General features: G+C 52.4%; 11 protein-coding genes and 5 long non-coding RNA genes across 21 annotated transcripts; 5 read left to right on the forward strand and 11 right to left on the reverse strand.

The window, feature by feature from the left end:
- Window positions 1-6,185: 6,185 nt before the first annotated feature.
- On the reverse strand, window positions 6,186-8,954 carry HOXA1 (homeobox A1). Of its 2 annotated transcripts, XM_043589145.1 has the most exons (3): window positions 8,492-8,857; window positions 8,194-8,288; window positions 7,621-7,731 (listed from the first exon to the last, which is right to left on the reverse strand). In XM_043589145.1, the coding sequence occupies exons 1-2, from the start codon at window positions 8,846-8,848 to the stop codon at window positions 8,229-8,231; spliced, it is 417 nt and encodes a 138-aa protein (XP_043445080.1). In that variant the 5' UTR covers window positions 8,849-8,857; the 3' UTR covers window positions 7,621-7,731; window positions 8,194-8,228. The 2 variants fall into 2 exon arrangements, with proteins under 2 accessions (XP_043445079.1, XP_043445080.1); XM_043589144.1 differs by having other exon boundaries at window positions 6,186-7,731; window positions 8,194-8,954.
- Window positions 8,955-9,075: 121 nt separating this feature from the next.
- On the forward strand, window positions 9,076-12,814 carry LOC122488032. The gene is made up of 2 exons (XR_006298539.1): window positions 9,076-9,315; window positions 12,677-12,814. It is a non-coding gene; the product is annotated as an uncharacterized LOC122488032 (long non-coding RNA).
- A 329-nt stretch (window positions 12,815-13,143) lies between these two features.
- Window positions 13,144-15,532, reverse strand: HOXA2 (homeobox A2). The gene is made up of 2 exons (XM_043589142.1): window positions 15,006-15,532; window positions 13,144-14,357 (listed from the first exon to the last, which is right to left on the reverse strand). Exons 1-2 carry the CDS (start codon window positions 15,394-15,396, stop codon window positions 13,618-13,620), a joined length of 1,131 nt encoding a protein of 376 aa, XP_043445077.1. The 5' UTR covers window positions 15,397-15,532; the 3' UTR covers window positions 13,144-13,617.
- Window positions 15,533-19,990: 4,458 nt separating this feature from the next.
- HOXA3 (homeobox A3) lies at window positions 19,991-65,108 on the reverse strand. 3 transcript variants are annotated; one of them, XM_043589139.1, is made up of 6 exons: window positions 64,996-65,108; window positions 52,724-52,827; window positions 39,410-39,589; window positions 34,997-35,079; window positions 23,126-23,771; window positions 19,991-21,736 (listed from the first exon to the last, which is right to left on the reverse strand). In XM_043589139.1, exons 5-6 carry the CDS (start codon window positions 23,649-23,651, stop codon window positions 20,937-20,939), a joined length of 1,326 nt encoding a protein of 441 aa, XP_043445074.1. In that variant the 5' UTR covers window positions 23,652-23,771; window positions 34,997-35,079; window positions 39,410-39,589; window positions 52,724-52,827; window positions 64,996-65,108; the 3' UTR covers window positions 19,991-20,936. The 3 variants fall into 3 exon arrangements, with proteins under 3 accessions (XP_043445074.1, XP_043445076.1, XP_043445075.1); XM_043589141.1 differs by lacking the exons at window positions 34,997-35,079; window positions 39,410-39,589; window positions 52,724-52,827; window positions 64,996-65,108 and adding an exon at window positions 30,986-32,111; XM_043589140.1 differs by lacking the exons at window positions 34,997-35,079; window positions 39,410-39,589; window positions 52,724-52,827; window positions 64,996-65,108 and adding an exon at window positions 26,610-26,721.
- On the forward strand, window positions 26,855-30,490 carry LOC122488033. Its single transcript, XR_006298540.1, has 2 exons — window positions 26,855-26,997; window positions 27,538-30,490. It is a non-coding gene; the product is annotated as an uncharacterized LOC122488033 (long non-coding RNA).
- HOXA4 (homeobox A4) lies at window positions 41,040-43,359 on the reverse strand. Its single transcript, XM_043589146.1, has 2 exons — window positions 42,636-43,359; window positions 41,040-42,083 (listed from the first exon to the last, which is right to left on the reverse strand). Exons 1-2 carry the CDS (start codon window positions 43,267-43,269, stop codon window positions 41,737-41,739), a joined length of 981 nt encoding a protein of 326 aa, XP_043445081.1. The 5' UTR covers window positions 43,270-43,359; the 3' UTR covers window positions 41,040-41,736.
- On the reverse strand, window positions 53,666-58,557 carry HOXA5 (homeobox A5). Its single transcript, XM_043589149.1, has 2 exons — window positions 55,705-58,557; window positions 53,666-54,721 (listed from the first exon to the last, which is right to left on the reverse strand). Exons 1-2 carry the CDS (start codon window positions 56,597-56,599, stop codon window positions 54,471-54,473), a joined length of 1,146 nt encoding a protein of 381 aa, XP_043445084.1. The 5' UTR covers window positions 56,600-58,557; the 3' UTR covers window positions 53,666-54,470.
- On the reverse strand, window positions 57,706-64,999 carry HOXA6 (homeobox A6). The gene is made up of 2 exons (XM_043589148.1): window positions 59,973-64,999; window positions 57,706-58,557 (listed from the first exon to the last, which is right to left on the reverse strand). The coding sequence occupies exons 1-2, from the start codon at window positions 60,412-60,414 to the stop codon at window positions 58,298-58,300; spliced, it is 702 nt and encodes a 233-aa protein (XP_043445083.1). The 5' UTR covers window positions 60,415-64,999; the 3' UTR covers window positions 57,706-58,297.
- Window positions 65,099-67,555, forward strand: LOC122488034. Its single transcript, XR_006298541.1, has 2 exons — window positions 65,099-65,519; window positions 66,369-67,555. It is a non-coding gene; the product is annotated as an uncharacterized LOC122488034 (long non-coding RNA).
- HOXA7 (homeobox A7) lies at window positions 66,394-69,480 on the reverse strand. Its single transcript, XM_043589147.1, has 2 exons — window positions 68,906-69,480; window positions 66,394-67,934 (listed from the first exon to the last, which is right to left on the reverse strand). The coding sequence occupies exons 1-2, from the start codon at window positions 69,282-69,284 to the stop codon at window positions 67,603-67,605; spliced, it is 711 nt and encodes a 236-aa protein (XP_043445082.1). The 5' UTR covers window positions 69,285-69,480; the 3' UTR covers window positions 66,394-67,602.
- A 5,749-nt stretch (window positions 69,481-75,229) lies between these two features.
- On the reverse strand, window positions 75,230-81,289 carry HOXA9 (homeobox A9). The gene is made up of 2 exons (XM_043589152.1): window positions 77,747-81,289; window positions 75,230-76,642 (listed from the first exon to the last, which is right to left on the reverse strand). Exons 1-2 carry the CDS (start codon window positions 78,324-78,326, stop codon window positions 76,404-76,406), a joined length of 819 nt encoding a protein of 272 aa, XP_043445087.1. The 5' UTR covers window positions 78,327-81,289; the 3' UTR covers window positions 75,230-76,403.
- A 1,287-nt stretch (window positions 81,290-82,576) lies between these two features.
- LOC122488037 lies at window positions 82,577-84,075 on the forward strand. The gene is made up of 2 exons (XR_006298543.1): window positions 82,577-82,758; window positions 83,848-84,075. It is a non-coding gene; the product is annotated as an uncharacterized LOC122488037 (long non-coding RNA).
- HOXA10 (homeobox A10) lies at window positions 83,615-93,248 on the reverse strand. 2 transcript variants are annotated; one of them, XR_006298542.1, is made up of 3 exons: window positions 92,908-93,248; window positions 88,094-88,355; window positions 85,103-85,213 (listed from the first exon to the last, which is right to left on the reverse strand). XR_006298542.1 is itself a non-coding variant. In XM_043589151.1 (2 exons), the coding sequence occupies exons 1-2, from the start codon at window positions 87,378-87,380 to the stop codon at window positions 84,939-84,941; spliced, it is 1,239 nt and encodes a 412-aa protein (XP_043445086.1). In that variant the 5' UTR covers window positions 87,381-87,511; the 3' UTR covers window positions 83,615-84,938. The 2 variants fall into 2 exon arrangements, 1 of the variants encoding a protein (XP_043445086.1); XM_043589151.1 differs by lacking the exons at window positions 88,094-88,355; window positions 92,908-93,248 and adding an exon at window positions 86,417-87,511 and having other exon boundaries at window positions 83,615-85,213.
- Window positions 93,249-94,765: 1,517 nt separating this feature from the next.
- Window positions 94,766-98,700, reverse strand: HOXA11 (homeobox A11). Its single transcript, XM_043589153.1, has 2 exons — window positions 97,730-98,700; window positions 94,766-96,273 (listed from the first exon to the last, which is right to left on the reverse strand). Exons 1-2 carry the CDS (start codon window positions 98,475-98,477, stop codon window positions 96,041-96,043), a joined length of 981 nt encoding a protein of 326 aa, XP_043445088.1. The 5' UTR covers window positions 98,478-98,700; the 3' UTR covers window positions 94,766-96,040.
- Window positions 98,701-98,867: 167 nt separating this feature from the next.
- On the forward strand, window positions 98,868-102,623 carry LOC122488039. 2 transcript variants are annotated; one of them, XR_006298544.1, is made up of 3 exons: window positions 98,868-99,888; window positions 100,001-100,192; window positions 101,887-102,623. It is a non-coding gene; the product is annotated as an uncharacterized LOC122488039 (long non-coding RNA). The 2 variants fall into 2 exon arrangements; XR_006298545.1 differs by having other exon boundaries at window positions 98,868-100,192.
- Window positions 102,624-109,336: 6,713 nt separating this feature from the next.
- Window positions 109,337-113,757, reverse strand: HOXA13 (homeobox A13). The gene is made up of 2 exons (XM_043589155.1): window positions 112,740-113,757; window positions 109,337-112,017 (listed from the first exon to the last, which is right to left on the reverse strand). The coding sequence occupies exons 1-2, from the start codon at window positions 113,662-113,664 to the stop codon at window positions 111,773-111,775; spliced, it is 1,170 nt and encodes a 389-aa protein (XP_043445090.1). The 5' UTR covers window positions 113,665-113,757; the 3' UTR covers window positions 109,337-111,772.
- Between the last annotated feature and the right edge of the window lie 21,676 nt (window positions 113,758-135,433).

The raw sequence follows: 135,433 nt of genomic DNA on the forward strand, positions 1-135,433 counted from the left end.
AGTTAATGTATGTGTAGTATTTGACATAGGGGTTGGCTCAGAGTCATCCAGGATACATATCAAATTTTCAGGATACTGAGAAGCCATATACATTTTAGAGAAATACTTAAAAGTCAACAAGAACAATCACCTTATTTTATAACTTAAGCTCCTACTGATGCTATAGAAACCGACCCTTCAGGTTACTGGAAGTCAAGGGCCCTGCCCTCAAGAAGCTTGAGATCCTCTTGGGGGAGCCAAGACTAACACAAATGGATAGTCTAGTTCACAGTCTCACGGTCACACTTAAGTACTGTAGAACAAAGCTCCCCGTGTAAAAGGTGGCGTTTTGAGGAGGGGCTCAGCTGAAAGAGTGGGAAGTAGTACAGGAAACTTTTCTAGAAACTTTCTAGAAGTGAGACTTGAGGTAAGGCAGGGTTTGACTCGGCAACTGAAATGGGGGCGAGGACATTAGAGAAGCAAGGAGTTCCCCCGACTAGAAAAGCACTAGTCTAGTCTCTCTAGGAACATCCAATGTTCAGAAACTTCTACTCACCACTCCTGCAACCCCCACGTCTACCCTAGTTCACCTTAAGCTGAACTAGGAGGAGAATGAATATGTTACTCAATTAAATGTATTTTGGAAATAGCCGGGAGGCGGTAGCAAGCAGGGGGTAAAATCTCCCTCCCCCCTTCACATCTTAAAAGATGAACCCGGGGGCTAGGCTTCTGCCCTGGGGTTGTAAGTTGAGGGTTTAGAAGCCCTGAGCCCTCACCAGGAGAAGGCAGGCTCCCGTCTGAGGCATTTGAGGCCGCAAGTCTCCGCTCCGGCCACTTCCTGGAGCACCTGGAAGCTAGGCGAGGCTGGCGGGGAAAGAAGGAGGGAACGCGGGGCCCAGCGGTCCCCGGAGACAAAGCGGGGCTCTTGGCAGCCGCCGGGGACGTGCCCCGACCCACGCTCGGTTCGCTGCCAGCCGGGGCCGGAAGGGCCGCGCCGCCCGCACACCCGCGAAGGGCCCGGAAGCTGCTTCCGCCCCGCTCCGCGTGGGGCCCGCGCGGGACGGGAAGGGAGAGGCGGCGTTTGCCGAAGAATCCGGAGAGAGAAGGCGGGGGGAAGCTAAGCACGGAAAGACGTCTTAACCTCGGTGGCGGGGCTCCCCGCCACCGCTGCGGGGCGCCGAGGACCGGGCGGCCTCTCTCCACCGCAGGAGGCCCCGCGGGCGGCCCCAAGGCCGGCGCGGCGCTGGCGGAGCGCGAGCTCGCGCGGCCGCCGCTGCCCCGCGAGCCGATGGCCCGAGCCGAGCGCTCCCCGGGCCTCGAGCAGCTGCCCCTGAGCGTCCTAAAGGAAGGACCTCATCTGTTCCTCCGAATGAGACTATTCCCGGAACAGTAGTACTGATGGGGGGAGGGGGGGGGGTCTACTTGTTTAAATCCTTGCTTTCTGCATTCTCGCTATGGTTCTGTGGCGACTTTTCTTTTTAAAAGGAAGCAGGCTGTGAAATGTCCAGTGTGGCTAAAAAGTATCCCAGTTTAAAAAGGAAAAAAAAAAAAATTCTGTAAGTTTCCCCCTTTATTTTCAGTTGCAAGCCGTGGCGTCTTTTAACCCTAAAAGACCAAGCTTCAAATGAAAACGCAAAACAATCTTGATTTCTATCGATTAGGCTTGTGGCTGGACGCTTTCCACCACGTTTTCAAATAGGAAAACATTTAATGGGCTGTTTAAAAAATGGAGACACATGTTTTAGTCGTGTCTGGAAATGTTGAGGAAAGGAAACGTCGGTCTTTTCATTTGTTTCCAATAAACCCAAAATGCAGTCTTTCCAGAATATTTTACAGGAAATAATTGGGGGGTGAGATTGGGCGGGGAGGGGGGCGGGGAGGGGGATGGTTCATAGACTAGCTTCCACCAGCAGAGTTGCTTGATTGGTATTTGCTTTTCAGTTCTGCAATCCAAGGTCAACTATATTTGATGGCTGGTGTTAGTAAGAAATAAGGCTCCCAAGCGCTGAGGATTCCAGTTCAGATCTTAGACACTGACAGCCGTAGGTTTCCCCTTAGGCAGCAGGTTCTACTGAGACCAGTAGGACCCCACCAAGCAAGGAAAACGTGGAAAGTTGTATTGCAAGGAAATTTTATGTTTAAGTTGTATGTGTGTTTGGTACATGAGTGAGTCGTTTAGAAAATTAAGAAATATAGACAGAACAGTGTTCGGGAGGCTATGCTGTGTCACAAACCAAACAGAAACAAACACAAAAAGATTCAGAGTTAAGACACCTCCTGGAATGTTCCTTGCTTTCCAAGCCCTTTCTAGCTGACACCTCTTGACAATTTAATGGAAGTTGAACTTGGGCACAGGCAACTCCTCTTTCATTTATTCTTCCCTAGTCTAGGTTCAAAAACAACAACAAAAATATGTGCGTGTTGAATTTTACCTGTTCTATTTTTATATTTTAAGACATATATCTTAAACATCAAGTAGCCCAACGTTGTATTGTTCAAACAAGATGGCAGAAACATTCAACTGGGAGGTTGTTTCAAAGATTCAAATAATTTTGGTGGCTTCAAAATCAAGGACTTGATTGAGTGGATGGCTAGTAAATCAGAAGTGGAAAAACATGAACTATCTCCAGCCTGAAATAAATCACATAGAATAAATGAGAAGGGGCAAAATCAAATCAGGAATTTAGAATCAAGAAGTGCAGTGGCCTCAGATTCTAAGCTATCCTGGATTTTATTTAGAAAGATACTAAGTCAAATTAGTCCACCTCTGGGTGCCTTATCTTTCCAATGCATAAAACAAGAGGTTGGGTAAATGGGTCCCTTTCAGTTCTGGTCATCTACACACCAGAAGTCCTAAGGCAGGACTTTTGTGTGCTTTCAGAAATACAGGAAAAAAAAAAGTAGGCTTACCCACAACAGAGAGTCACCAAAGCTAGCCATCTAGGGAGTAGCCTCTCTGATAAGGACATGCTAACTTGTGTCCTTGTATGTATTGACAAAATACATACAAGCATTTCTAATACACTCTTAGCATTTCTAAGAGTGAGAGAGTTATTTTAGGGTCCCATCCAAAATAAAGAAAGTTGTTGTCCATGCATTGATTTCAAAATTTTAAAACAGAGGGGTAGCCTGTCATTCAAAACAGTAAATTAAAGACTCAGACTCCAAGAGCTTCTACTGCTTAGAATGATTATTCTTTGGGAAGAAACAGAAACAGCAGTGACCGTTTTGTTTTGTTTTGTTTTTTTCCCACAGACGTGCTCAGCCATCAGAAAAGCTTAATAAATCCCTATTTAGTATGCATTTATGCGGTGATTACATGAACTTTGACCTCTGAAGAGCTGTAGCAATTAGCTTCAGTGACCAGCACCTTCTCCTTCCATTCCCCACTGGCTTCCTTGCGTCTTCCTTTCTCATCTCAATAGTCTGTGCACTAGGAGAGCATAAAATTTTAAAGTTGACTTTCTACTTGAGATACTTGCTTTTGCACGAGTGAATTACCTCCTCCTCCCCTCACCTCCTGTCTAAAAAGTCATCTCAGATGGATATTGGGGCTCTGATTGTCGATATTACTCAAACGCAAATGGATTTCAATTCAATCTTGCCCTGTACTTTCGCAAAGGAGATAAGCTCTAACGGCCCAAAGAGCCTCATTTCAGAGCTCTTGGCATCTGAAATAAATTGGATCTTTTCTGTCAGGCTAATTTAACATTTTAAAAATATCAGTGTAATTTATTTTAAGTCAAATGAAACCTAGTGGATTGGCAGAAAGCTGGAGGAGAAGAGAGGAGAAGGGCAACTGGAAACTTCTCTCCCCACCTACCAAAAAAAAAAAAAAAAAAAAGCCAGGAAGGGAGAGGAAAGTGTTTTAAGTTTCTAGTAAACACTATTTAGCAAAAGAATAATAGGAAAGTTGCCCCTTTCCCAAAGAGGGATGGCACTATAATTGTTGCCTTTAGCGGAGAGCTCAGATAAACCGCTGGGACTCATTCTAAAGTGACCCATCGCTACATTCATCTCTTCTTGAACTTTCGGTGAACCTGAGATTAAACAGGGGTGAGCAGCTAAGCAGTTTGTTGTTAGCAGCCTTTTCAACAACCCTTTCAGACTGAGTAAATATTGATCGGTTTGAATCTGATTGCCCCAGAGGAAAACACCAAGGCATCTGAATAGCCTCCAAAAGTAAACTTTCAAAGGTGAAGCCGAGAGCAGACTTGAGAGCCAGATCTCAACTCAGCCTAGGTTGGGGACACCCTGAATTTCAGGAGGACTTTGAATGAGTGTGAAGGAAGTGAGGAGAACGCATTTGAAAACTGGAATTTTGTCTCGCAATTATCCCAAGTCCCTAATTGAGACTCTTGTCCTTTTTAAATTTATCAATAAAATGCTATGTTCTGTGGTCCCGCTTTTGTTGTTTCAGTCACCATTGCTGTCATTTTTCGAGGAGCTAACCATGCTCCTCAGAGACCAAGACAGAAAAAGAGAGACCTAGAAATAGGATGTGGTAAGCGCCTTTGATTTAATCGATTGGGACAACTAAAAAGATACAAATGTTTTCCTTGTTGAAAGGTATATTAATGTTTCCTAAATGCATTGCTTGTTAACTGATTTATTCCATGACCTAGAGGAGGCTTGGGATGTTTAGCCATAATTTATCGTTCTCCTCTCTCTCGGCTACATTAAAACCAGCACCTTCAAGATTGGAATCTCCAGGATTCCAGCGGGTCGGGCCTTGCTTTTAGATATTGAAATTACGGCAGTGGCATGCAAATGACACTTTAGCACATTAAAGAATTTGGAAACCAGCCATCTGTTTTGCTGTGTGGCCTTACACTAATAAACAAAAGATACTGTATAAGGCCAGGGTGGGAACTGAAAGAAAGAGTTGGCCGACTTTGAAGTTCTCCTCCATCCACTTGAGTCTTTTAGAGGCGAGCCCAGAGCCCAGGAGCCAAGAGGGGAGGGCAGCGGGTGCCCTTGATATGGCCGCAGCAACCGCGCCTGCAAAGTCTAGGCTTGCCCCTTTGACGGGGAAGTACAGGAAATCTCATGGGTGCTCTAGGAGGCCTGCAAATTCCAAGTTTTGTAGGATTTCTCCTCCCACCCTCAGCCCATCCTCTGTAAAACACCCTTTGGAGAGGAAGGAAGTCAGATGCCTCTATTTGTGATGCTGTAAAATTTCTGCTCTACTCTCGGGGCTAAATGAAAGCTTCTGCAAATGTGTGAAAGTGAAGGAAAAGTGGTAAGAGGTCTAGAAGGAGAGCCTTTGATTTGCTGGCTTCCTCTATTTGAGAGCAGACACCTGCCTCAGTTTGGAAGCAACTTGAATATCGGAAGACTTCATAGAGGCTCCCGCAAGTTCAACTGAAAGAAACTGCTGAGCCCAGAGAAGAAAATAACAACTTTTTTTTTTCTGAGTTATGGGATTAGAACTAGGTTATGGATTTAGAATTAGAGCAGACCCATTACAGCCATGATGGCTATGAAATCGAAGCTGAATCTAATGGGGATGAGATGTGTAACCCAGAGGGAGTGGGCAGGGGGACATGTAGAGAGTGGCAGGAAGGGATGGATATTGACAGGAGGGATGGGAGGAGAGACGCAAGGGTTTACTGAAAACAGACCACACTCAATTTAAGGGGCGAAATATATTGGAACACTGTCTAACAAGCCAAAAAAAAAAAAAAAGGAGAAAGAAGGGTGAGATGAAGGCCTCACCCTCAAACAGCTTTATACTGGAGCTAATTAAATGTGAATCTCTTAGCTCTTGGTTCACTGATGTGAGGAAAGACTGACTGAAGAGTTTGGGCTTTGGAAGGGGGTTCTGTTTATATATACGTCAACATTCAGTTGGAGGTGAAAAGGTTAGCACTTGACCCAGGAAGTATCCGTGTTTGTTTCAAAAATAGATCTGCTTCATAAATTTCTTCACCATTCATTTTTTCCAGTATGAACTTGGATTATAATAAAGGAACTGTTGTTATTTTAAAGAAAATCAACCTAGTAAGTAGGTATTAGCTAGGTGCAATGACACTCATAGGGGAACTTTCAGCTACATAATGAAAAGCATTTGCTTTTTTTTTTTTCCAAGAAAAGGCCCACCTCTGAAAATGCACAGCACCCTTCTCCCCTTCCCCACATGAAACGAGCCAACGCTGTTGGAACCAGTAAATTGTAGCCAAGCCAAATTCAGGGCCACGTAAGCATATGTGAAACTTGAATATATTTATTACAGACATCTTAAGACCCGTAAACTCTGCTCTAGATCACATCACTCCAGGATCTCAGAGCTGTTCATGATTGTACAGGAAATGGGGAATATCATAGGCTCACAAGGAATAACTGATATAACTCAGTGTGGTACTTCAGGGACATCAAAACATTGTGCGACATGCAAAAGACTATTCACGAATCACACAAAATATACATTCATTGTGCCATCCATCACATTAACAATTGAGCTGAAAATACATCATATCCAGCTAAGATAACTGTGGAAGGAAGAAGCTGGTTCGAATAATACCTTTAGGTTCTGAATAATCCAGCACAAATTTAAAAAAGAATGTGCCCAGAGAAACACTAAATGGGTGGTGATAGGGGGAGACCCAGCACAGGAAGCAAGGTTTTTGAACCTCGTATTCCGCAGGCCTTCTTAACTCACTTGAAAGAACACATGCAGGCTACCCTCTGAGGCATCTGATTGAGTTTAAGTGAGTGATTTTATTCTTTAACCCATAACATATAAAATTGTACCAGCTTTGAGAGTTGCCTACCCTGTTTTAGTCACTTAATCTAAACATTTCTAGAAAATCTGTATAAAGATAAATCTCTTGGGACAAAGTATTTACAACCAGCAAACTCACACACATGAAACTGAATTAAATTAAGGGATGAATTAATTGTGTAAACAAGCTCATAGTGCCTCTCTTCCTCATGAGCTCCTGGACTCTCCTCTCTCTCTATCCTACTTTAAGGGCAAAGTAGGGGAGAACTGTAAATATACAGATAGGTAAAAGATAGGCCTCCCTCTAACATGTTTCTGCTGGCAAAGGAGACTATATTCCAAAGGACATCTGAAAGGAACAGACTGTGGAAATCTCCAAAGTAGGGAGGAGTGTTGGGGGCCATCAGAAAATTGATTATGGCACCCAATCTGCATCAAGGAGTTAGCACACACACACACACACACACACACACACACACACACACCCCAATCAAGCCTCTACTCCAGGACTCTCTGGAAACACACTGTCCTGGCCAGGAGCTCCCCAGATAGGATCAGAAAGGAAGAGAGAGACTGTAAATGGAAAGGAAGATAAGCTAAGAATGTGCTTTGCTTAAGGAGTCCCCAGCCTGCGGAATAGCCTGGGCTGCGGAGTCTGGGGCTTGGTCGGCCTCAGTGAGAGGTAGTCAGAGTGTCTGAGGTAGAGGACCCCGGGGAAGGAATGCAGGGCGAGGAGCTGGACTTCTCTGAAGATTCTTCGGCCTTCTCCTCACTTCCTGGCGGGGTGGCAGGAGAGATGGGCAAGAGACCCTCCTTCTCTCGTTTCTTCTGCTTCATCCGGCGGTTCTGGAACCAGATCTTCACCTGGGTCTCATTGAGCTGTAGGGACGCGGCAATCTCCACCCTGCGGGCACGCGTCAGGTACTTATTGAAGTGGAACTCCTTTTCCAGCTCAGTGAGCTGCTTCGTGGTGAAGTTGGTGCGCACTGCATTGGGTTGACCCACGTAGCCATACTCTCCAACTTTCCCTGGGGGCATGGTGGGGAGCGATGAAAGAACAAGGTAAAAATTTTTACAATCGATATGAGATCCCCTACAAGCTTCAGATAAAGGGGAGATCAAGAATTTCTCAACAGAAACTCAGCTGGGAAAGGTGACTGATGAGGTGTAAAGTGTTAATCTGAAGTCAACCATTAGCAAGGTCAGACCAGTGATGAATGGAGCCTGGAGATATTAACAGAACCACCCCCACCCCCACACATCCCTACCCACTTCCTATTCCAGAACCTCTAAAACTCAGCCCCTTTGGAAACACGACAGCCCCAGATGTGCCTTTGCCCCAACACACCTGGGCAGTCTGTCCACACCGGACACCAGTGGGAAGCAAGAACTTTTTTTTTAAAAAAAAAAGTATTAATTTTCCTTGGCAACTAAACATACTAGCTCCTTCCAGAACCATCAAGGAGCATCCAAGGAATGGCAAGACTGACCTGTTTTGGGAGGGTTTCTTTTGACTTTCATCCAGTCAAAGGTCTGCGCTGGAGAAGATGTCTCTGATGTAGGGGAGCGAGAGGCTTCTTGGTGGCTGGCGTGGAGAGGGGACAAGGAGTTATTATACGTGGCCAGGGCCAGGCTCTGGTGCTCTTGTCCATATGAGTGGTGAATGTACTGAGGCGAGCCCACCGCGCCCCCGGCATAACCCTGGTGGTGGTGGTGATGCTGGACCATGGGAGATGAGAGATTTCCAGAGTAAACAGCGGGAGCGCACGAGGGGTACCCACCACTTACTTCTGCTTCCTGATTTAACGCGTAGGGGCTGTAAGGCGCGCCGAAGTTCTGCGCGCCATAGCTTGGACCACAACTCGAATGGGAGTAGGACACCCCCAGGTTCCCGGGAGTCTGGTAGGTGGCCGGTTGGGGGTGATGGTGGTGGTGGTGGTGGTGGTGGTGGTGGGGCGGGCTGATCTGCACCCCCCTGCCCACTAGGAAGCGGTCGTCGCCGCCACAGCTGTTAGCACTGACCGCGCACGACTGGAAAGTTGTAATTCCATGGTCGGAAGGGTAGGCTCGCGCTGAGCAGGTCCCCGAGTCGCCACCGCTGAGGATGGGGTATTCCAGGAAGGAGCTCATTCTTGCATTGTCCATCTGTCACTGAGGGACCGGGTCCTGCGAAGCCCTGGGTGACCGTGCCAACTTTCTCACTTCCTCCATGGGGCCAGAGAAGAAAAATGATATGAATGTACAGTGCGCAAGAGGGGGGGCGCGAGGGCGGAGGGCGCAGGGGGAGGGGCACGTGACTATGTCAGCCAATGGCTGAGCCTCCTGCGAAAGTTTGCTGGCTCCCGCGGTGATGGATCACCGTTTCAGTGGCATTTAAATCCCCGGCGCTCCTCCAGTCTAGGTGACGCGCAGTCGCCCCCCCAGGCGGCCCAGGCGGCGGCAGCTGCTGCGGCGGCTGCAAGGGCAGATTCGGAGCGCTGGGCCGAAGGGGAACAGAAGCCACCTTCTGCGCGCGCCGACTCCGCTCTCCCCCCCTCCGGGAGGTGGGGGCTGGGAGGCATCCCCGTCTCCGCCCCCTCCCCACCGTGCACAGAAAGATGAACTGGCAAGAGGTGAGAAGGGAAGGGGGCTCCGTCTCTCTTGGGTCGGGAATCAGTGGGCCGGAGCTCGCTGGCCTCCCACTAGCTCAGGGGCCGAGCCCGCAGAGCGCGGAGCAGAAAGGGTAGCTCCGCGGGCGCTTTCACTACACAGTCCCTGCTGTGGTGCCGGGGCAGTGAGGAGCGCAGAGGACCGTGGCGTAGGACGAGGCTAGGCCACCAGCTCCCCGAGCTTCGAAAGGAGAGGGAAGTGCGCAGAGGGTTGGCTGGGAGGAACCCGGCTGGGCGTGGAGGGGACGTGAGCAAGAAAAAAACAAAAAAACACAAAAACCAAAAAAGCCTTCCCTTCCCCAAGGAGGGTCTCTGAACCCTATTCCCCCACCGCAACTGATTATTAACGAGGCAATGAGGAGCTTTTGTAATTCGACGCCCGGGAGCGGGTGATTGGTAGTAGTTAAGGTTGCCGGAAAAGGCCGAGGGTGGCCGGCTCTTCGCCCTCCCTCTTTCCTCGCTCTCCGCCCCTTTCTCCTCCCCACTCAGCTTTGCTCCGGGAGCCCTATGGGATCCGGAGCAGCTCGGCCGCTGGATTTTGAAGGGTAGGAGGCGGGGGAGAAAGATGACGCTAGCGGACGTGGCCAGCGTGGGGGCCGGGCGGTGCGCTGCAGGCCATCTGCCGGCTCCCCGGGACCCAGGAGTCTGCGCGCTTCAGCGGGGGCCTCAAAGGGCGAGACCACAGCTCCAACTAAATACGCTGAACTCCCCCCACCACGCCCCAACAGTGGTGCTTGTTTTCTGGAGGGGGGATGTTAGGAGTTGTAGGGCTTCCTTTATCCACTAACCGCCCCCCCCCATTCTACTGCATGTCTGAAGTGGGGGGTTAGGGGCTGGCAGGTGGGAGGGGCGGTGGACAGATGGCTGATGGTGGACGGGACATTTTCTTCTTCCCCCAACAACACCTCCTCCCCTTTGTATCTATGTAGTTCCTTGTGTGAACGTTCAAGTCTTTCTCTAGAGAGACACGTGCAAATCTGAGCGTCATCCCAGGCCAGGGGTCCTGTTCTCCATCACCCTCATCCTACCCTGATGCTGACGGGGTCGTTAATTGCTGTTTACTATTAGGTTTCGTGTCAACCCTTGGCTTGTAGAGAGAAAATGCCAAACTGAGACCGAGAATTGATGCATTCTTAGGTAAAAGAAATCCAGAGATCATCCAAGAAGCTTTGCAGCCAATGCAGTATAGATTTTTCTCTGACCCTGCTTATCACATCGGAATGGGACAGATAAAATTTATCTGAGGACGGGGTCCCCACTCCCCTCTAGTTTTCCCTCCCCAGTTAGAAGAAGGAAGTTTTGTTTGAAGCAGGCCCATCATAAATGTGTTAGCCAACCTTTCAGGTTTCTGCATTCTGTTCTTCACATACAGAAGTTCCCCCACCAAACCTGCCCCCACAAAAGGGGGAACTCTTGCAGACATTTGACTATGGATTCCCCCGGTAGCAAAGACAATTTTTCCCTAAACATTTACTTTTGAAATAGTATTTTTCTGTGACCTTTGACCCATCCCCAACCACGGTTAAGAGCGAGCCCAGCCAGGAAAGGTCACTCCTACCCCAATTTCAGCACCTGGGGACACTCATTTTCGAGAAGGGAAAAGGAAAGGAGGCCCTCCCGGAGGCGGCTTCCTTGGGAGTGCCAGGCCTCCTGAGATGGGGAGGGACGCGGCTCCTGTCGGGGAGGCGGTAGGACGTGAGAGTGTCGGTGCTGGCACTGCGGACGATCTGCTTTCCGAACCAAAGTACGTTCTTTCTCCTTGCCTCATTCCTGTGCCTTTGTTGGCTTCTTCGGCCCGGGTTTGCGCAACCCCCTGGGCTGCAGGGCTTAGCGCCACAAAGCCGCCCGGGACCGCAACCGTTCTCCTGCCTCTGCTAGTTCTCGGCCTCTGTGCTGCTCTCCTTCCACTTCTCTTCCTCCCTCCGGGCCTCTTTCAGAGCCAGCATGGGTGGGGGTGTTTTTCTTGGGACCGCTTTCATGCACTTGCATAGAGGCCCGCAATCTCTCCGGCAGGCAGGCGACAGACCTGCCTCCGCGCGCTGCTCCCGGCTCCCGGAAGGCCGGACTCCCGCAGCAGAGCCTGCTCCGCCCCGGCTGGCCGCCCAGAGCGCTGCTCTCCCGGTGTTACTTACAAAGGCGGTCTCCTCTGGCCTCGAGCCCGCAAGGCTTCCGTAGCTCGGTTCTTCCCCCACCCCCCACGAAATCCTGGGGCTCATCCCGCCTTGTAGGAGACTCTTGGTTCTCCTGGCTTGTAGGCCAGCGCCCCACGACTGGAGCTAAAGTCTCTTTAAATGCTCTGGGAGAGTGGGTGAAAGGAGACCTTGGTCACTATTTAAATGATGGCCTGCAAGCGTCTTGCTGGGCTCAAAGCACCTCTTTCAGGGCTCTTCTACTAGAAAGGGAAGGAGCGAGGAGGAGACAAACGCCGCCGAGGCCCCGAGCTGCTCATGGCATCCGCGGCTCAGCCAAGCTGTTGTTTTAAAAGAGCAATAAAAATGAATTATGACTAAACGCCTTCTAACTTAATGCTTTCGGACGGGGATCCCCGGCAAATACGTAAGAGGATTTTTATTTGTGCATGTGTTCCTGCAATTGATCTCTTTGATGACATTCTCATTCATAGAAAGCGTTTGATTTATGAGCGTAGGACGAATCGCAAACAGCAGCGGCTCAGCCCTGGCTGCGGCCGGGCTGCCCTGCTCAGCTCCGCGCCTGGGGCTGGAGACCCGCCGGGGTCCTCACACGCCTCCGCCGCTGCCAGGATGTAGGGGGCAAAAGGGTGAAGGAAGATAGGGTGCAAACCCATGGAGAAAGATCGCGATTTCATTGTAACTTCCAAGCCTTAACTATTAAGAGCCGGGTTCCTAAATCAACCCGCCCCCCCACACATGTTGCTTACACACTGCGTTTTCTCACGGTAAGTAGCCATCACAACAGAGCTCAGTAAGGAAAAAATCAGCATGGGGAGATATAAGAAGGGAGGGGGGGGGAGCAAGACAGCCCAGGAACGTGCCCTAGATTACATTTTATTGATATTTCATTTAAAGTGCTTTTTCTCTTTCTCTCTCTAGAAACTGGGTTAATTTATAACCTAGGGCGCAGAAACTCTCCATTTTAAATCTCAACTTGGTAACCTGGCTTCAAAGCTTTAATGATCCATTATTTGCCATGTAAACAGATTTAAGAATGAAATATTGATTTTTCTGACCCTGAAAAAAAGAATCCTAGAATGACTGGACCAGAGGATTGGAAAGAACGCTTTCTGAAGTGCATTTTCCAGCTAGTAACCATGTTTTGTTTTATTTTTGTTTTCTCTACCTTTTAGGTCTGTTTGCCTGGACCCATCAACATCTGGGAGACTAATCCACCACACTGAAAATGTTTCCGGGGATTGTGGGGGAGGGGGTTGGAATGTAGATGTTTGAAACAAATGTGTATAAATAAATGAATTGTTGATAACTTAGTTATTGACCTGGAGACTGGTAGCTTGTTAAAGAAACTCCATGTTCCTTCTTCCTGGAGTTGGGCGGTTTCTGTAGGCACTTTTATTTCTCCACTTTCAAAAGCTTGGGCTTGGCCCAACCGTGAGGCTGCCCAATCCTGTTTCTATTACCAATTTAAATCTATGGCTTGAACCTCTACACTGAAAAACCAAATCCATTCCCTTTAAAAAGAGAGGAAAAAAAAAAACATTTCTCAGAAGTCCTATGTTCTGGCTTTCTTTTTTGTTATTGACTACTGAAGACTTTGAACATGCCCCCTTAATAAATATATTAAAATTGAAAAAGAAGATGAATTGTGACCAGAATTTTATTTACCAAGTTAGACTAAAAGAAGAAAAAGAAACCGTTATGAGCCTTGAGAAAGAGGGGGGAGAAAAAATAAGAAAGCTACTTATAGCAAAGGAGAATTTATTCTACCAAAAATACTCATGACAATGCATCCTAATGTAATACAAAAATAAAAAGAAAGTGAAGATACAATTATATGATCACTTTCTTGCAGGCCTCATATATTGCTTTCAGGAAATCACATAGAGGGGTGTTGGATTAGATTTAGAACTGAAACTCCAAAATAATCTGTAAAGGATGGCTCTGAAACTGGACCAGGAGAATCACTAAGCAGAAAATCTTCCACATTTAGAGGAGAGAGAGGGTAGGTCAGGAAGAAAAGAAAATAAAAATCAACTCTCAGAATAAAAGAAGGCAAAAGCACCTGGTCAAAGGGGTTTTTGTTTTTGTGATGCTTTGTTTTGCTTTAATGTTTTTAGTAATTCAGATGCTGCAAGTCGATTGTGGTGAGTGTGTCTGTAAAAAAGTCAAAGCTGTCAGCTGAAATATCTACGGGACTGTCGAGGGAACCTGGCAAACTGGGCGAGACTGCATCTGAAAGCTGCAGGCAGGAATCTGTGGAAAAAACGTTAAAGTCCTGCAAAGAGGGGACCTCGAGGGCCTCGGGACTGTCATTGTTTAGGCCTGAGCCACAGTTCTGGCCCATTGTTGACAAGCAGTTAGAAACAGTGGGTGACTGGTGCTGAAAATGTTTCAGATTTTTCTCATTGCTGGTTAAAGGCGAAACTGGGAAACTTTGGGAGTCGCCATTGTGTCCATTGGGAGCCTGCTGCTGAGAGAGGGCATTTTGCTGAAAAGTGTAACCTTCCCTCTCCAGAAGGGCCCCGGAGACGCTCAGGGCTTGCTCAAAGAGCGACTTCTCTTCCTCGTCCTCCTCCACTTTCTCAGAGTCTTCGAGGCTTTTAAATTTCCCCTCGCTGTTGTGGTTCTCCTTGCATTGGGTCTGCCTCTTGTGCTTCATCCTCCGGTTCTGAAACCACACTTTCACTTGTCTCTCAGTCAGATCCAGCAGCGCTGCGATTTCCACCCTTCGGGGTCTGCAAAGGTACTTGTTGAAATGAAATTCTTTCTCCAGCTCTAAAAGCTGCGTGTTGGTGTAAGCAGTTCTCAGGCGTCGGGAGCCCCCGCCGCTGCCATCGGCGATTTCCAGGGATTCTGCGGAAAGGGAAACCAACAAGAGACACGCGCACAGTTGGAGGTGGAGGGGTCCGAGCGGGGTTATTCCACTGGAGAATAAATATAGCAGAAAAGATCAACTGCAACAAAATGGCCGCCCCTGGATGCAGTGGAGCTATTGTGCTGCCTTTCCTGGGAGCCCAGCCCGGGGAGACCCCATCTCTTTCCACCTCCACCAGATTCCTGCCTGTGGCTCCCCCCAACCTCTCCATCCGGGAGCAAACTTTATATTAGCCACACCACAATTTATAATTAATGCATCAGCTGCTTAGCTGAGCAAGAGCGATCTATCACTCTTCATTACTGTCAAAAAGCCAAACTCTAGGACAACTAGACAAGAGGAGGTCAGTTCCAACTCAAATAAATCATCCCACATTACACAAGTTAGGGAAAGTTTCCCCCCCCCCCTTTCTTAAAAATATATATATGTCTCATTGTGCAGCGCAGGATCCCTTTTCTCTCCATCACACCCACTCCTGAGCCCACAGGGGAAGGGAAGGCAGCCAAGCATCTCTCCCTCTCTCCCCCTTCTCTCCCAGCCCACGCTCCCCTCCCCCATAACCGCTCCCCGGGCAGCCCCGAAGGAGCAGAGGGTCCCGGGACCTGGGGCCAAGTCTTTGGACTGACCTTTGTGGCTGAGGCAGGCAGGGCCGGTGGCGGCGGCGGCGGCGGCGGCGGCCGAGGCGGGCGGCAGCGCGGTTTTCTTGGCCGCCTTCTTCTCCTTCATCCAGGGGTATTCGGGCGGCTGCAGGGCGCCGGCGGGCACTGGGCTGCCGCGGCTGCCCGCGGGGCTCGGCTTGGGGCGGCCGCCAGCGCCGTGGCGAGGGTGACTGCCCGGGTTCAGGCTGGGAATGGTCTGCTCAAAAGGAGGAGGAATCAGTGTCGAGTGTGAAAGCGTCGAGGTCTTGATTGATGAACTTTGAAATGTATCAGCGACAGGGGGAAAAGATGTCAGGCACTCAGCGAGCGACGGCTGGCTATTGATAAAACCAATCTCTCGCTCAAATTCGTAATTCATGGCCTTCTCCTTGGAGCCCCCTCGGAGAAAAAGTTCCCTCTTCTGGAGGGGCTTTGGGGGGGCAAGGCCCGGGAAAAAGGCGAGAGCAGAGGAAAAAAAAATCTATCATAGAAGATCGCTGCTGGGGTGTTTTTTTTCTAATTCACTGATTACAGCCGTATGGGGACCGCGCTACTATTAAACTATTGAATTCATGGAGACAAGGTTGAAATTGGACCGAATTGGCTGTCACATGATTGCTTCTGCCCAATGACAATTTGGGCTTTAATCAAAAGAAGCCACTGTCTGTTTGATTGATCCAAAAAAGTCGGGAAGGAACGCCTCATTGGGGGCCAGCGAGGCTTTATTTACACTTTTTTCAGGGCAAAAATACATATATGTGGGTGTGGGTGGGGATGCCCGGGAGTGCGTGGGGGCGAGGGTGTCTGCCTGCCTCCTGATCAGCACAGAACCTGGTGTGTGCGCTTGGGAGTGTGTGTGAGTGTGTGAGTGTGTGCGAGTGTGAGCCCTGCTGCCGGGCCCGCCGGCGGCTGCCCTCTAACTCCCCCGCACACTCCGCGCATTGTTTGGGACTGTCGGGAAGACGCCTCGCACCTCACAAATCATCTAAGCACCTCAGTCTGACGCCTGCAGTCATTAACAAAGTAATCCATTAATCTTCAAAGTTTTGACACCCGAGAGCCCCGCATCCCAGCCACATAAGTTCTGCTAAGGCAGGAGGAAGGAGCAGAGGGAGAGGGGAGATGAGACTGGGAGAAGAAAGAGAGACGGAAGGAGGGAGGGAGGGAGAGAGACAGACAGACAGAGAGAGAAGACACAGAAAAGAGAGGATTCATTTTGGGGTCTCCCCTCTTTTATTTCCATTTTCCTCTGCCTTTTCTAAAGCCAGTTACTGGATCTCAGAAGTGATTCCTGTTTTCCTTCCTCTCTTTCCTTCCCTCTTTTCCTCTTCCCCCCTGTCCCCTTCCCTCTCTCCTCTGTCCACCTCTCCTTCCCCAAACCCCTCCCGCATGCCCTCGCCCCCCTCCCAAAGCCCAGCTCGGAGTCTGCGCCCCCCCCCCTCGCCGGACCCGGACCCCGGCCCATTGTTAGCCGGCTTTTCCAAGGCAGCTATGCATCTGGCTCCAGAGGGAAGCGGAAGACGGGGAGGCGGCTCTCGAAGCTTCCCAACCTTCCGGTGCCATCAACTTTTCAGGAGTGGCTCAAGAAAGATAGATGCATGTGCCAAGCAAGACAACAACCCCAGGTTCATGTGTCCAAATCTCTGTAGCCAGGGCGGCGACCAACCAAAGCAATGCCACCCGGAGCAGGCTCCTGCGGCTCCTGGCATTCTGGGTTTCATACCCGTAGGGCTCGGGTGCGGTGAGTATTTCTGATTTCCAGGAAGTCTGTTGGAAGTTAGCAGCAGGGAAGGAGAAGGCGCTTATTCCTCTCTCTCTCTCTCTTTCTTTCTCTTTCCCTCTCCTTCTTCTCCTGGTCCTTGTCGCTCTGATTGGGGGCTTGTTGGTTCAGATGCAATTCGTGTTCCCTGGCAGCCCAAATTGTCTCCCACACCTTTCCGCTCCTTGGCCACCAGGGATGTTTGCACTCAGGTTCTGTTGTGGGAAACAGCATCGCAGGTGAGAGAGGGCAACCTCAGGAGGAATTATAAACGTTCTCTTTTCTCTGCTCACTCTCTCTTTTTTCCAATTCGGAGACTTGAGACTGAGGGCATCGTGGACTGTGCTGGAGGGTTCAAAAGATAACACCTTTAGGTACCAAACAATAACTTTTTAAAAATCCACCAAGCCAGAAAGAGGGGAGGAGGCTGAGAGAGAAATCTGAAGGTATCTCTTTTCCCTCAAACCCTGAGGATGATGATTCGCTTTTGCTTCCTTTGAAATGGACCAAGTGATCAGACTCCCCCAGGCCGGCAGGCATCCGTGGCAGGAAAATAAATCATTCTGATGGCCAGGGAGAGAGAGGTTGGTGGGGGAGAAAAATCTACGTAGAAAACAAGAAAGGCCGACCGCAGCACAAGGCTAGGACTCCTTCTCTAAGGCCGGCATCAAAGGGGGCTTGGGTTGGAAATTACATATAAAGTGGCCTCCGTCATTGACTGGCCCACAGCATTGCCTTACAGATAGAGATGCTATTTTGGAAAATGTGAGGTTTTTCAGTTTTCTTGCTTTTATTCCAAACAAAGCTCTGAAGGAAGTCTGGGCGCGATCAATCTTGCTCACCAAAAGCCTTGACAGCTTCTGGCCCTTAAGAACACATTTCAGCTTCGAGCTCTTTCCAAGATCAAATGTGGCCGAGCAAAGAGGAGAGCAGGAAACGCAAGTAAACAAGGACAACTAGTCTTTTAAAATATATCTTTCTGGCAGCAGAAAGAGTTATAAGGCTGCTTTTAGGAAAGGTGCTTTGCAGATTCTGGGATAGCGGCTTTTGCCATTTGCTTTTACCAGAAATAATATTGAGGGGTTAAGGGGAGGGGGAACTACGGAGAGAGAGCAGCGCTGCCCCCATATCGCTGAGGCTTTGTCAGGGGCTGCGTGGGTGAGAGCTTTCTGCTCGCCTCAGCGGCCTTAATTCAAACACCATCTGGAAGCAAACCCTTTTCTTTGACCATTCAACACTGAAATCTTCCCCAAATCTATTGCTTTAACCCAGGAATCTTTTAACAAGGACTTATTTTTAATATCTTGGAAGCTGGAGGTGAGATCAATATTTTTTCTTTGAAACCCAAAACGAATGTTTTGATTGCCAAGATATGGGAAATCATATTGGAATTTCATTTAAAAATCTGTGTCCTGAGGGAGGGAGGATGCCTCCAAACCAGTTGCCTCTCAGCTAAATAGCAGATTTTGGAAACGGGTTCAAATAGTGATATCCCTGAAAGATTTCCCTCTCTGAATGGATAGAGCTCCCTGGCTCTCTCTCTCTCTCTCTTTCTGTCTCTCTTTCTCCACTGTTCCTTATTTTACTAGGTACTTTTATACACTTCTCTAAAATTATTACTCATAAGACTTCCGTGTTGCTTAGCCTGCTCAGTTCAGATCTGAACAACTAAAAGAGCAGACGCTCCAGTCCTCACAAAGACTGGTTTTCCAGACTCTGCATTTTCTGAGGTGCGCCATATTTCGGCAGGGAGGTTGGGGTGGGGTGGGGAGTAGATCTACTCCTTCTGTAACCCAAACTCTTTCAAAAATGAAAAAAAATATATGTGTATCAGGAGCCCCTGAACAGATAGGGGAGAAGCATCTCTGGCTGTGAGAGAAAAACTCAGATCTCTACAGCTACCTGGCTTTATACCTTCAGAGCCTTTTTCTTTTTCTTAAAATGTGAAAAGGTCCCCTAAAAGCAGCTCCTGTGGACCCAGGAGATACCCAAAAATGGCTCCGGTGCCTGTTTCTAAAGATCAGCTGAGGGAGCTTCTCAGGGGAAAGATAGTGGCCATGATGATGGATATTTTGGATTGCAAACAAAATGGCGACATTTTTCACCTCCGTCTCTGAAAGATACAATCCAGGGAGAAGGAGGATTTATTTCTCACATCAGATGCTTCTGATCCCCAGACGCAGGTGGTTCCTTGCTTCCAATTTAGAAAGGGGATGTTGATGGGGATACAGTTCTGAGGCTTACACTTTCTGAATTTGGTTCCTTCTCCAAGTAGTTCTTTAATCTGAAGATGAAAATATTTCCCTTTCCTGTGCCTGCTTTTGCCTCTGCCAGCCAGTCAGTAGGTAGCCCTATCTTAAATCCAGGAGTAGAAATGTAACATTTAGCTCCTGGAGCATCATGAGAAAGAAATACTTATAAAATTGCATTTTTATTAGAAAGATGCCAATCTCCCTTATCTCCCCTCCTCCCCCTGGGGCCACAGAAGGAGAACGAGGAGGGATGAAGGAGAGGAAATAAATCCAGAGAATGCCAGATCCCAAATTCCAGGATGAAGCCAAAGCTGGGACTCAAACAGTCCAGGGAAGGGCTCGGGGAGGCTCCTGGGAGTTCAGCCTTTCTTTTCTTCTGCCGGAGACCTGGGTGAGGCTGTCCGGTTCGAGCCTCCTAGCTCCCCGTGGCGATTTTAGGAGTGATTCTTTCCTCCTAGTGCGATAAAGGACCGAAAAGCATCTACTGAGAGTCCGGTTGCTCGAGAAAATGCTCGCCATCCTCCGCGCGGCTGGCGATTCCCAGGGTTAAGGCATTGACTGGTCCTCTTCGACCTAGAGGAAGATCTTGGAGAAGAACGCCCTGCCTTACTCCCCAGCGGGGCCTCTCGGGCACCTGTGCGTCCCCGCCGCGCTTGGGCCCGCGGCCTTTTGTTTCTCCCGCACTCTGCACTCACGCAGCTTCTGCGCCTGCGGCTGGCCCCTCCGTGGCAGCTGGGAATCAGGCTGCCCAGCGGGCTGGCGTTCGGCGGTTTGCAAAGCTGCCCGCCTCCGGGAGCTCCTACAGCCTTCCGAGAATTCGCTGCGCTCCCGGGCGAGCCGCCCGGCCAGGCCCCACTCCGGAGCTAGAGGGCTTGCCGCGGCCTGCTCAAGCCAGTTCGCCTCTGTCTGAATTCCACGCAGACCCCCGTCTTCGGCCAAAGAACCCCTTCTGAACACGGATATTATTCAGAATAAAAACTTTATTTATTTTTTTTTTTGTTTAGTTTCTCAGAATGTGAGCAGCAAGGAATGTAGAACTCTCGAAACAAATCTAGCATTTTTCACGTTTACAGATTGTTTTGTTTTGTTTTTTTTTTTTCAGTTTGGCCGGATGTTACAAACCTAAATCAGTCTTTTCAAAAGCTGGATCCTCTCTGGTATTATTGCATCATTACCGTTTTTATAAAGGAATTATATTTCCCTTTCAAATAAAAAATTTTTCTATGTACGCCAATACACTATTGAACAAAAGGCCCAAGAAACCTTCTGAACAATCAGGGTACAGAATTTCTTTAATATAAATACGAACGGATGGGGATAAATAATATTTAAAACTTAGATTATTCAATGCTTGCAAAAAAAATATAAATAAATCTGACTGTTCACCAGCATACACACACGGAAAGACGTACACTTAGTCGTCCTTGCACAGGGAGCCCCTGTTTCAAAGCGCCTTTGATTTTTTTCTCGCTCTTTACAAGAAGTGCAATTTAAAAAAAATCTAAAAGTTAAAAAAAAAAAAAAGTAATTGCTTCCCCTCGGGAGCCATAATGTACGAACAAATTCACATTGAAGAACTCGGCTAGAAAATTTGTTCATATACCCTGTTTCTGATCAAAGAGTAGAGAAAGTAAAGGGTGCAGGGCCAGCGGCCGAGCGAGGGGGTAGGAGGAGATAAACATCGCTACTGATACTGACAGCCATTCCAGCAACCAAGATTGCTACGTCACATAAACTATAAAAACGCGTTACCAAAGAAAACAAAACGAGGGGGAGGGGAAGGTAGAAGGGGCGGAGAACAGAAAAGAGAGGACAGGAAGAATCTTAAAACAAAACAAAACAGGGAAACGACGAAGAAAGGTGGGGGCGGGGGGGGGTACTCTCCTGGCGCGCAGCCCCAGCCCACCATCACAGGTGGGTGAGCTTGGGGGCTTCCTGAATTCTTCCCTGAGAAGGATGGTGGGCGGTAAGGTCCGTGTAGGTGGGGTGAGGCTCCCCTGGCCCGGGCCCGTGATGGTGGCCGCTGCCCAGTGGCCCAGCACCCCCGTAGTCCATGGCTGCCGAGGCGGCGTGGGGGAGGTGAGTTAGGCCAAAGAGGGCAGGCCCAGAGTTGCTCATGGGCTCCACATAGCTGCCCCCCACGAAGACGGGGCTTCCCTGTAAGTGTGGGGTCCCATAGCTGCCGTTGCCCTGCAGGCCATGAGCGTGCGGGTCATAGTCGGGTGTGCCCCCTGCCCCCGCCGCGGTGTAGCGCTTCTGTGGGGGCGGTGGGGGCGCGCAGCTTGGCAGGGGTGCGGGGTAGGAGGCGGGGGGCAGCCCATAGGCACCCTGGGGAGGCTTGGAGAAAGGCGGGGGCGACTGGGGCTCGTATGGGACGCTGTTGACCAGCGAATGCATAGAGTTCAGATAGCCGCCCGCGCCGGGGGGCACCGGGCTACGACTTGGGGACTGGCCCCCTGATGACGTCAGCATGCCCTTGCCCTTCTGATCCTTCTTGTACTTCATGCGGCGATTCTGGAACCAGATCTTGATCTGGCGCTCTGTGAGGTTCAGCAGGTTGGCCATCTCTACCCGGCGCGGCCGGCACAGGTAGCGGTTGAAGTGGAATTCCTTCTCCAGCTCCACCAGCTGCGCGCTCGTGTAGGCGGTGCGCGCCCGTTTGGACGACGCCTGCCCAGGCGGACTCTTGTCGCCAGCGCAGCTCTCCCCTGCGAGGACAGAGGAGAGAGGAAGAGTGGCGTCAGGGGCTGCCCGAGGCCCCGCCTAGCCCCTGAACCCGCCAGGCCCCTCCTCACTCCAGGGCCCAAGATCCCTTGGTCTGTCAGGGCCCAGAAAGGGGGAGGAGGAACTAGGTGCTGTCCTCTGTCCTGGAGGGGAAATAGTGCCAGCAGCTGGGTAGCTAGCCCCTCATTCAGTTAAGGTGCAAATCACAGGCTTCCCTAAGGGCAAGAGATAGGAAAGCAGAACCCCCAGTTTGCCTTCCTGATCTGTATTTCTTTCCTGGAGCTAGCTATTCACTTTCTGAATCATGTAGTCATTCAGGCCTATCAGACTACAAGCTCCCTATGGGCAGGTCTCCCATCTTCATTCCCTTCACAGTAACTGGGATGTGGGGCACCTATTATACACTCAATAAACCTTTCTCTCTTTCACTGTCTGATGGAAGGATTGCACAGTTGCCTCAACTGGCCACTTATTTGGTCTACCCAGTGGAGACAGGTGGAGTGGAAGCCCCAATCTGGAAGGCCTTCTGTGCCCAAAGGAAGAGATCACATTGAAAGTACCAATTTCTGGTGGGGAGGCCCAGGCCCCTGGCGGGGTCCCTTTAAAGCGTTCTTCATGTTATCAAGCTGCCTCCCCAATTTAATCCACTAATCTTGTACCCTCCTATCCTCCCCTTCTCCCTACCCCCACCTTGGTTCTGCAGGGTCCCAGATGCTCAGGCTCAGAGCAGAGTACTGGGAACTGGAGAAGGCAGGGGGAAAGGTAACCAAGATGCTGGGAAGCCTAAGACCCAGGCCCTGTCCTCTAGTCTAGTTTCTGGTAGGCCCAAGTGGTTCCTATTAGCATGACAAGTCCAAATCCGCACCCCCAGGAGATCCCTGGCTGCCTTCATTGTACTAAATCTGAGTAGGGCCTTCCCAGAGGTAAGGCAGCCACTCCATCTACTGGAGCAAAAATTAAAAATAGGCTCTGTTTATAGGCAAAGCATTGATTCTGACTTGGATGGTGACTAGGCCTGCTTTTATTCTACCACATTTCAGTGTGGGATGGATGTCACTGTTCCACTAGAAAGGAGTTATGCTAAAAAGAGAGTGTGGAGCTCAGGTTTGCTATGCCCAAAGGTCCTAACTCCTAGAGTGTAAGAAGAAGGGGTTCCAAACTCACTAGGTCCCACTTGCTCTTGAGGAAGTCAAGAAAGACTCTCATCAGGTCTGTCTGGGGGTTTCCTGGACACAGAGTCCTGTCACCCCCCTAGTTGAAGGAGAAGGAGCTGTTCTTGAAAATGTTCCAGCGCTCCCAGACTGTGACTGGAGGTAGCTTGGGGGGCCGGGAGCCAGGCCAGGGGACCCCTCCTCTAGAAGGTACGGCTTTACCTGAGCTGGAGCCGCTGGTTTTCTGCTTTGTGTTTTGCCGAGACTCTTTCATCCAGGGGAAGATTTGTTTGGCCACGGTGGGTGAGTTGAGTAGGGGGCTCTTGGCTGCGCTGGCAGGCGTGGGGTTGCTGCTGGCATTCTGAGGTGGGGAAACTGAAGAGGGGGGCGGGGGCGCGGCAGGAGCGGGTGCTGGGGGCTGTGGTGGGGGTTGAGGCTGCTGTGGAGCAGGGGGCGCGGCCTGGGGGGGCGGCGGGGCCAGGGGGGGCTCGCCGAGGCCTGGGGGTTGGGTGGGCGGGCCACTCAGGGTGCGCAGACACGCCTCGCTCAGCTCGTGCGCCTTGGGGTGGCCCCCGGCGCTGGCGGGCGACTGGAGTGAACAGGCAGGTCGGTGGTACTCGCCATCAGTGCCCAGTGCTGAGGACGCCGGATACGGCTGCTGATTGGCATTATAAGCGAACCCGTTGGCTGCCTGGTAGGGGTAGCCACCGTAGATCGCCGAACTGTCGTAGTAGGTCGCTTTTTGCATCGCGTTGTCTCACAATCTTGATCGCACACTCTGACAGGGGCTTGACACCCTTGAGGGCGCACATTGGCACGCCCCCGAGGTCACGTGATACTCCGCCGCCAATGGCTGCCCCGCGCAGACCTGGGGGGCGAGAATCGCAGCGCGGTGAGGGCTCCGCGCAAATCCATCTTACTCTCAATAGCTAAGTGACATGAAAGCCATAAAAGAAAAAGTGGTCAGCAATATTTAGCAGCACGACTTGGCCCCGGGCGCAGAGAGCCGCGCTATAAAAAGCCGCTGGAATTTACTGGCAGCTACAAATATTTGCTTAACTTGCGTCTGGAGTTAGGGGGTTTTCCGGGGAGAGAGGAGGAGAATAAGTGAGGGCTGGAAGCTGGGGCTCCAGAACCGGAGTCCTAAAGAAGAAAGGTTGATGGGCTAGAAAGGAACAGGGCTGGGATTCTTCTTTTCCAGGAGAGAAGAAACTTGGGGTGTCCCTTCGTCTCTGCTCTTTGGCCTTGTCCAGCGAGCCCTGCGACTCCTTCCCTCTCAGGATCATGGGGAAGGGGGCAAGGAGGCAAAGGAGAGCTTAGGTTGCCAATTTGTTCTCCAGTCCTCGCTTTAGGACTAATATTTGGCAAAAGAGCCCTGATGCAGGGTGACTTCCCATCGAGCCCCTTCTTGGATCTTTCAGCACCCAAGACAGGTATGCACAAAACATTTTCAGGCAATTGCCCTACTACCCCGCTGGATTTCAGAAGCTGAGCTTGTTGGGCAGTTAATCTACCCTTGGGCAGGGGATATGACCTACCTCCTCCAAATGAGCCCCTTGTAGCCAAGAAGGGAAGAGAAAAAACTTTGGAGGGAACATCCTGCGTGGGAAAGGACCAACAACAACACTTGCTCCAGCAAGTCAAACTCAAATCCTGGACAGTTCTTTACTCTTTTCCTCTCCCTATTTCTCAGGCTTGACCCAGCAAGCCACTCCCACCTCTTCTCCCCTGTTACAGAAGGTCCCCAGACCCTCCTGCCTTGGACTTTCTGAGGTGCTGTTATTCAGGATAACTACCAAATTCTACCTGTTAAAACATGATGGATTAGAGAAAAAAACAACCCACCAGGAACCTGAAAAACCAGCGTTCATCTCCATGACCACGGCTTGAACTCTCCCTCCAACTTAAGGATAATAGGTTCTGTCTTAGAAACTGCTATGTAATTTGATGTATGGGGGTCATTTGGCTCCGGACGAGGGATGGAAGCACAAGCCATAAAATCCTGCCAGAGTGCCCTGATCTTTGTGTGCTCTTGTTGTTGATGTTTGTTACTTGGCCTATTTACCTGCTTCAGAAACACCAAGTAAAGGTCAAGACTGGAAATCTTAAAAGCAACTGAAAGCCTTCTCAACCCCTTATTTAAAAAATATTATTTAGAAAGCAGTTTGCAGAAGTGAAATCTGTTTTATTTTTGTTTTCAACCTGTGCATCGTCAATCTCTCATTCTCAGCTGAGAAAAGTTCTACGTGAGTTAATATGCGCACACACACACACACACACACACTCAGAATGTTAGTGTGACCATGTAAGAAAAAATACAATGACAAATTCAAGAAGAAAATGGTTTAGTTCATGCCCCAACTATGTATATTTGAGTCCTGGAGTCATTCAAGTTCTCTAGGAATAGCAGACACTTTGTTAACTAGAAAAAGCCATCCACAAGCAGATGACTACAATTTTGTTTTTAATAATGGACTCCTTTGGATTTCATTATTAAACCAACAATCTGACCAACATATGGAAAACAAGCACAATTAATTTTCCAGAACCTCAATTAAAAATTACAGCTTCCCTTATTCGAAGTTAGTGTGCGTGATCCTGAGCCCTGGAGTATTGTTTCTATTTTGGAAGCTACAGATACTATGATCAAAAATTTAAAAAGGATAAAATAAATTTTAAAACTGAATAGTAATTGAATGTCTCAGTTTCCTGTTCTTTCACTGAAAATAGTTCTATTACATTTGGCAGTGTTACTGTCTGCCATTATAAATTTTTAAGATACCAGGCTTGTGTAAAATAAAATGTCAGGTTAAGAAAATTACTCCAGACACCTGAACAGCAAGATATTAGATAAAACAAAATAAAGGTGATTTTGAATGTGCAACATTTCAAGTGACTTTTCAATCCATTATCACAAGCTACACTGGCCTGCTGCTTACTTAAGTCTTTTCATCAAGTTGATCATTGTCTTGTAAATAACAAAAATACCACTAAAAACCAAAGAGCACACAACAACCCCCATAAACTAAAAATATGAATTCACCTTGGAGATCCCACCAGAGTCCTTCCTATTGTTTAAGGTCAGCAGACAACCACCTTGGGACCCACACAGTTCTCCCTTCCCACCCCACCCCAGCCCCCAAAGTTTGCAATCCAGTAAAGAAGTTGGAGATCTGCCAGTCAGGAAACTTGCTTTGCACCCCCTCAAGCAAGGGCTGAGGGTGGGAGGAGATTCCTCCTAAAAGATCTGTTTCTGGACAATAACCCCCAGGTGCAAGAGCTGAAAGAGAGTTGAGGAGGCTAAATTGAGTGCAGAAAGCAAGCCCTATTGTCTTTCTGGAAGATCTGCCCAAATTCAACCTCCTTCCTTCAGACACCGCTCCCTCTTTCCACTCCCGCCCCTTCCTCAGCCTGCCCTCACCCCGAGTTTAAGCGGGAATATCGGGTAAGAGCCCCCTCGTCCCCTTGCCCACCCCTCCCTCCCCAACCCAGAAAAGTTGGGGCTGGGCTAGGGGAGAGGGAAGAGGTGGGGGCGGGGATGGGAAAGCGGCCTGAACTCGAAGTGTAAGGGTATCAGTCACTGCCGGGAAGGAAGCTCCGGCTTGTGAACTCTTCTTGAACCGAGATTTAAGTCTGCAGCCATAAATCACCGAGACGTAAACTCCGCCATTCAGCGCGGAGAGCGGCCGGTTGTGGCCCTGCTTACCTTAACTTCTGATGAGCGCCGCAAGCTCAGGCTCGGGCTCGGGCTTGGGCTCGGGCTCGGGCTCCGGCCCCCGGCCCGGCTTAGCGGCCCGGCCGGGTCCCCTAGGCGCGGGATGGGCACCGACCCTCAGCATCAGCCGAGACGGCTGGCGGGAGGGAGACCCCGAGGCCCGGACGCCGCGGCGCAGAGCTTGGCCGCCTCGCTGCTCCGGCACGGCTCGCCCAGGGCGGACTGGGGCGGCTTGGACCCCCCCCCCTCCCACCCACCCCACCCACCCACCCCTCCCCCACACCCCCGCCCCCTGCCCTTCCCGAGGGCAGCAGCCGTGGCCCGGAGATAAGCGCTAGCGCGGCGCAGGGCTCTGCCTGGGCTAGTGGCACCGACTTGGGTATGTTTCTTATGAATATTACACGCGGAGCAGCGTCTGGCTGGGGGGTGCGGTGGGGGGTACTGGGGGCGGGCGGGAGGGGAGGCCGAGGCGGCTGGGGAAGCGCGGGGCGGCGTGGGGGATGGGGCTGAGGCGAGGGGAGGGACAGGAGCGAGAGGGGGAGCTCCGCGGCGGCGGGAGGAGGGCAGCCTCCCCCCAACCCCCAACGCCCTCCCTCTCCTCGCTTCTAGGCGTCACTAAAGTCCAGGAAAATTATGCTAATGAGGACAAACGGCTCTCACAAAGGGGCTCTCTTGCCGGGCTCTATTTCTTGGGAATCCATTTGAGAAACCACGTAACCCTCTGCCCTGAACACTTCCAGTTGGGGTGCAAGGGGAAAGAGAACCATAAGGAGAGTCCCCCAGACTTTGAGCACTTTACCAAATCTTCCACCCCCAACCTGAGAACCTCAAAGGCAATCCTTGGGGGACAGGGATAGGGCCTCCCTTCTCAAGAGACCTCCCCAAGAGCCAACTGGGCTGTCTTTCATTATATTTTTAGGCAGAAACTCTTAAAATCCTGGCAGCCAAGAGGGAAGTAACCTGGGGGAAATGGACACAAGTCCAGGCAGTGAAGTGGGATGCGCTGGGCTCAGGTACGTACTAGGGTGCCTAGAAACCTGGGTCTCCAGCTTTTCTATGCCTACTTCATAGTACAGACGGGCAGCTCACTCACAGGAAAAGACAGATAAAACTCTGACCCCAACACAAACCGACGTCTATAATGTTTTCTTCTCTAATTAGTGGTATGCAGGGACACTGAGCAAAGGAAAGGCCTGGGTGTGCCCCGCAATACTGCCACAACTTTAAGGAGGATGGTCTTTCTCTCTTCTAATGCCTCCCTCCACTCTCCAGCGAACTCTGCAAGGGTATGTGTGTGGCAAAAAGAGAAACGGAGCTTTCATGCAATTCCAAGGTGTCAACGGCCAGTCCTTCTCAAAGGAAGGTGTTAAAAATATAAGTAGTATGTTTAAACTGTCAGGGAGCCAAAGTGTCACCTTAAAGCAAAAACAAAGCCAAGGGAAAAGGGAGAAATCAAAAAGCACTCCTGGCCAGGGTGGCCTCATGCATACCAATGGTTTTTGTCATTTATGGCTGGGCAAGATTTATGACTCGGCGCCCCAAAGCTGTAAACAGAGCACAAAACAGCAAACACTTGCTCCTTATGGCATATTGCGGCAGCGCAACTTAAAAGGGGGAGCCGGGCGGCGTAGGAGGTGAGAGCCGCCGCAAAAATCGCTCGGCTGCATTTTCTCTTCAAACTGGCCTGGTCGGATGTGGCATTTGAAGAAAGAAGGCGTGGGTCAATAATCAACCCGCACTTTCTCCTCCAAACTGCTGACACGACTCTCACCGCCTTCTCAGCTAAGCCAGCTGCAGGGAAGGCCAGCTTTCCGTGAGAACCTGCCAGGGGAGGGGACCGCCTGGGCCAAGAGGGCCGAGGGTTCCGAGGTGAGGGCTGGGGCATCTGGGGCACATACCTTTTCACCCGCACCAAGACTGTGCCGGGCAAAATGCTGGGACTGGACTTGAAGAGCCATGGGAGTTGAGGGAGAGCTGGGGTGGGAGCTTGGGACAGGGTCTCTGCTGGATGGTCCCAGACTAGATGGCTTCCGGGCAGCTGGCTGCAGTGGGCACAAATCTGGCTCTGACCTCAAGACTGGTCTCACACCCTGGCATGCAGACCTCCGGGTTTGGGCCTCTCTGCTGAAATCCACAGGACTGGCTTTTAGAGCAAGGCAGGCGATGTGATTAAAGGTAATAATTTATGATTGCTGAAGGTTCTGTGTTACTGTTTTTTAAGAGAAAAATACCGCCTGCCGATTTTCACTGCCAGAAATTGCCCACTGCTGCGGCTGCGGTGTCTTTTCTAGGCAAATCCCGCAGCCATTCACCCTGCTCAGCCAAAACCACTGAGGTTATCTTTGTGGAAAGGACCCCTTTGCTCCCCCAAACCCCCCTCCTCAGTCCCTGTGCTCCCTTATGTCTTGCCCACGGGGACTAGAAGAAAACATTTTCCCAGTGCTAGAAAAATATCTGAAATAGCGAAGGTGTGCTTGTGCCTCTCTACCCTTTGCAGGGGCCTCCTTGAGAACAGGTCTGCGGGTTGGGGGGGGGGGGGCGCTGGGGTCCCTGCAAGGCTGTCTATAAGCCAGGGAGGAAGGTAAGGCACAAGAGGCACTGAAATCTGGGAATGGAGAGGAAAATTAATGAGGAAATACACTTGCCTGTGAGGGTGAGGCTGGCATTTTGAGGGTAAAAGGGGACTAGCCTGTTTTTTATAGCTGTAGTTTAGCTATTATGGAGTGGCTTTAGCTCCTTGCGTGAAGGAAAAACCAACTGGTGCTCTAGAAACTGGACTACTGGTTTCTTTTCACTGTGCACACTTTTATACAGAACCAGTTTGAGAGTCCATCCCTAGATATTTATTCCGCTGGCTGGCACTGAAGTGACAATAAAAAGATGCCTTTAACAAACCTCTATTCCCTCTCTCATTCTTTCTAGCGAAACTATATTATTTATGAGTCTTTAACTGGGTCAAAAATGCGCCAGAACTGGGTCATAAATCATATGAAATGCTGACAAGTAATTGAACAGCAATTAAAGCTTACATTTTATTTCCAAGGGGTGTTTTAGGGCACTTGAAACCGCCTCAGTTAAACACGGTTAGCGCCCGAGGACGGCAGCGGGGGAGGGTAGAAGCAGCCTTTCCCTTCTGGGGATGTAAATCCCTCTCAAGTAGGGGAAACCTGATTTGATTTTTTTTTTCAAGTACAGAAAGAAATAAGATTTTTTTTTGTTTGTTTAAGTCACGGAGAAAATCTGATTCCCGACTCCTTGTAGACACCCCTTTCCTCCACCCCAAGATCTCCAAGAGCAGAGAAAAGTGAAGTTTCCTTCACCGTTTCAGGGAGTTTTCATCCTTCCCAGGAGTGCTGGGTCTCCAAAGTGCAATTAGCACAGGCTTTCCCAGTAATTTGCAAGCATGGTTTATCTCTCATCTGCTTCTATCCTGGCTACAGCACTGTTTCTGGGGTCTGAAGCTGGAGAAATGTCTGCCTCTGCTTCCTGCGGACTCTGCCTCGAATTCTCTCTAGCCCAGGGTGCACCAGCCAGTCCTTAAAACTCTGCAAGCCAGCTGGGTGCATTACAATGGGGCATACAGGCCATGCACATTATGAAGCCCAAACCCAGTTCTGGCTCCCGAAATTTAGACTAACAGAGCTTCTGGGCGTCGGGCACGCTTACCCCTATCCTAAGCCTCTCCTAGATCTGAACTGTCTTCACCCCTACCCGGGTAGAGTACTGGGGAAACAATGGCGCGTCCTCCGTCCTCCGGGTCTTGCACCTTCGGTCCCGCGCGTGGGAAAGCGCGTCCTCCAACCAACCCAGCACTGAACAAAGTGGCCTGAAGCATCATCAATAAAATGGCAGCGCGTCTGCACACTCATTGATTTCCCTCTCCCAGCTGCTCTGGCTGCCTAGGTCAGCCCTACCTCTCCATCCCTGGCCGCCAGCAAACGCGGCCAAGCCGGGAGAGATTCCCCTTCCCATCCACCCAGCCCCCACCCCCTCCAGGCCGTCTCGCCGAGCAAGCGCCGCGCGGGCCACCTCGGCCAGAGCCGCTGCTTCGGGACCCTCCCTCCGCCTGCGGCTCAGCTCCTGGGACTCAAGCCCCGCTGCAGTGGACAAAGCCGCCAGAGCGCTGGAGGCCACCGGGCTCACCTCGCAGCCCCCAAGCGCCCTTTCCTTTACATCCCCCTACACTTTCCAGAGAATTAAACTCAGTCTGAGGTGCTACTGGAGATCTTTCAGATGGTTTCGGTTCTATGAGAGAAACAAAGGAAGAGAGGGGCTGAGGGTCCTGTCGGTGAACCAGGGTCTCCTCGCCTGACCTTTGTCTCTCACAGCCCTAACTCACTCTAAATATGAACAATCGGCGGAAATACCTTAAAATAAATTCCATCCTCCTGGTGTGGCCTCGAGTCCCATCGGCTAGCTCGCCCAGAACCGCTCCATGAGCGCTGAAAACTGCAACCCGCTAGGAGAGCGCTCTCCGGAGAAGGGGAAGGAGAAGGAGGAGGTGGGTGCGTGGGGGTGGGGGGAGAAAGCTCTCGCTCTGTAGAGAATCTAGAAAACGTAATCACAGGCGAAGCCCGCCCGGGTCTCCGCTCCAAATGCCACAATAATGCGCTGTATTATGTGCTCACGTGGTCATACGTCAACTTAAATCCTTTTATTTGAAATAGGAAATCACTGAAGGGACTAGGTTTCCAAGCAGAACATTTAGCTTTGGGGGAGGGGAAGTGGGGAACCTTGCCCAGCAGTGGGGAAGAGTTTCATCTAGGGCAGTAGGACGCTGGGGGCACCCCCCCCCCAACATGTGCCACACTGGGCCACTTATCTCCACTTATATTTCTGTACAAATGATCCAAACAGCAATGCTGTCCCCATTCTCAGAGTCCATGTAACTTTCTGTACAGTCTTCCACACGCAGACAAGCTGAAGCCTGCACACCCAAGCACGCCAGTCTCCTCTGGCCTGCTAGCCAGTACGTCAAAAGGCAAGGCCCAGGCCCTGTTTCCAGAAGAAAACCCAGTAATGACTGGCTTAGTCAGTGGACTCCCTCATGGCCTGCCATTGTATGGAGTTTGCTACCACCCACGCCAAAAGGCCCCAAATTACCTGACAAAAGGCTAAGTTGATTTTGTTCAATGGGAGCCCTCTAGGGAAGAGGTGCTTGCCTCTAGAGTGGTGGGTCAGGGTTTTGCAAAATCTGGAGGGACTCAGTGCCCTGGCTAAACCTACACTTGCGTACTTCCTCAGTGCACAGCTGAGCGATACATGAAATTATAGGCTTCTAACAATGGAAAATGTAAGGGGAAATGATCTAATTGACTCTGTAAGAGAAAAACTATATATACAACCAATCTTTGCTGGCATCCCTTGAATTAACCTACAAGGTAACCTGGGACCCTTTTGCAGATGGGTCTGTCCACCCTCCCCTAACACAAGTCTGTCCACCAGCAGAAAATGAACAGGACCAACTCTGCTCTGGAGCAACTGAGCTGAACCAACCCCCCCTCCCCGGCCCTGCCCTGCTTCTACTCCTGACTTCTGCTTGGTGACACTGTCTACTGATTGTAACACTTCACCCTCTCAGGACCTGCCTTAAAAGTTTCTTTTTTCAGGTCTTAGTTTCTGAACTTCTTAGTTTCTGAAGTGGTGGGCTCCTGGTGCCTTATTCTTTTCTTTCTTTAGAGTGGATCTTCAGCTGGCTAGGCCTCTCTAAGAGTGAGGACTCACTTCTAGCAGCTACAGGATTCCTCCTCCTCCTCTCCTGCCCTGCAGGGGCCTAGTGAGAATGTAAGGCCCTCAGTAAGGGGGCCTGGTCACGGGGGTGTCCAAATCAGAAGGGCAATAAAAGAGGAGGAGACCTAATCCTTTGGAAGTGAGCCCTGGCCTACGCTGGTGGCAGTATTCCAACAAAGTTCTGTCTGTGGTAGAGCTGGGAGAGAACCTCTCTGTGAACTGACCCAACTCTGACCTAAGCCACAAGCTGGAAAGTGAGAACCCAAAGTGCAAACCTACTTCTCTCAGGTATGGGGTGTGGGGGATAGAACCAAAGGCCGGTTTCCCAAAAAGCACTCTGCAGTCCCCCAAGGACTCACACAACTAACACATTGTCCCCTGCTCCCCTTATGCAGTCCCCCCACCCTGCCTGTGCCAAATATTTCACCCCGAACTCTCCAGGTAGCCTAGAAAGGACCTGGAAGTATTGCCAAATTGCTGGCAAACTCCCATCTCCCCCAACCAAAGTTTCTGCAGAGACTTCAACTCAAAGATGAGAAGGGGCCCCCTTCAGAACTCTCAGAACAGTCTGGAGCAAATCGTAACTCCGAGGCCATAAATCAATGAGAGAAGTATTTGGTACTGCTTCAGAGAAATGCCTTAACGCCAGGAAGGCCCAGCGGCATCTCGGCTCTAGCCAGGAGCCTCCATTGCCGCTATTAACAGCCCAGTTAATGCTCCAACTGCTGTTTAACAATTAACATTAACGACTTGGGTTGGAATGGGGTGATTTGGTGGGATGTGGAGGAAAAAATCTGAGGAAGTCAAAAGAAATTTAACTTTTGAAGTGAAAATGGCTTTCCTAAGAGAGACCTTGGTCTGGGCAGGCCACCAGGGAACCAGCAGCTGAGAGTCCTCCCTCACCACTCTGAAATCCACTCTCCTTGAACAAGGCTATGGACCTTTTAAAGTTCATTTCCAGAGAACGAGAATAGAGATACTCAAGTATCGAAGCCCAGCCGGGAAAATCTAGCTACCGGTCCCCCCCTTCCACTCCAGCCCCCAACCTGGCCAGGGCTGGAGACACATGCCCTGAATCCATTTCACCAGAGCCAAAAGTTGTCTTGGAAGGAGCAGGTGAGCATGGATACAGGGCTTTAGTCAATATTTGCAAGGCCGTTGGCAGATTAGATATATCTGTATCCAAACACTGCAATCTGATTTCTCTGTCAAAAATACACTTAACATTTTTCTCCCTTTAGTTAGCTCTAGTGGTTTTTCTTAGTGGCCGGTAAGGCCTGCTTAGCCCACTTTTGTCTGTGTGTGTGTGCGTGTGCGTGTGTGTGTGTGTGTGTGTGTAGGTTATATATCATTATTTAACATGAGATATTTCCTGTGGGTGCAACTGCAGTACAAATGGGCTCCAAGTTCTCTGGACACATATGGATGTGTATATCATTTTATACACATGGTCTCCAACTCCTGTGACTATGTACATATGCAGTGATTCTGTTGTGTGCAGAGATTCAAATCATATGTACACAGTGAGTTGCAAATTCCTAAAATACTCAACCTATACTTGATATAAATAGACATACAGGAGCTGAGAAAGTAACCCAGGTTTACTATTCCCCTGTTTACCTTCTATCTGATAAGATAATAATTGTATCCAGAACAACATATCAGCCTTACAGCATCACTGAATAGCATGTTGCACTTAATTAACAACCTGATATCTATTTGGGGAGCAAATTTTAGGGAAGACTGAGGCCCGCGGAATAGAAAACAAAAACTCAGAAAACTTTTTAAAATAAATAACTCCTGAAAGAACAAAGCAAACCCATTCCTTCATACCAAGCTTCTGAAAGCTATTCCAACAGCCCCTCCCCCAAACAGGCACAAAATTTATGGATCTTTTACAAGGTAATAAACCACAGTAATTACCTCCCTGCATCCCAAAGTAAGAGAACAAATTAAGCCAGAACTTGGAAAGAATTTTAAAGAGTCTTCCCTTGTTTCCAGTAGGAAAAGAAAACGCAGAGACCTGGGAAACGCGTGCTTTTCCCGTAGGAAAAAGAGCAGTTCCGCCCACCTAAAGGAACGGAGAAGACCCGCTGCCTGCGACGTCTACACATTCGAAAGGCAGCAGCAACCTCCCTCATGCCGCGGAAAGGCAAAAGGATAGGAGAAACTGCAAGGCGGCGAGACAAGTTTCCTCAACGCAGATCTGTGACTGACGACCATTCCCGAACTCACAGTCTCCGCGGGCGCCGCAAACAGTCGACAGGGAGCGCGGCCCACGCAGCGGCCGCCGCACCCGTGGCCTCTACTTGCTTCTGCCCTGCTGCTCGGTGTAGGGGTTTGTTTGGAGCTCGCTCGAAGAAACAAACACGCTCCTCTGACACCCCCGGCCGCCCCCGCACGCACATCTTTGGTCTCTGCAACCGCCCCGCCTGCACAGTGCCGGCCTTTTTCGGGGCAGACTCTTTGTCTGCCTGAAACCCCGCATTCCCGGGGCGTGCAGCTCAAGAGAACCCAGCTCCAAAACGTCTCCGAGGTTAAATATTGACCAGAACCTCCTTCAAGGGGCTGCAGCTGCCTGGACGAGGAAACTCCTCCCAAAGGCCCGTGCAAAGCCCGGAGGAGTGAAGAGTTGGCGCAGCGCTTACCTCGAAAGATGTTTAAGACTGAACCAGTGATTGTCTCCAACTCCGGGCACTCAGGGAATCGCCTTTTCCGGTGTCCTGGCGCTCTGCGGACAAATAAACAGCAGAGAGTAAACGGTGGCTGCGAAGGAAGGGAGCTGGAGAACCGGAGTTGGAAGTGCGGCCCTGCGCGGGCGCCAGGGTGGCCCCCGGGGTGACGCGGACACGGAGGAGTCGCCAGGGCACTCTTCCATGAGGCGCACTCGTTGCTCGAAAGGGTCCAGTCTAAGAATGGCCTGCAGATGATGATTTATTTTTGTAAAATAAATACATACTCCATCTCCGCACCCACATTCTCCTCTTTCTTTTTACGGGGGCTGGGATGGGGGAAGGGGGTAGGGAGAAGAAAATGGATAGGCGGAGGAAGATGGGAAGGTGGAAGACGCTTTGCCGTTGGTGCCAGCTCTGCTCCAAGAGCTCCTCACGCACCTCAACTTGGGGAATGTGAATGCACGCTTTATTTTCTTTCGCTAACAAAGGGAAGCCCTGTCTGGGAGCATTCAATCACAGACTCTCTTGAAACCTCACTAATAGTGCTCATTTCTGTTTGACTCGAAATCAGACCCCGGCGCAGTCTTTGGGCTGGGGGGCAGTCTTGAGAGGTTTTGTCTTCTGGTTTATTCAAGCCCTGGGTGCCTCACTTCTCGGTCCCAGTGGGCTGGCGGGACCACCGCAGCGCCCAGTCCCTGAGAGTAGGCCAACTGCGGCTGGTTGGAAATAGGGGAAGACTAGGAAGGATGCAGACATCTGACAATACCCGATCTGGGGGCCCTAACCAGCCTTGCCTTGCACAGCAGTCCCAAGCCAACCGATGCCCTAATTCTGCTGCCAACTTGTCTCTCAAGGTATCTGCAACCCTCTCTTGCTCTCTAAGCAGCAAATGGTCAGCCAACTTTCTGGAGATGGAGAGAAGACGCTGGGGAAGGTGGAGAAGAATCATCCCCAATGCTGAACCCCGGCTAGATTCTCCACTGCCTGGGACTCTGCTGGGCCGGTTGCTTCCACAAACCTACTCCCCACTACCCCTTCACCCACCCCCCCCCCCGGCCGGTAGCCTCCCCACATGCCAGCCTGCCCCCAACCAGCCCTGGATGCCTGATCCCAGTCCATGCAGTCCTGTTGATGGCCTGAGAGACCACCAAATAGCTGACAAGCCCCCTGACCCTCAGGCTTCAGGGCCCCCTAGCACATTGAACAAATGGCGGAAAACCAGCAACTAGTTGCCCTCTGCCACCCTCTCGACCTGTAGCCCTCACCCTCCATCAGGCCCTTGGGACTCAGAATCCACACTGGGCCCCTTTCTCTTATTCAAATTCGCCCTCTAGGTCCCCACAGGGAGTGTCTCCGGCCTTGGGGCTCCTGGAGGGACCCTGAGCGTGGTGGGGCTTAGCTACCCTGCACAATGCCACTCAACTTCGCCCCAGAAAGAACCGCTATGCCGCCATCCGCCACCCCTCCCCACCAACGACGCTTAGGAGTATTGTAATTATTATGGTTATTATTGTTGTTGCTATTTCCTTATCCCCAAGTCAAATATTCATGGCTGCCGTTCCCCATAAATCGTTCAGACTAATGAGTCACAAAGAGATGTTGCCCAGGTCTCTTTCCCTCTGCAATGGCCGCCGCCGCTGCCACCGCCGCCGCCGCCGCCGTGGCCTCTCTCTCGGCGTTTTTGGCGCTCGCTTGCTCCCTCGCTCGCCCGGCGCGGGTGATTTATGAACACCGGGAAAATTGAACAAAGCCGCGCGCCGGTCCTGTGGTATCTCTGCAGCCTTCCCCCGTGTGAATCAGAACATTATCAACTGTCTGCGCATCCGTCCCACTTCATCACTAAAGCCGGGATGTGACCGCAGAAAACCCAGCCCAAACTCACGTTTCCCCGGACGCGGCGCGCTCCCCGGACTTGCAGAAACCCTGAAGAAAAAGCCCCCAAACCCGGCGTGGGCCCGCCAGCTCCGGTCCTCCCCGCCGAAGGGCTCTCTCTTCAAACCTCCTGAAGGAGTTAAAAGCCTTTGGAGATAAATCTGAGGGTGTGTGTTTTTAAAAATCAAATAGGAAGTTGGGGTCTCACTTCTGAGAGATTCATTCCTAGTGCGGCCCTGACGACTCCGATCCATTCCTGACGATCCGCATTAATTATTTAATGAGTCACGTGACCTCAAAAGATTACAATTTCAATATCTCCCTCGAACTGGCGCTACACCTTTATCTGCTGCAACGACGGTCCTTGTTTGGCTTTTTTAGTTCCCAGGCCTCCAGAACGCAGACACTCCTTGCTCCTTGCTCAACTCCAGGGCAAGCGACTGCCATGGAAATCCCAGGGCCAGCATAGAATTAGTCATTCTGGATCTATGAGCATTGTGGACAGTGGGGTGCCCACCGCTCTCCCAGGCACCCAGGCATCTGTCCCCTCCTGGGACCAAAGGTCAGCCCACCTGTGTCAGTGCCCTGGCTAAGGCGCTTTGGTGACCTAATCTCCTGGGGCCGCTTTGATGGCGCTTCAGGCGAGAACCCACCCTACCTCCCTGGACACCTCAGCACACCTGTGGCCATCCTTGTCAAGTGTTAGCCCAGAGGCAGGTCCATTCCAGGCAGAATAGGCTTGCCCAGAGGAAAGATGCCTGTGCACTTACCCCTCTCCAAGGTGAGACCAAAGGCTCTATTCAACCTGCACATTCATTAACAGGAACATGGGGGAGCATTCAACTGCCTTAGTTTCCTCTACCATAAACTGAGAAGATTGAACCAAAATGGCCTCCAAATCTCTTTCACCTCGGACATTCTTTGAAACGAGGATCTCTTGTAGCCCCAGAAATCAAGCCCAGAGACAGGGGAGCTGGCCTGAGTGGGTGGTGGGAGTTACTCCATGAGTGTGGGGCCTTGAGACGTGATACCAGAATTCCAAGAGAGAAGTTTCAGACTAGAATGTTTCATCAACAGCCCCAGCACCCTCCCTGATTCCAACAAGAAGTGAGAACCCACATTCTTTCCTCCTCCTATTTTTCCTAGCCCTTAGCCTTTGATAGAGGAAGCAGAGTTCTTCTTGGGCCCCTGGGGTATAATATAGAAGAGGGGCAATAGGAACAGCCCTTGGGAAGGCTGAGCCTATGTTCTTCAATACAGGGCTGCGGCTAGGCTAGGGATGCAAGCCAAAGGAGTGCAAAGAACAGCCTGCTCCCTGCACAGAACCCACCCATTCAGACAGGAAGCCCCCTCCCCCACTCTGTTTGCTACACTGATTCTTTGGGTGTCTTTTTTCCCTTTCATTCTAAAGAGTCCTAGATCAGTTTCTATGTTGCAACTGCTGGAGAGAAGGCAGTGGTGAGAAGAGCAGCCCAGTTTGGAAGCTTAGAAGATCAGGGGGACAGAGTAGAGATGGAGATACCCACCCCTCGGGGGAAGAAGCTGAGAGGTGAGGGGGGGGTGCGGAATGTGGGCACCCTCGAAGAGCTGGGTATAAAGTCAGAGATTCTGTGCAGAGGGCCCACTCCCCATATATCTAGGTAATCTTCCCAGGAGCCCCATCCTGGGTATTAAGTACTCTACTATGCCTGTCACAGTTGAATTCCCGCTGTAATAAAACACCGGGTATATCGTAGATTTCAGCAAAACTAGGAAAGAGAGCCTGCAAAGTGCCATTTTTCTTCAGGGGGGAGAGTGTTAAGTACTTAATTCAAACTGTGACCATTAAAGTGTCTCCCATCCGATTTAAGTTGATTTCAGATGTTGACAAAACTTTTATCTCCAGAGTCATGCACAGCTTGGCTCTGTGACTAAAGCAAAAGAGTGTGTGTTAGAGGGAAGGAGGGGGGAAAGAGAAAAAGAAGAGGGCAGCATGTGTAAGGGTCATTTTGGTAGGAGAATTATAGAGCTTACACAAAATACTGTCTTTAAAGGTCAAGGGTTTGAGGGGCCACTAGGGTTCGCGTAAAAAAAAAAAAACAATTAATGAGATAGAAAATTTGTCCTCTGGGTGAACTCTTATGGTTGCCCTAGCAAAGGGAAGACAATGCATGATTTTAAAGCACAAAGTGGGATTTTTCTAAGCTGTTATAACAAGCTCCCTTAAAGACCAAATCTAAAACAGGAAAAACACTAAAGAAATGACACAATCCTTTGGGTCATTTTGGATCATTTTGGCTTTGTAACACTTACCGATACCTTAATAATTAAGACAGCTTAGACAAAAATGCCATTTTGTCCTGGTATATTAGAAAAACAATCTGTCCATCCTTTCTCTTCCTTTCCTGGACAGACTATAAGAGTAAGTGAAAGAAAGTTATCCCCTTTATCCCCACACAACTGCCTCCTGTATGAAGCTGGAGTGAATGCCTCTATACCCCTCCTTCCCTACAAAGGAGAAATATAAGAATTTACCTTACATGATGATAATCTGCCACTTGAGGTTTTGCAGCTTGACACTCAGTTTCCACCAAGAGTCTAGGCATTTTTTGAGCAGACAGCCGAGATGCTGCGTCTTTGCCCGAGACCATATTATTTGCAAGAAGATCCCTCGCTTCTCCACAGACTTTTCCCAGAGAATGCCTTTCAGAATTGCTGTTGAATTACAAAGAAGTATTTATTGTATGAGGTGATTAATGATTCCTGGGAAAATTGCTATTTTCAGCGTGATTTAATTTCGTTTTACAAGTGCGTGCAGTAGGGGGAGGGTTAATAAGTTTCAGCAGCAGTTGCAGTGTCCCCAGAAATCCCTGGCACCCGTTCACACCATATAAAACGTACTTCACGCCAGGTTTGGCCTCACTTGGGAAGGCATGCATTTGTTTGCTCCTGAATTTTCTTGGGGAGAGGTGGAGGCCCTTCAGAGACTGGTGTCCATCACTCTCCTCTCAGATATGGTTTGTTCATAGGTAAAGAACTGATCACCCTTGCCTGTATCACACACAGGGCGGCAGCGGCATGAGGGGGAACAGCACTGCCCGCTGGCTAAGGGTTTGCCATTGACGGAAAAATGTGCTTAAGATTCCTCTGATAGTCCAAAGGTAGGTGAGCGCCCCCTCCCATCTCTGCTAAAATTATAACGCGAACCTAACATTGCACTCATGTAAGGCCAGGTGACAGTTACATTCTAGGGGTGGCATGTGTTGGTTTTCTGCATCTTGTTGTAGAATACTCCTTCAGTGACAACCAAGTCTAAATCCTCTTTACTGATTTGTAAATCAGCACATAAACACTGGTTATAGAGACAGCCCTGGGTTTTGATTTTCAGCCTTTGAATCTAGATCTTTAGGTTGGGCAGAAAGATCCAGGAGCATTTAAGAAAAGTGACCCTCGCTCAGAGTTGAGCTTTCTTCCAGCACTGAATACTCCCAGGTCTGCCTTGCTTGGGGTATATTTTGAGGGTGGCATTATGCTTTTTCTTTCCTCAGAAGAAACTTTGGAGGGTTTATTAGGAAAATTCAGTTTGTTTTGAAAGCTCTGGCTTCAGAAGGAAAGAGGTAAAGAAAGACAAAAACCCCGAAGCTGTAGTGAAGTGAACCTTAAAGACAGCCAAGAAACAAAAAAGCAATCTCAATTCTTTGCATAAACTATTTTTTTTCTATCTCCAGGGAAACAGACAGATTAAGTGTGAAGGTGCAATAAATACCAAAGGGACCACTTCTTTCCAAGTGTGCTCAGAGTTCAGCCTGTAGAACAGCTGCAGAAACTCCTGGGCCCGAAGCACTGCGTGGTTTCACCTTTCATTGCAGGGAAGGACACGTTTCTATGCCTTACAGAGACTTGAAGCCTGAAAGCCTGGCCAAGTTTGGGAAGAAGAGGAGCCCTCTCAGAGCTCAAGAGCCTTCCTGCTCTTTGGAACTTTTCCCACCGTGGGTCAAACTTGACAAGAGTTCAGCTCAAGTTGAATACACTCACACAAATTATGTGAGCAGTCAGAATCCAAGTGAATATAACTTGAGCCATCTACAAGATTTTTACACACAAGGGCAGACATCTCCATCCAGAGAACCTTTTTTTTTTTAATTAAAAGTAGGAAACATACAAATGTGTCTTAGAACTTTTAATGGTTTTTAAAACACAGTTTATTCTTAGCACATGGCTTTTTATATAGCCACACCACAATTTGTACAGTTGCACATGGGTCGAAATGCACTCCCCTCTCCCCCGAGATTGTGCCTCAGAATAAGACAACAATATCTCTACAACAATATTTTAAATAAATGCAAGGAAAGGAAACTAACATGTGTCACATCTACCATCAAGGTCTATACATTTTGAGAATTAAATAATCTTGTGAGGTCCACAATGTCTACTCGTTTATTCAGTTCAATACAAGCTTGTATGAGCTGCCTTAATGTGGAAGGGGGAGGTAGGGAAGGTGGGGGAAAGGATCTGTTTCCTTCTGCTTGCAACAAACATACAGGTATATGTCCCCAGTCAGCGTGGGCTATCCAGCTGACTTTACCCATCTCAAAAGTATTGGTTGCCAAGTGGTCCTCCTCAGGTACCCAATCCTGGCGGCCTTATTCAGGCCAGCCAGCATCCTGGCTATTGTCTGCTCTTAGTTGGCAACCAGCACACTCTCTTTGGGGGAGAATGTCTTCTTTTTTATTATCCTTTTTCGCCAAGCTGGGTTTTGTTTTGGGGTCTGTTATAGTCCAGACAGGTAGGAGTATGGGGAAAGGGGCAGAAGACAGGAGAAAAACAGGTGGGGGAATGAAACTGGTCTAGATCTCTGAAGGTTATATGGAGGAGGGAATGGGTGTTGAGGCGCCCTGGTGGGGGTGAGGATGCAGGTGCGGGCTCTGAGTTTGTGCTTTCCCTGGCGGGCCTGCTGAGGCCGAGGCCGAGTTGGAGGATCGCATCTTAGTGTTGGGCAATTTGTGATCTTTCTTCCACTTCATCCTCCGGTTCTGAAACCAGATCTTGACCTGGCGCTCGGACAAGCAGAGCGTGTGGGCGATCTCGATGCGGCGCCGCCGGGTCAGGTAGCGGTTAAAGTGGAACTCCTTCTCCAGCTCCAAGACCTGCTGTCGGGTGTATGCGGTTCGAGAGCGCTTGGGCTCCCCTCCGTTATAACTGGGGTTGACTGAAAGCCCATAACCCCGAAGGAGAATGCCAAGGAGGAGGGAGTGGAAGAGAGGGAAAGGAGGAGGAGAGAGAAGGTGGGGTGGGGAAGAGCAATTGGACATCATCATTATATAATAACCTGACACCAAGTTCACGCAAGATACATAAAACGGCAAAGAAAATGTTTCACAGGCTATTGACAACGGGAAACACCCGAGAGCCATAAAGAATGGTGCTGGGCATTGGGGCTGAAGAAAAGCTTCAAAGACACATGGCCTGAAGCCTCTGCCAGGGCAATTAAATTTATGGGGGCTATAATTACTGCCCTAACAGTTTGGCGTCTCGTAAATCTCTCGATAAAGGGACCCCGGGTACAAAAGGGTTCTCACGTTAGGATCAGGCGGCTGGCTGGCGCGCACACACCCACATCCCACTGTAGCTTGGGCCAGATGGGGGCTCCCCTCCAGAGGCCCCCTTTCCCTCGGCCTCTCCCCCTGACCCTCACCGCGACCCCCGAACCCCGACCCGGCCCCAGCCCACCCTCCCGCGCCTCCCCGGCGGCGCCACATACCGGCGCTGACATGGATCTTCTTCATCCAGGGGTACACCACGGGCTCCTTGCCTTTCAGGCCCGGCGGGCTCTTGTCGGCCAGGAGCAGCGGGCACGCGGGGGCGCTGCCCCCTGCCGGGACGCCCGGGGTGGCGGGAGCCGCCTCGCAACGCCGCGGGGGTGCGGGGGGCGCCGCGCGGTGCTGCGGGGGAGGTGGCGGCGGCGGCGGGGGCTGCCGCCCGGGCGGCAGGACGTGGCTCGCGTGCAGGCCGTGCGCAGGACCCTTGGCTCGCGCCGGGGGCTGCTCGGGCTGCGGCTGCCGCCCGGGGCTGGCGCCACCGCGGTAGCCATAGGGGTAGGCGGCTTCGGCGGCACCGTGCGCGGGGTAGAGCGCGGCAGCGGGGTAGGAGGGTTCGCGGGCGGCCCGTGGTGCGTAGTAGGTGGCGGGGGGCTCGCGGCTGTTGCCCGCGTGGGGGAGCTGGGGCTGCTGCGCCGGCAGGTGCTGGGCCGCGGGCGCTGGGGGCTGCTGGTAGCTGGGGCCCCCGCCTGGGCCGCCGTCTCCGCCGCCCGGGCCGCTGTGCTGCGCGTACTCCTCAAAGGGAGGGAACTTGGGCTCGATGTAGTTGGAGTTTATCAAAAACGAGCTCATGGTCATTAATTTGTGAAGTGCAAAAATACTAATTTTTCTCGCGTTGTCGTTTTTCTGGGCTCGCCGAGGCCCCTCCCCCTCCTGCCTCGCTTCCCATCCCCCCTTTCCTCAGCTCCCTTCCCCTCCCCCGCTGTCAAGCGCCCACCCCTCCCCTCCCCTCCCCTCCCCCTCCCGCCGCCGCCAACGCCACCAAAGTTCGCGCCGCTCCTCCCCCCTCCCGCGCGCACGCGCGCGCGCGCTCGCCTCGGCCCCACGCGCGCCCCGCCTAGTACCCCCACGTGACCGGCTCCCGCCAATGGGCGCGCCGCGCGCGCGGACCCGGATCAGGAAGCGCGCGGGCGAGTGATGGATGCTGCTGTCCGGCCCCGGGCGGAGGGAGGGAGCTGGAGCTTTGGTCCCCCCCAGCCCCCCAACTTTGGGTCCTGCTGGCAATTCGGGCCCTGCCAGGGCTTCTGGTCCTCTCGGACGCCCGAGTCGGGCCCTTTTCGTACCCTACTCCTGGTCTAGGCCTCGGGGCAGCCGAGTGGCCGCGGCCCATCGCTGACCTCGGGCCCAGCCTAGCCTGTCCTGGCGTCTTCTAGGGTTCGAGGCCGGCGGAGGGAAGGAATGGCGTGAGGACCAAGGAGATACCCTGATTTTAACCGTGGCCCCGGATTAAAACGAATAAGGCCAACAGATCCATATTTTCACCAGCTGATCCCCTTCCCCACAACGTGCTCGCCGAGTCCGCCCGAGATCCCCGGCTTTGAGAAGCCCGGCAGGAGCCGCAAAGGGTGGGTGGGTGAACAGCTGGGAGAAATCGGCCAGAGGAGCAAGGCCATTGCAATGTAACCGGGTGGGCATTTTTCATTTTTCCTTCCTTTTAGAGACAGAATCTGCTTGAATTTTTAGCTAAGAAAAATCAAAACCTTTCTGATAGCATCTCATTTTGATGGAGGTGTCGGTATGAGACTTAAACATGCTTGCATTTAGTAGGTGCGGCCGTGAGAGAGAAGATAGCCAAAGGGTGGGAATAGATAGCGACGCCTCCACAAAATCGAGCTTCGAAACCAGCAACTTCCTATTTGAGAACAATCCCCAAACAAAAACAAGCTAGGGACAGAATAGCTACCGTGCCCAGTCTGATCGCTGACGGGTCTTTTCCCCCCCGCTAAGAATTTTAGATTTTGTCTTTTGGACGCTGCTTCCTAAGGCTGTATCTGAGGCTAAAGTTACACCTACAGGACAGTCTATAATTTCTGAATTGCTGAAAATTAGCATATTAACGATATCAGTAGCTCTGGAAAGGGGGGGGGAGAGGACTGTTGCCTGCCATTTGGTAATTGAAATCTGATGGGTAAACTAATTACGCCATTATTAAGAAATAAATTACTTATTAATTCCACCTAATGTTGATCTTTGAAGTAAATACTGATGCCTTAACTCATAGTGTGTACTTTCCCTTTCTTTTCCTGAGTGACAGACACACCTGGCTCCTCTACTTTTCAGCCCAGATTAAAGCAGTGCAAAGTAGCACAGTCACCATTCTAAAAATACTTTCATATTGGCATGCAAAGCAAGGATTTTTCAGCTGGCGCACCTTAGTTGGTTTTTCAGAGGGCAGGATAAACAGCCTTCTCACAACTGAGTCTGAACCGCAGACAAGGAAAGTTATAGCCTAAGCCTGGAGATACTTCAAAAGGAATGTCAATTCTATCTTCATTTATATCGGTTACTCATATGAGTTACTAAATGCTGGAATATATCCATTTGATGGATAGTCATTTAATGCTTAGCCACATAAAGCCTATTATATGGGACTAATCTTTAAACTAATTTAGGAAAAGAGGTTAAAAAAGGGATCATGTTAGCTTTCCAACTGGAATCACCCTGAAGCGGTACAAAGAGGTTTCCCACATTGGATGTGTGTCTCTGAAGAGTGCTGTCCATCGACATGGGGCACCCTGAAATTTTTTGAAATGAAATCTGAGCCACAGACAGAAATCAATCTTTAGACATCCTCTCTAGAGTTGGGGGGAAATCTAGCCTGTGATACAGCTGCCTAAATCTGTATTTCTCAAAAGCAAGAAAAAATAATATAGACATATATACTATTTTATACGCACAGTATATACATATATGATATAATTTGCAGAACATGGCTTTCTAAGCTTCAGGGGGGAAAATGACAAGGAAAATTTGCCTTCCTCCTTATGTCGTCAGCCTTGAGTACTAGGGTCTTAACTATGTCTGTTTAGTATTATTTACAGACACTAAAACACAAAATTCATGTTGTTTAGCCTCAGAACCTTCTACCAAGTTTCTATTTTAAAGTATTAATGAGGCACAGGCACTGTTTTGTATATGGTTAACCTAAACGGGTTAACTGTGCCTGTGTTTTATGTGGTTCTATTACTTGAGGAAGATGGGCTTACACAGAATCCCCCAAGGCCTGTAACTTGTCTTTGTGGTTCCTATCATAAACACAAACGGAGCCAGGACCACCAAGTGTTATCTCACACACCGACATTTTGACATTTTACTGCAAGATTTATGGCTGTAATAAACAATCTCAGTACCTTTTCTGATCCTTCCACAATCTCTCTTTGCAAGCCATAGCATCGTTCCATTGAATCAAATAATCTTTTGAAAAACACTTTAAAAAGCACACACACAAAAACGTCTTGCCTTTACACAAGATCCAACACACCAGAGTAAAGCCAGGAAGAGTCTAACTCAATTAATAAATAAACTGAAGTTTACCAGCAGCATCTCGCCAGAGAAAAGATGGGATGCCCTGAAATCGAGCAGAGAGAGAGCATGCTAATCTTCTCACACCAACTGGCTCCAGTCCCTAGCAGGGTGAAAGCGTTATCCTTTTCTTGGGAAACTGGTGAGCACATTTGCTCATTTCCACGTGCAGAGATAACATATATTCCCAACAAAAGCTTTCTTAAAATCCCATTAAATGAAATAACTTTTCATCATGTCCTCGAATCCCAGATGGAAGAGGAGAGCGAAGGGAGTCTAAGGGAGAGGGAGGGCGAAAGGGAGGCAGCGTTTGCAGCCTAGTTTGAATCTGATTTGAATCATTTTGAATATATTTGGAACAGCCTTCCCTCTTGAATGCAACCCTGTCCCAAGTTTCAAAGTGACCGAACAGTGACACCGTGTGCATTTTGTTTCTTATTAATCTTACACATTGACAGTCTTTGTTAAATCACAAGGCGCGCCCTTCACCAGCCGACATTTTCATATTTGTTAGACGCGCTGACCTGAAGTTCACCTCGGCCTTGGACTTTGCGCTTCTAAAAGGTCTATACAGTGCCTTTTAGAGAGCAGGGTGCTTTGCCCAGGTCACTCCTTCTCAGGGAAACCAAGGGGGAAAAGCAAAGGAAATGTAAACGTTATGGAATGTATTGACTGTATTTGTCCTTTGTTCTTTAGAGCGAGAGTTCTCCAGACTGTTCTGTGTCTGGAGCGCATACGGGAATAGCTGAATTTCAAAATGCCTGATGGTGGTATTTGAGGGCTTCCCCAATACCTACACTAGGCATACGATTTTAGAGAAGCAATACTTAATCAGCCATTTGACCAAGTAATTGTTTAAGGGCAGTTTCCTTGTAGTAGTTTATAATAGTGGACACAACCCACACATCAGGATTGAAATTGATATCAGGATTAAACATGAATTTTAACCTGGATTGTGCAAGAGGCCTAAAGATAAAAATCCTCCAAATAAAAAAAGTAGGTACTCTAAAAGCAGTAACTTCTGCAGGTACTTTTTTTTTTTTTTTAAACTACAAAAACTGGCTAAGAGGTGTCTATGCTTCTTGAAGCTGACATGTTTCTAAGGTGTGGCATGCTTTTAACCAATAACACGATAGCAAGGTTTTCTTGAAGAGACACATAATTGTCTTGGTGAGTAATAGAGGGGGTTTCAGTTTTCTTCATTTCGCTAGCCCAGATGTGGTGAAGTGTTCATTGTTGTAACAGCAATCACCACAGTTGTTTCCTTCTATTTTCATCTGGCACACCCCCATTTGGCTTCAAGCTCTTGGCCAGAGTAAAAACTTTACACATTGCACAGTGGAAGCAATCTGACGACTTCCATGAAGTCAGTGCTTGGGAAATATTTACTTTGCCACTAAACGTACCTGGCACCAGGAAATCCAATCAACCAGAGTATATTGGGATGATCTCAAAAATCCCTGCAAGAGTCCACATTCTGAGTAGTGGAATTAACTTCTCTCTAAAGTTAAAAAGAACAACGTAGAAAAAAAAAGCGTTTTTCTCCTCTGTTTTCCTACACTGACTACTTGAAGTTCAGTAGATAGAAAAGGAAACTATGTCCCCACCCCCCAAAACAGATTCTAATGGCACCAATGGCTAATGTCCGGTGCATGAAAAATAAAATATTGTTTAGTTTTCCACTTGCAACTCACACATGAGGCATTGGTTCCAGTTGGCTTCCTTAACACACTATTCCCTTTCTTTTCGACCCTCTCACCCTTCCTCCTGAGCTTGCTTCCCCTCTCCTTAGCTTTTATTCCAAATGTATTTTTAAAGAGTCTTTTCTGGAGAATAGAAGTCCCTCACGGTGGTCTTAATGAAGTGGTCTGGCATTTATGGATTCCATTTTCCTGTCCAAATGGAATCTTCTTTACAGTTCAGTCATTCACCTACAGACGGTGGCATTTCTCTTACATTTCGTTCAGGGTTAACAACAAACGTAACGGAAAAATTTCCAACAACAAGAACATGTTCACGGTGCCCATAAGCATTTCCTCGCTGGTGGAAGGTGGAAGAATCCTGCCCTTCGAGGAGCATTTCCACTTCTTTCCTCCCCTTCCCAGCTCTGAGAACTCTTTGCGACTAGTGGGTGGCGGTTTCCCAAAAACCATTCTGTGTTTGAAAACTGCAAAGAATACATTTTGCAAGGAGTGCCTGTGCTTGCCCTTGTCCTCACACACTTTCGGGACCATTGTATGAATGAAAAAGAAAAAGAGGCTGGCCAATCAAAATAACAATTTTCAAATAAAGGAAGTTTCCTGCGCCGTTCTCTTGCCTTTGAAGGTATGGTGAAACATTGGAGACTTGCTACATTATTTCTTAAAGATCCACTGATGAGTTCTGAGCTTTTTAATTTTGTGACAAACCCACAAACAGCCTCCTGGTTCCCCAACATCTGAGGTGTCGGTGCTTCAGTCATCTATGCCTATTTACCTGCTGCTATTCCCTCAGAATGGGAGCGATAATTCAAGATGAAATACAGCACGTATTACTCTTGAAAAGAGGAATTTTCTATCCTTTCCTCCGTAATTGAGGTCATTCAACCACTAGGGTTCACCTGGAGTCCATACCATGATACACGCGTCACTCCGAGCCATTTTATCTTTTGTGCTGATAGTCAAGATCGCGGCTCTAACATTGACATCAAACTCTGTCTGGGCAGATGACTAAGAGTGCTGCACAACATAAACTTTTGACCCTCAACTTTTTGACCCGCAGTTGCAACGCACTAACCACAAAGATACACAAAGCTGTGCCTCTTCTTTCAGGGGGCAGGGTTCCCCCCTCCCAGGACACCCTGCTTCTGCCGGTACCTTTTGGATTAAGAGGGTGGATTGGATATTTTTGTGTTTGTCACTGTATTCCCTGTCAAATCAGCCTCCTACCTCTTCTTGTCAGCACTTAAATAGGAGTGAGATTGTTTTTAAAATCACTCATCATCACATTTACAGGGAAAATTTGGAACAGGACGGTGGAACCTTGAGAAAAGTGAAAGAAAATAGAGGATGGGGAGAAAGCAGGCAGTGGGAGCCGGAGGCATGTTTCCCCCCTTTATTTAAAAATAAAGACGCAGCCCTAATTGTTGGGAGAGCTGGCCCAGGCAGGCGAGTTGACTGTGAACTTGTACTAAAGCGTGCTCTGCTGGCGATTCCTAGGGTGTGCAGATTTATCTTCTCTGCATTTACTTAACCCGGCAGTGAACTGCACGAGCGTCATTTGTTAGGCGATGACAGACTTCACCTCCAGCAAGGGCTGCTTCACAAAATCGCAATAATTACCCAATAACCTTCATAACAAATATTATTATTGAAAAGACTGGTTTGTGGGGAGGGGACCTGGTGGAAGGACAGCTTCCTTTGTGAAAAAAACACCAAACAAAACAGACCTAGGCATATCTTCACTTCTGGGGGTTAGAATGGCCAGCACTGTGGGTCCCCTCTCCTATGTGGGTGGGAACCTAGGCTGACCCCCTCAGCCCCGTCTGGAAGCCCCGTTTATGGTTCTGTCATTGACTAGAAAGAAATTCTGCCTTAGAAGCCAAAGGGATGGAACCCACAACATTCTGCACTCTCCATGGTAGAAGAACCTCGGGACAGACTCTGGAGCTAAGGCAGGGGAGAGGCTTCGAAGGGCAACTTTTAAGCTAAAAGGATTGTTTTCCTCTTTAATAGCCCATCTTTCAGGATGTAATTTGCTCCCCCCTCACTAATTGTTTGGCTATAATACTCTTCACATCTCAACAAATGAACACGACTCTGTTTCTGGTAGAAAATTCTGTCTGTCTTGCTCTCCCAGAGCCGCCAACAACGAAGCAGGGGAAAGAGCTGGAGAGAAGGAACCTCGGCATAATGTTGTGAAATCAGACCATGGAAACCCTTACAAACCCCTAAGTAAGTGTGACCAGAAGCTTCCTATTATATTTATAGTTCAGGAAATATTGTCTCTTCAGCTTGTAGAAACAAACGAGGCCCTGCACATACCGAACACCTTCTCCTCTTACAAGATGAGGAGCACAGACAGACATTTCTGCCACCGGCTAAGGCTGGATGTCTTCATAAAGACCTTAATGACAGAGATTTTTTTTTTCTTCTAAGTAAGTTCCTCTGCAAAAACAACTCCAAAGAATGTACAAGAAGAAATGCCTTACCTACAAAATGAGCAGGTAACAAGCCATCCTCTTTATTATGCTTCCTATGAAAATAGGAAGAAAAAAAATTCTCCAATAACACTCACATAGGTCTGATTGGATGCTGTATGTTTTTAAAGTCATTTAACTCCATGTGAGTTAACCTGCTCTCTTAGAAACTCTGAAGTTTTATAAAGATTACAACAGACAGAAATAAGCAAGCTGGCCATATTTATAGGCTGTATTTTTTTTTTTTAACTCAGGGGAAAGATTGTCTATATTGGGTAATGCTGGATATCGGTCCAATAGCCTTTCTGCCCATCCCCACACCCCAGGGTGAGATGTGGCCACGGAGGTGGTGTGGACGCTTCCTCCAGGCAAGCTACTCAAATGAACCTGCCAGAAGTCCTATCACTCTTTTCTGCTACTAATTTTAGTCACCAAGAAATCACTCAACCAAGATCACCAAATGAGTAACTAAAATAAAACCTTAACCCAATATTTTCCAAGAAAGAACCCAAAACTCAGAGCAGCAAAACAGAAACTCCAGAATTCTCAGAGACACACAAAATAACAAAAGAGAACGCAAATAGAGTTCACATTCTAGTTCCCACTAAGATGCGGACACTGAGCGCTGCAATGCCAGTCTTTTCACAGGTCATGCAAGATGACTTCAGGGATTTGCCTTGCCACTGGTTCGGAGAAGTGGGACTTGTGGGAGGGTTTTGATTTTTCAGAAAAACTTCCCAGGTTTGTTTTTGGGCCTCTGACTTTGGGGACAACTGTTGGACTTATGTTGAGTGTCTGCACAATAAAGTTTGTTGAAATTCCAAAACTGCACTTGAAATCTTTTCACTTTAAGCCCTTAGCAAATATCTTTAGCAATTAGCACTTGAGAAAACTATCCAGCGCCTAAAGAGACAGAAGGTCCTAATTTTTTGTTTGTTTGTTTCATTTCTGAGTTGGAGAATTTGGCTTAATTCTTCCAGGGAATGGGGGAAATCTGCAAGGTCCCTTGTGGGTATCCATCCAGAGAAAGACCCCAGGACAGGCCACAGCATCCCCAGTCACTTTGTCACTGAAGAATGTGAGGGTTTGGGGCCAGAGGGGGTGGTGGCTGAGGCCAAGTTGGAATTGTACCCAGGAAAAATTTACTTCACCTTACTTCGTGGTGGTGCAATATTGGGAACTGTTTTGGAAATCATAGATTATGTAAATTTCCTGGGATCAAACAGAAAGAGCAGCTAACAAAAGAAAGGCGGAAATCTCCTACTGACAAACGACCAATTTCTTCCCTAAACTACCCTTTATGATGTGTCAGGAAAAACAACCTAATGGCCCTGGGGACTTTTAAGTTGGGCATTGAAGACACCTCGACTTCCCCTCAAACTTTAGGGCACAGTTTGGAAGAGAGAGTTTGTCTGTATGTTGAGGGGGAGTAAATTTCTCTAATCTTTAGTGTTATCTAGGGGGATCCCTAAGTTGCCTTTTGAGCGTCCTGTGCCTGCATGTTTTAATTCTACAAAGGAGGAGAGGAAAAGGAAAGGAGAGAGCGAGAAGAAAGGGAAGGCGGAAGAAAAGAAAGCGCTTTAACTCCTTTCATTTAGCCTGGGGATTCAAAGACTAAAGTTAAATCCGGCCATAAAGTTTATTGCTTCAGACTCACAGGCGGGTGAGAACAGTCCCACCGAAATAAAAAGAACGTGCAGGCAAACAAGGTTCAGGGCCTGGTCCCGGGTGCGGGGGAGGGGGTGGTGAGCCCTCCCCCCCCACCCCCACCCCCACCCCCACCCCCAGGTGGGGACCCGCGGTCCCCGGCGTCCTGGGCTCGGCCTGGCAACCCAGGGGCCCAGCCTGGAGGTGCGGCCGGCGCCTCGCCGGCCTCTGCCACCCTCCGGCTCTCCCGAGCCAGCCTGAAACTCGGCCCCGAAGGCAGCCGCCTCAATTCAGTGCTGCCAAATGACCCCGGCCCGCGAAGACATATTGCCACAGCCCCGTAAGGAATCCCGCCAGAGTCCGCCTCGGCCCAGCCCGGGCCTTTCTTTCAAACTCCAAGCACTCCCCAGCGCAGCGCGGCCCTTGGCGCCCGCGGCCGGCGCCCCACTGTCTCCCAGCCCCCACCCTAGGGCTCCGCTACCCCCCGAAGAGGCAGCCCCGCCAGCCCCGGAACGGGGGGCGGCCACGCCAAGTCCCCCCACACAGGCCCATTCGCACACAAAAAATCATCTTTTGCGCCGGCGAGAGCAGCGGAAGTCATTAACATTCGCGGTGGTGCAGCAATTAAAGTTAGGCCTGGGGACGCGGCGGCCACAGGCGCTTTTCACCGGGGTGCCTCCGCAGAGCTGGCTCCTGGCGCTGCTCTTGTGGGCAGAGGAAGAGTTGGCTCTGCCCTTTTGAATTCAGAGGCAACCTCCGAGTTACTGAACCACACAGAGAGAGAGAGAGAGAGAGAGAGAGAGAGAGAGAGAGAGAGGGAGGGAGGAAGGGAGGGAGGGAAGGAGATCGAGGAAGAAAGTTTTCAGAGTACAAATAAACTTGAAAGCGCTCAGGAGGCAAGCTTACCTTAACTCGGAGGGAGCCATTTTTCAGAGAGTTTTGAGAACTTGTGGTTTGGACACTTCTGGACCTAAAATTGACAATTTGAATGACCAGGCGGCACACGTAGCCTGCAAAAGAGTCAAATGGAGTCCAGCGTCAGTGAGATTATATGTTATGTGGTATATAATGTTGGATGTCAACTCCCCAAAACCATAAAACTTACTTTAATGGCCCCACGTGACGTTTTATAGCCAGTGAGCCGATCTGTCTGTGCTATGGATGATTTTACGATCTAATTCATAGACAAAACCCTATTCATTTGGCACCCAAATGTCATATAGCCGGAACTGGGGCTTATAAAGTTTACTGTTTTATAACTTTTAAAAGGAAAGACGGCATCAGTGTAAGCAGTCGGTAAATGTGCAAATCTCTAGTTGCGCTTTAGCTGCCCTGAGGAGTTTCCCAATCGAGCTAGGATGGGGTAAGTACCTTCCATTTGTAGCAAATTAATTGTAGCAAAAGAAGCCAACCGGGCTCAGGGTGAGGAATGGGAAGGGGTGCCTGGGTGGGTCAGAGGCAGAGGGTTTGGGGGCCACAATGTGGCACAGCAGCCTCTTCAGCAAGTGGAGGCCTAGGATGTGACCTCAGGAAAGAGGCAGCATCAGTGTGGGCCCTGAGGGCTGTTAACAAAGCCCTGTGCTTTGCTCCTTTCTCTCTCTTCCTCTTTTTTGTACCCAGCAAGTTAACTTGGTTTCCTCAGAGATGGGCAGGTCGGACTCAGGCTTGAGAACCACCTACAGCGTCTCCACCTTCTGCCCTGCACTCTGATGGGTCAGAGTTAGGGAGGTCGCGGGTCAGGGTGTTGGTCTGAGGTCTCCTTCACAGGCAGGCTGCTCAGGTAGCCTCAGACTCCCTGCCTTCCAGCACTGGACAGACAGACGGAAGAACAGAAAGAGCCGCTTGCTATTTGGCACAAACCAGACCAAGAGAACTTACAATAGAAAGTTTATTTTTTTGTTTCCAGTCAGTATTTTTTCCTTAAAAACAAATACAAAAAAAAAAAAAAAAAGCTGATCACAGTTTGCTTAAACAGCCAGACTCGGACAATATTTGTAACTTTGTTCACAAAAACATACATCACTGAAGCTGCGCTTATAAGAGCCACTTCCAGAGTTCGTGCAAAGGGTCCTACAAAGGCACGCAGGGACACACCGCTTGGAGTCACAGTTTTCGTCACAGAGTCACTAGTCACTACACGTCAAACAAGTTAAGTTGTGTCTCATCAAGTCACCTCTACAACAGCATTAATTACACAAGGAATATAGGTAGTTTGAATAAAAATATCTTTAACAGCTTGGAGCTATTGAGACAGGAACACTTCCACTCACATGCACAGTTAAACAACTGGAGTGCAACACAACATTGGCACTAAACGAGGTTGAAGGGGGACTTTTTTGTGTGTTTTTTTCCTCTTTTTTTTTTTGTTATAGTTACTTCAAGTAACACAGCTTGCTTCATATAAATAAGTTAAAACATCTATTTTTTTTTTTTCAAGACAAAGCCATTCAGGACAAAGAGATGAACAGAAAGCAGATCTACTTATACAGGCGCTATAATGGCAATAAACAGGCTCATGATTAAAAGATGAATTAGGGCAACAAGAACAGGGCTTCTTCACAGAAGGAACACAAGGGAGTTTCAGAAAGTCACCTTAGTACTGACACTACGCGGGATCCGCTAATACTGCTCAGTACTTTAAACGCTCAAATACTCAGGGGCGGAAGGCCCCTCCCGCCGCCGCCATGCTCATGCTTTTCAGCTTATTATCTTTTTTCCACTTCATTCTCCGGTTTTGGAACCAGATTTTAATTTGTCTCTCAGAGAGGCAAAGAGCATGTGCTATTTCAATCCTTCTTCGGCGGGTCAGGTAGCGGTTGAAGTGGAACTCCTTCTCCAGCTCCAGGGTCTGGTAGCGCGTGTAGGCCGTCCGGGCCCTTTTGCCTTCCGGGCCGCCTATGTTGTCTGCAACAGAAAAGTCAGCGATTTAGCCACCAACTCCTCAGCCCCTGGTTACCCAAGTCAGCTGGACGAGCCAGGGTTCCTGAGCAAGGAACAGGGGAGAAAAAGCTCAACAAGTCCTCTCTCCTCACCCGCCCACCCCTCCCGAATTTCCTTCCCTCTTCCTTTCTAGACAGAAAACAATACAATTTGGACTCTGGGAACAATCGGCCCATCTGAGGCTGGAGCCGCGTCCCGAAGGATCGCCCGGCTTTCCTTCACCCCTCTCCTGCCCTCTGGCCCTGCCCCTGGCACCCCGAGGCGGGGAACAGCCCTCCCAGGCAGCCCACCTCTCAGAAACCCACGGAAGCCAGGCCCTTTCCTGAGCGTCCAAGTGGCCTCCAGGTCACCCTCCCTTAAAGTTCCAGCCCCGCGAGCCGCCTTCTGTTCCAGCCTGCACGCTTGGGGCGCCTGCTTTATTTTCTTCCCTTTCCTGCTGTCCCTTCTGCTCCCAAACTTCAGAATCCCGCCGGCTCTCGCCTCGATTATTCCCCCCCAAGCCCCTTTTCGGGGACTCTAATTAGTAACGCTGTTTCCCCAGCGTAGCCCTCCTCATAAATTATCCGTCCTGACAAGCCCGATTCACGGCCCCTACTGCCATCCTCTACCTCTCTGCGCCCTGCTCGGCTGGCTTGACCCGGGAGCGCGTTCCGAGGCGCTGGGGTTCGATATGGCATTTTTCCTTTTCCCCCCGTTGCACCGTCTAAACTTGCTTGGCCAGCGGCCCTTCTCCACCACCCCCCTCCCCATTTGCGAGCGCTGGGCGCTGCAGAGAAGAGAAGGTGAAAGGAGGGAAGCAGGGGAAGGAGAACGGCGGGGAGAGACTCCACAGGGCTGGGAGAGGCGAGACCAGGAGAGAGATGGGGAGAGAGGGCGGTAAAGGAGAGAGGGGGGACCGAAAGCCGCGCCCCCGCGGCCGCGTGGATTTAGAAAAAGGCTGGCTTTACCATGACTTATGTGCAGCTTGCGCATCCAGGGGTAGATCTGGGGTTGGGCGGGCGGCGCCGGGCTCGGCTCGCTCTGCGCGCTCGCCTGCTCGCTGCTGGCGGGGGCGTCCTCCTCGGCTCCGGACGCCGTGCCAACCCCCTCTCTGCTGCTGATGTGGGTGCTGCCGGCGTTGGCCGAGGCGCCGCTGGAGTTGCCCAGGGAGTTTTTCCCGCCGTGGTGGCTGTCGCTGCCGGGCGAGGGGGCCACGGCGGAGCAGGGCAGCGGGTCGGGCGGAGGCGAGTGCGTGGACGTGGCCGGCTGGCTGTACCTGGGCTCGGCAGGCGCCGCGCTGGCGCCGGCCGCGTAGCTGCGGGCGCGCTCCCCGGAGCCAAAGTGGCCGGAGCCGGAGCGGCCGACGCTGAGATCCATGCCATTGTAGCCGTAGCCGTACCTGCCGGAGTGCATGCTCGCCGAGTCCCTGAATTGCTCGCTCACGGAACTATGATCTCCATAATTATGCAACTGGTAGTCCGGGCCATTTGGATAGCGACCGCAAAATGAGTTTACAAAATAAGAGCTCATTTGTTTTTTGATATGTGTGCTTGATTTGTGGCTCGCGGTCGTTTGTGCGTCTATAGCACCCTTGCACAATTTATGATGAATTATGGAAATGACTGGGACATGTACTTGGTTCCCTCCTACGTAGGCACCCAAATATGGGGTACGACTTCGAATCACGTGCTTTTGTTGTCCAGTCGTAAATCCTGCCTGATGACCTCTAGAGGTAAACTCGTGCACTAATGGGGGAGTTGGGTGGAGGCAAGAGGGGTGGCGCGCGCGCCCCAGGCGCGTGCCCGCCACCCGCCGCCGCCGTTCAGTCGGACTCGAGCGCCACCCGCTGGAGGCAGGGCGCATCGCTCCGCTTCCGACCGAGGGCTGCAAGGGCCGGGGTCGAATTGAGGTTACAGCCCATTATGGCAAAATTATTGCATTTCCCTCGCAGTTCCATTAGGATGTACCAATTGTGAGGCCGTCAGCTGCCGATCGCGCGCCCGGCGAGGATGCAGAGGATTGGGGGGAGACGGTGACTTGGATTTTATTTACAACAACTTTATTTCCCCGCTGTGCAGCCCCTCTTATTTTTGTGTTGAGGTTGGGGTCGGTTTTGCCCGTCGTGCCGGCAGCTCTGAAATTTGAAAATACAGATATCACCTTCGGGGAAGGGGGGAGGCCATTTAGCCAATTGGAGAAATAAATCCTGCCCGCAGCAGCAGCTACAATTACGGCTCTGTTTTTTTTTTGTGAGTGCATGAGGGACAGTGTCCCTGCCGCTCTTAAATGACAGGCGTCTATTAAAGATAGCTTTTGTGTAGTGTTTCTCCGAGGCGAGGTCAAATTCCATACACTTTTATAACCGGAGTCGATTTTTCTTTCGTGCAAATATGGTTTTCGTGTCATTAGTTCGCTATTTGATTTGCTTTAAGTATCCAGCCTGGAGAATCTTCACCACCAGGTCCCTTTCCTCGAGCCAAGCCGGGCCCCAATTCGGAGGGTTCTCGGTGAACCCAGCGAGTGGGCCCAGGCTCCCCGCAGCCACAGAAGCTGTTTGGGGGCTGGGAACCCGTGGGCCGAGTTATTAGGGTCTTGCTTAGATCTCCAGGAGTAAAATGAGGGTGCTAATGGAAGCATTTCGTGTTAGTGCCTAGGATCTTCGTAGTTATTTTCCTGGGTCCTGAAAGACGAAAGTGAATCACGAATGTAGCCGAAAGGCATGGAGGGTACTTCCCGCTGGAGGCTGAGAGTCGCAGGCACCCCTGGCACATTTGGAAACCAGGACTCTTGCCGTTCCCAATGGCCCTGGGCCCCCTCCTTAGGTCCTGAAAGCTACTCTCTGGTGGCTGCGCAGGCACTGTCGGAGGCGGGGATCCGGGATCCGGAGCTGGAGACTTCGGGAGCCCAGTCTCTCCCGGGGCTGTAAAGTTCCACCCGCGCTCAGGTTGGGTCGGCTCAGCTGAGGCTGCTTCTCTTCCACGGACGGTCGCGCGCGGGGCCGAGAGACAAGGCTGTCTCAGGGCCCCCTTTGTTCCTCACGCTTCTTCCTGTCTAGGGGCGGCCTGGGATGCCACCAAAGTGCTGGGGCCCCAGCCTTTATGCCCCCTCTTTCCAGTGGCCGGAGTCGATTTGGTGGTGCCCTCCGGGACTTGGTGGCGAGGGACCGAGGCGAAAACGCCCAGGCACCAAAAGGGGCTCGGCCCAGGTTCTTTCCTCTCCAGCAACCCCGCGTCCCGAGCTCAGGGGCGCGCAAAGGCGCTAGCACAAGAGCCGGGGACGAATTCGGGGCGCGCCCTGGGATCCGAAGCCGGCTAGGGCAGCCTTGGAGAGCGGGACTGTGTGTGCAGTGCGCCCCGCTCCACCGCTGAGATTGGCTGTGTGTGGGATTTTGTGTGTGTGTGAGAAATAAATGCTCAGGCGTTTGCAAAGCTCCCGGCTCCCCTGAAGCTGCAGAAGCCCCCCGGATGGGGGCAGGCGGGGGAGAAAAGTTGGGGAGCAGGCGAAGGCAAGGGGGCAAAGCCGAGGGAGGTTGCGGTGCTGGCCTGGTCCCTGCCCAGGCGTCTACTCGCCCGCCTTTGCCTCAGCGTCCTCCCCGCTGGGCTGTGTGGAATTGATGAGTTTATTTTCCTTTTTCCACTTCATGCGGCGGTTCTGGAACCAGATCTTGATCTGGCGCTCGGTGAGGCAGAGCGCGTTGGCGATCTCAATGCGGCGGCGCCGCGTCAGGTAGCGGTTGAAGTGGAACTCCTTCTCCAGCTCCAGCGTCTGGTAGCGCGTGTAGGTCTGGCGGCCTCGGCGCCCGTGACTTCCATACACGGCACCTGCGGGCAGAAATGGCCGGGCGCCAGTGAGCCAGGAGGATCCCGGCCGCCAAACCAGTCAGACCCGCGCCCCGCGCCCCTGGCCTCTAAGCTGGAAACCACCCCTCTCCACTCCAGCCTCTTTCGCTGTGTCTAAGGCCGAAAGCGGGAAGGATGGGAGAAGATGATTTCATACCAAGCGAGATGTTTTCCACCTAAGACAACCTGAAGTGAGAACTTATTGTTTTTGAAAAATCTGCTCTGCAAGAAAAACCATTACAGGCAAAAAGAATAGAATGAGCATTCTTAATTCAGGGTACCTGGGTCGTGTTTTTGTGGGAGTGCAGAGCTTGTGTCTGGAAGTGATGGGTGTGGAGCCCTGTGAGTAGGGTAGACACTCGGAACTCACACACGAATCTCTGTGAAGGTGTTACTGTGGCCAGACACGTCAGGATTCGACATGTTTTTTTGGAAAATGAAAACTGGTCAGCCCTCTCAAATCTTTGCAAACGCCCCCAAATTGTATGGCCCTTCTGCAAAATGCAGCGCTCCCTTGGAAAAAAAACAAAACAAAACAACACAAGGCTTTTAAAGCAAAACACTAGAAGCTTAAAAATCTGCACTGGGTTCTGTCCTAGGATTCTCTGTTGAGTTTTTGGAAACCAGAGGCAAAGGGATGGAGCTATGGGCCATCTGGGGTTTCTGGAAATGTAGGACTGTGATGGGCTATCTGTTCTGGTGCCAAAGGAACCCAAGGTTGGGGGGCTCCCCCCAGGCTGGGTGTGTGAGACTCAGGCAGGGCCTCAAAAGGAGGCAGAAGTTGGCTAAGAGTGAGCAGTTGAGTGGAAGGGGGAGGAGGGAAGGGAGGAGAAAGAGGAAAAAAAAAATCCTGAGGCTGGGGATGTGGCCCTCCAAGGCTTTGGGGAGACACTAGATGAGGCCAAGTGAGAGCCTCTAACTACATGGGGTTTTGAAGGGCAGAAAGGAGAGGGACTGGGGGTGAAGGGGAATGATCAGTGATGGGTGCAGAAGGCCATCTTCTACTTGGGGATCTGTGCAGGGTGTTTCCAGGGGGAAGTGTGGGCAGGCACTCCCTCCCCTCCAGCCTCACTCTCTGTTCAGGTTGCCCCTGTCACAGGGTCTCACGTAGGGTGGCAGTGACCCCTCTCGATCCCCTAGAGTGTCACCTTACATGGACACCAGTGCCGTGCCTTCACTCTGCCACAGCTTGATTGCCTCAGTGGGAATGGGTTAGTTTTCTTTTTTCTTTCTTTTTCTTTAATCTCTTAAAAAAGCCAAAGAAACTTTGTTCATTCTTTCCTCCTTTCTTTCCATTTCCTCTTTCTAATTTCCGTCTCCTCCTTCCTGCCTTCTTTCCCTGCCCCCTTCCCCCTCTCCCTCCACTCTCTTGGGGGGGCTGCGGGGAAATGCCTTACCCGCGCAGGAGTTCATCCGCTGCATCCAGGGGTAAACAGGGCTCGTGTACTTCCGGTCGGTGCCTTCGTCATGGAGGGCTTTGCCCGGCACGCTGCTGCTGTCGGGTTTGTACTGCTGCTCGGGAGAAAAGTGCAGGTAGTCCCCGGGGCCCCTCTGCTTGCCACTGCCTGAGGGCGAGGCGCCACTGAGGTCCTTATCAGAATAGAAACACGAGGCCCCGTACTCGTAGGATGCCCGGTTGCAGGCCAGGACCGAGTTGGACTGTTGGTAGAAACAAGGTGAGGTGTACGTCTTGTCCGGGAGGCTCGACGCCCCGTACGAGGCCGGGAAGGGCCTCAGCGCGTCATAGCCAGCCGGGTAGAGGGGCAGCTGGCCCAAGAAGGAGTCCTGGCCGCTGGGCAGGCTCCCGGGGAAAGTGGGATTCACAAAATAGGAACTCATTTGCGCGCCCCTCTGCAGGACTGTGATTTGTTGTGTATTAGTACATCTGGCTATAACTATTAGTAGTCATCGAACTGGTTTGTTTCTGGATGGCCGAACGCCAAAAGCGACAGCAGCAAATCGCACCAGCTGACGCGGCGGCGGCCAATGGGAGCGAGCGCTGGAGCCCGCTCCCCGGGGACCGCGGCGACCGAGGCAGCAAAGTTACAAACAGCCCCCAGCCCGCCCGCCCGCCGCCCGCCCGGCAGATTAATGGGCGCGCACAGCCAGCCGGCCCGGCTCTCTTTCCGAACGCCAGCGGCGGGCACGGCCCGGGCAGGGGCGTGCGAATCAGGCCGGGGTAGGGGCACTAGAGTCCGGGCCGCCGCAAAGGCCCCGCCAGGCCCGCTCCCTCCTCCTCCCCTTCTTGCCTTTTCGGATTTTGCTGGTTTTTCTTTCCAAACAGGAAACCTGACAGCCCCGCGCCGGGAGGGGCGGTGACCACGACGGCTTAGTTCCCGGCCGGCTTGCCCGCCCCGCAGGGCCCTGAGCGTGCCCCTCCCTCTGCACTCCCCCGCCCGTGGGTGCGGGTTCCGGGACTGAAGAAGGGGGCCTGAGAAACCAGGCCTTCACGCCCAGCTCCTCACTCCTGCGTCTTAGGAATCCGTGCATCCCTTCCCTCTTTCCTTCCCACTCCCACCAAGGGCCTGGGCCTCGCTACCGCCTGGAGCCGAAGGCTCACCTCGAGCTGACCAGACCGCGGCTAAACGTCTTCCCCTGGCAGCCCCATCCGCCCACATACAACACGTCTCCTTTGAGTCCAGACGGGCTCCCCTCCAATGGCCAACGACCGCCTGGCCTCAAAGCACCCCACAAGCTGTGCGTCCCCGTACCACCTTTGAACCCAGGAATCCAGAGGCCAGAAACCACTGGTTTCAACAAGAAAGGGACCTACAGGGGAGTGGCCTGGAGACTGAGCTTCGAAGCAAAACGGGGGAACCTGCTCCCCTCACCCAGCCCTTGGGACTCGTCCTCTCAACACCCGAAGTGCTCAGAGCTGAGACAGATCCAGATGTGGAATATCTGTCCTCTTTCTGGAGGCACGGCATCCCAAGGTCCCTGCCGAGCCAGGCATAGAGGGCAGCTGGGATGTCCCAAAGGCTGTGGGGTAATTGATGTGCTTGGTTTCTGGGGTGCCCGACAGCCCGCACTTTCCTGGGGTGTACCCTCTCCCCTGCCTTTCCTGGGACTGCTGGGGGCCTGCCGGTTGCAGTTGCCCCAGGGCCGGGAACAGTTGCCTCACGGGCTCCAGGAATTGTCTGCATTGCTTTTGCCGTTGTCACAGGCCTGGCCTTTCCCAGACAGGAGGTGAAAAGCGTGTCCCTGGCTGCCCTTGCTTGATAGGTGTGCCTTGGAGATAGTTGACTTTTACAGCACATGGATCAATCTCATTTTGTAAAACGTGATATCTTTCCAATGGCATTTTTACAACTGTATTTGTTGGGCTTGTAAAACCCTTGAATTAGCTTTAAAATCCTCAGTTCTGTGGAGGCTGAAGAAAGACTATTTATACAATTTGGTTGAATTTCCGGAGGATGTTTCTAAGATCTGTAAAACTCTGATGAATGCAGGCTGATGGGGTTCAGGACTTGGGGGTGGCAATGCCCTCCTGGAATCTGACAACGACTTCCTTAATCTCCTCCTTGCTTTTTGATTTTTTTTTTGCCCCTGCCCTCACTTCCCTCAAAGGGAGAAAACTGGGAAAGGACTGGGCTAAGGGTGGCCTCCACAGAACCTAGCAAGCACCCTAGAAAGTGGCTGCTGCCCACGCGATGGGGTCTACACCCAGAAGCCTTCTCCCTGTGCCCCAATCAATCCACTCTGGGAAAGTTTCTCCTTTGCATATGTAAAAAGGGCCTGGCAGGAGAAGAGAGAATGTAACATTTCCCTGGAATTTCTTCAGGGAATGGACCCGATAGGTGAAAATGAAAACTCAAGTAAAAAATTTTAAAGGGAACTATTTTTTTTAAGGCTATGTCCAAAGAAAATCATGTTTGAGTTATTGTTTCCTACACAAGACCATCAGATGACAGTGACGTCGAGCAAATTATTATTATATAAGACAAAAATAACTGTTGGGAGATGTTGAGAAATGTTTACGTTTATAATTTCTGCTTCATACCTCCAGGTCTCACACAGCATTGGGAGTGATGGCAGTTGACTACATATACTACTATTGTTATTATTTGTTATGGGTTGACTTAGATTCTTGATCTAATAATTACCCCCCAGACAATGACAGAATTTGATTTCTCAGCTAAGAGCCAAAAACCATTGTGTTTCTAGCTTCTATAGGCAGTGAGACAGAAAAAAATAAATTAAATTGAAATCTCCAGGTGTTAGCCAAGGCTGGTACATATCAGGTTGGCAACGGCCCAATTTATTTCTCCAACCAGCTTTAGGTGCATATATATATATATATATATAGAGAGAGAGAGAGAGAGAGAGAGAGAGAGAGACACTCAGGCAAGAATAGGAGCCCCAGACGCTGGAGGGAGCCTCTCCTGGGATAGTGAGAATGGCTATCAGGACTCTCTCTTCTAGGTCAAAGCCACAGAGAAGGTCTACTTACCTTTCAGCTGCTCTTCAAGGGGGACTGGGTGGTGAGCAGGGCCCCACAGTCCGCCCTTTCTCTGGGCTGCCCACTCGACCTCCGCCAGCTTGGAGGGCGGCCCGCCGGTGTGTGGGGGGGACCTTGAGGGCCACCCGGGCCGCCTGGATCTGTAGCCCAGGCCAGAGCCCATAGCATACAGGTGCGGCCTCTGCCTGTCACAGGCCCTCGCCTGACGCCAAAGCCCGCCTTCCTTGCCATAGCCAATCCTCCTCAGGGCCAGCCAGGCCTGCAGGCCTCGGGGCCAGGAATGGTCTCTCCGATTTGAAAATCCCAAAGCGGGCGCCTTCCCCGAACCAGCGTGCGCCCCGGGGACGCCTTGGGACGCGCAGTTTGGACAGAAGCAGCCATAACGTGCCAGGCCGCCTGTGCAACCAGTCTCCATGGCGCTGGGGGTAGGGGGAGGACCCGAGTCTAGTCGGGCTTCCAGCTCCTATCAGGGGTGGCCAAGGCGGGGGAGGTTCCCGACAGGCCCTGGGAGGCCGCCCCTCAGGTCCTCCCTTGCCCCCCTCTGCTCGGCCTGCTTGGGAATCTCTGAGGGGCCCGCGCAGCAGTCGCGCCAGGCTGCACGACGCGGGGCTGCGGCTGGCGTCGGTCCCGGCGACGGCCACAGCGTGGCAGCAGCGAGCGCCCAGCGCGGTCGCAATAAATAATCTGCCCGCGGCAGCCGCAGTCAGGCAGCCCGCGGCCCTGCGACGCAAACGCGCAGCTTTATCCGCCCTGAGTGCACCCACAGCGCCGGTGGACGTCCCGAACATCTACAGCCCCTTCTTAATTTTCTAATGCACACCAAGGTATTATCTTAAGGTGGAAAAACAACAACAACGACCAGAACCACAGAACAAACAAAAAGAACTCGAGCCCAGAACCTCAGGATCGTTTCTGGTCGCAGTCCCAGGAAGCTCCCGGGGCAAATCTGGCCGACGCGTACCCAGGCCAAGCAACGGTCTGTGCCACCGCTCCACATAAAGTCAATGCCCACGGTACCCTCCGTGCCTCCCGGGCGGCTTCACAGTCCCCTTCCGGCTCGCGGAAAGTGGGGCGCGCGGTCGGCGGCCCGCTGCGCCGATGTGGGGGTGGTGGGGTCCCCCTATCGCCCAGACGCGGTTTGCGTCCTTCTTTCAACCTTAGCTGCGGGCCCCTGCCACTCTCAATAACACCAGTACATTCTCTGCACCGAAACTTCCCGCCAAGCAACACCCAGCCAATTAACCCCATCCTCTCCTCCAACACAGAGTTCCACCCACGCACCTAGTCCCTCTCCCCGCGCTTCAGACACATCTGTCATCGGAAAGCCGCGTGAAAGGAAGCAGGCAATCAGCAGAAGAACCTGGCCGAATTAGTAAGTTTTTGTTTGTTTGTTTGCCCCCTCATTCTACCTTTCTCTCCAGAAACCGAGTCCCTCAGAATAGAAGGTGCTGTGTTGACACTAATAAAAAAGCAGGTCGATTAATTCACTTTGCCCTCACCTCTTCCCACCTCCCCAGGTCGGGAACTGTCTTCAATTGTTGGGAAATTCAACCGAGCCAACTGGGTCATGAATGAAAAAAAAAAAAAAAAATCCAAACCCGGCAGACTGGCAAGGAACGCGGAGGGCAGGGCCACTTCTTTTTGGGCTCGGCAAGGTCGCTGGGGAAGAGGGGAGAGACCTCAGTGCTCCTGCCCCATGCCAGGGCTCTGTGCCACTGAAAGGAGGCTGGCATTCACTGCCATGGTGCGAGAGAGAGGAGAGAGGGAGAGAGTGTGTGTGTGTGTGTGTGTGTGTGTGTGCGCGCGCGCGCGCGCACGTGTGAAGGGGGGCAAGTGTGAACGGTGAGTGTGGGCGAGGGTGAGTATGCCCCTCTTCAAAGCCGCCCTAGTGCCCTCTCCCACCGCCGCTGGCGCCGGCTGCCATCTCACCACCTTTGCTCCTGTCTCCCCACATGTCTCACCTTCAGATGGCGGCTCCCAGAAGCTCCTGCCCCTCTGACAGCTGTCGCTTGGGCAGCCGGGGAGACGAATTGTCCTCCTTCCTGGTGCCAGAGGACGCAGGAAATTAGCCAGGTTGCGAGTTGCGAAGCGGCCGCCGCGGCGCCGGGAACTGGACGCGCCCCACCTCCAGCGGGAGCGGCCGGGCCGGGCCGGGCCGGGGCCTCGTCTCGCTCGCCATCGCCGGACAAAGCGCAGCCAAGCCCGGCTGGAAGGCAGAGCTCCGAAGCAGGCAGGACGGAGCGGAGCAAAAGAATGCGGCTCTATTCTCGCAAGGGAAATTATAAAAAAGTTCATGTTCACGGTTCCCATCCACATGACCGACAGCGGCCAATGGAAGGGCCGAACAACTCATAAAGTTGTATTGCAAAGTTGTAAATTTTCATAAACAACAACGGATTTATGACCCTTTCCCCATCACTAAGAGGAGGCAGCTCTTACACCGGCGCCATCTTACCACCGAGGCTGCCCCGACTTGGGGACGCAGGTTTTACAAACCCAGTTGGGCCGGGTTTTATTAAAAGAGCAAGAAGAAGCGGGCCCAACCTAGGCAGGAGGCTGGAGTCGAGGTCTTCGCCCGCCGAGCTCAGGCTATTCTGCGCTGTCCCCATCGCCCTTCGCCCCTTACGCAGACCCTCATCCTTCCCCGCGCCCGGACGCCCCCGCCAAGCCTCCGCAGCCAGGGGGTCTGCGGTCCCTGCCCCTTCCTCTACCCCTCAGTTGCAGTGCTGTGCCCAGGCGCCCTTGCTTTGCCTGAATGCAGGGTGGGAGGGGGGCTGCGTCAAAGGGCCTGAATCCCACCTCCTAGCATGGGGCTGGGTTCATGGAAAATTCAGGATCATTGGCAGGGTAATACCCCTTCCCAAGCCCACCCCACAGCAGTAGGGGAAACGGTGGATTTTGGATTTGCTCACGGAATTTATGGGTTTTTAGAGAGATTCATAGACTATAATGTATCTACCGAAGATTCCGTTTTCTAGAGATCCGGGAGATGTTTGTGCACACACACAAAACCAAGACAAAAATCTCCAGAGAAATGCACATGTACAATTATAGACACACAGAAACACACACACTCAATTATGGACACAGAAATACATAAAATTATGGATTCCTGTAGTAATATACACATACATAAAAATGCACATACAAAAGAGGTACACACGCACCTATACAAATCCACACAAAAAGGGACCTGCCACACATAAACACCAAACCATGGACACTCAACACCTGTACGTTATTCGTCCTTCCATGTTTGCTTCCCCAAGACCCCTTTGGGCATGCAGACATACCCAGGGCTTGCTCTCCAGCCATGGTCAACTCTCTTTCCCAGGCCCCCCTAGATAAAGCAGTCCATGTTTCTTTGTCACCAAGCATCTTTATTTTTCTGTTACATAAAACACGGTTAGCTGGGCAAGACAGGAAGCATGCCTTCCCATTCCTGGAACCCCAAGCTAAAGCCTAAAGGGACAAGGGGGGACGCAGGACAACACAAGAGATGAAGGGCATTGAGAAGGGCATTAGCCCTCCCCACCAGCTATAAAGTTAGCTCAAGACAACACACCATGCTACAAAGTCACCCCATTAACACATCCTTCCCAAGTCAAGACATTGCCTTACAAATGACCTCCAAGACTATATAAATGACAAAAAAAAAAAATCTTGTTCAAATATACAATATTTGCTATTGTAGGAAAAGTCAGGGTGTACATATTCAACATGGCTGGACAGTAGGACATGGGGCCAGGGGAGGTGCAGGAGGCTGGGAGCATCTCTGCAGTCCTACTAAGCAAAGCTAACCCAGAGGTCTGCAGCTAGCTTGGGAGTGCTCCCCTCCAGAAGTGGGAGTAAAGGGCCTGAACTTGGGGTGCCCAGACCAGAGATGGAGGGATTCTAGGTTGCAGCACTTAGAATGCTTTGGAATAAATATATTATTTTTCAATTTAAATAGAAGCCAATACCCTGGTCCCCGGACCCCAGCGTCTTCTCAGTGCAGCCTCAGGGACCCCAAAGGCTGCTGGGCAGAAGCAAGAGGGGCCTGGCCGGGGAAGGGGCCGGCACTAGGTAGCAGGCGAGCCAGTGAGCACAAAATAGGTAGTTTGGGGCGAGTAGGTAGTACTGAGAAAATCAGGTCCTTGTCGGTATGGGGGAGGTGCTGGGTGTCTGCCAGTGTTGGGACGCGTCTGGGCTTCCTGGGAGTGGAGGCCTACTGGGGACTGGGCCCATAGGTAGTTTGGGGTTGCCTCTGGCCGAGGCCTGTGCTAGGTAGTATTTTAGCCGTGCCAGTGCAGAACTGGGCGGCCGGGGTAGGGAGAGTGTCTGCTGGGAGTCCTTGGGGCAGAGGGATCCCCAAGGGGACCCAGTCTAGGCGGCTGCTTAGTCCAGAAAAGGTGGGAGCTGGGATAGGTAATGGGGTAGATGGGTGCAGGTTGGGGATGGTTGTTTTTGTTTTTGTTTTTGTTTTTCACGTTTTCTTTTTATTTTTTCCACTTTTGTAAATAAATTCAGTGAGTCTCTAAAGACGCTTTCCCGACTGTCTGGTGCAGCCAGGGCCCCTACTCGGCCCCTCATTCCTCTTCTTCGTCGTCTTCCTCTTCGTCGTCTTCGTCCTCATCGTCGGCCTTGTCCGTGGCGGCGGCGGTGGCGGCGGCGGCGGCGGCGGCGGCGGGCACTGCGCCCTCGGGGGCTGCGGCGGCCGGACCCTCATCTTTATGCTCTTTCTTCCACTTCATGCGGCGGTTCTGGAACCAGATCTTGATCTGGCGCTCGGTGAGGCAGAGCGCATGGGCGATCTCGATGCGGCGGCGCCGCGTCAGGTAGCGGTTGAAGTGGAACTCCTTCTCCAGCTCCAGCGTCTGGTAGCGCGTGTAGGTCTGGCGGCCCCGCTTCCTGTCGGGCCCTGGAAGCAGACATGTGGACACACGGACACACGGACAGTTTAGCCAACACAGACACAAGACAGTGCATTAGCCAGACCGCTATCCCAGAGCCTGCACCTTTCTCCCAGCGCTAGCCCGGGCGCGCGTCCCCCTCCGCCCGCGCCCCGGAACGGAGCTGGGGGAGGAGCGGGAGTGTTAGCGGAAGACCCCAACTGCGGTGCCAGACGCGCAGGCAGCTCTGTGAGGAGGCAAGGCGCAGAATCCCAACTTTACAACCGCCCTTTCCAGCCGGCTAGGCTTCCACAATGTCCTGCTTCCCCCTGACAAAGGGAAATTGTAAATATAGAGTGTGGGCAAGTGGGAGACGCTGCGCTTTTGCCATTCAAAGGAGAGCTGGACCGCTTCCCCCCGCCTCTTGCTAGGCAAGTGGGTGACCATCGGGCGGTCCGCTCTCCAGGGGCGCCTTTCCTCCCTAGAAGACCGCGCCCCCCATCCCCGGAACTTCCTAGGGCACTCCGACCCCCTGTCTCCGCTCTGGTTCCCCACCCCGCCTTTAAATGGCCCCTGGCACTGGGGCGTTAGAGGGGCCCAGATGAAGGGTTTGGCTCTTCCTGCTTTTGAGAAAGAAAAGCCAGGCTGAAAGGAAAAGGAGGAGGGAGGGAGAGAAGAAAGGGAGAGAGAAAGAGAGAAAGAGAGAATAGCGAGCAAAATGTTAAAATTCCAAGGCAAATGGAGTTAAATAAATTTACGAGGATCGAACCCATTAATTGGGTCATAAAAAGTTTTATGAGCCTCATTTACATACAATGCTACGGGCTCTCCACGCTATGGCGCCTCGACTCTAATTAAAACCAGAAAGGCAGCGCCGCCAGGAGTCACGGGGCCGCCGGCTCCCAGTCGCCTCTCTCGGCTCTCCGCGCTCCCCAGCCCCGCGCTCCCTTCTGCCTGTCCGTCCGCCCGCCCACCCGGCCCGCCTAGCTGCTGCGCCTACCTGAAGACCGCATCCAGGGGTAGATGCGGAAATTGGCCTCGGCCGGGCCGTGCAGCGCGCCTTCGTCCGCCTTGTCGCAAGCGCCTTTGGCGAGGTCACTGCAGAGCCCGGGGATGTTTTGGTCGTAGGAGGCGCAGGGCAGGTTGCCGTAGGCGTCGGCGCCCAGGCCGTAGCCGGACGCGAAGGGGCTCTGATAGAGGGGGCTGTTGACATTGTACAAGCCCGGTACGGTCGAAGCGAAGGCGCCGGCGCCGGCCCCGTAGCCGCTTCTCTGCGAGTTGGGCGCAAAGGAGCAAGAAGTCGGCTCGGCATTTTGGAACAGAGAAGCCCCCGCCGTATATTTGCTAAAAAGCGCGTTCACATAATACGAAGAACTCATAATTTTGACCTGTGATTTGTTGTCCGGCAGCTTTCAGTGTCGGTTTTACGAGGTAGCGTGATATATGATAACATTACACCCCCAGATTTACACCAAACCCCATTTTCTTTTGGACCGAGCTCGCCGCAGCACGTGACCGCCCACATGACCGCCTCCGCCAATCTCAGCAGCCCTCACAGGTGGTCTCGCTCCGCGGGGCCAGCGGCAGCCTAGAATGGAAGGGGAAGAGGCTCAAATATGTGGTCAACGAATCTGCCCGCGCCTGGCCCGCCTGGCGCGTCCCGCGGGAAAAGGACCCCGAGGCTCCGTGCGAGCGCTCAGTCCACCACAACCTGGACGCCTAGTCTGCAGAGGCCGCGCGGGGTCGGCCCAGCACAGCCTCCTTTTTGCCTCTCACTGAACTCTGGACCAAGCCTTCGGGCCCTCCCTACCCCCGTCCTGTCCACTGACCCAGCCTAGGGAGGGTCTCTGCGCAGTGCGCACCCGCCCGCCCTACAGCAGCCCACGGGCAAGTCTCAGCTCTGGGCAGATGGGTTCTTTGCCCGCGTCCCCCCACCCGCCCCCCACGCCCAGGTCCACTGGGCGATAGGCCGGCTTAGACTCTGATCCAGATGGGGCCGGCGCAGTGTCGCTTCCAGCTGCAGTGAGAACGCCACCGCAAGCTGGAACCATGTGGTTCGAATAAAGTCAACGTCTCCCAGCTTCCTTTCCTTAATCGGCAGCACACTGTTTATCCGCCTTAAAGGAAGCAGTGAAATATTTATCTATTGATGAGCCTCATTTGCCAACAGATTTATTAACATGGGGTTCCCCTCCCTCCTTCTGGACACCGCTGTCCTGGCAGGGTACGTGCATTCGCTCCGGGGCACCTGGCTGGTCTCTGGCAGCTTAAGAAACAGCTGGTTACTCTTTTGTCCTCCCTGCAACCTCTGGTTCCCCCTGGTTCAAGGGGAACCAAGTCTCTTTCCCCAAGGTTGGAGGAACCTTGGGCCCCACACCTTTCCAGGTACTCCTAGCGCTGGGACTGGTCTGGAAGCTGTCACGGGGGCCACCCATGGGCCTCTGCCAGCTCCTCAAGGGCTTGAGTGCCTGGGAACAAGCAATACATACTGTAGAGCCAGTTTGGAAAGGAGAGAGGGGGTCCAGGTGCCTGGGGACTTCAGCCCACTCTGGATTTCCATTTCTTTTGGAGACCACCAAAACAAATAAGAGGACCCCTCTTGAATGGCCACCCAGACTCTGGTGTCTTCACATTTGCAAGACTGGCTCACAGAGAGCGGAGCACACAATAGTCTCCCTCCCTCCCGTCAGGTCCCCAACGCATGGAGCTTACCTTTCCGAGCCTCCAACCCCTGCTCAGGGTTGGACCAGCCGAAGTCCCTGCTGCCCACCGCTCGGTGGAGTGTGGTGGGGCAAACCCTTCCCCTAAACGCCTCATAAACTGCTCAGGCCTTGCTGGAAGCCCAGCCGGCAGGTCAGTATGCCTTTTACTGCTCAGCTCGATTGCACACCATAAACCCGACCTCACAATGGAATTGCCCCGGAAATTCTCCTCTAAATTATAGAGTTTGGTTCCTTGTGTACAAAGCACTTCCCATCACTTTCAGAGAGTCCAGGCTGCCCCCCGTTCACTGCACCCTCTCAGGGGGTCCCAGGAGCACAAAAGGCAACCAGAGGGTCCAGACCCGGATGCAACGGAGTCCCAGCTCCTGCCTAATGGACTGCCCAGGGGAGTGGGTGGGGAGGCAGGGCCTCTCCGGGCAGGTGGGCGCCTGCTGGTTTCCCCTGGGGGTACAAGGGCTGTGGTGGGGGGCAATATCCGGGGATGCCCTTTTTGAAGCATCAGGATGATAGCGTGTCTGGATTGGAGAACGGAGGATGTAACATGGGAAGGGAAGAAACATCAAATATTCCAAATAGCATCGCTTTCTGGCAGGAAATAAAAACATAAGAAAGTTAAAGGAAGACGAAGCAAGCAAGAAAGCTAGGAGATCAAAGAGGTGGAATTAGACAGCTTTAGACCAATAAATTGTTCCTCGGGTGACACAGAGCAAGATGCAAAGAGAAAGACCGGGCCCCGCCGCCGCCGCCGCCGTCTGTCTAGACTCGGGCGGCTGGAGCGGCAGACAGCGATGGCGTTTAGAGTAAAACCTGCCCTGACGTGAGATGACCCAGACCGAGTGGGGAGAGATTTCAGGGAGCGCGGGAAGGAACGCGAGAGGGCTGAGAGCCCACGCCACAAGCTCATCCCTGCTCAGCGCAGGTCCGGGGCAGGTCCAAACGGTCCTGGCAGGATGCGCTGCCCCTCGGCTGGGGCCAAGGAGAATCCAGATACCGCCGGCAAGGCCTTGGCCTTTCTGGGCCCAAGTCAGCCAACTGGGCCGAGTCCCGCGGGTGCAGAATTTTTTCTTTCGTTTCCGGGCTCCTCTCTCTCCTCCTGCCTTCTGGGGCAGGGTTTTAAAACGGAAAGGCCAAAGTCAGGCTTTCAGTAAGGGCCCCTTAATCGCGTGTTCTCCAGCCATTGGTTTCCTACGTATTTGGCTGAAAAGACACAAATGCACTGGGTTATATGTGATAATATTCACAGAAATACTCGTTGACGCTCAGCCTGGAGCAGGCACGTGTAGGTGGGTTTCTCATCAGCCGAGCTGTCTTTACAAAAAAGCATTTTTTTCCCCCCTCACCGCTCTCATGGAGCTGGGTTCCTCCCTACCAGACAGAATGTATTTCCCTTGCTTCTTGTTCCCGAATAGTCCTCAATATTTAAATCCAGCTAAGAATGTTAAGGCCAGCCCTGAGGTTGCAAAGGGAGCCTGTCTCAGGTCTGGTGGCTGGCGATTTGCGTGTCTGAACGTTTCCACCCGCGCGCCTCGCGCGAGCTTGCGCATCGGTTCTTCATCCACTGAGCAATCCCCGGTCGCGGCGCGGGGACAAATCCATCCCCGACGAGTGCAAACGAGATGGGGCTGACGCGGGGGGTTTTGTTTGCGCGGCTAACAGGGAAGCGCTTCCCAGGCAGCCGAGCGGGAGAGCCGCCTCCCAGCCACCAGCCGGCCAAGGGCAAGAAAGGCCCCGCGTGGCTGTCCGTGAGGCCTCTGAGATCTCGACCGGCCGGCACCTACCTGGGGCCTCCATACTCGGTGGAGAGAAGCGGTGGCCACCGATCTGCTCCTTCGCCATTTATTTGTAGTTACATAAATCGAGCTTTGTATCTGCAGCTTGGCTGCATGGCCACGGGCGGCTCTCGGGGAAGCTATAAAACCCTTCTTACAATCGGATGCTGTGAAATACTGTGTATTATAGGAGGAAAGATAATGAGGGCGTGTGTCTTCAATACCAACGTGTGTATATAAATGGAGAAAAAGAGAGGAGAGGGACGGCCGGGAGGGAGGAAGGGAGGAAGAGAGAGAAGGAGAGAGAAACGCTCAGGAGATCTGTCAGCCAAAATCCAGTCGCCAGTTTTACAGCGTGTACCGCGCGGAGATGCAGGTTGTAAACATTTTGTGGGCTTGGCAGAGACTATTACAACCCAAATAAATACACCGCGTGGCGTGTTCACAGGGCTCCGGGGTGCTTCGAAGTGTTTGTTCTCTGTTTGCTTTGCGTGTTCCCTCTGAAAGCATTCTGCACCAGGGGCTGATCCTCGCACCCGCAACTCGTGGCCGCCTCCTGGAAGGTTCCGGGGCGTGTTCCCCGCCCAGGGTCCGGGATAGGCTGGGCTTAGATTGGGGTCCCCTCCCTCCTCCTCGCCTCCTGAGCAGGGGAAACCGGAGTAGCCTAAGCAGCTCCACTGCCAAAAAAAAAAAAAAAAAAAAAAAAAAATCCGGTGGCGAGAGAAACCAAGGGCAGCTTTCACAACGTGAGCTCCCATTCTGGAGCTAGGATATGTTGTTATAATTATTTTAAATATTGCATTTATTTTAGAACAATCAAAACAGTTTCCGGTGTGCCCGCTCCCAGGGATTCCCCATCCCACGCAACTTAACCGCTAAACCCACACTGGAAAGTCACCAGAATGCCTCCCCCCTCCCCATATTCAGCCGGCAAATTTTATTGTCACTTATGCAGCCCGGGTCCTGGGGTCCTGGCTCTCCTGCGGGTGCTGGCTCACAGGGCTTTGTACCAGGGCGCAGCGTTAGGGAGCCTCCCCGGCCGCCGCCGGGCCCTTGGCCAAGGTATGCGCCCTGTGCACACCCTCTGGGGGGGTCACCGAGTCCCGGGGCTGTAGGCCTTAGTCCTTGTGTCTGTCCGCTGGTCAGCCGGGCTTTCCGAGCGTTGCGCTGCCCCGAGGCTTTTCCGGGGCTGGGGACTATGACCCTAGAACCACCCCCGCGCCTGGAGCGATAGCCCCGCAGCCGCGGGACGGCTGCAGCCACGCAGCGACAGGCCTCCGGAATCCGGGAAAGGAACAGGGGAGGGAACGGTGCAGGTCCGGCGAGCCCCACCGCTTGCTTGTTTCCCAGCGAGGTTTCCGGCCCGGCGTGAGCAGCACAGAAAATATACGACCGCAGTTCATTCAAATCTGGGGCTCCCATTCGAGAAAGGCTAGCGTCAAGTCGACATCTTAGGAACTTCCCAGGGTTACGGCGGCGGGAGATGGCGGCGCGGGCTCCTCTTGCGTGGAGCCATACTGCCATCTGCTGGCCGAATCTGGGCACTGCAGCCCCAGCAGCGCGGCCTGAACTTCGTCGGCTGGCTCCGCGGGCCGGGCACCCTATCCCAAAGCTGGGCGAGGGCCCTGTCCCTGGGGAGTGTGCATGGAGCCCGGAATCTACGCTGCCGAGAGGGCAGTGCCCATAAAAGAGCTGTTTCCGCAGCCGCTTTATCGGCTGCAGACAGAGCAAACAAATGAAAGGGCTTTGGTGGAAAATCTTAATTGGGGCTGGACAGTTGTAAACTAATTAAGGGCCGAATTCCAGACAGTTCGCAGACCCTGCCTTTATGGCACACCCTTAACTGCCCATTCTTTGAAGTTCCTTCTGTCTGCAACAACAGAGGGCGTCCCAACCTGGCGGCGGGGTGGGGGTGGGGGCGTGAGGGGAAGCCCCATCCTCCGGCGCCCTGGTTCCCCCTTTACGCATCAGAACACAGATAACTTTCCAGAAGTCTCGGGGTGGTGGGGGGAGGGCGGGGAGAGCGAGAAAAGAATGGGGGGAGACTAGGCTGAACCCTCTGGCCACATCTATAAGGCGCTTGGGCCTCCGAAGTTGGAGCCGTTCCCCCCGCAGCCTTTTACACCCCATAAACGGTAACAGCCCTCATTTTCTTTTATGGCGCTTCAGGCTCGTCGGCTGCCTAGGCCCTGCCTCTCTCAGGACTTGTGCTTGGGAGGGGAGCGTAGGGCAGGTCCCAGAATCCCCTGGGCCAGCTTGACAGGACGTGGAGGTGCGGGGCGCAAGGCCTGGGTCCCTTGAGAGCCCCCAAATGTCTGTCCTGGCGGCCGCGTCGGGGCAGTCGGGCTCCTGTTTCCCTCCTCGGAGACTCCTCAGGAGGCAGGCCCTTCAGCTCTCGGTCCTGCCCTCCCGTTCCTTGCCCCCCCCCCCCCCAATGCCAGGGGAAGGCTCCGGGAGTCTCAGTGGACCATGGCTGCGGAAATTTCTCGGGGCGCCCGGAGCAAAGAGTGGCCTTTCACTGCTACTGGACAAAGATACTGGGATTGCAGCCCAGCCCCTCAGAGGCCTCTGGGCCTCCCGGCAAAAGGGACAGGTCAAAACCAGGAGCCGGGCCTCGCCTCCCCTTGTTTCCTAGCCTTCCTCGGTTGCTTGCGCCGCCCGGCAGCTGGCCCCAGTGGGAGCGAAGCCCAGCAGGTTCCCGCTCTAAAAGCCGGCCGGAGGTAAAACCGGGATTCTGTCCTCCTCCACCCCAGTCCGGCCCGGCCGCCACCCAGAGACTCTCCCCCACGCTCCCCTGTCCCAGAGAAGAAGGTGCAACGAGCTGACCCGCAATAAATAGAAAAGAATCAATATATTTTATTTGGCAAAAAGTTAAATATCTCAACACAACAATTTGGTCAGTAGGCCTTGAGGTAACTATTGCAAAATATACAGTGTATGTTGAGCCCGATGGAGACCCCAGATTCATCAAGGATACAAATCTACAGTAGCCCAGTGGCGGTTTCATAGTGTATAATTTATTATCAATAAAATTAACTCCATTACAATAAGCATTCATTTCCCCCCCGACTAAAATTAAATGTAAACCATAGGTAGTAACCTTCTGCACATATGTATAGCTCTGAATTTCCTCCATGTTCAGCCGGTGCAAGAACAATATGCAAGCTTGTCTGATTAATTTTTCTTTAATATGTGGATTATATATACAATGGATAAGACAGGTCTATAGAGTATGTAGAGACTAAAATGCCCGCATTTCAAAAGAGGAGAAAACCCATGAATCTGTGCATCCTGGAGAACACTTTTTCTTTCTTTTAAAATTTTATTTCACTGGGAAATCCTTACAGCTAGCTTACAATCAAAGGTTAACAGCCTAGTTATACAGAAGACATATTTCACTACCGAGAGCTATACTCTATGCAACTGTTTTTCTCCCTCATCAACAACCTGAGTTGAAATTGAATTTTCTAGCTTTCACAATCACAACGGGTGCGTCACCCAGCACAGAAGTTTGAGTCACAAAACATAATCACCACAATAAAACACAGTGTTCAAGTATCTGGGCAGATCACTCTGCCGCACAAAGAGCAAATTAAATTAACTACACAGACTAAAAACTATACAGCTCGCCATCAACAGTTGTGCATTACAAAAAGGTAGTTTTTTTTTGTTTGTTTGTTTGAAGTCAGGAACAGGTAGATTTTTAAAAATATATATACAAGCTAGCACACACAGCCATCAGCACTAATGCTCTCCCCCCACACACACACCTTTTTTTCCTCTTATAGAAAATGGAAAGCTTACAATACCTCCTCCTTGAAAGTGGCAGGCTGAGGAACCAGCCTGAGCCGGGTCTGCCAGGGGGAGATGAGGCCTGGAGTTTAGAGCCGCTTTGTGCGGGGTGGTGGAGGCTGGGGTGGGATGGGGGTGGGAGAAGGGGACGACGGGCAGTCCTTTCTCTTTCTCTCTAGCTCGCGCTCTCTTTTCTAAATGAACTCCAGTCGAATCACTCGTCTTTTGCTCGGTCCTTGTTGATTTTCTTCATTTTCATCCTGCGGTTCTGGAACCAGATCTTGACCTGCCTCTCGGTGAGGTTGAGCAGGCGGGCCACCTCGTACCTGCGGTCCCTGGTGAGGTACATGTTGAACAGAAACTCTTTCTCCAGTTCCAGCGTTTGGTGTTTCGTGTAGGGACAGCGCTTCTTGCGCGTGGAGCGCGCGTGGAGCCAGTTGGCAGCCGGGTTGCCTGCGAGGGAGACAGACGGGATTTAGGAGGAGGAGAAGCACTACCCACCCCCCTCCGCTGGGGGCCAGGGAACCTCCTAGGGTCTCCCGCCAAAGTGCCGGGCGCTGCTGAATTGGTTAGGGAAGGCTGCCGGACCTCCGACACAATGGAACGGTGGCAGACAGACAGAGGAACGGTCACTTACAATTGCACGCAGTAAAACCTCAGCTTCCCCCTCCCTTCAGAGGCCCTCTTTTCTCTTCCTCTGTCCTCCTGTCCTTTTCCTCTCCTTCCCACCCTCTGCACTTAGGGCAAAGAGTGAAATTTGGAAATAGATCTTCCTCTTGCCAGGCAGGGCGAAACCACCCTGCCCTGTGTTCGTGCAGCATTAATATTCTCTTCTCCCTCTCACTAACACACGCGCGCGCGCTCTCTCTCGCCTTCCCCACCTTTCCTTCTACTTCCCCCACTCCTTTGACCTCTCTGGAAGGCCGTGAGAGCTGGGCAGCCGGCCTGGCGCCCCTAGGCGCCCCGAGGGCGTTGATCACTTCTCCACTTTATTTGAATAATCTTGCACGGGGACCCTCGTGGCCCGGTCTCCTACAGCCTCATCTTGGGCAGGATTTACGCCGCCACTGGCTGAAGGCAAGAAGTGGAAGGAATCGGCCGTCTTCTCCAGCGTCTAGGCTGCAGTTGCTGCCGCCGCTCCAGGACATCTAGCCGCACAAAAGATTCTCTCTGCCGAGCTGCTTTCGAAGAACGGCCCAAAGTATTGCTGTCCTGGTACCGGGCAGCCAGGAAGAGGGGCTGCTGGTCTTGGCTCGGCCAGCAGCGCCCGCCCCGCCCTCGCCCTCTCTCTCTCTCTCTCTCTCTCTCTCTCTCTCTCTCTCTCTCTCTCGGCGGCAGCCGCCTCCCCTCCCCCCGAAACCCGGCGACCAGCTTGTCATTGCTCCCTGGACTTGGGGCCCCATCCGAGGCATCCTAAACAGCAACTTCTGGTTCGCGGCCCCTGCTCAAGAGGCTCCCAGCGCAGGCGAAGACAGGCTCAAGAGAAAGCTGAAGGGCTGGCAGATCCTGGTGGCCGGCGTGGAGGCGGCGGCCGGCCTGAAGGGAGGAGACACTTACTGGGATCGATGGGGGGCTTGTCTCCGCCGCTCTCATTCTCAGCATTGTTTTCGGAGAAGGCGCCTTCACTGGGCTGTTTTTCTCTATCAACTGGAGGAGAACCACAAGCATAGTCAGTCAGGGACAAAGTGTGAGTGTCAAGCGTGGGACAGTCACCCCTTCTGGCGGACAGTGGTTCAGGTTTAATGCCATAAGGCCGGCTGGAGGGCAAGCCCGCGAAGGAGAGCGCGCCGGGCGTGGGCTCCAGCCAGGAGCGCATGTACCTGCCGTCCGGCGCCGCCGCCGCCACGGGCGCCTGGGGGTGCACGTAGGGGTGGTGGTGGTGGTGGTGATACACTGCAGCGGGCACCGCGTTGGCGCCCGCCGCGTGCACCGGGTTCCACGAGGCGCCGAACACCGCCGCCTTGGACTGGAAGCTGCACGGACTGAAGTCGGGGTGCTCCGCCAGCGCGGTGGCCTGCCGGGGAGGCTGACCCAGGGCCCCGGGCGCGTAGCGGCCCGCGCCCAGCTCGTCCGCAGCGTCGGCGCCCAGCAGGAACGAGTCCACGTAGTAGTTGCCCAGGGCCCCGGTGGTGGCCATCGCTGTGCCCCGCGCCTGGCCGGTCGGCCCGACCCGCGGAAATTATGAAACTGCAGATTTCATGTAACAACTTGGTGGCACCAGGGGGGGGGGGAAGTACAGTCACCTAATAAGTTGCCGGCGCCCGCGCCCCCATTGGCCGCGCGCGTCACGTGCCCGCCCGGCAGAACAATAACGCGTAAATCACTCCGCACGCTATTAATGGCCCGGTGTTTTGCAGTCATAATTTTTATAGCAAAAGCCATATGTTTTTATGCAAAGGGATCGCGGCGCTCCACGATCGGGTTTGTTTTAATTGTGGCCAACGAAGATTAAAAGATCAAATCTGGCCTTGCCTCTGTACTCTCCTCCCCTCCCACCGCCACCACCAGACACACACTTCTTAAGCGGACTATTTTATATCACAATTAATCACGCCATCAGCAAGGCGCGGGTCCCGCGTGCGAGTGCGGCCAGTGGAGCCCCTCACATAAAATTAGACAATAATTGAAGCCATAAAAAAGCAGCCAAATCGCATTCTCGCTCTACTGTATTTAAATCTATATTTATGATATTTCATAAGGAGTTATTGTTTCAGAAGCCACACAGGCTGGTGGGAAGTTGGGAACGACCAACAGATTCGTTTGCTTCGCCGTGGCTCCCAGCTGTAAAAATTTACGAGGACTTGGAAAGGTTAAATTAGACTGTTGTGTTTGGTTGGCGAGCTCCCTGTAAATAATTCCTGCAGTCCCCGGAGATGCGAGCTTACCCCGGGCCGGCCGCGAAAAGTCAAATTCAACGCAGTATCCGTCCCAATCGAGCCACCGCCGCCCCTGCCCGAGCGCGCTGGGCAGGGACAGGCCTCTGAGTGGGGCACCGCCTATTGTGGGGCCCTGAAATCTGCCCGATTGGATCTCAGGGCGCTCGGGCAGCTCCCAAATTTGCCGCTGCGCCTCCAGCGAGCGCCCCACCGAGGAGCGGCCAGCTGTCCCCGAGGCCAAGGGTTGGAGGGCCTGGTTGTGCCGCGGGGTTCGCTCCCAACCCCGCGCCCCCGCTCCCTGCTTGTTGTCAGCCGGGAATCAGGATCCCCAGGCAGACGCAGCAGGCGACCCAACACTGTGCCCCGACCTCGAAGGCCCTCACGCTGAGCTCTTCAGGCTTTGTCGCACTCCCCAAACCCGAGCTGCGAAAAAAACACGAGGCAGCCTCAGTGGAAGGAGAGATCGGCTTTGGAGAAGGTAGTGCCTCCAATGAGACCGCGCGGCTCCAGTAGCTGGGAGGCCCGCACCAGAGCGGCTGGCCTCGGGGGCCCAGTATGAATTCTTCAGGGTTTGCTCCTTCCTTCCTTCCTTCCTTCCTTCCTTCCTTCCTTCCTTCCTTCCTTCCTGGCCACTGTCCGGGTTCCCCCCTCGGTTCCCACCAGGCCAGACGACTCTGCAGAGTCACAAGGCCCAAAGCTAGGCCGGCCAGGGCAGCTCAAGTCCAGGGCTAGAAATTAAAACGGGGAGGGGCACGGGGCATTGACTTTAATCCCATCCTTTAGCTTGGCCAAATTGAGGAAGGTATTTCTCACCCCTTAGAGTCTTTAAGGGGTAAATTAAAAGGCCTCTGCCTCTGTCAGTTGGAAGAAAATACCCACCCCCAAACCCGAACGGAAAGCAGCGACTCCTAAAAACGGGGTAATTAAATTCACGTGTGAACACTGTGCCTGCAAGAGTGTGTTTCTCATTAACCCACTTCCCTGGCGGCGAGGGCAAGCGGCGAGGGCGCTTCCATCCCCTTTTCTGCCTTCATTCTCCCCAACAGTTCCAGTAATCCTCCCCCAAACCCTGTACATCCCTGTCCCTAACGGGGACCCTCAAATGCCAGGCTCTGCCTCGGGGCGAGGCTGAGACGCCAGGCGGAGACCAACTGGGTGCCCCTTTATCCGCCCGCGCCGGAAGAGGGAAGTGGCCAACACAGTGAACTCCGACGTGGCTGGTCCTGGTCGCCTCAGCCTCCTCCCCCCTAATATTTTCCTTTCCCTGTAAATTCCTCCGCGTTATCCCCACCCCCACCGCGGCCCGGTGTGTCCCAAATATCGGGCAGTTCGCGGTGCCTCTGAGATTTTCATGAAGATTTTCATTAAGAAATATTAACCCTAGAGGAAACCTCGCTCCTAATTGTAATTGTCTGCGAAAAGGCTGGACTCGCCTTGTTGGTTTTCGACTTTTTGTGCCCAGAGAAGACACAAATTATTACTAGTATATTTTTTTAAACAAAAAGGCTCTTCCTTTAAATGGCTTTGGCCCCCAGAATAGGACAGTTACTACATAATCAGCAGGCGCTGAGTGTTCATCAGTACTTACTTGTGCCTAGACGGCGAGAAAAATTACAAAAACAAAAAAACAAAAACAAAAAAAACAAAACAACCCCTAACGTTATCCCCTTTCAGCCCAGAGATTTGGGGAGAAAATATTCAGGCTTTTGAGTCAGCTTTTATTTTGGAAATGAAAGGGACTGCGTGTGTATAAAAAAATAATAAATGGGTATAATTACAAACCATCTCTTTTCGCCTGAGAGTTCTAAAACCTTGGCCTCCAAAACAAATCCAATACTCTGGTCCAGAAAATAGCACAGAGGAGTTGAGGGGAAAGCAGTGTGCCGGCCTTTCAGATAACAGGACCGCAGGCAGAGCAATGGAAACAGCTCCTGCAGCTGGAGTGGGGTGGGGAATCAAAGGTTGGTGGGCATGAGTCTGATGGTGTGTGTGTGTGTGTGTGTGTGTGTGTGTGTGTGTGTGTGTGTTTGGGGGCCAGGGAGGGATGAAAGTTGTTTTCAGTTCCGTAAGGATTCAACTGGCTTCCAATGGTGGACTACAACTTGGAACAAGGGCTCAAGTTTGTATTACAATGGTTCTGGAATTTAGGATTTCTTTCTGCTATTGTTTGAAACAGACTAGAGCTGGAAGGGTCCCTGCCTCCAGCACCTTTCTGCACAAGGATGCCATATCTAACAGACTCTGAACCTGACAGAAGCTACTGGCAAACAAGCAACCAATCTTTGCCCTACCAGGGTTCCCTTACCGCGACTAAAGCCTGAGCTGGGACCTGCAGGCCCAGGAGACTCGAGGAAGCTTCCAGGCGGAATTCCCTGCGTAGCCAGGCTCCACATAGCTTGGCTGGGCCTCAGCACAGGTCCCAGCCTCAGGTGCCCAGTTAGGGTAGGGAGAGCCTCCTTGCCCTTGGTGTGGGCACACAAAAACGCCGCCAATGCCCTCTAATCGGATCTCTTAGGCTGCGGTTGCCAATCCGCAGAGTAAGAACGCAAGGCCGCCGCCATCCGGTCGTGATCATAACCGAGGCCTTGTCTGTGCAGCAGCACACCAGGCCCAGATCCACAGCCCTGGACAGCTGTCCCACGCAAGCCCTTCCTTGGCAGATTCCGACCACAACTTGAGCGCGCAGAGAAAAATAAGACCCCAGCCCCAGACTCTCCCCAAACCAGCCCTGGGTCCTTCCCGGAGTTAGAGTTAGGGGGGCAAGGTGGTAGAGATAGAAAAGTAGGCACAGAGAGACTGAAGATGAAAGAAAAATAAAGGGAAGGGAAGACAGAAGGAAGAAGTAAAGGAAGGGAAAAAACAAAAAAGCACAAAGAGGAAGGAAGCGAGGAAGAAAAGGAAGAGTCAAAGGCGACTCCTGGGAGCCGAGGGCAGCTTACAGAAAGAAGGGTAAGTGACAAGGCCAGGATCCCAGCCCCTTTCCGCCCTGTCCCTCCTAGTTTGGCCTGAGTCTCTCTCAAAGGGATCTTTCCTGATCTCTACCCTGGATTGGGACTGGTAGTATCCCAGCCTTGCAGGAGAATGGCAGGATCCCTGGCCAGGCACAGGCCTGGAGTGGGGGGAGGCCCAGGATGGAAGCGTGCGCCCCTGACCTTGAATGGCTCAGGGCCCAGAATTCCTACCACGCCCCCGGCCTCCGCCAAGAAGCAGCTAACCTGACCATACCTGCTCGGGGCCAGGTGGGCACGGGGTGGGAGGTGAAGCCAGCAGCCTGACAAAGCTCTGAGAAGGAGGCAGGGACGCGGCTCCTGCACGGGGAAAAGCCGAGGTTGCCACCGCAGGCCTGGCACGACCAGGGCCTGGATGCCCCGCCCGGCCCGGCCCCCGCGCGCACAGGTACCTGGAGACGATTTCAACTGAAGTAATGAAGGCAGTGTCGTGCTGTCGAGAGAAAGGTGGATCCCAACAACAGGAAACTACCTAAATCACCGACCAGTTCTGGTGCTGCCCGCGCGGGGCTGCCTCGCCCGCCGCTGCCGCCGCCACTGCCGCCGCCACTGCCGCCGCCAAAGGGAGAACCCTGCGATCGCGCCCGGCCGAACCCCCCCCCCCCTTGCCAACCTGCGCCTGCGCTGCCACTGTGTGAGCGGCGCTACAGCTAAGGCATCACGGAGGGAGAAGCCACCGGCCCCGGTAAGGTAAACCTGGAAGAGGGAAGGAAGGAAGGTAAAGGAGAGAGAGGAAAATGGAAGGAGAGGAGAAAGCGAGAAGAGAGGAGAGCGAGCAGTGTGCGTGCTCGTTTCCCAAATCTTGCTTCTCAGCGAGCACGCGCCGAGCTGCGGCAGCCCCGAGCAACTCGAAAGCGCCAGGGTCGGCACACAGCCCGGCTCCCAGTCTGGTCTCGGCCTCCGGCGGCTCGCTCCCCGCCACTCGCTCTCCCCCTCTCTCCCTCCCAGCCAGCCAGCCAGCCAGCCGGGGCGCGCGCTCCCGCGCCCCCTCCCCCTGCCGTCGCGCCCACCCCCCCACCTCCCGCGAGCAGGAAACGCGTGGCCCCGAGGAGGGCGACCAGGTGGGGGAGGCCATGCTGGGGGAGGGGGCCATGCAGCCAGCAGCAGTCTACCTAACTGCTGCCGCGGACGCTAGTGACGCGCTCTTGGCCCAGCCTGCTCCCCGGATTCTTAGGCTGGGGGTCATCTGGGACCAGGGGACCCACAAAACAACCGGCGTCTGCGAGCCTCCCTGGGGCTCCCGAAAGAAATCCTGTTTGGCTTCCTCTGTCTATGCAGCTCCCCTCTCAACTGAAACCACTGGTCCAAGACAGCCACAATCCAGATATACTAGCAAGTCATAAAACTGAACAAAAGCCGACAAACCTTACGGCACCAGGGCTATAGGGCCCAGACAAATTACGACCGTCTAGGTAATATTTAAATAGATGCCTAAAGTAATTGCAGGGGGCGCGGGCTAGTCCTCCTGTTGTAAAAGTGGTGGCCGGGATAAAGTGGAAGGTGAAGATAAGAAGTCAAAAAAAGAGGTAAAATTAAAAAGCTTCATTCCACAGCTTTTATTCTTCTATAAGAACATAAACATCGTCTTTTTTCCACGCACAGCAGCATTACAATATTAATTTATTCTGATTTAAGATTAGAAGTAAATAGAGCTAGAACTAACATTTATAATAACGATAGAATGCATTTGCATAAAACAAGATTGGCAATTTTTCATAATAATAGACATTTATACAGATTTGTAATTATAATTTTTCTTTTTCTGCACCTACAGGTTTGACCCTTTTATGCATGTAACTTCACAGTATAAAGGAAACCCAAACAAAGTCTCCCTTCTCTAGTCTATTCCGCTTGCCCCAGCCCTCCTTGGGTTCTATGAATTTTAGAAAGGAAAAAGAAAGAGGAAGAAGAAAAAAGAAAATGAGAAAGAAAACTCTCCACAAGACAGGGAGAATTGCGGTGTGCTTGTCGTGTGTTACCAGTGGTAACAATTACTTAATGACAAAAAAACCCCACTAAATCCACACGCATAAACAAAACTACCTTAGGTTATTTATCTACAGACAGAAGGATATGGAAATTCAGAGGTAAGTGAAATAATTTAGTCCCACAATGCAAGACTAACACAAACTGGAAGAGAAGTTTCCTTCTCCTGGTCGTTCTTTTTTTTTTTTTCTTTTTCTTTTTCTTTTTTTCCTTTTAAAGCTGGGATATCTTGCAGAGGAAGGAAAGATTAATCTTTCTTACTCTCAATTTTTTAATCAGCCAAAGTCAAGCCCTTTTGCCAGCCTGCATGTCCATGCCTGTAAGCCCTTCTCTTTGCCAAGGAAGAAAGAAAGAAAGAAAAAAGAAACCCAGGGGCCTGTGTCCCCTGATTAAACACAGCCCAGCACTCCAGGCAGGCGAGCCCGGTGGCGGCTCCTTGCACCATTGACCTCAGGCCAGACACCTCAGCGCCTACAATGGGACCTCGGCCTTCCGGCTAGGTTTGCCCGCCCCCGCAGGAAACCAGCTCCACCGGGAGGACCGGAGCCATTTCCAGCAGAGGAACCCCGAGACAGCAAACCAGCCCAGTCACCACTCGACACTTCAGGACAATAGTTCTCTCTCCAGAAATTTAGCACGATATGGCTTTTTCCCCCAGAAAACAAGTAAACCAGCACCAAGCAAACAGACAAAGAAACAAAAAGTCAGAACAAACCAGCCCTGCACAGATGTAACGGCCAGCGAGATGGCGAGTGTGGGAGGGAGGAATGGGGCTCCGGCACAGGTGCGAGTTCCTGGGCAGAGGCCGAAGACAGAGGGAGGAGAACGGCTCTCTGGCAGCGGGGAAAAAAAAAAAAAACGGCGTTGCCTGGAGCTTCATCAGGAAAAATTAAAATTGGCTGTGAGCTCCCGGATCCGGTTTTCTCGGTTCATTTTCTTCAGTTTCATCCTGCGGTTCTGAAACCAGATTTTAACTTGTCTGTCCGTGAGGTGGACGCTGCGGCTGATCTCTAGGCGCCGCTCTCGAGTAAGGTACATGTTGAACAGAAACTCCTTCTCCAGCTCCAGCGTCTGGTGCTTGGTGTAAGGGCAGCGCTTCTTCCTGCCGCTCTTTGCTGTGAGCCAGTTGGCTGCGTTTTCGCCTTTGGAATTGCCTGGCATTCAAGAGAATAAAGAGGGGAAGGTTAAATCGGGGCCAGGCTAGGCTGTGCGCAGGGGTGAATTTGGGACTTCTCTGCCATGAGAGGGATGCCCTAAGTCACACGGAGTTTTGCGGCCGTCACCCCCCCCCCCCTTAGCTTGCTCAAGAAGAGCATTCCTCCAACAGGCATGTGCAAAATGGACAGGGCCTTCAATCTACACCTACCCTCCCAGCTCACATGTCCCTCCACTTTCCCCCAAACACCTGTTTTAACACAAAGCTGCCAGGCGCTCCCAGAACGAAAGAACGAAAGCCTGCTGCTGTACGGCAAGCTGTACTGCTTGAACTTAACGCCTTTCTCTGCTTCTCGCCCCAAGGCAGACAAGCACTTCCTGCAGCCCCCAGGCAGGGGGCATGGGTGCCTACTAGGAAGGGAGGGGGGCCGTTTGTGTCTCACTCCAGTCCCCTGATTGCCTAAGGCCCAATGAGGAGAGGGACAAGGACACAGTTGGGACCTGGAGAAGGCACAAAAAAACTGATTCGGGGTCAAGGGCCGTCCCTCACGTCCTTCCAGGAGCCGGGGACATGCAGTCTGGGCGATTCCGAGTTTCAGGGGAAGTGAAATGGTCCCTTTCGGACTCTCAGCTCAGGGCCCCGGCGTCCGGGCGGGATTTGCCTTTTCTTCTCCCCGCAAGGAGGATTCCCGCCCCTCCAGCAACTTTGAAAAAAGCGTGGGGGATCGTAAACTCGAACTTCGCCGGTTAATGGGCTTATTTATTGGTGCTGGCGGCTGCTTATTTTGGATGCCTTACAAACATCCGCGCTATCTGCGGGCGAGCTACTTTCCTCCCTCCCCCTCCCCCCGCGTGGGCCGCGCCTCGCAGACTGGGCCCAGACCACGGCTTAGGGTGCTCCGGGCCACGGAGAAGGGCATGCACGAGAGGGGGGCTGCTTGTCCCTGTCCTCGGCCCCAATTGGGGTGAGCTGAGGCCAGAGCGGAGGACGTCTTGGTGTGGGGCTCTAAGTCGGACATGAATTTTTACTGCGTCCCCACGCCCAAATATTAAAAAGCAAGTTCACAAGGTCAGCCTGCCTGCAGCTTGGGCCAAGGCCGGCCGGCTGCTGCGCGGACTCCTGGCGCTCTGCTCTTTCCCTTCTCTGGGTCGGCTTGCCTGTCTGCCCGCCTGACTGCGCCCCTTCAGCGCGCCCTGCTTACCCAGGGAGTCCTTCTCGGGCGAGGCTTTGCTGCTTTCGGAAGGGGCTGGGGAGAGCTCCTCCGCGGCCGAGGACGACGCGTGCGCCTCCTCGTCGCCCTGCGAGCCCCCGCCGCCGCCACCGCAAGTCAGCGTGGGGGGCGGCGGTGAATCGAGGGCTCGCTCTTTCCGGGCTGCATCCGCTGAGCCGGAGGCGAGTGCGGGTGGCGGGTCGAAGCCGCGCCCGGGGGGCTGAGCGGGGAACGGGCCGGCGCCGAGCTGCTGTGCGCCGCCGCTGCTGCCGTAACCCTTGGCCGTGCCATAGGCCTGGGAGAGGCGGAAGTAGCCGGGCACTGGCACCCCGCTGGAGGTGCTCAGGGCGCAGCCGTCGGGCGGCGGGCCTCGCGGGAAGGGAGCCAGCTCGGCTGCGGCAGTGGAGCCTTTGGGGCATTTGTCCGCCGAGTCGTAGAGGCAGTAGGAGCTCTCCTCTTTGATGTTCTGCGCGAAAGAGCACGAGGTGGCCTGCGGCGGGGGTTGGGGTGGTTGCGGCGGGGGCGGTGGCTGTTGCTGGGGCGGTGGCGGCGGCGGCGGCCCCTCGGGCTGCTCCATCCGGCACGACCGGGGCGCGTCTAGCCACAGGTCTATAGGCGCGGGCGCGTAGCTGTGCGCCCCAGGACCCAGACCCCCGCTGCCGCCGCCGCCGCCCGGCGACGCCGCCTCATTGCGCTTGCCTCCCAGAGCCGGGAAGAGCCCGCAGCTCTGCAGCCCGTAGGGCAGGTCGGCCGCCGGTGGCAGGTAGACCCCGCCGTGGGCGTAGTAGCCGCCGCCACCGCCGCCCCCGGCGCCGCTGCCACCGCCGCCAGCCTCGCCTCTGCCGGAGCTGATGAGCGAGTCGACCAAAAAAGAGTTCGCGGCGGGGCTCTCCGAGCATGACATTGTTGTGGGATAATTTGGCGAAGGGAGCAGATAGCCCTTTCTGGCTGACATTTCTTGTGCAAAACATGCTGAATACGATTAGCAATCCCCCCGCACCGCGGCGGGCGCCCGCAGCCAATCCTGAGCCAGAGTTTCCGCGCGACCACTCCCAGTTTGGTTTCGTAGGCGCGGGGCCGCTCTCCGAGGGCGCCCTCTGAGCCCACGATTGATATAAATATGTAATCTGTATTGATGGGCCAGGAGACGCACACCCAATACCTCAGCCCAAAGGCCAGGAGCTGTGGGGGCTGCCCCAACGTGGCTAGTGGGGGGCCTGGTTCCTGGGCTAGCCCCGCCCACGCTCGGACGTGAGCCCTCCTGCGGGGTCTGTTTGAAGGGCCCTTGGGCCCCCGCGCAGTTAACAAGTGGGGTGTTTATGGTGCGCACCCCGGCCCGCCTTGGGTGCTCCCCACTCTTATTTCGGAATTAGCCACTAGCCCTCCATATACTCTAAACACTAAGCGGGCCTATTGTAGGGCCTCAGACTCTTCCCATTGGGCTCCGGACCTGGAACTGTCTCCTGCAAGTGGCCGACCTGGCCGTAAGGCCACCAAGAACCTCAGAGTGTCCGAGATCCAGAGCGCACTGGAAGCCGGCTATTGCCACTTCTTTCTTGATTCCCATACGTAATTTCCCCCCAAATGTATTGCCCTGGCTTCTCAACCCCCACACTCTCCCCAGCCAGTCGTTGATCCACTTAGGATCTTTGTCTCTGGTATGCTCACCTGGCTTGCTTTCTCTGAAGCTGCTGTCGGTGGACCCTGGTGAGAGCTGGAACGAGAAGGGGGGTGGGCATGGTAGAAGCGACTGGCAACCTTGGCTGAAAGACTCCCCTACCCCTATTCCGAGGTCAGAGCCAGGTCCAGGCACCCCATAGCCCCATTTCCCCGGTAGCTTCCAAGCTTAAACGCCGTTTCAGGGAAGTGAAAGAAACATTGCTCTTCTGGGTCTTGGGTTTGACTGGAGGCGACGACCTGGAGGGGTAAACTTGGAGAAGGGGCGGCGGATGAGCACCTCTGCCGTACAATTCTCAAGCTCTCCCTTTAGCCTTGGCATTCGCACGCTCTCGGAGGTTATGACTAGAACCAGTGTCACCACACTCCTGCCTCTTCGTCCCCTCCCCTCTTCCCCCCTCCCCTCCAAACCCGCGGCTGGGGCAGCCCTCACTCCCGCGGTGTGCGCATTTTAACGAGGCCCGCGGTGAGGAAATCCGTTCCCGGCAAGCCCGGGCTGGGCTCGTGGCCCAGTTATAGCAGCATTTGGAGGCCAGGCCCTTTGCTCAGCAGACACCGGGGCCTCCTTTTTCTCTGGCCGTAGGAACGCTCTCTCAGTCAATGGAAACTGCTGTCCCAGGGCGCTAGCCCCTGTGTGGGCCTCTTGCATATCTCAGGAAATGCGACCTTTTCCGGCCCGGATCCAGTAGAGTCCAGGAGGTCTCTGCCTTGCCCCTTGCCGGTGGGCTACAGCTCTCCAGGATGCCCCAGGCCTGCCTGCCGCACCAGCTCCAGCCCCTGCAGAGGCCTAGACTGGGGCTGCTAAATGCCGGGATCCCAGGAAGCAGACCGCTCAGGCCTCAGCCTGCAGCGGGGAAAGACCCTTGCATCCCGGGTGATTTGCCAGGCACTTGGCCTTGTTCCTCCCGGTGTGAACCCAGACCGAGAAGGAAGCCGAGCCTGAGAAGACCCAGAGAGGGTGCACGGGAGAGCTGGCGGAAGAGCCCTGACGCTGGCTTCTGAGATGCAAGCAGTTGCGGAATCTGCCTGTTGTGGCTGCTCTCCGCCCGCCCGCAGCGCGGGCGGCCGCGCCACAGTTTGCGCTGCGCTCTAGCCGCTTCCACCCAACTGGCCTGCGCCTGGCGGTGACCGGATCCGCAGGCTGGGCATCGGGGGTACAGAGGAGGGGGATAGGGAAAGACAGAGAGACACAGAAGGAGAGAAGGCCAGAGGGAGAGAAAAGAGAGGGGGAGAGAAGGGGAGAGTGTCTGAGAACTAATTCTTTCCAGTCCACAAGCTCCTGAGGCCGAAGTAGCAGCCGCAGCCGAATCAAGTATGTGTGGAGAGATCAGGAGCTGTCCTTCACTGCCCACCTCCTTCCCACGAATAAGGCCAAGGCAATTTCTAATCCGGCTAGGCCCACGAGATCGACAAACTTCCACATGGAAAGCTTCAGAGCTCGGAAACCTAGGACCCTTCCCTGGACGGGCTTGGTCCTTATCCCACTCACCAGGAGGGTGTAACGCATTGGGACTGTGGCGCTCAGCAGTGCTACTGGGAAATGCCACAAAACTGAGGACTGCTTGAGAAGGGGCTTTGCCTCTTAGCACTGCTCATGCCAATCAAGAAAGCTCTGCAGAGTGTGAAGTAGGTCCCAAGAACAGGAGAGGGTTCCTTGAAAAGAACGCGTCCCAGCAGGCCAATGGGCCAGGACTTGGTTACTCTCCCCACTAAATGCACAAAGCAACTTCCCAAGGCTGTAGATTGGAAAGGGTCAGTGGCCATGGGAGAGGATGCTTGAGATGGCAGAGGCTAAGAAAATAAAGTGAAAAGTCAATGATCTAAACCCGTCTTTCTCTTTGAAAGTTAAGGCCCCTTTGGAAAAGCTAAGGGCAAGCTCTGATTCTTATCCTGTGAAAAATGCACATCTGGGCATTCCCACAATTTGACCCATCATTCTCAAGGAGTTCACAGACTCCTCACAGTCTTCTCCTTGGGCCCTCCAGAATGTTCCAGGACCCTCCGGAATCCAGCGGCCCTGCCAGTTTGACTGGTAAGACAAGCCGGTTGCCCCGGCCGTAGGCAGTTCAGGCTTAGTCTGGTCAGGGCTCCGTAGGGTGACCAAATGGGCTTCTAGGCTGGATAAGATCCAAGAGCATGCAGGTGCCAACCAAGGTTACAAAAGTCAGCTTGGTGCTGCATCTGCTATATGAAGGTCCCCTTGGCTGCTGACTCAGAGGAGGTGGAAGGCTTGCTGCAGCCTCTCAGACCATGGCATTGGCACTTGGGTCTTCACTGACCTTTGGGAGAGCTGGATGTTTTTCTCCAGTGTCTTTTCTCCCCTTGCAATAAACCAAACGGGATGTTGAGTTTCTTGCTTAAAAAAAAAAAAAAAAAGGATGACGATGATGAAGAGTGTGTAAGCCCATGTGAGAGTTCTTCTCTGGCCCAGGACCGCCACCCCACCCCCACCGGGGCTTGCTGGGCCTGAAGCCGAGCGAATGGACAGCCTTGCCGACGCGCCGGGGCGCCGACTGGCCTGCTGCCGCTGGTTCGGATGAGAAGATATCCACGCAGCAGAAACTCAAGTTAGAGGCTACTGCCCTTTCAGCTGGTCTTGGAGCTCCCAGCATCCCCGACTGCCCCCGAGCCTCTGCACTCCCCAGACTGTAACACTGAGGTGTTAACTTTCTCAATAGAATATTCCGTTTATCGATTGCCTGGGCTTTCCCAAGGTTCTCCATTCCCGAGAGAGATTAAGAAAAGCGATTTAGTTGCAGCATGTGTAGGCTTCTGGACACTCTCTTCCCTCTAACCCATTTGCCTTCTTTTCTTCTCTCCTCTTCTCCCTCCCTCCCAGCTGCTGAATTTCTCTCTCTCGCCCTCAGGATGCTTTTGACCTAAAACTCTCGGTGCCTGCTTCCTTCAGCCAGGCCTGTGTAGTGGTTATATGGCAGCCCCTAAAGCCCACATTTTATTTAGGAGTAAATATTGTCCGTTTCTACCTGGGTAATAATGCTTCCCCTCCCCGTGGCCATGGAGCCGAAGTAATCGCCAGGCCGGTGGAAAAAGCCCTTTGGCGAGGATTACGATGCATTTCACCAGAGAGCGGATTCCTACTCTTCCTGAGTAGGCCCTCGCAAATGACCAGAAATAACAAACTGTTATTACCAAAAAACACCTCTTTTTAAAAATACTGGGTACTGAGATTGAGATAGCCAGTAAACAATCTGTATCTGTAAATTGTTCTCAGGGCTTTCCGGGGTCAGAATTATCTGACCCGTTGTGGAGTTGGGCTGTAGCATCACAGAGGAAAAACAAACGCTACTTTCACATATCTGTTTTAACAAAAATTATGGACTTCTCTGATTCTCTCCTTTACTGTATAGTTAAAATGTTTTTTATTGTAAGCGATGACATTCTTTTCTCGTTCATCTTTAAGAATGTCAGCATTTCCAGGGATATTTGCTGTGTCTGCTTTGAATTAATCAGGTGCAATCTATCCCTCAACAACGCACTTTAAACTTTTCTCTAAATCCAGCCATTAAACTGGCCCTTCTCTCGTGATGGGGGAGTGTTGGGGCCTTTTCTCATGCTCCCTAAGTTACAGTATCCTTAATTTTGTCCGTAATAAACTGCTTCTGGCCTTGAAACTAGAAGCGGTTCTGGGATTTTAGGGAAGGCTCAGGCTGCAGACAGCATGGTGCGGGTGCCCACTCGGTGTGGTTCCTGTGGCTGCCTTATTCTGACAGAATTTGGAATCCCGAGCTCAACAAAGACTAGTGACTTTTGATAGGCAAATTTATGAACACACACACAGGCACACAGGCAGCGCCTATTTTTGAGATTCCTGCCCCCACTCACCCATGCACTGTATGTTTGTAAAAATAAAAAAACCATTTCAAGAAACTAATGAGAACATCGGAATAAAAACTTAAATATAAGAAAAGAGGACATTTGAATCTAGCCTCTGAAATCTTAAGTCAAACGATTGTTTTAAAATGTGTTTTATGACAACGCTGATGGACAGATTGTGATCAGAGTTGATTCTCAGTGCGAGCTTTTGAAAACGTATAGGTATTTACCAATACCATTTTTGCATATTTTGCAAAATATGCAAAAGATATCATTTTTACATCTAAGAAATCACCACAAAACCCCAGCCCGGTTTATAATGGTACATTTCGAATAAGCAAATACAGACTTCTCTGGAAGCTTCAAAAATCATATGTGACTTTTTTGAATTGGCCTTCTTCAGAACAAAGGTTTTCCCGGGGCACCTAGTAGGAAACCAGCGGCCTCCTGGATGTCTGCCCCAGGGAATAAGCCAGCCCCAGCGGCCACGGTTGCTGACCACCTCATTGTTTGGAGTAGAAACTTTATTTTTCCCAGCCCCGCCATCTCTCTCTCTCTCTCTCTCTCTCCCTTTTTCTCTCTCTTTTCCTCTCTCTCTTTTCCCCTCTCTCTGCCCCCCCCCCTCTCTTTTTGTTGCCACCACAATCCCGATCCCAGTAGAAGCAGAACTCTTTCGCTTGGATGCCCCCCATCCTTGGCTCGTCCCATTCTGAACATTTCTAGAAAACTGAAAGATCGCCTTGGGTGAATTGATGGCGCAGGGAGCTTAAATCGTCAACTTTTCCACTTAGGCCTCCCCCTGCTTTCCAACCTTAGTGAGCGATGGGAGAAAGGGGGGGGGTGGGCTGAGCGCCTATAGCGTCACCCAGAGCGCACAAACCCAGCCACTTTTCCCAGTCCTGCTCTGACATCGGCCACTTCCCCACTCCCGCCTCAGCCAGATTAAAATAGCTAAACTTGTGGCCTCTTACCTTGACACATTTCCGAAATCACTGCCAAGGGACAGCAGGCTTCTCCGTGCCGCGACGCCTGCGAGGCCTAAAGAAGGCGCGTTGCTTTAAATTACACCAATTACTTCTCGAAGGTGACCCCCCCTTTTTTTGATACTAAGGGGAGCGGGACAAGTGAAATAATGTAACGTGCTGCTCTTAGTATCAGAAGCGAACAAAGGCCGAGAATCGCGCTGGGGTTCCCGGCTCCCCGGCGGCTTTGACATTGATCGGACGTGCGCCATCTCGTGGCGGCTGAGCGACTAGGCCTAGCCCGAACTTCAGCACGGAGCCCGGGAAAGGGAAGCAGGCTCTAGGCATAGACTGAGGGAAAGAATGTGCCCAGCCCGCTGCTAAAGAGATCTCATTTTTACATCTAAGAAATTGCTGCAAAACCCCAGCCGGGTTTATAGCGGCGCATTCCAAATATGCAAATTGGCCGGCCCCGGACGGGTTTACGACCACATTGTCACAGCCATCGGAGGATGGGCTTTTATAGGGCTCAGAAATCAAACCCGCGCCCGCTCGCCGCCCGCCCGCGAACAGTCCTCCTGGCTAGACTCTCTAGCAACTTGCAAGACTTTGGTTAATCTTTAACCGTCCCAAAGGAAGTCTTTCCTTAAACCCTGGGTTTCCCTGCCCACCCCTCACTGCCCCCCAAGAGAGTCGTTGTTCACCTCCGTGTCTGTTCATCAACCTAGACATTCATCTAGGGGGTCTGTCCCATTCCCTTTTGAGCTCGATTTCCCCAGTCGCGCCAGTTAGACAAACACACAAACAAATAAACAAAGCGCGGTCTGGGGGCTGAGGCCTCTCTCCAAATTCCACCTTCTCTGCAGTTCTGGCCCTGCCTGGGTGGCTAGGGAGAGGGTGGGGGTAGAGGTGGGGGGTGGGCAACAAAAGGCTCTGGCCTTTCCGCTCTGCCCCTCAAGGTTATGGGTGATGTCCAAATTTAAGGCAGAAGTTCAAAGGCAGGAAACAAAGAGGAAACCGGCATCTTTCTTTCCCCAAAGGGAAAAGGCAGCCTCAGCTGGGAGCTTGGGACAAAGTGCCCATAGAGGCTCCTGAGAGTCTACTCTTTGTACCCAGACCAGTCTCTGTCTTCCTAAGGAGATCCCCAGGGCACCCTACAGTGCTTCTACTTCAGGCCTCCTAGTCCTGAGGTGAGCAAACCCAGCTTGGGATCAAACTAATCGGCCACTTCAAAGCCCAGGGCTTTCTCCCAAGCCTCTCTCCAGTCTGAAAGGATGAAACCCCCAATTCCAGGTCCTGAGATACTCCATTCCTGGGACCCCGCCCCCCACCCTTCCCAAAAGGACCTGGCCAGCCACCTTGGCTTCCCAAGCCTGGCTTCCAGTGGAGTTAAATCCCGACTAAGTCACCTCCCCACCCCTGCAGGGGTCTGATAACTTGCCCCTTTTTGGGGGTGGGGGGGTGGGGGGGCAAACATTTGGCAGTAAAAGGCAAACAGGAAGAGGACTGTCACACCAGGACCCAATACTCAAGTTTCCACAGTCTTTATTTTCCTTGTGCCCTGTCGCCTGTGTACATGCTGCGACATACGTGGTGGGTGAGAACGGAGGACAGGCCAACACTCCCATTACAAACAGAGCCACCAAACACTTCTTAAAACAGGGAGGCAGAGGAAATTCAATGGGAGGGTACCTGGCTTTCTCAGCTGAGGTCCCCAGAGCCTGTAGGGCCAGACTACCTTAGAGCTTACCCCTATGCTTTCCAAACATTCCAAGAAATCAAAAAGATCATTCCCATACCCTTCCCGCCCCTCCAATCCCCCAAGGAAGTCAACGAATGGCAAAATTTAAAAAGTATTCAAACAAAATAGGTTATGGTTCTTTTATTTACAAGTCTTTTGAACACCATCCCTGTATGAAGCGTACATTCAAATATTTTTTAGCAGTGAGTGAGTTTAATCGTGGAACACTGTAAACAGATAGAGCCTTTAAATATTCTCTTCATCATCTTTTTCCCCCTCTACGTTGCATCTTTTAAAATTCGCTTTGGTTCCTGCAGGGAAATATATATATATATATATATATAATATAATATTTATTTTTTAAAATAATTCCAAACTCCCTTGAGCTCTTGGAAGGTCGCCGGAAGCTTCCAAGCTCAGTTCTGGGGCGGTGAAGGGCAGAGTGCGGTGCCAGAACTGGGTATTTTGGGGACTCAAGCCCCTCATAGCTGGGGACCGCTGGCCCGGCCCACTGTGTCGCTGAGCAAATCCAAGCCTCAATTAAGTGTGGTGGAAACTTTGCCAGGCTGCCGCACTCCACAGGCATTTCCTGCAGAGATCTTGGGGCCAGCGGCCTGGATGCAGCCTCTTAGCTTTTTGATGTTTTCCACCTCGGGAAAGGTCTGCTCTGTGACCAGGCTTTAGGCCTGAGTGGCAGGCCAGGAAGAAAACCCTCACCGGTAGGAAAAACTAGGTGGGCTGCAGGAGACAACTGCTAGAAGCCCAGGCCTCAAGACAGTGCATTGAGTGGCTAGGAGGGGTGGAGAGCTGCTAATGCCACCTGGAATAGATTTTTTTTCCCCCTCCAGGATCAGCAGCCCTCTCCCACCTCACAGTCACCTTTTAGTCCAGCCGCCGTCTTTCACATTGGCTTTGGAAAGCAGCCCCACTCGGAACATCTAGGAATCCTCCCCCCTTCCTCCTGTTCCTGTCCCCAAGCTGAACTGTGTTTAAAGACAGAATAGCTTCTTGACGCAGGGGTCCTGGGGGTGGGCAGGCTCCATGTGGAGGGTCCTGGGCCCAGGTCGTTCTCCAGGGCGCTTGGCAGGGGGCCCAGTCCTGATGGAGACCACACCCAGCCCAAAGCTCCACAGTCTCTAAGAATGAACCACCAGGGGTCCCAAACCATTTATTCTAGTTGATGCACAACTCTCCAAATCCAATTTTTGTTAGGAATCTTAACCACAGATGCCCAAGAGAGTCCTGGGCCGCCTCCTTAGAGGCTGTCTCCGTGTAGCCTCCTCTCTTTTGCACATCTCTTTTCTTCGAAAGTCACCACGTGCCTTGACCTTGTCAAGGGCAAAATCTGCATATAATCTCACGTGTATGAAACCCCCCACCCAATTCCAGCAGGCTGGAGCCTTAGAGGAGCGGGTTGGCCGAGTAGTACTGTAAACGGTCTCTGTTAATTTTTTTTTCCTTCATTCTCCTGTTCTGAAACCAGATTTTGACTTGACGGTCAGTGAGGTTGAGCATGCGAGACAGCTGCAGGCGCTTCTCTTTGTTGATGTACACACTGAAGAAGAATTCCCGCTCCAGCTCCCGGATCTGGTACTTGGTATAGGGGCAGCGCTTTTTTCTGGTGCGTTGGCCACCTGTGGAGGGAGAAAGAAGCAGGGAGTGAGTCAGGTATGGGGGCTGCAGTCCGTCCTTGAGCCCCGAGTGGAGGAAAAGGGCTGGCCCAAGGGACTGCAAACCCCATCAAGGTCTCCTCAGTCCCCTGCCTTCAGACTCCTACTGCCAGCTGGGGACAGGCTGCAGGCGGAGACTCAGCCCCAGATAAAAGCCAGCTTCCTAGATAGGCCCCCAGGGAAGCTGCTCACGCTGCCCCCAGAGCAGAAAGGAGGGTTCCTTACAGCAACAGGCTAGTTTGTGCCGCAGAGGCGGCTTTCAAAGCTGCCGAGTGGGGGTTGCCTGGCTGCCTCCAGCCCCGCCAGACTAAACAAACAGCCGCCCGCGGACATTTCACCTTCAAGCACCTGGGCTGCTGGTTCCTGAGGCAGTAAAGTCGGCCCCAGCCCCAGTCTTTCCCGGCTGCGGCCCTGACTCGGCCCTTGTTAGCATCTGAGTCAGCTGCCGGGTCTTTGTCAGCCTGCGTTCTGGCCACCAACTCCTGCCTCCTGGACCAGCCTCCTGGCTTCCACGAGGTGAGGGGGTGGCAGCGGAAGCCCCCTACCCTGGGCCTTCCCTGAGCACCAAGGCCACAGAGCCACCCAGGTCCCCAGCAGGGCAGGGGTGCTGATTTAGATAGGGTGGAGGGAACAGGGGCTTCCCAAAAGCTGCCGGCAGGCTTCACTTGCTCCCCTTTTCAATAAAACTTCACAGGACGGAAAGGAAAAACCCCGCTTTTGACAGATTGAATAACAATTGTTAGTAACATGCAGTTGGACAGAAGGCGGCACGTAATTGCCACCGCGCCAGAGGAAAATGGCTTCCTTTTGGATAAAAAGGCCAACTTTGGCTTAATTTGTTCCTTTTAATGTGTTGCTCGAGCTACAGCGGGCTATTTTATCTGTAAAACACGCTCCTAGCGCCGTCGTTAAACAGGGATGCCTTTGAATCCCGGCTGGGACTGGAGTCCCGGCGCAACACATGGCTTTTATAAAAATCTCCGGATTACCTCGCTATCAAAGGCTCCCGGAGCCTTTGCAGGGGGAATTTACAGGCGCCCACCTCCGGCTCCCCAGCCCGATCTGGCCCTGAGCGGGGTCGAGCTGCCGGGCTTGGGACTGAGAAGGGAAAAAAGGGGAAAAGGGAGTTGTGTGTGTGTGTGTGTGTGTGTGTGTGTGTGTGTGTGTGTGTTGTGGTTTTTTTTTTTTTTTTTTTTTTTTTTTTTTGCAGGCATGCCTTGGCCGGTGGGTATTTCACGGCCAATTTCAGCACTCGCCACGTGATCCCGCCTTTTATAACAAAGTTTTGTTGGGGGAAACCTAAAGGCCCTTCATAAACCTTATATGCTTATAAAACAGCATATAAAAATTTAACAGCGGTGCTGCGCTAGATTTCCAACTCCCCTTTCATAAAGCGCAGGGCGCTTGCCTTTATACGTACTGGAGCCGCTGGCCTTGTCCTCAGTGTGGCCGGAAGACGACTCGGGGCTGCTGCTGCTGTCAGGGCGCCGTCGCCGCTCCTTCTCCTCCGCCGCTGCCGCCGCCGCCTCCCGGCAGCCGCCGCCGCCGCCGCCGCCGCCGTCCGAACTTGAAGTTGCCGGCGTGCCCGTGCCCGTGGCCGCTGCCGCTGCCGCCGCCGCCGCCGCCGCCGCCGCCGCGGAGGTCGCTGCGGCCGCCGGGGGCCCTTTCTCGGCGCTCTTGTCCCCGGGGTAGTCGGAGGAGGCGAGGTTTTCCGGGGTGCCGTAGGCCGTCTCGAAAAACTGGTCGAAAGCCTGTGGCAGAACGCCGTTCCTGCCCACGGTGCTATAGAAATTGGACGAGACGGCGGGGGTGGGGTGGTGGTAGACGTTGGCCGAGCTCTTGGCCAGCACGTCGCCAGGCACGCCGGCCGCGCTGGGCGCCTGCAGGCAGTCTCTGTGCACGAGCTCCTCCGCGGAGTAGCAGTGAGCCAGATTGCCGCGGGGGTGCCATTTAGTGGCGGGCTCAATGGCGTACTCTCTGAAGGTCACTTCGCGTACGGGTTGGACCTGGGGCAGGTTGGAAGAGTAGGAGTATGTCATTGGGCGCGAAGACGGGGTCTGGGGCAGAAAAGAAGGGAGGCTGGAGAAATCTGGACCCGAGACGTAGTAAGTACAACTTGGCAAATACATGTTAGAGGAGCAGGGACCACGCTCATCAAAATCCATCATTGGGCTACCTTGGGCTCTCCGCAGTAGCCGAGCTTAACATGATTCTCCACTGCAGCTGCCTCTTTGAAGCGGATCCGTGAAGTAGAAATTTGGAGACGTAAGCTGACGTGGAAATCTATCCCCATCCTTAGCAGGGAGGTGCTGGTCATGTGACCCGATGTTGAAATTGACAAGCTGCGAGCTGGTCCGGGCCTTTTTTTTTTTTTTTTTTCCCCTTTCCTTTCCCCCCCTCCCCTCCCTCCCCGGCTTCCTTTCTTTGTAGCCACCTCAGGGGAAGCAACAGATCGTCACTCGGTGTTCTCACCGAAAGCACGTAATCGCCGGTGTAACTCATGTTGGCTGGGGGGCCTCCCGGCGCGCGGCGAGGCTGGGGTGCGTCCCATGCCACTCGCTTGTGCTCAGCTGCACGGTCCTGGCCCTCAAGTGCGCCGAGGGCGGTGAGAGAGCTCAACTCCTGCCACCCATCACTCCCCGGGTGAGGGATGCCCCAGGCTGGGGGTGGCCGGGTGGGAGCTCGTCGCTGCGTGGCCCGTGCGCGGTCCTGGAATCTATTCTCCTGGAGGCTCGCGTTCGCACCTCCTTCTTCGCTATCCCCCTCCCACAGGCTTGCTCTGGAAACCACCTCTGCCTCCGACTCTGGCCGGACCCCCTTCGGGGCCAGGGTTCGCAGCCGTGGATGTGCCTGCCTCGTGGCTTGCCCGATTTGCACGGTGACTTGATTACACGCTCGCATTCATGGTCACTTCCGAAGCGCTTTAGTGCCTTCCGTCCCTAAACCGCCAACAACCAGGGCGGCTTCCCCCGCGGTTTGTCAGGCATCTGCAGGTCCCGGAAGGGCCTTCGTCTTACCCGGGATCCACCTCCACTTCATTCTCCCCGCCGGCCTCCTCACTCCACCCCCTGCCCTTGAAGAACCCCCCACCCCCTCCTCCCCGCTGCCTGCCGGGGTTCGGAGTCGCCCGGCAGAGCCGGGGGCTGTGGGGGCTGCGCCACGGTGCACCGGTCCGCTCGCCTGCCTGGTCTCATGGAGCTGAGGACCCGGGAAGCCGTGCGGTTGAGGCGAGCCTTGGGCTGCTTTAGGGGCGCTGACAGCCGAGGAGCGTTTTCCTGGGTATGCTGCACCTTCCGCGGGCTCAGCAGGCTGCCAGCGGAGCTTCAGAGCTGAGTGGGGGCAGTGAGGAGACGGCTAGGGACAGGGAGCCGTGGCTGAGAAAAGGGTAACGTGCTTCCTCTCCTTCCTGGCGAAGCGTGAGAGCCAGTGATGTGCAGGGAGAAACTCAGAAGGCTCGGCGCCCTTTCTGCTACTCATCCCACAGAAGAAACACAATGCCAGAGGAAAGAGCGCTGCTTCCCAAACTCGCGGGACCGGGGGTGACAAGAACGCCTCGGAAAGGCTAGATTTGAGCCCAAGGTAGAGACATAGCTGCTAGTCTAGGGGCCATAGCTGCTAGTAGGAGTCTTAGCTTTCTTGGGAAAAAGAAAGAAAAAAATTAAGATGGTGAAAAATGCTTGCCATCCTGCAGGATTGAATTATCAACGTTTGGGAGAAGTGAAAGAGGGCATAGGGCTGCCAGGCAGGACCGCAGCTGGGAGGGGCCCAGCCCTGGGGCCTCCCCACACCTATCTTCTTGGAAGGAGCTGGATGTCGCTGAAGCAAAGTTGAAAAATGAAAAAGGATAACCTTTTCCCTTTCCCCATCCAGGAAATAGCTGAAGGTATTTATATATCTCGGGGAGATTTAGAGTATAAACTCTAAGATCTTTGGTATTTAAGTGTCAACATCGATTTATTTATTTATTGCTGAGCTGACTGTAACTGACTCAATAACAAATCTAATCATGTATTGCACTGGAAAAGAACTATTCTCATTATGTGTTTTCTCCAAATGATGGCCCACCGTTGCATTTGAATACCTGCTGTAAATATCAATAATATCGAGTAATTACTCTGCAGTGGAGTAAACTAATTTATTGGCATTAATGTTTATGTGGCTCCTACCCCCTTCCTTTACAAGGGTTGCTTATCACAAATCAAACTGGTCGGACACATTGGTTTAATGAACTCTTTATTCAGGATTTGCTGCAAGAACTTTCATACCCCTTGAATCCCTAAGAGGTGAACTTGAAATTATTTGTGCATCTTCAGCTTGACATATTTGTCCACTGTGGCTTGCGCACTGTGCAGAGGGCAGCAGTGGTGTGAGTGAGGTCTGGTGGGAAGGAAGGTTATTGGGGAAAGGCAGCTTGAGACCTCCTAAAGCTGGGAATCGCAGTTACGGGATTGCCCTGCAGCGAAAAAACTTCGATTTCCAGCAGTGACCAACAAGGCAAAATATTTATTTCTCCACAGCATCTCTTTCTTGGAGACAGAATATAAAAGGGAGAAGGAGAGGTTTGCGAACAGTAGTGTTTGAGCCGTTCCCGGACTTGATTTTGGCTCTCCGAAACTATCTCCCGGTAGCCCACCCAGTCCCCCGCCACCCCGACCCTCGAACAAAAGGAATGCTTGAGGGGTTTCAGTGACTTTGCTGTAACAAAGGCGCCACCATTTCAGGGCTTGCCCCGCCCCTGGGTGAAGGCAAACAAATTCTTGCACTTGTATTAGGGCTTTTAAGACTATAATTGAACCCGGGGGCGTCTAGGAGAACCGAAAACAGTTCTAGACAGACCTGGGGTTTTATAGCAGTTTTGGCAGTCAACTTCAGCTTGTGCCTGAGCAGACCGGCTGCGGTGGCCCGCCAGCCGGGGACGCCAGGCTACCTCCCCCAGCTGCACGCAGCCCCTCTCCTAATTAGATCGGCTTTCCCCTTAGTGCCAGGGAGAGGGGGTACCGGCAGAAAGGTCAGTATGGGGATATACACTGTTCTGCGTAATCAACGCCTCCCGTGTCCCCGAGAGCCAAGCCGAGAGGGTGCCAGCAGGTCTGGATCCCATGGGTATCTGTAGGAGACAAAGGCAAATTTCCGAGAAGAGGCTGGGATGGAGGAAGGCTCTCCCAAAGCAGTTGGCAGGGTAATTCAAGAAGGCTGTACCGATGCGGGGTGTCGGGAGGGACACACAGCCCGGAAGAGGGTATGTTGGGGTGCTGCAGCAAAAATGGATGAGGGGAAAGGCTTTTGATGCCAGGAGAAGAGAAAATGCCTGGAGTGGCGAATGTTTTTACTTCCCCAGCAGCGACAGGAGGGGGTGCTCAGATCCCCAAGGCTTCGGACTTTTCCCAGCTTCGCCCGCTCCTGCCCCTCTTGCCCAGAATACACTGGCAGTGTGAATGTTTGCGGGGGTGGGAGGGAATAGTTGGGGGTGGGCGCAGATTGGAGCATCAGACCAAATCTGGGCAAGCAGGGGAGGCACAGCTGCAGGTACTTGGTTTTGACTTTGCTTTGAGCCTAACTGACTCTTCCGCTTTGCAGGAGGCCCTACACCCGAACTGAGCCCACCCTGCTCAGGGGAAGACCTGACGGGTGCTAAGGCCACCTGGAATGCCAAGTCCGAGTTGTATTTCTTAAAGAGATCGAGTGGATGAGGCTGTGACATTGGCCCCTGCCGACTGGTTTCCCACGAGCTGTTCTTTCTCAGGAGCTCCACAAAGCGGAGCCATCTCCAGAAAGCAATCTTCAGCATGTATTTCCTTTTATCCTCAACCCAGAGCCCCACGGCAGCTAATGCAAAAGGCCAAAAATGTTTTGGAGGAAGAAAAACAAAGGCAGGAAGTGGCGGCGGCCTGACGGTGCGTGTGTGTCTGCGGAGAAGGGAGGGAGCCGTTTCAATCTCTTCTTGTTGTTTTTCCAAACTTCAAGGTCTAGGCAGCCCTCGCAGGGCCGGGCCCTTTCGTTCCCCAAGCCGCGTTTGGAGATGGCCACCCGGAGAGGAGAAGGCTGGCGCCCCCGCGTCAGCGTGGTCAGGCGGAAACGGCTAACGAGGCGATTTGCTCAGCAAAGCAGACCGAGCCTTTGCAAGGCTCCCTGTGATTTGGCCTTAAATGGGGTGGGGGGTGGGGGGTGGGGGTTGAGGGGTTCGGCAGCACCTCCCGGATCCTCCTGCTGGGGCTGAATGCATCTTGGTGCAGATGATTCCTGCGTCCTACACTCCACCCACCTCCCCAGGCAGGATACTGGAATAAATTGTGTCCAGGTGCCTCTGCCCAGCACTGCCGCCTCCCTCCACTTCTTTTTGCAGCCGAAGGGTGCCTGCTGGCGGCGCCCGGCGCCCGGGCCAGGTAGCTTTGGTGCAGTCGGTGCGCACCAGGGCAACGTGAGGCTCTTTCACCGGTGTGTGTGTGGGGGGGGTTGTCATGCTGGGGATGTCTGCAGCACAGCCATTTGAGGGGCATGAGCCGAAAGGACTGTCACTTGATAGGCAGCTTAACACCTGTTCACTCAAAGGGAGAATAGAACAGTGGGCAGGGAGCAACTCTAGACTCTGGGGTTCCCAACCCCAAGTGCCGCTGCTGCTAGGGTGCCCTCTTTTCCCCTTAGTGCTAGCTTGGGCACTGAGGCCAGCTCACTGACCTCCAAATCTGAGAATCTGAAGTCCCCAGTGCCTGCACTTCAGCCCCTTCAGGCAAGTCAAGCCCCTCGGCAAGTAGCCAATAGTGGGAACGCCAATACCAGGCTGCTCGCTCACCATATTCCCTCCCTAGCTGGTCCTGTCTCCCTGCAGCTCCTGTTTGCCTGTCTCCCCATCCTCTTTCCAGCGGAGTCTCCCCTTCTCCAGCCTCCGGCCTTTTCTGATGCCCCTCCTAGGCCGAGCAAGAACTGAAGTGCCATGGGAGGGCACCCAACACTCAAGCACAGAAAAGGGGGCTGTTAGGTTCCTGACCACCCCCCACCCAAGTTTAGGACTTCACCAGGGATCTGAACGAGATCTCTTACCTCATTCTTCTGAACACTCCATTCCAAGGCCATACCGTGTTATTTTTCTTTCCTTCTCTCATCAATATTTCCTTCACTTCTTGGGACTTAGCTCCAGGATGGCAGCTAGCCTGGGAAGGGTCCAGCCCACTTGACAGACCAAACCTCACTCGCAAAGATCTACAGTCATTTACCTATGGATCACTTAGGGCACTAAAATTTTTTGCCTTTTCTTGTTGTACTGAGCCCCTAGCTACCTCGGTCCCTAAAACGTCACACTTATTTCTAGAAAAGCTACACAGAAGACTATTTCAACCCCAGTGACCACACTGCATACAGGTGCAAAAGCCAACTGGTGGCCCGGTGTGGAAACAGCCACCGAGCCCTTCCTGGGTTTGGAGGCCAGGCTTTTATTTGAGGGCCGTCTCCTTCTAAATGGGAGGTGTCTGGAGGTGCGTTGTCCTCCATGGTGATTCTGGATAATGGGTTGTCTGGGGAAGCCCAGGGGATCTCCCAGGATTTGTTCTCAGGAAACAGTTTATCGGCAGATTTTGGCCAATCTATATCACATTTCGAGGTGTTGTCCAGAGGTGGCACTGAGGCTGCCATGAAATATTTGGAGACCCTCTCTATCACTAGTAGGTGGAGGCAGCAGTTAACTTCTCTCCTTGCCTTGGCAAGGCACCCGCCTGTCCACAAGCTCTTCTACCGTTGCCTATAGCACAAGAACAGGTAATGCCTTGAACTTGACCTTACAGTTGGTTCTCATCTGACTCACAGGTTCAATCTTCCAAGGTCCCTAAACATCTGAAGAAGTCCACATCCTTCCTCTGGTTGCTAAAGAGTGGGGCATAGGGCTCAGCTGAGGGTCCCAGACACTCAAGCAATCTGGTTATATTTAGTTTAGTGGGTCCCAAATTGATGGGAGAGAGTTACTTCCTTTGAGAATAACTATTTTTACTTTTATTGTTGTGGATTCATTATTAAAAAAAAATCACCCCCCTCATCTTATCAAGTGGGAACAAATGGAGTAGGGGAAACTTTCAAGGACAAAGCCCTGGTTCTCAGCATCTGCTTTCTATTCTCCCTGAAACTTCGGCCCAAACGGGTTTCTCCAGCAGAGGGTATCGGCAATAAAGTGGACAAAAGAGGGCGGCCCAAACAGAAGGCTAGCCCTGGCCCTCAGGGTCTTGTCCCTACAGCTGTGGTTCACAGGAAGCCTCCAAGGCCCCAAGCTCCAGCTGCCTCCTAGGTCAATTCCCCAGGCTCCTTCACGTCTACTCCGGCAGCAATCCGTGGTTCACATTGCAGACTTAAAAAGAGCGAGCCCATGCCCAGCCCATGGCTACCCTAGGAGTCTCTCCCACATGCCCTTCCAGGCAGTTCTGTGACCATACCTATTCATGGGCAATTCCTCCAGCTAGTGTCCCTTCAAAGGCCCTACTTCACCCGTGCAGCTTTAGGTATAAAGCCCAGCTATTCTGTCCTCTGTGGAGGTGTGTGTGTGGGGGGGGGGGAGATGAAATCCTTTACAGGGCCTCTTTGATTCACCTGGAGCCTAAGCTCAGGGCTGACTCTGCCTAAGCTATTTGTTTACCACTGGGCCTGATGGGTGACCCTGTGCAGGCAGGCTACGGGGCAGAGGGCAAGGCTCCCACCCCTCCAGAGCACAGTGAGTGGGTTTGGGGGCCCCGGGAGTCAGGGATTTTTACCTTTGGCAGAGTGCACCTCACTTCTTGGCACAGATTTTAGGCAGGAGAAGAAGAGCATCAAAGTGCACAAAGCATCAGCATGCACTTCAAGGAGCAGACCTGGACTAGAGGACCTTAAGAGAGGTTCCCAGCAGGGTCCTTGCTCCCCTATCCTATTCCTGGCTCTGCTGGCCCACAGGCCCTGCGGGTCCCCTGTTTCTGCCGGAGCCCAGAACTCTGATCCAGCCACATTCGCTCTCCAGAGCTTGCAGGCGCTGCCTCTCGCCGGGGCTAGGCCTCCGCGGGCTCCGAAGTGTCCTGGACCAGCTTTTCCAGGACTCGACGGGGACATAGCCTGGGCCACATCTGGCTGCGGGAACTCCTTTTCAGTAGCCAGGAAAGAACCCTCGCCTCCAGTCCGCGAGTCCAGGCCATCAGAACCCGCTAGCAGTCGGCCAAGTGTGGGTCCCGGGCCTTCCTGAGTCCGCCGCGGCCCTGACCGTGGAGGCGGCCATCCTGCCGAGGACTTGACCTTTGCGGCTCGGCGAGGGGAGGGCGCTCTCTGAGCTGCCGGGAGGGGGATTCTGCTTTCTCCAGCTTCTCCCACCCAATGGCAGCCTGGACAACCCACGCATGCAGCGCCGCTCACCTCCATCCCCCCTCCATTTTGTGCAGTGTCCGCAGGCCCGCGGCCGAAACAAAGCCCCCAGCAGTGCTCTCACCACCTCCTTTGCGAGCTCTTGTCCCCAACTCCCCTTGGCTAAAAGGTTCAGAGCTAAAGCCAAGCGGTCCAAGGCCCTCCCCAGCGTCCTCTTCTCTCGCTGGACCCCAGCCGCCCGCAGCCAATGCCAGGGTACTACTGAGGGTGCCAACCGGGCCCCTGCCGGTGCCATCTTCCCGGGAGAGGGGTCCTGGCCTCGGGCTGCGGGCGGCGCCGGGCCTACCGAGCAGAGCCACAGAGGCGCTGGGCGCAGCGAGGCCGGAGGCCGCTTCCCGGCCCAAGCCCAGGCCCAGGCCCAGGCGGAGACCCGGGGCTGCTCGGAGGGCCCGGATTCGGGTCCACAGCGTGCTCCCGCGTGCCCAGCTCGCTCTCCGCTCCCTCGGATGTCACCCCACCCCTCGGCCCGGGGCTCAGAAAGCGGAAGTATTTGGTAGAGAAAAAACACGGTTTCTTTTCAGTCCGTCCTCAGAACCCCTTTTAGAGAAAATGCTCCTGTCAAGTTTTATTTCCCGTGCAAACCACCTTCCACGCTGCCAAGAATTAAGACCGGGAGAGATTAAATACCCGATTATTCTCTTGGGGAGGGCGGGGCGGGGCGGAGAAGCGGGCACCCGCACAAAACATTCGTTTCAATCGGCTTGTCCTCATCAAATCACGCCTGGAGAGGCCCGCTAAGGCCCCGCTCTCGGGCGACCGTGACGTCAGCCTGCAGCTGCGGGGCGACTCCCCGGCGCGGGTGCCCGGCCCTCGGAGGAGCCCGCCAGGCGCGGGCCTCGGGGCTCCAGCGCCCTGACCTCGGCCAAGCGTGCTGCTGCGTGCCTCCTGCGACACACAAGCCTTGCAGGCAAGGCCGGCTCTGGCAGGGTCGGAGCCTCCATTTTGAGCAAAGGGTTCGCTCGGAAGCAGGGAGGATTTGGAGCGTCGCCTCTGCCCCGGGGGCGCGACATCAGGCGGCGCTCTGAGTCCGCGGCTGGCGCTTCTGCGGCTCGTCCACACGCCCGCACCTGGGCCGAGCCCCGCGCCGCCGCGCCGCCGCCCGCCGACGTTCCAGCGTCTCTAAGGGGCCGTGCTCATGCTTTCTGCCGGGGTCCCGGCTCTTCAGTTGCGCGACGGAGCCGGGCAGAAATGAAATCAACTGTGACAAGGCCGTAGCTGCTTTCATGGAGGGATTTTTCCGTGCCGGCGTCTTTCTTCCTTCCTTCCTTTCTTTTTTTCCCCCCTTCCTTTTGAAATCAAATTAAAAATAGCAGACACCTCTCAGGCATTCGGCGGTGCTAGGTAGAGGTTGGAGGATGGAAGCAGCCGATCAGAAAGTGGGTGTTTTCATAAAGAATGAGGCCGGCTGCTATTTACCCGGCGGCCTAGCCGATGAAAACTTAATTGTTGTGTGCGGTTCCTAAAACCTAGGCATAAATCTCCCCGGGCCGCTCGGATAACGCCACATCGTTGTTTATGAAAACTGGGATGTGAGCTACTTCGCTGCACGTTTCTCTGATTCACCAGGTCTTGGGCTGCTGACACGCATTCGATCAACTTTAAAGGAACGCGCATAAATCAGGAAGCCCCTAGCGTCTCCTCCGTAGAGGTCCGCAAATCCGGAAGGGCGCCTCTGAACCCTCCCGGTCGGGGGGCTTAGCAGTGCTGGACAGCCCCCGTCTCCCCTCCGAAACTCCGGAATCCGTAGAGAGGAAGCGAGAAGCCGCATCTTCACCAGACCCTCCAAACACACGCAGCAGGGTGTAATCTGCACAGACATTAGGCGGTGAAATCTGTGTCATTTCCCGCACGCATACGTATGACCCTCCGCTGAATTTCACTGACTCGTGAATTTTTCAGAAAGCACTTCCATTAGGTTGAGTTTTAAAAAAGAATAGTTTTCTTTCCCCCTTTCTTTAAAAATTATTGCTTCTCTCTCTCTCTGTGTCTCTTAACAATTTAAACGGATGGCTTCAGTTCTGCATCAGGCATAAATAGTAGTTAAATGCAAAGTGACATTTTACAATCATCCACTTAAAATACCTTAATAAATTTGACAGTATTAAGAGCATATGGAAAAAGTGGTTGTTTTTTTTTTTTTTTTAAAGTCCCATATTTACAGTTTTGTAAAGGGCAGGCCATTACAGGATTCAAAATCTTTGCTAATAGATGAAAACAGTGTCTAGCTGTTTTCATATTTACAATTTCTTGTTCAGAAGAGGCTTCCCTTTTAGGAAAAAAGAAAACACATTTGAATCAGCTATCCATCCAGCTGTACTATCCTGGTGTCTGGTGTTATTATTGCTATATGGTGGCTGGAGTCCTTCTGGATGTCTTTTTTCTAAAGGTTTAGACTAATTGCTATTTGGGTATTAGGGATCATAATCCATGCTTGCTTTCGGTTATCTGGTAGATCCATAAGAATTTTAAATAAGAGGGGAGCTACGTCGGGTCGACTATCACCAACCATTTAGAACGGGGGAAAAAAACCCTGAAATATCTTCCGTCATTAGTTTCAAAAATTGAAGGGGGTGGGGGGAAAGAAAACTACTACTTTACCCAGAGTTCCTGCGATGGGTTTTGAAAGGGGCGGTATTCGGGCTTCAGAGCGGCTGTTGGCCTCCTTCCTAGGCCTGAGGCTCAGAATATTTCTTACATCTAAAGAAAAATATCCCCCGTCAACAGAAGAGTCCCCTTTGGAGCTGTTCGTAAACACACAGTATGATCCAGCTTCGAGGGGATTTTCCACCACTTTAAACATTTTGGGGAGAAAGTTGTTCCTTTGGCTTGATGGCAGCTTGTTTAGAAAGGGAGAGCTGTGGAACACGATGTGGGGCGCTTGAACTGGACCATCATTTTCATTTGTTTCCACCAGTGGAGTTAAAATCCATGTTCGGGGCAGCAAAACTGGATTGCACGTCTCAAGACCAGCCCACACGTATGCTTCAAGACCATGCTGTTTCTGAGACAGCTTTAAAGATTCTAGAATTCTCCGTCTGTAAAGAAGCTCTAAGTCCAGGTTGGAGAGGTTTCCGTCAGCCAGGTTTCTCAGCAACCAATGTTGTTTTCCATAAATCAATGAATATGGTTTTTTAATTCACAATGACTTTCCTCTAACATAAAGATAAAATTAACCTCATCTCAAAATTCTGCATCCTAAGGCTCCTGGTTCCACCAACATTTCAATATATATATATATATATATATATATATATATATATATATATGCATAGCACGGATTTGACAAAAACACATTATCTTGTGTGTATATTAAATAGAAAACATACATGCGTGTTATTTATGACTCTAAACACAGCACCTGATGTGTTGTTGGGGGGTCAACAAGTAGTAGATATACTTGGTATTATTGTTATTGTTTTGATGGTGATCGTTAATATTAATTGTGTCTATTTCTTCCACAAATCAAATGGCAGTTTCTGCAAACAGCAGTATAAGATTGCACACCACCCACGAGCAGTAATCGGCTCTGAGAGATCCAGGATAACTCTCCTTCTGCATCCATAATATGGTCATTTTGTAGATATGAGATCTTTCAGCTCTCCATACTGACCTCCTAAGAGGTTTCTTTGAGTTTCTGAAATGTAACTCTAGAACCCTAGAGTTAGCGAGGCATCTGAAACTTTTTATTTGCCATATAGACTCCCCTATAGCTCTAATTAGGACGGTAGACCACCTTGGAGGGTGAGGGCCAGGAAAGAATGGTTATTTAAGAACACCTTTTAGACTGTAACAAAAACGTACAGCTTTGAAGCAGATCTGCAGAAATCTGAGGCAGAGCGGGCACTGGGAAGACAAATCAAACTTGGCCATTAAAGAAAAGGAGCAAAACTTCATCATGTAAAGTACATTTTGTACCTCAACTCTAGAAATCACCTTAAGTTACAACATCTTGGGTCATCAGTAATTAGTGATATTGGATCTGTACAGACTCTACAAATATATATATATATATATATATATATATACAAGCACACACAAGCACTGATATGCAAATGTATACATGTATACACACAAATAATATATATTCACATATATACAGGCACATGTATAACTTACATATATTCAAATTTGTTCCATCTGGAGCCAAAGAAATGAGTACTAAATCTCTAAAACAAGGAGTCAAGGAGGTAAGACCTTTTGATTCCCTTGAAGCTGAAGAATTACAAGGAAGCTTGTCAACGCGAGGTGGCGCCCTTGATCTACTAATCCAGCCGAGGCCAATTCATGAGCTGTCAAAAGTCAAGGTCACAAATTGTCTTTTTTCGTCAAGGTCAAGGTTTAAGGCCTTTCCTAGTCCTGTCATTTCAACAAATATCAAAACCTGCCCTTTCAGACACATGCAGACCCAACAGTATATTTGAAAATACGATATAGCCTGGGCATCACTGATACTCAACAACTGGTTTTCATTTTCCACAGTGAGCCTGGGAATTTATACTATCTCTTCCTCCTTTCTTTTTTCTCCTTCTCAGAATGTCTAATGCTTTAACTTTCTTGGAGCACTTATCTAAATTTTCAGGATTTTAGTTATGAGGGAGTTCTCCTTTTGCTTAAAAAATTTGTAGTGAAAAAAAAAAAAAGACTGAATTAATAATAGAAAAGAATGGTCCTTGGTTTGTATAGGACAAACCCGCTCCATTTTTCCTTTCTGTGCAGTGCATATTTAGTATAGGAAAATAATGAGTATTTCCTTTAGATTTTAATGGCAGTGACTATTTTATTACCATAATTAATACCACTATATCATTATCTACAGGTCTAAGGTTTTTTAATTCTTATTTTTAGTAGAAATGTTTGAAAAGCAGGTGCACAAATACATTTTCACAGTGTGCTGAATGTCTTTATTTACAAGATAGCATTTTATAGTGAATGTGAACAAAATGAATGTGCTGGTCGAAATAACTGCTTGATTAAAAATGTGCTGTAAAGATGAATCCTTAAACTTCCTAATGCAGTCTTATAACACAATAAACAAGGAAAAAATACTAATCCCTTAATAGATCAAAGTATAGAATTGTAAACATCTAAATGTTTCAGGGGAATGGATTTCCGTTCTGAGTTTTCTAAAAAAATAAAAAAGCAAAATTATTCTCCAGCAAATGTTTAGTAAATTCTGGGGGAAATACCAGTTTAAATGAAACATGAACTCTGTTCAATCCAAAGCCCACCTTGTCCCGATGGACCTCTCAGGATAGCTGATAAAGTGAATTCTATGAAACATCTGATGCTTGAAACATTTTTTTTTGAAAAGTTATCAAATCCTTTGGAAAGTAAATGGTATCAGGCAGAGCATATAATCCAAATGGCACAAAATATGCTTGTTATGAGCAATTTAAAATTATTGTCAGAAAGACGTTCCCAACCTGGGGTTCCCTTGTAGCCTCAAAGGCTCAGCTGGTTGTATTTACTACCAAGACAAATGATCCTCAGAAAAGCTCTCTCTCCCTTTCTTCCTTCATTGTAAATAGCCCAAGATCATTATTTCAGTACCTTCTCCTCTCTCCCCTTCTCAATCTATACATGTTTTGCAGAATATACAACAATGGTAGGCATTTCACTGAGATTTACCTGAGCAGTCACTTAACATGCAAAGGAGATGTCAATGGCGACCCAAAGACAAGCAGATGTTTACAACAGCCTCTTACTTTTGTAACCAAGTTTTGGATTATTACCATATAACACAGTATCCTGAAATAGTATGGTCACATAAATACTTACAAGATTTCAGTAAATGCGTAACTTATCTGAAATTGCATATTTGGGGGTTGACGTTCAACTCTAGAGTTTGTCATTTAACGGTCTGGTGGGGTTGGCGGGAGAACTGGAAGTCTTTACCTTTTCTTAAAGTTTTAAAAGAGTTGTAGATTCCACCAAGGAGAAAGAGATCTCCCTTAGGAAAGCAAAATGCCAGTGTCTTTCTCTTTCTCTTTCCCATTCTTCAGTTATTATTATTAAGCATTATGTTCATTCTATCTGGGCAAAGCAACGAGTTCTGAAGCATTTCTTCAAGTTGCTCTCTCGCTCCACTTTTAATCCATTAACTAGTGGTCTTCAGTTTGTTGATGACTTTTTTCTCTTTGACCCTCCTGTTCTGGAACCAGATTGTAACCTGCCGCTCGGAGAGATTTGTCGTGGCTGATATCCTCCTCCGTTTGTCCTTGGTAATGAATTTGTTTGTAGCATATTCCCGTTCGAGTTCTTTTAATTGCACCTTGGTGTAAGGGACCCGCTTCTTTCTCCCTCGCCTGTAGGAGCTGGCGTCTGAGGGATGAGAAACCACGTCTGGAAGATAGGGAAGAAGGCAAGTTACACAGGGAGCAGACCCAGACCAGGACAGGCGACAGACAGCTCGATCTGAGCCACCCGCCTTGCATCGCCCAGCTGCCTTTTGCCATGCGTGGGTACAATCCAGCCTTCCGCTAAGACCTGAAGGGTCGGTGGGGTGGGGGGTGGGGGGTGGTTAGCCCTGCACTGAAATGAAATAGCCTATGGCTCCATTGGCCACCCAGCCGAGCCATCCAGTCCACACAGCGCGCTGGGTTCGCTTGACCGCCTGGCCCAGCGGCCCACACCTTAGCCCCAGACGCAGGGGATAACACTTCTATGCCTGGCTCCTCTCTGTATACCCCAATCCCCAACACTTGATGCTTCTACACTGAAGCCCTTTTTTGAGAGAACGAATAGGGGCAATTTTGTAAACCGTTTCCAGGTCAACTTTCCATCCTTAAGTCGATGTCAAGGGCTAAGGAGGGCGGGGCACAGAGGGAGAAGGGAGCCAGCCAGGGTCCGCACAAGCTTCTTCCCAGCCATCCCTCCTCACCCAGAGAGAGCCAGGAGTGGGCCCAACTCAAGGGCAGCGCGGGCCGCGCCAGCTAGCCGGGGTCGGGCTCCCAGGGGCGCAGGCCAGGGAGAGAGCAGAGGGGCAGGAGGGTGACCCGGGAGCGAGCGGCAGAGAAGCTGGAGCAGAGCCGGAGGACCGGGGTTGAGAAGGGGGCGCCATTTACCGGGCAGAGTGGACTTCCAGAGGTGGGGAGGCTGCGCCTGCTCTTTGGGGCAGTACATTTGGCCGTTCCAGCCGTTGGGCAGCGCCCAGGGCTGGTAGCTTTCCATGGGGAGACCCAGGGGCTCGTGGCGCGACTCGCCGGGGCCCCCGAGGCCGGGCACCACCGGCATATCCAGGTAGCCAGGCACGGGCTGATGGTGGTGGTAAGGCCCGGGCGCGTAGCCCTGGTGGTAGAAGGCGAACTCCTTGGCGCGGGAGCTGAACTCCTCGGCCGCCGGGCCGGCCGTATCCATGTACTTGTCCGCGAAGGCGGCGGCAGCCGCGGCGGCCGAGGCTGGCTGCGCGCACGACTTGATGGCGTTGGGGTGCGGGCCCATGCGGGCACACGGGTAGTAGCCGCTGCCGAAATAGCCGTAGGGCAGCGCCGCGGGCCCCGACGAGCTCTGCGCCGCCGCCGAGCAGGGACTGCACTGCTTGGCGGCCTCGGCGCCCGCCGGGCCCGCCGGGCCGGGCCCTCCAGAGGACGACGCAGCCGCGGCCGCGGCCGCGGCGGCGGCGGCGGCGGCGGCGGCAGCGGCGGCCGACGGGGGCGCCTCCCCGGGCGCGCTGTTGTAGGCAGCGGCGGCGCCGGGCGCCAGGGGCGCCGGATGCGCCATCAGGTTGCGGCACTGGTTGGCTGCGGCCGCGGCGGCCGCTGCGGCCGCCGCCGCCACCGAGAAGTTGCCCCCCGCGGCCGCGGCGGCCGGGTGGGGGAAGCCCCCGCCCCCGGCCCCGGCCGCCGCCGCCGCTGCCGCCGCCGCCGCCGCCGCCGCCGCCCCTTCCATGTTCTTGTTGAGTTCGTCGGCCACCAAGCCACCGCCGTTGTCGTAGAGAAACATGACGGTGGGCTCGATCCAGCGGGGGTGGAGGAGCACGGAGGCTGTCATAGCCCGAGCCGCATGGAGAAGACCCCAGTGGCGCTGTTTTAAAAAGCCCCCAAGAAGTGAAGAGCGCGCGGCGCGGGGCCGGGGCCCGAGCGAGGGGGGCGGATCGCGCCCCGCGGGGTCGCGCCAGGCGGCCGCCCATTGGCCCGCCCCCCCCCGCTCCGCCCACGGCGTATGCAAAGCGGGCGGCTCCAACCCGGGTCTGCGCTGTGCACCCGCGGTCCCCGCCGCCGCCCGCGCCGTCCCCAGCGCCAGAGCCAGCGCCCGCCGCGCGGCCACGCACCATTCACCCAGAAGAGAGGCGGGGGACCCGGGCGGGTGGAGGCGGAGGACCGGGCGGGTGCGGTAGGGAAGGAAGGGCGGCCTCCTCCAGCTCCCCTTCTCTTCCCCTAACCCAGTGGGGCCCAGAGTAGCGTAAAGCGGGGAGGGGACAGAGGCGCGCCGTTGGGTTGAGACCTGAAGCGGTGGGAATAGATCAGGTAAATCTGCGGAAGGTTGGGGATGGGATAGTAGCGAAAACGGGGCGTAGTCCAGGCTGGGTGTTTCCTGGGGCCTCCGACGCTGTTTTCTTTCCAGGTATCCGCGAGTCTTCCTGCCGTGGGACCCCAGCGTGGACACTAGCGTTTTCGGCTTCGACAGCGTCACGATTTGGCTCTTTCCAGAGGAACAGTGGCGGGGGCATTTGCGGATGCGCCTGGCTCATGGGCCCCCAGGACGTTCCACTGTGGAAAGTTCGGACTGTGTTTAGGGGATCCCTCCCCTTGGCTGTCCACAGTGTTGGTGGGCAATTTCATACACTCGCACTTAGGCCCATAGGGTCAGAACGACCCCCTCACACCCACACTGACACACGCACACACACTCAAGTGTACCCTGTCCACATCCTCCCATTTAGGTATAGAGACTGCTCCTCAGTCTGCCCCAGTGACAACTCTCCCTCCTCCAGAGACTTTGGAGCCATCTGTGTGCACTGTTCTCTGGTGCTCCCACCTCTCCAGCCAGGCTGGCCTGTCTTGGGAATTTAAAAGGAACAGCCCCAAGTGCTGGCTGGGAGCTCCCTTTCTGGCGCCTAAGGAGGCTTCAGACTTCGTAGCTCTTGGACAGGAGCTCATTCTTCAGGCACCTGGGCACTCCCCGTTTCACTCCATTTTTCGACAGGAGAAAGAAAGGGACTCTGTAGGGCCACTTCAAGTAGAACTGGGGAGAGCGTTGTCGCTAGCCTGCAGAGGGTGTCCAGTCCTCCTCTGTCCAAGAACCAGCCCGAGAAACCTTCCCTCTGTGTCGGAAATGCAGACCCTTTCCTGAGAGCAAGGTGGGGTGTCGGTGCTGGAAGAGCCAAGCAGCCCCCATTTTTTTTGGTGAGGGATCCTGGAGGTCCTGTTGCTTTTGGGTTACATACTTCCGTTTCCAATTGTGGAGGCTGTGAGCGCGTCAGATGCCCAGGAGAGGAATATGCGTTCAAAATGAAAGTGGGTATATTATTCTATGGGAACATCAGGTTTGGAGAGAGCGTTGGACTCCCTTTGACACCAGGTGGATTGGTGAGCATCCAAGCATGGACCTGTCCTCCGGTCCTAGTTTGCAGACTCAGCCAGCAGCTCAGGGCACTGCAAATATCCCCAGTCCCTGTTCCCTGCTCTGATCTGCTCTTTAAAGCTCCTGGTCTTCCTGCAGAGTCCGGACCAATGACCCTGGGCTCTGACTTTTATCTGCCTTGATCCCCAGGTTTGCTCAGACCAATGTAAGTGTTGTTCAATAACACCTTCTATGACACCCTCCTCCCAACATAGACATACCCAGTGTGCCCTTTCCCTCCTGCCTTTTTAGTAGCTCCGGGTAAATATTGATTTGCCTCCAGTTTACCTCCTCCCTGAATGGCCGTTTGCAGACTGAGGAACTAGCCTCTGGAGCGACTCGATTTTTGTGTTACTTTCCGGCCTGTTCGCCCCCCTTTCTTCCTCCAAGTGACATTGTAAAACTCACAGTGACAAAGAAACAGGGTAGGGTTCGAGGCCCCAGTTCCTGAGGAGTTGAGGGCTGTTTTACATACAGGTCAGACACGGCTAGAGGCCAAGGTCAAGTTGAAAGTTGCAGTCTAGCCAGCGTGAGAACTGCCATGCAAGCCTGGAGACCCAGGCAGCTGCCGATAAGCCCACTGCTCACCTCCCTTGTCTCGCTCTTGACTCTTTTTTTCCTTCGGAATGATTCTTTCTCGCTCTGTTTGGTTCCTCGGCATTTTTTTTTCTTTTTTCTTTTTTTTTGCTGCCTTCGTGGAGATTTTGGGGCGGTGTTTACAGACTCTTCTTCTCTGCCTCCACCCTGCTCTCTTGGCCCGGGCTTCCAGCCTCTTCTGTTTTCCAGCCAGACCCAGAAAAACGAAAACACAGCTCGGGGAGCCCCCACCAGCCGGGGCCTGTGCCAGCTCACCTCTGGCCATGGCGCAGCTGCTGGTGCACACAGCGGCCAAGGCCGGCTCCACATTCCTCCCTCCCTCTCCCCACTTCACCGGAGACCGAGCCCTGCATGCAGAGGAAGGGCCCCAGCTCCACGGACTGCCAAGGTCGACTGGGTCCCTCCTCACCAAAAATGGTGAGACAAGATTTCATCTTGTCTGCAGAGAAGCCACAAGCAGGTTTGTCTGGGAGGGAAGGCGCTGGGGGAAGACCTTGGGTTGCATCTCGGATTAGGTTTTGCTTCCTAAACTTGGCGGCTCCTCCAAGGAAGGGCTTCAAGCCTGAATTATTTATTGAGCTTTGTGGTGGATCTTTAGTGATCAAGTAATCTGGATATTTTCTGAGTTCCCTATATCTTTCTATCAACTTTTAAATACTCTCAAGACATCATTACTTAGAAAGAGGCAGGCTGCTTGTTTCCCCCCCCCCCTTTTTTTTTGTCTTGGATCTCGATATATATGAAATGATTTTTTTTTTTTTAACCAGGCAAGTCAGTGGCGTCCTGGTGTGCCTTCACTGTTTTTTATTTTTATTTTTTTAAGTCTGCAGGTCCTATTAGATATTGAATTGCAACCTCCAACCAGTGAGGATAGTTTCTAGAATTTGAATGAGCTCTGTGAATAATTTTGGGTCTCAGTTTCTAGAATTTCGACTCAACTTTGAAGCAGGAAAGTCTCTCCACCTTCTTTTTTTTTTTTTCCCCAAGACATAAGAGGTTCTTTAATGGTTCCTAATACTATTTCTTAGCCTCTTACCCCTCCAGGCAGCTACCAAACTGACTTTTTGTGGGAAAAGAAAGGATTGAGAACAGCGAAGAACTGGAGTATGCCTTAGGAAGCAAGCAAAGGCTCTCCCAGTGCTCTTCCTCTTTCCCTAAAGGCAAGATCAAGATTCACTTGCCTGCCCAGCTAGTTGCATCTGACCCTGAGCCATTGCTTTGCTTTTTTTTTTTTTTTTTTTTTTTTGTCTACTAGGCTCAGGAATTCCTATGGGATTGCAGGGAGGCACCATCAACATGAATCCTGGAGATGACAGTTTTACCCTCAGACCCTTTGTGGGCTAGGCTGGGGAAGTCAGAGGACCCAAAGGGATCTGCAGGCAGCGGTCGCCCTTTAGCAAGAGGGCAGCAGGGGTCGAGGTGGGCTCTGTCTGGTGCTCCTTGATTTCCCCCTGGAGGAGCCCTGAGTGGGCAGCATGGGCAAGATTAGAAGGCGGCAGCTTAGTGGCTTGGCCTTTGTTCCAGAGGCTGCCAGACCCTTTCTCTTGCCAGATTCTTGGCAGGCATGGCTTCTTACCTCCTAGTGCAGGCCAAGGTGCCCTGCGGGGCTTTGGCTGCCCTGGAACCTCCTGCTGAAGAAAGAGACCTTGGCTGGGTTTTTTTTTGGGGGGGGGGGGCAGGCGGGGTATTTGTTGCCAGCCTGGGTCACGGGGCCCTGGGATTTCAGGGTTGGAAGGAAAAAGGACAAAAGGAAACCAGGTTCTAATCGGGTTTGATTTTCACTAGCAAATGAAATTTACCTGCTCTCACTTTAACTTGAGGAGGCTGTCAGCACTGCTCCTTGGCACTGTTTCTCTGCATCTATCCAGCATTAGGATAAACATTCCTCAGTTGGTTTAAAGACACTTTGTATTTCAGGATATTCATGTGTTTCTAATGTATCCAAGCAGCTTTACGAGCTGCGTTTGCAGAACATCTTAACCCTCTCTCTCCCACCGCAGGAGGGGTAGGGGGGCACAGAGATAATGGCAAAGGAAGAAAGATCCAGGGGCGGGGGTGGGGGGGGGATGGCTGAGGAGCTGAGGCTAGCTAAGAGAGAAAGAGAAAGAAAAGGAAAAACACCCAGATAACATCTCAGAGTCTGCACTCAACCAGACCATTTAGGAAGAGAGAAGTGAGGCACTGCTCTATTCACCACGGGCTTCGAGGCTTCCCTACCCTCATCCCAACCAGGGCAGAAGCTTCTGAAGAAACTTGGGCCGAAGCTGGCCAATAGGCAAAGAAATAGCGCATCCTGAGTCACTTTTGGTCCAGCTCTCACTCTAGATTTTTGTGCATTTTGAGGCGTTAATGAGGCAGCAAAAGACCCTACAGCAAAAGGCTGTAGGGATAGTTCTGGACTGTGGGAAGCCACTTGGCACTGTGCTGACCAAATGCTAACACGGTGAAAATGGGAGGAAGAGCAAGTTCCAGAAAAACCTACGTAGACCCCACCTTGCCTTTAAGATCTCACTCCACGGAACTTCGAGGAAGGCGAGGTTTTGGAGGAGCGGCTCTCCCGCTGCCTGGTGGGTTCCTTCCAGTACCAGGCCTTCAAGGTCACCGGTGCACAGCGCCTGGGAAGAGCAGGCGCCCAGGGAGCATCCCAGTTCCAGCGCTGCCCTGTAGTGTTTTCCCCAGAAAGTCCCTGAGCGGGGACGGCCTCCCTCCCCCTTCAGAACCACCAGCCCCAGGTCCCAGGCTCCCTGAAAGAGCAATTTCTTCCGCACAGTGCCTGTCACGGGAGCCCAGACTCCCCAGGTTGGCGCAAACTTGGAGTGAAGGGCACGGTGCCGCCCTGGCCCTGGGGGAGGTCGGGGTGATTCCGCCAGCGGTGGTGGTGGTGGTGGTGGTGGTGGTGGTGGTGGTGGAGGGGACGCAGCCTGGCCCTACGGTGCGGGTGCCGAGGCTCTGCCCTTGACCGGACCTGGAAACTCAGCATTCGCTTAAAAGAGGTAGCACGCGTTAGAAGCAGGGAGAACTCAGAGAAGCGCTCAGCCGGAAGGAGGAAACGCCTTCTCGCAGTCCTCAGCTGGCGGCGGGGCTACGGGCCCGCTGGACTGTGGGGCCCATGCCACCCAGAGAGTGAGCTCCCCGTCACTCGGGGAGCGCAGGGCGGCCCCAGGGCGTCTGGGCGGCTGCGACGTGAAAAGGGCGAGAGGTCTCTGGCCCCGCCGCGGTCTGCCCCTGCTACTGCCTCCGAAAGCAGTCCCACCCGCCAACCTCCACCCCCACCGTAGCTGGATGCTCAGGGCCCCGCAACAAAGCAGGAAACCAGCGCGGGGCTGCGGATTCATTAGGTCAACAAATACAGTGAAGACGTTCGAGCGGTCGAAGGAAGCAGGGGTTTGGGATGTAAGCCAGGCCCCGCGCAGCCCCGGCTTTCTCGCGGAGAAACCGGTGCAGGCAGCCAGGCGGCCACGCGGCCTGGGCCCGCGGGAGTCCGTCGCTGCTCAGAACCCTGAAGACTCCCGCGTCCCCGACCCGGGCTGCGCATTCTTAACGCACAGAGCAAGCGAGGGAAGGAAACTCACCAGCGCAGCCACGAGCAGGGGGGACAGAGCAGAGGATGCGAGGTGTGAGCAGACTTTTACGGCACGTTGTCTGCCGCAAGCATCGTAACGATGCGTGCGCCTCCATAGGCACGCAGATTCGCACGCGAAATGCGCACACACACGCAGTAAAGGAGGACATCCAACGTCGTGGGGGTGAAATACAGGCGTCATACCGAGCCCCGAGGAAAACTATTCCACCCAGTCGGACCAGCCTGGTGACATGCTTTGGGGTGGCTGGTGTCTCCCTACCCGGTCTGATTTTTTCCGGCCACTCTCCATTCCGTCCCTCGTGGCTTTGTAAAAACACCTGTCCCCAGTGGGAGGCGAGCCCCTGCCTGGCGTTTACCTGGTTGGGGCGTTCTCCCCAGAAACTCCGGCTGGCTCTGGGAACCCGCGCGGAGCCCGACAGGAGCACCGACGCTGCTCGTGGCGCCCCAGCCGCTCCTTTGTCCCGCTGCTCCAGCCCCACTCAGCCCAACGCTCAGGGAAACGAAGCAGCTCAATAAAAACTTTTGATATTAGTTTTTATGGGTATTTACACTCTAGTCAGGGGAGCTGAGTACGGAAGCTCCATTAATCAGCCCCCAACCTTGGGTTTGGATGCTCAGTTTATGGGTTGGGAAAGGGAGCCTGCCGGAAAGAAAGCCTAAGGATGGCCGGCTGATTCCGGAGAAATGAAAAGGGAGTCAGGTCATTTTCCGTTCTTGGAAAAAGAAGATTAAGTGGGTAAACTCCAGGTGCTACCTAACTGACTGAGTTTTTGTTCGAAACCCCTGGCAGGGATAATTTTTTCACCTTTGCTTAATACAACATTTCAAAAAATCTTTTTATTGTGGAACTTTCCGAACACACACAGAAGTATAATGAACCCCTGTATACCCAATTCCTAATTTCAACCACAAATTATCATTTTATTTTTTATGTTTCATCATCCACTTCCACTCTTTTTCTGCCAACCCCCCCCCCCCCCCCCGGAGCATTTTAAAGTAAATCCCAGATATCGAATCATTCCACTCCCAACAGGATTCTGAGGATAAATTTCAAGGTTGAGCAATATTACTCAATAAAAAGAAATTCTTCCTATGTCTGAGGGTAAGCGGTCAGTGCGTTTGAACTTGAACTGGTCCGGTTACAATCTAGAAAAAACTTGAGGATCCACCCAAGAGAAATCTGGGCAAAAAAGGAGTTTGGGAATGTGAGTGCCTTTTGCCTGAAATTTTATATGTCTCTTCTTGATCGAAAATATCTATGCATGAGGGAGACTTATATTACCTTTTCTCATGAGTTTGTTATCCTTTAATAGAAGATTTGGATTGCTGCATTAGGATCTGGAGAGCGATGATAACCATGCCTCAGTCCTTTCTATGTTCCAAGTTAACTTATATCCCCTTCTGATTGGACAAATGACCATTTCTCATTTCAACACACCTCTTTCCCCGGTAGAAATCACAAAGGGATTTCTCCTGATTGAGCTAGTAAGGAAATGTTTGTACTGGGTCTGCAGTTCATCTCAGCAGCCATAGTTTTCAGGGAAAAAAAAATGCAACTCTATGTATTTTTAAACTCTCCTCAGCAGTAAAACATTTTTCTTTAATTAATAAAAGCATTGTGGTTTGTTTTGCTTTGTTTTAAGTGAGTGGTCTAATTGACAATCAGCATGATCCTCCCCAGCAAGCTATGAGGGTGATCTAACTAACAGCCTTGGCGACTTTAGAAAGCAAAGACGCAAAAATAGAAAATTGTGAGCCGTTGAATTCGACAAGTCCTATACCAGACAGCTACTTAAGTTCTAAGACCACTTGTCTCAGTGAATGTTGGTCCTCCTTTCTGTGGCAGAGTGTTGAGTTATTTTACATTTACATTGTTGATGGTTCCTTAATGATCTTTTGTTTTGTTTTTTTTTGTTTTTTTTTTTTTTTTTTTTTTTAAATTTTTTTTTTTTCAACATTTATTTATTTTTGGGACAGAGAGAGACAGAGCATGAACGGGGGAGGGGCAGAGAGAGAGGGAGACACAGAATCGGAAACAGGCTCCAGGCTCCGAGCCATCAGCCCAGAGCCTGACGCGGGGCTCGAACTCACGGACCGCGAGATCGTGACCTGGCTGAAGTCGGACGCTTAACCGACTGCGCCACCCAGGCGCCCCTGTTTTGTTTTGTTTTTGAGGAGTTCTTAAATACCTAAGAGCTTTTACTCTGGGATGCTTCTACGCTAATAATATATGCTAAAATAACTGCTCATTGAATTAGAAAAGAGCTATTTGTCTAAACTCATAAGGGATGTGTAATTTAAACAGGAGGAGAAATTACACGCACAGATTTTATATAACTCTCGGACAGCTCCAACTGTACCCAGCAAAAGTCCCTGGGGACATTGGTCATGAGTCCCTTCCTTGCAGGCGGTGGGGCATTACAACAAGATCGAATCCTACTGGTGCTTTGGGAACAGCCCCTCATTTTTGAGGGTCCCTGGCCTCCTGGCTCTAGGATGGAGTTCACCAGAGGGTTAGGGTTTGGGTCAGGGTCAGGTTGGGGACTGCAGAAATGAGAAGATTCTGAGGAAGAGGGAGAGAGAAGAGAGATGCCCCAGAAAAGCTGGGGGCGGGGGGCGGGGGGAGGAAGGGAGAGATGGGAAGGCAAAAAACAAGGAGCAAAGGAAACCAAAATTTCCAGCAAAAAGTCAAGCTACAGCCACCCAAAGCAGGCCTGTGTTTTTAAAGATCTGTAGAAACCTGTTCTCTCAGGAAGCCTAGTCTCTGAACCCTGGCAGGGGGCCCCCCACTGGTGGCGAGGAGGGGACGCTTAGGCTGCAAGCCTCCCTGAGATTTCTTTAGCTGCACAAAAATAATCTGGGTCTTGAGAAACTGATTGGGGTTCAGAGTTAAATACAGGCATGAACTTCTCTCCACAGGAGAGCCCAAGCAAGGGTTTCTGGCTGGTATCAGCTGCCCCAGCATAGGTTATGAGCCAGACTTGGGACAATCCCTCAAGCCTGCTAGCAATTACATGCTCTCAACCACTTTTAAAAAGGCCATATTTCTTTACATTTCTAGGACCTAATGTGGGGTTATGTCAGGTCATGGGACCCTTGGCTAGTGCAAAGTAATTTGATGTCACCGAGAGCAAGCGCACTCGTTTGTCACCCCGAGGAAAAGACGTCGCCACGGGTCTGAGCTGGGAGCAGAGCAGAGCAAGGTTGGCTGGGACTGTGGGAGGGACCCAGCCTCGGTCTGGTGCTGGCTTAGCCAGGTGGGCTGGGAAGGAGCTTTCACGGTCATGTGCGGCAGTGCAGGGAATGAGGGGCCAGCTCTGTTCCAAGCACACATACTGGCCCACTGAACTCATGTGGAATCTTGACCGCTCCAGGCCCTTGGATCCTAGGCTCATTTGCTACAGGACCCAAGTCTTAGTTTTTCAGTTCCCTGAAAGTAAAGCTGGTTAATCCAGCCACAGTCCTTCCTCCCACCTCCCACCCGCCGCTGCTCCAATGCTCTGTATCAGATTCAATAAAACCCAAGGGAGTCTCCCTATCTGAGGAGCAAGATTCATCCACCTGAGAGGTGATGAAGAGGGGAGGGCAAAAGGGGCCATAACCCTTTACCATCCTTCGGAGATGCACTTCAGTGTATGCTGGGGCTGGCTAACATCTTGGTGGAGGGCTTTAAGGCATTTGCCCAGAAAAATCTCATTCACAATTTCCAGTTACTTTCAGATTTTGAGGTGGTGGGAGGGTAACACGAAGCCAAAGAAATGGGGTTCCCGAGCCTTCCTTTGAGAGTCGGGGGGGGGGATCCAAGCCCTGAGTATGGGCAGGTGTGGGGAAGGCACCTTGATGGGCAAGAGGAGGTGGGGGAGGGGGAGGCCACTCCTGACAACTGTGGACTGAGAGGGCAACTCTTAGCAGCCATCACTGTCCCCTGTAAGGTCTGGAAAGCCTCAGTGGAGCCCCCCTGCAGGGTGCCTAATTGTGGCTCCATAAAATCCTGGGATTCACATACTGAAATGTGGTGCGTACATATCCCTCGATGATACAGAAGGCATCCTGGCTATGCTTCTCCTCCCTGACAATTGTAAGATGATGTAATGCCACCATAAATAGAACCAGAGGGGAGAACTTAGATCCAGCCCAAATGGTCTGCCAGGAGGCCCTGAGGAGGGATACCCTGCTTTAAATAGGTGACGTGGGCCAACAGAAGAGCTTCAGTTGGCATCTGTGAGGCAGATGGCACAGAGTCTATCGTGCTGCCTGCCTTCAGGTTACACAGGCATTGGTGAGGTGGCGAGACCCAAGGTAAGAGACAGTATTCCACATGTGGGGCTCATTCCCCCAAGGCTGTGAGAGAACACCCAGTCCCCCACAGAAATTAGACAGCCTGGGTGAGAGGAAGCAGACAGGCAAAGTTCAATGGCCCCATGAAAGAGCTGGGGCGAAAATACTGCCTGCACAGCTAGGAAGCTGGGTTCCTATCGCTCTGCAATGTGTCTGGCGATCAGCAGCCTGCAGGCTGCTAGATGTCAAGGGCAACTGCTGGGTGGGATGCCTCCGGCCTCACTTGGATTCTGTGATGATCCGTTGGTCCCCAGGGTCACGCAGGACCCTTGAGAAGATCGTATACATGGTCGCTCCAGGACTCCACCCTCCCTGGGTTCTGGAGTCCCAGGAAGAGATCGATGGGAATCCAGGTATCCTGGGCCCCATGAGCCCTCACCTCGCTGACCAGGACCTCAACCTGGAGAGAGGAAAGCCAATGAGAGCTGGACCTTTCCTGGCCGAGTTGGACAAAGCGTCTGGGGCCCTGACTAGGGATCTTCAAGACCAGGGATGCTTCTAGGGGGGGCGGAGGAGAGAGGGTTTTCTCTTTTCTGCCCTCCCACGCCCACCTAATCCAGGGGCAGTCAAGTAGCTAGGGGCTGAGGCAGAGGATGCGCGCAAGGCGGGCTGCAGTTGCGACCTCTTCCCACTAGATGTCTTCCCAGTTAATCGGAATTGAAGGGCGCTGTCTGCTCCCGGGGCCGAGACTGGGTTCCCCCTTCCCCGCCCCCCTGCCCCGCCACTTTTTGAAGTCGCGTTCCATGGGGAAAGCAAAGCTTTTTCTTTCTTCTTAAGGCGCCCTCCCCGCCCCGCGCTCCAAATCCTGGCTCTGGAAATCCACCAGAATCAAATGCTGGCTCCCGGCGGGCTCGCGTCGGGACCTGCTCACGCCTTTGGAATCTTTATGACCTTTGATGTGTTTAAATAACATGGCAAGGCTGAGTACACACCTCGGATTAAACTTTAATCGGCTGCAGTCAAGGTCGCCCAGGTGGTAAACGCTGTTTCCTCCGTCGTCTCGGCTCCCACTGTGGGGTGCAAGGTCTGGGGCTGAGGGCCTCACTTGTGCCCTCCCTCCTCTGCCCAGGCCTGGATGGGAGTCAGGATGAGGGCCATCCCATGGGGTTCCAAAGAGGACTGAGGAAATAGGATCGGAGGCAGACATCCAGGATGGGCTAATGACCCCCCGCGCTATTTTTACAGCCACTAGACAGAAGAGTTAAAAATTCCAATTTCTCCCAACTGCAGAGAATTGTGGGTCCAAAGTCATAGCCAGTGCCTGGATTGTTTCCCCCAGCACGGTTCTGGTTACCCAAGAGAGGTTGGGGGGCTGTGGGTAATAATGGTGCAGCTAAATTAGCTGACCATTTTGAAGGTTGCCAACCCAGGTGGAAGTACATCAGAATCTACCCAGCCTCTAGTGGCACTTACCCTTGCCAGGCTACAGAGAGTTAGCTTGTCTTTTAGCTAAGCTGGGTCAGCAAGTCTGAATATATATATATATATATATATATATATATGTGTGTGTGTGTGTGTATACATATATTATATATATAATATATATTATATATATATTAGGTAATCCCTACACCGAACATGGGGCTCGAACTCATGACTCTGAGATCAAGAATTGCATGCTGTTCCCACTGAGCCAGCTAGGTGCTCCTGAACATAACTTTCTGAGCTAATCATGGAGAATTGTCTTGGGCAGTTATCTAGGAAGAAAATTCAAAGCCAGAACAGTATGTACAGTGAGGGCTACCATGGTGCTTTCAAAAGTGGGGGTGTGGGCGTGCCTGGGTGGCTCAGTCAGTTAAGTGTCCAACTTCAGCTCAGGTCATGATCTGGCGCTGTTTAGTGAGTTCAGGCCCCATGTGGGGCTCTGTGCTGACAGCTCGGAGCCTGGAGCCTGTTTTGGATTCCGTCTGTCTGTCTGTCTCTCGCTCTCTCAAAAATAAATAAACATTAAAACATTTTTAATAAATAAAAAAATAAAAAGGGGGTGTGTGTATAAGAGCTGGAAGGTTAGACAAGTAATCAGTAGCAATGGCTTCCTCTGGGGAGAACTTGGGTCAGAGGGTCTGGTAGAGAATTCACTTTTTGCTGTACAAGTTTTTAATATTATTTGTAACGTGGGCCAGTGTTATGTGTTATCCACTGGGGTAAACTCTTCAGAAAACGGAGTGCCCCAATTGATTATTTCATGGCCAAACATTCCTCTGGGGGATTCCCTCCACACATCAGACCCAGACTTGGATTGGGGGGAGACATTGAAATAAGTCACTAAGCACCTCAGAGCTTAGAACGTAGCGTCATAGACATCCACTCAGATTTCCATCTTCTGGAAAGAAGCTAGTTTCACCCTAACCTGGAAATGAATATGCCAACCCAGTATATAAAGTCCAGCTAGTCATAGCAAGAGAACTCCATTGTCTCAAAGTGAATTAAAGCCTGGTCATAAATTTTTCCCCAACCCTTGAGTGTCTGAGTACAAGGGCCCTACGTGCTCCTTTGGGCTAGAGATTTATTCCCACAGCTCCTGGTCATGTTGTGAATTGCAAATATCCTGTATATGTATATTTGGTTTGTCAATTCCCGTCCTCAAGTACCAAGAAGCCCCACATAGTCTACTGGGGTGTTGACTTCTTGAGTTAGGGATAGTAATATTATCACTAACTAAAGTTCGTTTTAAAAGTACTTCTTCATGGAGCCTTTTGGGGGCTACTAATGCTCTGTATCTTGATCTGGGTAGTAGTTACACAAGTGTATACACATATAAAAATTCAGCGAGCTAGGTGCTTAAGATTTTTATGCTTTGCTATATGTAAGTTATATGGCAATAAAAAAAATTTTTTTAAGTGCTTCCTCATAACGACCTGTGAAGTAGGTCCCGGGGTTATTATAATCTCTCCATTTTACAGACAAGGCAAGTAAGACTCAAGGGAAGGTAGAGCGTCCCAGGCCTCCATGGGAGAACATAACCGCTCCCAGTTTCCTCCTCCTGGTCTTGTGGCTTCCGTAGAAAGCCATTTCTTTTCCAGCACGTTTCTCAGGTATCAGTCTAGAGATGCTCTCCTCAGGGTGGTGAGACGGGAATACCCGCAATCTGTGCCTTCTTCAAATTCTTTAGCTTTTGAGTAAGTAGGGAGAGACGGGGAGGGCACTGTGCTCAGAGGCTGTGAGGCCTAGATGGCCCCGCTCGCATCCCTCTAATGAGGAAGGCGGCCTCCGGGGGGCTCGGAATATATTTTCTTTCCCTTATTCCAGTCACCCCTGCCCAGGCGCACCCCGCAGCAGACCCCGAGGCCCGGGAGACTTCTCCAGGTGGCCATATCCTCCCGCCTGGCCCCCCTCTACCACCTCCCCCCCCAAAAGCTCAAAAACAGGCGGGGGTGGAGCAGGGGTGTTCTGAAATAACGGTGGCTGTAGTTAGATGGCCGAGGACATAGAAAGCGATTATTTATTCCAGGCACAGTCGCAAAAGGCTTCCAAAAATATCGAGCCGAGATATTTTATTGTCCCGCCTGTCTGCAGCCTGTAATTATGCGTTCAAGATGTTTAATGCGTGCAAATGCATTAGCCGCTTTCGCTGGTGAAAACCGTAGCTGCGAGCGGGGGAGAGGCAAATCTGGAGATAATTATGTCGCACAGTCACAAACATTATTCTGCTCTTACTGTAAACGGCCCCGGCCACCTTTACGGGCCACCTTTACGAGAAGCCAGGAAAAGTTTCAGAGTCACTCGTAGAGCTTAGGCGGACAAACCGCCTTCTAGCTTGCTTTCTCTCTCTCTGTCTCTGATTTCCCTCCCGTATTGTTCGAAGTGTCTATGGGGCCACTTGTGTGCCAGGTTCGCGGGCGCGCCAGAGAGAAGGCGCCGGCGGAGGAGCGCAGCACAACTGCCACCCCCCACCCCCCCGCGGGTCCGCAGAGCCCGTGGTCCTCCAAGGCCGGGCCTGGCGCTGGGAGGCGGCTGGGGCTGGTGGCCTGGGGCCGTCGCTGCTTCGGGCAGCCCGCACCTCGGGCAGAGTCTGGCCCTCCCACCCTTTGCGGCCGCTCAGGTCTTTCGGCACCCTCCCCACCTACCCATCAGGGCGCCGGTCCGCGCACCCGCAGTCCCCACTCCGAGTTTGCTCCGGGTTGAAATGCCACCGCTAGGCCGAGGCCCTGGGCCTTGGAGCAGTTCTCGAAAGGCGAACGGCGGCGCAGGCCGAGCCTTTACTGGGGCGGGCTGCAGGGTCGGCTCTCACTGGACTGACCCGGGGTGAACTTGCTATTTTGAGTCTCATGTGCTAAGGGGCCAGAAGAACAGCTGGGACCGGGGTGGGGGGGGGGACCTCCCGCCTCCACCCCCGGGCCAGCACGTCCGCGCCCAGGGGCAGGTCCAGCGCTCCCCGCCCCCACCGGGGCGAAGGCCTGCGACAGGGGCTCTCTGGGAACCTTGTAAGGTCTTGTGCTGGCACCTCCCACTCCCACCCTGAGACGCATACACCTCGGTCCCGAATTCGGGCAGCGGCTGCGCCCGCCGAGTGAGAGTGACCAGTGCAGGGACAGCAGTCCGGGCCGCGGCCGGCCCCCTGAGGGACAAAGCAACTCTCACCTTCCCAAATTTCCGTTTCAGCTCAGGCTTTTAGGACAACAAAAACAAGGACGCGCGGTGCGGTGCAGGGGCAACGCTCAGCCGGGGGGTGTAGGAGACGGAGGGGGACTCTGGCTCAGAGGTCTCCCCGATCCCCGATCCCCGGAAGAGAAAACCCTGCTGCGAGGCTGGTCAGGGGCTGCTGCGGGTGCCCGCCCGGGCCAGGGCTCCTTTCCTGGAGGGCCGCAGACTCCCCTACGGAAATCAGCGGGTCTGGGCTCGCGCTAGCGCGAGGTAGGCCTGTCCGCTCTCCTTTCTCCTTAGGAAATGACCACATTTGGAAACTCATTTTAGGCCACTGATAAACAAAACACGACACAACAATCTGGCGATCATTTCGCGTTGAGGGGCACTTAAGAAGATCTGTGTGGGATCCGGGGTGCATTTTCTGAAGTCTGGTAGCGCTTGTTGCCGGCTCCAGGGCATGGAGAATGGGCGGGTGTGGAAGGATCTGGGAGGATGACATAATCCCGGGGAGGGGAATACAGAGAAGAAAAACAAAACCTGCCAGACGGGATTTGTTCCTGCTCCAAGTGCATCATCCAAGGAGAATCCCTCTGGACGACAGTTACCTACCAATGGTGGGAGAGGTTCCCTGAAATGTGTGCTCCCCACCTCCTCCTTGAGGGTGCGGTCTCCGGCTGCAGGAAATGAAGGGGAGAGGGAAAGCCTAGTGGGGGTCTTGGGTGGCTTCAGCCCCAAATTAAACTCCAAGCCTTGGATGCCAAGGCTCCCAGACCTGGAGGAGGCAGCTGGTTAGCTAGCAGCAGCCAGAAATTGGGGGACAGCAACACCCTGGCAAGAGGTGCAGACTAAAGCTTTCCGACTCCCTTTCACTGTTCTTCCTCCCTTCTGTGTCTCCCTTACCCTTCTCTTACCTTCCCCACCCTCCCCCCCCCCAGCCCCCTAGGGGCTTCGGCCCCCATGCACTAGTGGCTTTGCTCCCAGGCCCTGCTTGGAGGGGAAAGAGAGACTGGGAAGTTTGAGGAAGGGTCTCACTTGGGGGTTTAGATTTCAGAGACCCCCGGGGAGTGACTACCAGCCAAAGACCCCAAAAGAACTTTTAGCCACATTCCGTGTGCCCCACGCTTGTGGCCCGGAGGACCTTAAAAAAATGCCGTTCCCTAACCCAGAGGTTCCCGGTTGCCTGAGAAGCTAAGCAGAATTTTGCAAGCTGAAGGGGATATGGGGGGAAAGGCCACTCTTTCTGCAGATGTCCTGGCTCTGTTCGAAATCAGTGCTCACAGAAGGAGGGTATGTGTCCTGTTACTGCTCTCCTGAATGTAATCTTTCCGTCTTTCTCTCATGTAGATTCAAGGGTTCTAAATGTCCTCCAAGCAGTCCTATATTTGATCCTCCCTCTGGGAAGTGAATCTGATGAGGGCCTTCCTTCTTCTCCTCCTCTTCTGTTCTCCAGGCCCCTCAAAAGAGCCCACAGAAACTCAGAAAGGTCCAGGGGGAGTCTCTTGCTGCTGGAAATGACTCTGCCTGGGACCCAGAATCCAGAAACAGTGAGTGGTTTCTCTTCAAAGTCTGCCTGGGTCCCGTGGCTGGGGGAAGGCTAGGCCGGGCTGCCAGGGGGCCTCCCTTGCAGCTGCACCCAGCCGGGGGAAAGGGGAGGGCTCTCAGGAAAATGGGTGAATAGAGCCACCTGGAAAATTTCGATTTCTCAGCTCTCTAGATTCCCTGGAGGAGGAATTCTCTGGTTGGGAGTGATTGCTGCCAATTCCAGTTTCCAGATTTGGTTTTCCGGCCCAGGAAAATTGGGGCCTCGTTTAATTCTTTTCCTAGAAGTTATATGCTCATTCTTCGACTTTCTGTTTTCTATTAGCCAACGAGAGACTTCACGTAAGATAATCTCGGTTTCTCCCTCCGACCTCTGAAACATGTAATTTGGGGGAGATATTGTATTTAAAATGCCAATCCCAGTAATGAGCCCAGTTTAGCAGTGTGAGCTCCCGCCCTTCCTTAATGAACAGAGCTGTCGAGAAATAATTTCACTTTGATCTAGTTTGTGACCTGATTTTTTGGCTTAAAGAAGACTGGGCGGCTAATTGGATTCTTCAGTTGCCTTTAATCTCCACCTCAACACTTGGAACCTGACCAAGCTGAATTAAAACGAGTCTGATAAACAAGATGTAGCTGGTTCCCAGGTTAACAGCAACGAGAAAATCCCCCCACCACTGTGGGGTTTAATGATCACAGTGTGGTTGGCACCTCACAAAAAAACATGAGGCCGTAGGCCCCCAGAACCTGCAGCACGGAAGTCTTCGGACCCTTTCCCCTTCCCTCCCGACACCCTGGATGTGGTTTAATTAGAAAGAGAAGGCCGGGTAGAGGGAGGTGGGGAAGAGCAACTTACAGTTGGTGAAAGAGGCAGGGTTGGGGGGTTCATCTCAAAGGGAGGCAGGATGTTGAGGAGATTTTTGTCCCTGGGAGAGGAAGCAGGCCAAGCCTTTGAGGGCTGGACAGTAAAGATTGCAATTTGAATTTCCAACTGTGTTCCAAGACTGAGGGGGTGCAGGAGGGAAATAGGATATGAGGGGCAGGGTTATGCAGCCTGAGGGGCTGGGAATCATGGGTTTTATTTAATCTTTTCAGATGCCAGGGTTTTGTGTTCTGGAGGCAAAGCAGAAGGAGGAAGGCTCTGCTGGGACCTCCCCATTCTTAGTGTGGGGCCTGAGAAAGGGTTCTCTGGAGCTCCCCTCCTGATGCTCTCGCTGGCTGTCTGCTTAAGAAACTGGAGGAATTCTGAGACCTTATTTCCTTTGAGGCAGTGGGAGTTTGGTTTACGTCAGGATCTCTCGACCTAGACACCACTGACATTTGGGGCTGGATAATTCTTGGCCGCGGGGGCTGTCCCGTGCACTGTAGAACCTTTAGCAGCATCTCTGGCCTCTATCCACTAGATGCCAGTAGCGCCTACCCCAGTTGTGACAATCCAAACTGTCTCGCGACATTGGCGAATGTCCCCTGAGGGCCACAACTGCCCCCGGTCGAGAACGCCCAGTTTGGGGCTCTATGGTGCAGGCATTTCTGAGGAAAAAGGGGAATGCTTTGCTGGAAATGATCTTTGTGGGGTTTCAGGGAGCTAGGGGACCAGGATGGGAGACTACTTCTTCGTCTTTGACCTCTCGGGCCATTTGGATCATGAACACCTTTTTAAGGGCTGTCTTAAACCTCCATCGCGATACCTGCATGAAGCGTTTGGACAAACATGTAGTTTCCAAGGCACATAATCCAGACCTTTAGACTCACTGACACTAGGATGTGTGTGTGTGTGTGTGTGTGTGTGTGTGTGTATTTAGCATAGATGCTGGGGGAGGGGGATCCAGGACACTCACTTTTTCCTGCAGCCTTGAGTAGAAGAAAGTTCCTTCCTTAGCATACCTAGTCTTGGAGTGGGAAATGGCTAAGCTTTTGCACAACCTGAGCTGATTTTCAGGGAATAGAGAGCCCATCTCAAATGTTGAGGTGAGAGTTGGCCTTTAGGATACTCTTAGGCTGATTCTGATCCAGTAAGTGGCCCTATAGCTCTGTAGTCATCTCTTTCCTCCAGCTCTTAGACTCGGCCAATCTGACTCTGAGCAACTTCTTCTCGCCTAGATTTTCTGGAAAGTGTAAGGTCCAGGAAAGTATGAGTTTGGCATAATTTATTGAACATTTGGCATTATTATTCCATCATGCTGATGGAAAATAATAAAAAAAGATGTTGACCACAGTCCAGCCATCTCAACCAAATCCTTCTTCCCTCCTTTTTTTCCTCCCCTCTTTCCTTCCTCCCTCCCTTTCTCTTTCCTTTGAATTTTCCTTCCAGAATGTGTCTACATACATACAACACAAATGAAGAAAAGTAAAGATTGAGGGCAATTGGTTAATTCTAAGGATAATTCTATCAGGCTTGAAAATCGATAATAAGAATAGGGTTAAATCGGGTGCTCCTGAGTGTCTCCTCTAGAACAGATTATAACCACCTAGAAGTTGCTAGGCATCTTTAGGAGTCAGGGTCTCAGATGTATTAAGCTTTAGGTGCTTGACAAAAATCATAGATTGAGCGCTTACAGAGTGCTAATCGCTCTTCAAACAATAACTCACTTAATCTGCTTAACAACTCTAGGAACTATTATTACCATCACTTCCATTGCACAGATGGGGAAACAGAGGCACAGTCAGGTTTGGTAACTTGCCCAAGATCATCCGGTTAGTAAGGGGCAACACTAGGATTGAACCCAGGCATTGGGTATTTTCAGCAGCTAATCTCTCCTGCCTCTTGTTAGAGTGCCGGGTAGAGACAGTGGTCCAGAGGACAAAAGTTGGCGAGGTGGGCATCGCTGTGCTCAGCGGATAGCCATCGCTCTAGAAGCCTCACTCTGAACTTCAGAGCCAGATTCTCTGTCAACAGTGGGTCAATTAATAGATGCCTTCTCTGAGTATTGAAAGTAAGTTATGGGTAGTGTAATGCATAACCCCAGCATTTACTACCTCGGGAACACAGGAGACATAATGAAGGAGGGAAGGTTGTAATTGTAGAAAAACATCAAGTCTAGTAACAGAAATCAGGGGCAGCCAGAGACGTTCTCCCCAGGTTTCCGGCCCTGCTGGTGGCCCCTCCACCAGACTCCATGCAGGCAGGAACCCCCCAGAGGAGGAAAGGGGCCTGTTATAGGAGTCATCAACCTGTCACCACGGCTAGGGTGAATATGGCTTCTGAGTTGGGGGGAGGGGGTGGAGGCTTAGTCTTTAGCACCAGCAGCTGCAGGAATGGGGGGAGGGGCAGTAGGGGGGGTTGGAAGGGGGAGGCTGGAGGTGGAGAGACCTTCTGCACCTACTGCCTGGGAACAGACATTTATTGAGTCAGCAAGGCCCCGTGCTAGGCAGCACTTGGCATTTAACAGGAGCGAGGCGGTACTTACCCTCAGCAGCATTAAGAGTCTGGAATTGCGTGCTCGCGTGGGTCTGTGTGTGAGAGAACGGTGGGGTGGCACAACTGAGTGATGGATGGCACTGGGGGCGGAGATGAGAACCCAGGGATGGATCAGTATGAACAGGATGCTCCAGCGTGGGGGTCCCGTGGGGGCAGACAGCAAGGAAGCTGAGGTACTCGTCCTGGTCCCACAGGATGTCCCTGACCCCGGCGGGCAGAGCCAGGGATTTCCTCCGCGGGAGATGCGAGAGAAATGTTGGGAACATAGCTTGGCTGAAGGGGAGGGGAAGGTAAGGGAAGTATTGTCCAGCACCCACTATGTTGGATGCTGTGCTTTGCAAAGCCTCTCTCATTCAGCCCTCACAACACCCCTAGGGTTGGGCAGTGTTGTTATTCTAATTTTGCAGATGAGGAAACCGAGGCACAGAATGAGTGAGTGACTTCTGCGAGGTCCCACAGCTGGGTGGCAGAGGCCAGGATCTGTGCGACTCGATCGATCGGTTACTCTGTGCCAGGTCCTCAGGCGAGCTTGTGCCTTAAGTCCAGGTAACCGGGAGCCCGGGGTGGGAGGCTTTCTTTGTGGTCCGCGTGAGAAAAGGCTGTATTGTTCTCACAGTTCTGTGCTTCCTCCCGCCGCCATCTCCAGCTGGGGAAGATATCCAGGAGCGATGGTAAATTGGGTGCTTTTTTTCCGGGGTAGGTCCCGCGGCACCGTTGCTCAGGGTAGGGGACTAGAGTGTGAAGGTCGGCGGGAGACAGTGAAGACACCGGTGGACGGATGGACGGACCCTGCCGGGAGGACAGGCGGGGCCGGGCAAGCGACCGCGAGAATGAACCTGAAGCCCCAGAGACGGCGGCGGGGACCCCGCGAGCCGGGAGGAGGCGTGGCGAGGCCTCCTCCGGGCCGATCGCGTCCCCGGAGCTCGCTCGGCCCGCCCGGCCCCCTCGGCCTCCTCGCCCAGGGCCTCGGCAGCCCGCGTGGCGGCCAAGTCGAAATGGGGCAGTGACCCACCCTCTTCTCTTCCTGTTCTGCTCCGGAGAAGAACGGAGGCTCCGGGCTCTGCGACCGCGGGACCGGGGCAGAGGCGTGGACTTGTAATCTGCTAAGAAAGGTTAATAGTGACAACAGTAACAGTACTCTAGGCGTTTGCTTGCCCCACGCGATCGGATCGAATGAGATCATTCATTCGATAAACACTCCTGTGATATCCACCTACTACATGACAGGCTCCGCACTAGGCTCTTTCATTCTAAAATATTTCTCTTTATTCGTGTCTTTTTGGATAAGTTTTGTTGTAATATTATGTACCCCAAAGTGGCTAAAATCCACAAAGTATCACAAAGTGAACACACCTGTGACATCAGCAACAGCTCAAGAAGCAGAACACAGGATCTCACTACCCCGCCAAGGGGAGCCGCTACCCTGACATCAAACAGCCACAAATTGTTCTTTTCATTCAACAAATAAATGATGCCGGAAGGGCATTGTACACGACCAGTGGAGTGCTATTAATAAGAGGCTCCATCCCCTAAGTTAGTTGCCGTTGAGCCAGAACAGGATTTGTGGGAGTGCTTGCTTTTCCTGGATCTTTTCAAGGGACTGAAAACCTGGGTTCTCACGCCCACCCCTTCCCAGACCACGTAGGCACCTCCTGTGATCCCTGGGGTCCCTTGGTGGAATGAAACCTTTCCCTCTGAGGACCCTTCCTTCTGCGACTAATGAGGGTGGTTAAATATTATTCAGAAATACTAGGACAGATTGGAAGCATGGCTGATTGCAGTATTTATTATTACTAAAACCAATGTTCTTCACGAATTTATAATAATAACAACACATGTTTGAAAGTGAATGTCTCCACTCTGAGGCTCCGCATACATGTGGGGCCTGGGATTCATCACAAAACCTCACAGAGGTTCTATGACTTTAAATAAGAATTGGAGGCTTCTTTAGAAATCTTCAGAGAAGAGTGTTTCTGCCTGTAGCAGCAGATTCTTCCTACTGAGCAGAACCTCACGTTCCACGGGATGGTAGACTAGAATGGCCCACCTTCATTGTTACCATGAGTTCCAACCTACAAACTGTTAACAGTGGGAGGCACGGATCTTAAGGAGTTTTTTCCCTGCATGTTCATTTC

The sequence above is a fragment of the Prionailurus bengalensis genome, chromosome A2, assembly GCF_016509475.1.
Source record: "Prionailurus bengalensis isolate Pbe53 chromosome A2, Fcat_Pben_1.1_paternal_pri, whole genome shotgun sequence".
Taxonomy (NCBI): Eukaryota; Metazoa; Chordata; class Mammalia; order Carnivora; family Felidae; genus Prionailurus; species Prionailurus bengalensis.

Bases quoted from the DNA above. Each gene is read 5' to 3' on its own strand.
- HOXA1 (XM_043589144.1), bottom strand. From the start codon at position 8,848: ATGGACAATGCAAGAATGAGCTCCTTCCTGGAATACCCCATCCTCAGC. The intron at 7,732-8,193 runs GTCAGTCTTGCC...CCATGCCCCCAG, and splicing joins AAGAAACCCTCCCAAAACAG to GGAAAGTTGGAGAGTATGGC.
- HOXA2 (XM_043589142.1), bottom strand. From the start codon at position 15,396: ATGAATTACGAATTTGAGCGAGAGATTGGTTTTATCAATAGCCAGCCG. The intron at 14,358-15,005 runs GTCAGTCCAAAG...CCCTTTCCGCAG, and splicing joins TGCCTGCCTCAGCCACAAAG to AATCCCTGGAAATCGCCGAT.
- HOXA3 (XM_043589139.1), bottom strand. From the start codon at position 23,651: ATGCAAAAAGCGACCTACTACGACAGTTCGGCGATCTACGGTGGCTAC. The intron at 21,737-23,125 runs GTAAAGCCGTAC...CTGTCCTCGCAG, and splicing joins AACCAGCGGCTCCAGCTCAG to GGGAGAGCTGCGCTGGCGAC.
- HOXA4 (XM_043589146.1), bottom strand. From the start codon at position 43,269: ATGACCATGAGCTCGTTTTTGATAAACTCCAACTACATCGAGCCCAAG. The intron at 42,084-42,635 runs GTATGTGGCGCC...ATGGGCTTTCAG, and splicing joins GAAGATCCATGTCAGCGCCG to TCAACCCCAGTTATAACGGA.
- HOXA5 (XM_043589149.1), bottom strand. From the start codon at position 56,599: ATGCGCCCTGCCTCCAGCGGGTGGCGCTCGAGTCCGACTGAACGGCGG. The intron at 54,722-55,704 runs GTAAAGCCAGCC...TTTCTGTTGCAG, and splicing joins CAAGCTGCACATAAGTCATG to ACAACATAGGCGGCCCGGAA.
- HOXA6 (XM_043589148.1), bottom strand. From the start codon at position 60,414: ATGAGTTCCTATTTTGTGAATCCCACTTTCCCCGGGAGCCTGCCCAGC. The intron at 58,558-59,972 runs GTAAGGCATTTC...TTCTGCCCGCAG, and splicing joins GCGGATGAACTCCTGCGCGG to GTGCCGTGTATGGAAGTCAC.
- HOXA7 (XM_043589147.1), bottom strand. From the start codon at position 69,284: ATGAGTTCTTCGTATTATGTGAACGCGCTTTTTAGCAAATATACGGCG. The intron at 67,935-68,905 runs GTAGGCGCAGCA...GTCTGCTTCCAG, and splicing joins CCCCTGGATGCGGTCTTCAG to GGCCCGACAGGAAGCGGGGC.
- HOXA9 (XM_043589152.1), bottom strand. From the start codon at position 78,326: ATGGCCACCACCGGGGCCCTGGGCAACTACTACGTGGACTCGTTCCTG. The intron at 76,643-77,746 runs GTAAGTGTCTCC...TCTCCCTCGCAG, and splicing joins CAAGCCCCCCATCGATCCCA to GCAACCCGGCTGCCAACTGG.
- HOXA10 (XM_043589151.1), bottom strand. From the start codon at position 87,380: ATGTCAGCCAGAAAGGGCTATCTGCTCCCTTCGCCAAATTATCCCACA. The intron at 85,214-86,416 runs GTAAGCAGGGCG...CTTGAATGCCAG, and splicing joins GCCCGAGAAGGACTCCCTGG to GCAATTCCAAAGGCGAAAAC.
- HOXA11 (XM_043589153.1), bottom strand. From the start codon at position 98,477: ATGATGGATTTTGATGAGCGTGGTCCCTGCTCCTCTAACATGTATTTG. The intron at 96,274-97,729 runs GTACGTATAAAG...CTCCCTCCACAG, and splicing joins GGACAAGGCCAGCGGCTCCA to GTGGCCAACGCACCAGAAAA.
- HOXA13 (XM_043589155.1), bottom strand. From the start codon at position 113,664: ATGACAGCCTCCGTGCTCCTCCACCCCCGCTGGATCGAGCCCACCGTC. The intron at 112,018-112,739 runs GTAAATGGCGCC...CCTATCTTCCAG, and splicing joins CTGGAAGTCCACTCTGCCCG to ACGTGGTTTCTCATCCCTCA.